This window comes from Salvelinus fontinalis, chromosome 24 (genome assembly GCF_029448725.1).
Source record: "Salvelinus fontinalis isolate EN_2023a chromosome 24, ASM2944872v1, whole genome shotgun sequence".
NCBI classification, from domain to species: Eukaryota; Metazoa; Chordata; class Actinopteri; order Salmoniformes; family Salmonidae; genus Salvelinus; species Salvelinus fontinalis.
In genome coordinates this window covers 21,864,808-22,008,541 of record NC_074688.1, presented here as the reverse complement: position 1 = coordinate 22,008,541, position 143,734 = coordinate 21,864,808, and the positions used below count along the sequence as shown (strand labels likewise).

Below are 143,734 nucleotides of genomic sequence, written 5' to 3'. Positions count from 1 at the left end.
GTCGAGGGAGAGGTGGCATCACTTGAACTGAATGCTGATGTTGATGTAGTAGCGGTGGCACCACTTGTAGTAAATGTTGAAGGAACAGTGATATCGCTTGAAGTGACTGCTGATGTAGTAGTGGTGGCATCACTTGAAGTGACTATTAATGTAGATGAGGGAGTGGTGGCATGACTTGAAGTGCTTTTTGAGGGAGTGGTGGAATCGCTTGAAATGACTGTTAATGACGATGTAGTAGTGGTGGCATCTCTTGAAGTTGATGTCGATCCAGTTGAGGGATTGGTGGCATCACTTGGTGTGACTGTTGAGGGAGTGGTGGCATCACTTGAAGAGACTGCTGAAATTGATGTTGTAGTGGTGGCATCACTTGAAGCTAATTTTGAAGGAGCAGTGGCATTGCTTGAAGTGACTGCTGATGTTGATGTAATAGTTGTGTTATGAATTGAAGTGACTGTTAATGTCGATGTAGTAGTGGTGGCATCTCTTGAAGTTGATGTCAATGCAGTTGAGGGATTGGTGGCATCACTTGGAGTGACTGTTGAGGCAGTGGTGTCATCACTTGAAGTGACTGTCGATGTAGTTGAAGGAATTGTGGCCACAGTTAATATTACTGTCGGTGTAGTAGTGGTGGTAACACTTGAAGTGACTGTCGATATAGTTGAAGGAATTGTGGCCACAGTTAATATTACTGTCGGTGTCGTAGTGGTGGTAACACTTGAAGTGAAAGTCAATGTAGTTGAGGGAGAGGTGGCATCACTTGAAGTGACTGTTGAGGGAGTTGAGGAAGAGGTTGCATCACCTGAAGTGGGTGTCGATGTGGTATCATCTGAAGTGACTATCGATACAGTTGAGAGAGTGATGACATCACTTGAAGTGACTGTTGAGGGAGTTGAGGGAGTGGTGGCATCACTTGAAGTGAAGATTGATGTCGAGGGAGAGGTGGCATCACTTGAAGTGACTGTTGAGGGAGTGGTGGGATTGCCTGAAATGAAAGTAGAGGGATTGGTGGCATCACTTGAAGAGACTGCTGATGTTGCTGCAGTAGCAGTGGCATCACTTGAAGCTACTGTTGAGGGAGTGGTGGCATCACTTGAAGTGACTGCTGATGTCGAGGGAGAGGTGGCATCACTTGAAGTGACTGCTGATGTTGATGCATTAGCGGTGGCATCACTTGAAGTGACTTTTGAGGGAGTGGTGGGATTGCTTGAAGTGACTGTTGAGGGAGTGGTGGCATCACTTAAAGTAACTGTTGATGTCGAGGGAGAGGTGGCATCAATTGAAGTAAATATTGATGTTGAGGGAGAGGTGCCATCACTTGAAGTGAATATTGATGTTAAGGGAGAGATGGCATCACTTGAAGTGAATGCTGAATTTGATGTAGTAGCTTTGGCACCACTTGAAGTGAATGTTGAAGGAACAGTGTTATCACTTGAAGTGACTGCTGATGTAGATGAGGGAGTGGTGGCATCACTTGAACTGACTGTCGATGTAGCTGAGGGAATGGTGGCCACAGTTGATGTTACTGTCGGTGTAGTAGTGGTGGTGTCACTTGATGTGAAAGTCGATGTAGTTGAGGAAGTGGTGGCATCACTTAAAGTGAATGTTGACAGAGTGACGATAACACTTGAACTAACTGTCAATGTACTTGAGGGAGTGGTGGCATCACTTGAAGTGGGTGTTGATGTAGTATCGTCTGAAGTGACTGTCCATGTAGTTGAGTGAGAGGTGGCATCACTTGAAGTGAATATTGATGTCGAGGGAGATGTGGAATCACTTGAAGTGACTGTTGAGGGAGTGGTGCCATCAATTGAAGAGACTGTGGAGGGAGTGGTGGCATCACTTAAATTGACTGTTGATGTCCAGGGAGAGGTGGCATCAATTGAAATGACTGCTGATGTTGATGCAGTATTGCTAGCATCACTTGAAGTGACTTTCGATGTAATTGACGGAATGTTGGCCACAGTTGAAGTTACTGTCGGTATAGTGGTGGTAGTATCACTTGAAGTGACTGTTGACAGAGTGGTGGCAACACTTGAACTGACTGTCAATGTACTTGAGGGAGTGGTGGCATCATTTAAAGTGGGTGTTGGTGTAATATCGTCTGAAGTGATTGTCGATGTAGCTGAGTGAGAAGGGGCATCACTTGAAGTGAATATTGATGTCGAAGGAGAGGTGGCATCACTTGAAGTGACTGTTGAGGGAGTGGTGGCATCACTTGAAGAGACTGCTGATGTTGATGTAGTAGTGGTGGCATCACTTGAAGCTACTGTTGAGGGAGTGGTGGCATCACTTAAAGTGACTGTTGATGTCGAGGGAGAGGTGGCATCAATTGAAGAAAATATTGATGTCGAGGGAGAGGTGCCATCACTTGAAGTGAATATTGATGTTAACGGAGAGCTGGCATCACTTGAAGTGAATGCTGATGTTGATGTAGTAGTTTTGGCATCACTTGAAGTGAATGCTGAAGTTGATGTAGAAGCTTTGGCACCACTTGAAGTGAATGTTGAAGGAACAGTGTTATTGCTTGAAGTGACTGCTGATGTAGATGAGGGAGTGGTGGCATCATTTGAAGTTGATGTCGATGCAGTTGAGGGATTGGTGGCATCACTGGAAGAGACTGCTGATGTTGATGTAGTAGCGGTGGCATCACTTGAAGAAGCTGTTGAGGGAGTGGTGTCATCACTTAAAGTAACTGTTGATGTCGAGGGAGAGGTGGCATCACTTGAACTGAATGCTGATGTTGATGTAGTAGCGGTGGCACCACTTGTAGTAAATGTTGAAGGAACAGTGATATCGCTTGAAGTGACTGCTGATGTAGTAGTGGTGGCATCACTTGAAGTGACTATTATTGTAGATGAGGGAGTGGTGGCATGACTTGAAGTGCTTTTTGAGGGAGTGGTGGAATCGCTTGAAATGACTGTTAATGACGATGTAGTAGTGGTGGCATCTCTTGAAGTTGATGTCGATCCAGTTGAGGGATTGGTGGCATCACTTGGTGTGACTGTTGAGGGAGTGGTGGCATCACTTGAAGAGACTGCTGAAATTGATGTTGTAGTGTTGGCATGACTTGAAGTGCTTTTTGAGGGAGTGGTGGAATTGCTTGAAATGACTGTTAATGTCGATGTAGTAGTGATGGCATCTCTTGAAGTTGATGTCGATGCTGTTGAGGGATTGGTGGCATCACTTGGTGTGACTGTTGAGGGAGTGGTGGCATCACTTGAAGAGACTGCTGAAATTGATGTTGTAGTGGTGGCATCACTTGAAGCTAATTTTGAAGGAGCAGTGGCATTGCTTGAAGTGACTGCTGATGTTGATGTAATAGTTGTGTTATGAATTGAAGTGACTGTTAATGTCGATGTAGTAGTGGTGGCATCTCTTGAAGTTGATGTCAATGCAGTTGAGGGATTGGTGGCATCACTTGGAGTGACTGTTGAGGCAGTGGTGTCATCACTTGAAGTGACTGTCGATGTAGTTGAAGGAATTGTGGCCACAGTTAATATTACTGTCGGTGTAGTAGTGGTGGTAACACTTGAAGTGACTGTCGATATAGTTGAAGGAATTGTGGCCACAGTTAATATTACTGTCGGTGTCGTAGTGGTGGTAACACTTGAAGTGAAAGTCAATGTAGTTGAGGGAGAGGTGGCATCACTTGAAGTGACTGTTGAGGGAGTTGAGGAAGAGGTTGCATCACCTGAAGTGGGTGTCGATGTGGTATCATCTGAAGTGACTATCGATACAGTTGAGAGAGTGATGACATCACTTGAAGTGACTGTTGAGGGAGTGGTGGGATTGCCTGAAATGAAAGTAGAGGGATTGGTGGCATCACTTGAAGAGACTGCTGATGTTGCTGCAGTAGCAGTGGCATCACTTGAAGCTACTGTTGAGGGAGTGGTGGCATCACTTGAAGTGACTGCTGATGTCGAGGGAGAGGTGGCATCACTTGAAGTGACTGCTGATGTTGATGCATTAGCGGTGGCATCACTTGAAGTGACTTTTGAGGGAGTGGTGGGATTGCTTGAAGTGACTGTTGAGGGAGTGGTGGCATCACTTAAAGTAACTGTTGATGTCGAGGGAGAGGTGGCATCAATTGAAGTAAATATTGATGTTGAGGGAGAGGTGCCATCACTTGAAGTGAATATTGATGTTAAGGGAGAGATGGCATCACTTGAAGTGAATGCTGAATTTGATGTAGTAGCTTTGGCACCACTTGAAGTGAATGTTGAAGGAACAGTGTTATCACTTGAAGTGACTGCTGATGTAGATAAGGGAGTGGTGGCATCACTTGAACTGACTGTCGATGTAGCTGAGGGAATGGTGGCCACAGTTGATGTTACTGTCGGTGTAGTAGTGGTGGTGTCACTTGATGTGAAAGTCGATGTAGTTGAGGAAGTGGTGGCATCACTTAAAGTGAATGTTGACAGAGTGACGATAACACTTGAACTAACTGTCAATGTACTTGAGGGAGTGGTGGCATCACTTGAAGTGGGTGTTGATGTAGTATCGTCTGAAGTGACTGTCCATGTAGTTGAGTGAGAGGTGGCATCACTTGAAGTGAATATTGATGTCGAGGGAGATGTGGAATCACTTGAAGTGACTGTTGAGGGAGTGGTGCCATCAATTGAAGAGACTGTAGAGGGAGTGGTGGCATCACTTAAATTGACTGTTGATGTCGAGGGAGAGGTGGCATCAATTGAAATGACTGCTGATGTTGATGCAGTATTGCTAGCATCACTTGAAGTGACTTTCGATGTAATTGACGGAATGTTGGCCACAGTTGAAGTTACTGTCGGTATAGTGGTGGTAGTATCACTTGAAGTGACTGTTGACAGAGTGGTGGCAACACTTGAACTGACTGTCAATGTACTTGAGGGAGTGGTGGCATCATTTAAAGTGGTTGTTGGTGTAATATCGTCTGAAGTGATTGTCGATGTAGCTGAGTGAGAAGGGGCATCACTTGAAGTGAATATTGATGTCGAAGGAGAGGTGGCATCACTTGAAGTGACTGTTGAGGGAGTGGTGGCATCACTTGAAGAGACTGCTGATGTCGAGGGAGAGGTGGCATCACTTGAAGTGAAGATTGATGTCGAGGGAGAGGTGGCATCACTTGAAGCTACTGTTGAGGGAGTGGTGGCATCACTTAAAGTGACTGTTGATGTCGAGGGAGAGGTGGCATCACTTGAAGTGAAGATTGATGTCGAGGGAGAGGTGGCATCACTTGAAGTGACTGTTGAGGGAGTGGTGGGATTGCTTGAAATGAAAGTAGAGAGATTGGTGGCATCACTTGAAGAGACTGCTGATGTTGCTGCAGTAGCAGTGGTATCACTTGAAGCTACTGTTGAGGGAGTGGTGGCATCACTTAAAGTAACTGTTGATGTCGAGGGAGAGGTGGCATCAATTGAAGTAAATATTGATGTTGAGGGAGAGGTGCCATCACTTGAAGTGAATATTGATGTTAAGGGAGAGATGGCATCACTTGAAGTGAATGCTGAAGTTGATGTAGTAGCTTTGGCACCACTTGAAGTGAATGTTGAAGGAACAGTGTTATCACTTGAAGTGACTGCTGATGTAGATAAGGGAGTGGTGGCATCACTTGAACTGACTGTCGATGTAGCTGAGGGAATGGTGGCCACAGTTGATGTTAATGTCGGTGTAGTAGTGGTGGTGTCACTTGATGTGAAAGTCGATGTAGTTGAGGAAGTGGTGGCATCACTTAAAGTGAATGTTGACAGAGTGACGATAACACTTGAACTAACTGTCAATGTACTTGAGGGAGTGGTGGCATCACTTGAAGTGAATATTGATGTCGAGGGAGATGTGGAATCACTTGAAGTGACTGTTGAGGGAGTGGTGCCATCAATTGAAGAGACTGTGGAGGGAGTGGTGGCATCACTTAAATTGACTGTTGATGTCCAGGGAGAGGTGGCATCAATTGAAATGACTGCTGATGTTGATGCAGTATTGCTAGCATCACTTGAAGTGACTTTCGATGTAATTGACGGAATGTTGGCCACAGTTGAAGTTACTGTCGGTATAGTGGTGGTAGTATCACTTGAAGTGACTGTTGACAGAGTGGTGGCAACACTTGAACTGACTGTCAATGTACTTGAGGGAGTGGTGGCATCATTTAAAGTGGGTGTTGGTGTAATATCGTCTGAAGTGATTGTCGATGTAGCTGAGTGAGAAGTGGCATCACTTGAAGTGAATATTGATGTCGAAGGAGAGGTGGCATCACTTGAAGTGACTGTTGAGGGAGTGGTGGCATCACTTGAAGAGACTGCTGATGTTGATGTAGTAGTGGTGGCATCACTTGAAGCTACTGTTGAGGGAGTGGTGGCATCACTTAAAGTGACTGTTGATGTCGAGGGAGAGGTGGCATCAATTGAAGAAAATATTGATGTCGAGGGAGAGGTGCCATCACTTGAAGTGAATATTGATGTTAACGGAGAGCTGGCATCACTTGAAGTGAATGCTGATGTTGATGTAGTAGTTTTGGCATCACTTGAAGTGAATGCTGAAGTTGATGTAGAAGCTTTGGCACCACTTGAAGTGAATGTTGAAGGAACAGTGTTATTGCTTGAAGTGACTGCTGATGTAGATGAGGGAGTGGTGGCATCATTTGAAGTTGATGTCGATGCAGTTGAGGGATTGGTGGCATCACTGGAAGAGACTGCTGATGTTGATGTAGTAGCGGTGGCATCACTTGAAGAAGCTGTTGAGGGAGTGGTGTCATCACTTAAAGTAACTGTTGATGTCGAGGGAGAGGTGGCATCACTTGAACTGAATGCTGATGTTGATGTAGTAGCGGTGGCACCACTTGTAGTAAATGTTGAAGGAACAGTGATATCGCTTGAAGTGACTGCTGATGTAGTAGTGGTGGCATCACTTGAAGTGACTATTATTGTAGATGAGGGAGTGGTGGCATGACTTGAAGTGCTTTTTGAGGGAGTGGTGGAATCGCTTGAAATGACTGTTAATGACGATGTAGTAGTGGTGGCATCTCTTGAAGTTGATGTCGATCCAGTTGAGGGATTGGTGGCATCACTTGGTGTGACTGTTGAGGGAGTGGTGGCATCACTTGAAGAGACTGCTGAAATTGATGTTGTAGTGTTGGCATGACTTGAAGTGCTTTTTGAGGGAGTGGTGGAATTGCTTGAAATGACTGTTAATGTCGATGTAGTAGTGATGGCATCTCTTGAAGTTGATGTCGATGCTGTTGAGGGATTGGTGGCATCACTTGGTGTGACTGTTGAGGGAGTGGTGGCATCACTTGAAGAGACTGCTGAAATTGATGTTGTAGTGGTGGCATCACTTGAAGCTAATTTTGAAGGAGCAGTGGCATTGCTTGAAGTGACTGCTGATGTTGATGTAATAGTTGTGTTATGAATTGAAGTGACTGTTAATGTCGATGTAGTAGTGGTGGCATCTCTTGAAGTTGATGTCAATGCAGTTGAGGGATTGGTGGCATCACTTGGAGTGACTGTTGAGGCAGTGGTGTCATCACTTGAAGTGACTGTCGATGTAGTTGAAGGAATTGTGGCCACAGTTAATATTACTGTCGGTGTAGTAGTGGTGGTAACACTTGAAGTGACTGTCGATATAGTTGAAGGAATTGTGGCCACAGTTAATATTACTGTCGGTGTCGTAGTGGTGGTAACACTTGAAGTGAAAGTCAATGTAGTTGAGGGAGAGGTGGCATCACTTGAAGTGACTGTTGAGGGAGTTGAGGAAGAGGTTGCATCACCTGAAGTGGGTGTCGATGTGGTATCATCTGAAGTGACTATCGATACAGTTGAGAGAGTGATGACATCACTTGAAGTGACTGTTGAGGGAGTGGTGGGATTGCCTGAAATGAAAGTAGAGGGATTGGTGGCATCACTTGAAGAGACTGCTGATGTTGCTGCAGTAGCAGTGGCATCACTTGAAGCTACTGTTGAGGGAGTGGTGGCATCACTTGAAGTGACTGCTGATGTCGAGGGAGAGGTGGCATCACTTGAAGTGACTGCTGATGTTGATGCATTAGCGGTGGCATCACTTGAAGTGACTTTTGAGGGAGTGGTGGGATTGCTTGAAGTGACTGTTGAGGGAGTGGTGGCATCACTTAAAGTAACTGTTGATGTCGAGGGAGAGGTGGCATCAATTGAAGTAAATATTGATGTTGAGGGAGAGGTGCCATCACTTGAAGTGAATATTGATGTTAAGGGAGAGATGGCATCACTTGAAGTGAATGCTGAATTTGATGTAGTAGCTTTGGCACCACTTGAAGTGAATGTTGAAGGAACAGTGTTATCACTTGAAGTGACTGCTGATGTAGATAAGGGAGTGGTGGCATCACTTGAACTGACTGTCGATGTAGCTGAGGGAATGGTGGCCACAGTTGATGTTACTGTCGGTGTAGTAGTGGTGGTGTCACTTGATGTGAAAGTCGATGTAGTTGAGGAAGTGGTGGCATCACTTAAAGTGAATGTTGACAGAGTGACGATAACACTTGAACTAACTGTCAATGTACTTGAGGGAGTGGTGGCATCACTTGAAGTGGGTGTTGATGTAGTATCGTCTGAAGTGACTGTCCATGTAGTTGAGTGAGAGGTGGCATCACTTGAAGTGAATATTGATGTCGAGGGAGATGTGGAATCACTTGAAGTGACTGTTGAGGGAGTGGTGCCATCAATTGAAGAGACTGTAGAGGGAGTGGTGGCATCACTTAAATTGACTGTTGATGTCGAGGGAGAGGTGGCATCAATTGAAATGACTGCTGATGTTGATGCAGTATTGCTAGCATCACTTGAAGTGACTTTCGATGTAATTGACGGAATGTTGGCCACAGTTGAAGTTACTGTCGGTATAGTGGTGGTAGTATCACTTGAAGTGACTGTTGACAGAGTGGTGGCAACACTTGAACTGACTGTCAATGTACTTGAGGGAGTGGTGGCATCATTTAAAGTGGTTGTTGGTGTAATATCGTCTGAAGTGATTGTCGATGTAGCTGAGTGAGAAGGGGCATCACTTGAAGTGAATATTGATGTCGAAGGAGAGGTGGCATCACTTGAAGTGACTGTTGAGGGAGTGGTGGCATCACTTGAAGAGACTGCTGATGTCGAGGGAGAGGTGGCATCACTTGAAGTGAAGATTGATGTCGAGGGAGAGGTGGCATCACTTGAAGCTACTGTTGAGGGAGTGGTGGCATCACTTAAAGTGACTGTTGATGTCGAGGGAGAGGTGGCATCACTTGAAGTGAAGATTGATGTCGAGGGAGAGGTGGCATCACTTGAAGTGACTGTTGAGGGAGTGGTGGGATTGCTTGAAATGAAAGTAGAGAGATTGGTGGCATCACTTGAAGAGACTGCTGATGTTGCTGCAGTAGCAGTGGTATCACTTGAAGCTACTGTTGAGGGAGTGGTGGCATCACTTAAAGTAACTGTTGATGTCGAGGGAGAGGTGGCATCAATTGAAGTAAATATTGATGTTGAGGGAGAGGTGCCATCACTTGAAGTGAATATTGATGTTAAGGGAGAGATGGCATCACTTGAAGTGAATGCTGAAGTTGATGTAGTAGCTTTGGCACCACTTGAAGTGAATGTTGAAGGAACAGTGTTATCACTTGAAGTGACTGCTGATGTAGATAAGGGAGTGGTGGCATCACTTGAACTGACTGTCGATGTAGCTGAGGGAATGGTGGCCACAGTTGATGTTAATGTCGGTGTAGTAGTGGTGGTGTCACTTGATGTGAAAGTCGATGTAGTTGAGGAAGTGGTGGCATCACTTAAAGTGAATGTTGACAGAGTGACGATAACACTTGAACTAACTGTCAATGTACTTGAGGGAGTGGTGGCATCACTTGAAGTGAATATTGATGTCGAGGGAGATGTGGAATCACTTGAAGTGACTGTTGAGGGAGTGGTGCCATCAATTGAAGAGACTGTAGAGGGAGTGGTGGCATCACTTAAATTGACTGTTGATGTCGAGGGAGAGGTGGCATCAATTGAAATGACTGCTGATATTGATGCAGTATTGCTAGCATCACTTGAAGTGACTTTCGATGTAATTGACGGAATGTTGGCCACAGTTGAAGTTACTGTCGGTATAGTGGTGGTAGTATCACTTGAAGTGACTGTTGACAGAGTGGTGGCAACACTTAAACTGACTCTGAATGTACTTGAGGGAGTGGTGGCATCATTTAAAGTGGGTGTTGGTGTAATATCGTCTGAAGTGATTGTCGATGTAGCTGAGTGAGAAGTGGCATCACTTGAAGTGAATATTGATGTCGAGGGAGAGGTGGCATCACTTGAAGTGACTGTTGAGGGAGTGGTGGCATCACTTGAAGAGACTGCTGATGTTGATGTAGTAGTGGTGGCATCACTTGAAGTGACTGTCGATATAGTTGAGTGAGAGGTGGCATCACGTGAAGTGACTTTTGAGGGAGTGGTGGGATTGCTTGAAATGAAAGTAGAGAGATTGGTGGCATCACTTGAAGAGACTGCTGATGTTGCTGCAGTAGCAGTGGCATCACTTGAAGCTACTGTTGAGGGAGTGGTGGCATCACTTGAAGTGACTGTTGATGTCGAGGGAGAGGTGGCATCACTTGAAGTGAAGATTGATGTCGAGGGAGAGGTGGCATCACTTGAAGTGACTGCTGATGTTGATGCAGTAGCGGTGGCATCACTTGAAGTGACTTTTGAGGGACTGGTGGGATTGCTTGATGTGAATGTAGAGGGAGTGGTGGCATCACTTGAAGAGACTGCTGATGTTGATGTAGTAGTGGTGGCATCACTTGAAGCTACTGTTGAGGGAGTGGTGGCATCACTTAAAGTGACTGTTGATGTCGAGGGAGAGGTGGCATCAATTGAAGAAAATATTGATGTCGAGGGAGAGGTGCCATCACTTGAAGTGAATATTGATGTTAAGGGAGAGCTGGCATCACTTGAAGTGAATGCTGATGTTGATGTAGTAGTTTTGGCATCACTTGAAGTGAATGCTGAAGTTGATGTAGTAGCTTTGGCACCACTTGAAGTGAATGTTGAAGGAACAGTGTTATTGCTTGAAGTGACTGCTGATGTAGATGAAGGAGTGGTGGCATCATTTGAAGTTGATGTCGATGCAGTTGAGGGATTGGTGGCATCACTGGAAGAGACTGCTGATGTTGATGTAGTAGCGGTGGCATCACTTGAAGAAGCTGTTGAGGGAGTGGTGGCATCACTTAAAGTAACTGTTGATGTCGAGGGAGAGGTGGCATCACTTGAACTGAATGCTGATGTTGATGTAGTAGCGGTGGCACCACTTGTAGTAAATGTTGAAGGAACAGTGATATCGCTTGAAGTGACTGCTGATGTAGTAGTGGTGGCATCACTTGAAGTGACTATTAATGTAGATGAGGGAGTGGTGGCATGACTTGAAGTGCTTTTTGAGGGAGTGGTGGAATCGCTTGAAATGACTGTTAATGTCGATGTAGTAGTGGTGGCATCTCTTGAAGTTGATGTCGATGCTGTTGAGGGATTGGTGGCATCACTTGGTGTGACTGTTGAGGGAGTGGTGGCATCACTTAAATTGACTGTTGATGTCGAGGGAGAGGTGGCATCAATTGAAATGACTGCTGATGTTGATGCAGTATTGCTAACATCACTTGAAGTGACTATCGATGTAAATGACGGAATGTTGGCCACAGTTGAAGTTACTGTCGGTATAGTGGTGGTAGTATCACTTGAAGTGACTGTTGACAGAGTGGTGGCAACACTTGAACTGACTGTCAATGTACTTGAGGGAGTGGTGGCATCATTTAAAGTGGGTGTTGGTGTAATATCGTCTGAAGTGATTGTCGATGTAGCTGAGTGAGAAGTGGCATCACTTGAAGTGAATATTGATGTCGAGGGAGAGGTGGCAATACTTGAAGTGACTGTTGAGGGAGTGGTGGCATCACTTGAAGAGACTGCTGATGTTGATGTAGTAGTGGTGGCATCACTTGAAGTGACTGTTGAGGGAGTGGTGGCATCACTTAAAGTAACTGTTGATGTCGAGGGAGAGGTGGCATCAATTGAAGAAAATATTGATGTCGAGGGAGAGGTGCCATCACTTGAAGTGAATATTGATGTTAAGGGAGAGCTGGCATCACTTGAAGTGAATGCTGATGTTGATGTAGTAGTTTTGGCATCACTTGTAGTAAATGTTGAAGGAACAGTGATATCGCTTGAAGTGACTGCTGATGTAGTAGTGGTGGCATCACTTGAAGTGACTATTAATGTAGATGAGGGAGTGGTGGCATGACTTGAAGTGCTTTTTGAGGGAGTGGTGGAATCGCTTGAAATGACTGTTAATGTCGATGTAGTAGTGGTGGCATCTCTTGAAGTTGATGTCGATGCAGTTGAGGGATTGGTGGCATCACTTGGTGTGACTGTTGAGGGAGTGGTGGCATCACTTGAAGAGACTGCTGAAATTGATGTTGTAGTGGTGGCATGACTTGAAGTGCTTTTTGAGGGAGTGGTGGAATCGCTTGAAATGACTGTTAATGTCGATGTAGTAGTGGTGGCATCTCTTGAAGTTGATGTCGATGCTGTTGAGGGATTGGTGGCATCACTTGGTGTGACTGTTGAGGGAGTGGTGGCATCACTTAAATTGACTGTTGATGTCGAGGGAGAGGTGGCATCAATTGAAATGACTGCTGATGTTGATGCAGTATTGCTAGCATCACTTGAAGTGACTATCGATGTAAATGACGGAATGTTGGCCACAGTTGAAGTTACTGTCGGTATAGTGGTGGTAGTATCACTTGAAGTGACTGTTGACAGAGTGGTGGCAACACTTGAACTGACTGTCAATGTACTTGAGGGAGTGGTGGCATCATTTAAAGTGGGTGTTCTTGTAATATCGTCTGAAGTGATTGTCGATGTAGCTGAGTGAGAAGCTGCATCACTTGAAGTGAATATTGATGTCGAAGGAGAGGTGGCATCACTTGAAGTGACTGTTGAGGGAGTGGTGGCATCACTTGAAGAGACTGCTGATGTTGATGTAGTAGTGGTGGCATCACTTGAAGTGACTGTTGAGGGAGTGGTGGCATCACTTAAAGTAACTGTTGATGTCGAGGGAGAGGTGGCATCAATTGAAGAAAATATTGATGTCGAGGGAGAGGTGCCATCACTTGAAGTGAATATTGATGTTAAGGGAGAGCTGGCATCACTTGAAGTGAATGCTGATGTTGATGTAGTAGTTTTGGCATCACTTGAAGTGAATGCTGAAGTTGATGTAGTAGCTTTGGCACCACTTGAAGTGAATGTTGAAGGAACAGTGTTATTGCTTGAAGTGACTGCTGATGTAGATGAGGGAGTGGTGGCATCATTTGAAGTTGATGTCGATGCAGTTGAGGGATTGGTGGCATCACTGGAAGAGACTGCTGATGTTGATGTAGTAGCGGTGGCATCACTTGAAGAAGCTGTTGAGGGAGTGGTGGCATCACTTAAAGTAACTGTTGATGTCGAGGAAGAGGTGGCATCACTTGAACTGAATGCTGATGTTGATGTAGTAGCGGTGGCACCACTTGTAGTAAATGTTGAAGGAACAGTGATATCGCTTGAAGTGACTGCTGATGTAGTAGATGTGGAATCACTTGAAGTGACTGTTGAGGGAGTGGTGCCATCACTTGAAGAGACTGTAGAGGGAGTGGTGGCATCACTTAAATTGACTGTTGATGTCCAGGGAGAGGTGGCATCAATTGAAATGACTGCTGATGTTGATGCAGTATTGCTAGCATCACTTGAAGTGACTTTCGATGTAATTGACGGAATGTTGGCCACAGTTGAAGTTACTGTCGGTATAGTGGTGGTAGTATCACTTGAAGTGACTGTTGACAGAGTGGTGGCAACACTTGAACTGACTGTCAATGTACTTGAGGGAGTGGTGGCATCATTTAAAGTGGGTGTTGGTGTAATATCGTCTGAAGTGATTGTCGATGTAGCTGAGTGAGAAGTGGCATCACTTGAAGTGAATATTGATGTCGAGGGAGAGGTGGCAATACTTGAAGTGACTGTTGAGGGAGTGGTGGCATCACTTGAAGAGACTGCTGATGTTGATGTAGTAGTGGTGGCATCACTTGAAGTGACTGTTGAGGGAGTGGTGGCATCACTTAAAGTAACTGTTGATGTCGAGGGAGAGGTGGCATCAATTGAAGAAAATATTGATGTCGAGGGAGAGGTGCCATCACTTGAAGTGAATATTGATGTTAAGGGAGAGCTGGCATCACTTGAAGTGAATGCTGATGTTGATGTAGTAGTTTTGGCATCACTTGTAGTAAATGTTGAAGGAACAGTGATATCGCTTGAAGTGACTGCTGATGTAGTAGTGGTGGCATCACTTGAAGTGACTATTAATGTAGATGAGGGAGTGGTGGCATGACTTGAAGTGCTTTTTGAGGGAGTGGTGGAATCGCTTGAAATGACTGTTAATGTCGATGTAGTAGTGGTGGCATCTCTTGAAGTTGATGTCGATGCAGTTGAGGGATTGGTGGCATCACTTGGTGTGACTGTTGAGGGAGTGGTGGCATCACTTGAAGAGACTGCTGAAATTGATGTTGTAGTGGTGGCATGACTTGAAGTGCTTTTTGAGGGAGTGGTGGAATCGCTTGAAATGACTGTTAATGTCGATGTAGTAGTGGTGGCATCTCTTGAAGTTGATGTCGATGCTGTTGAGGGATTGGTGGCATCACTTGGTGTGACTGTTGAGGGAGTGGTGGCATCACTTAAATTGACTGTTGATGTCGAGGGAGAGGTGGCATCAATTGAAATGACTGCTGATGTTGATGCAGTATTGCTAGCATCACTTGAAGTGACTATCGATGTAAATGACGGAATGTTGGCCACAGTTGAAGTTACTGTCGGTATAGTGGTGGTAGTATCACTTGAAGTGACTGTTGACAGAGTGGTGGCAACACTTGAACTGACTGTCAATGTACTTGAGGGAGTGGTGGCATCATTTAAAGTGGGTGTTCTTGTAATATCGTCTGAAGTGATTGTCGATGTAGCTGAGTGAGAAGCTGCATCACTTGAAGTGAATATTGATGTCGAAGGAGAGGTGGCATCACTTGAAGTGACTGTTGAGGGAGTGGTGGCATCACTTGAAGAGACTGCTGATGTTGATGTAGTAGTGGTGGCATCACTTGAAGTGACTGTTGAGGGAGTGGTGGCATCACTTAAAGTAACTGTTGATGTCGAGGGAGAGGTGGCATCAATTGAAGAAAATATTGATGTCGAGGGAGAGGTGCCATCACTTGAAGTGAATATTGATGTTAAGGGAGAGCTGGCATCACTTGAAGTGAATGCTGATGTTGATGTAGTAGTTTTGGCATCACTTGAAGTGAATGCTGAAGTTGATGTAGTAGCTTTGGCACCACTTGAAGTGAATGTTGAAGGAACAGTGTTATTGCTTGAAGTGACTGCTGATGTAGATGAGGGAGTGGTGGCATCATTTGAAGTTGATGTCGATGCAGTTGAGGGATTGGTGGCATCACTGGAAGAGACTGCTGATGTTGATGTAGTAGCGGTGGCATCACTTGAAGAAGCTGTTGAGGGAGTGGTGGCATCACTTAAAGTAACTGTTGATGTCGAGGAAGAGGTGGCATCACTTGAACTGAATGCTGATGTTGATGTAGTAGCGGTGGCACCACTTGTAGTAAATGTTGAAGGAACAGTGATATCGCTTGAAGTGACTGCTGATGTAGTAGTGGTGGCATCACTTGAAGTGACTATTAATGTAGATGAGGGAGTGGTGGCATGACTTGAAGTGCTTTTTGAGGGAGTGGTGGAATCGCTTGAAATGACTGTTAATGTCGATGTAGTAGTGGTGGCATTTCTTGAAGTTGATGTCGATGCTGTTGAGGGATTGGTGGCATCACTTGGTGTGACTGTTGAGGGAGTGGTGGCATGACTTGAAGTGCTTTTTGAGGGAGTGGTGGAATCGCTTGAAATTACTGTTAATGTTGATGTAATAGTGGTGGCATCTCTTGAAGTTGATGTCAATGCAGTTGAGGGATTGGTGGCATCACTTGGAGTGACTGTTGAGGCAGTGGTGTCATCACTTGAAGTGACTGTCGATATAGTTGAAGGAATTGTGGCCACAGTTAATATTACTGTCGGTGTAGTAGTGGTGGTAACACTTGAAGTGAAAGTCAATGTAGTTGAGGGAGAGGTGGCATCACTTGAAGTGACTGTTGAGGGAGTTGAGGAAGAGGTTGCATCACCTGAAGTGGGTGTCGATGTGGTATCATCTGAAGTGACTATCGATACAGTTGAGAGAGTGATGGCATCACTTGAAGTGACTGTTGAGGCAGTGGTGGCAACACTTGAAGTGGTTGTTGATGTAGTATCATCTGAAGTGACTGTCGATATAGTTGAGTGAGAGGTGGCATCACTTGAAGTGACTGTTGAGGGAGTGGTGGGATTGCTTGAAATGAAAGTAGAGGGATTGGTGGCATCACTTGAAGAGACTGCTGATGTTGCTGCAGTAGCAGTGGCATCACTTGAAGCTACTGTTGAGGGAGTGGTGGCATCACTTGAAGTGACTGTTGATGTCGAGGGAGAGGTGGCATCACTTGAAGTGAAGATTGATGTCGAGGGAGAGGTGGCATCACTTGAAGTGACTGTTGAGGGAGTGGTGGGATTGCTTGAAAGGAAAGTAGAGGGATTGGTGGCATCACTTGAAGAGACTGCTGATGTTGCTGCAGTAGCAGTGGCATCACTTGAAGCTACTGTTGAGGGAGTGGTGCCATCACTTGAAGAGACTGTTGAGGGAGTGGTTGCATCACTTAAATTGACTGTTGATGTCGAGGGAGAGGTGGCATCAATTGAAATGACTGCTGATGTTGATGCAGTATTGCTAGCAGCACTTGAAGTGACTTTCGATGTAATTGACGGAATGTTGGCCACAGTTGAAGTTACTGTCGGTATAGTGGTGGTAGTATCACTTGAAGTTAAAGTTGATGTAGTTGAGGAAGAGGTGGCATCACTTGAAGTGACTGTTGACAGAGTGGTGGCAACACTTGAACTGACTGTCAATGTACTTGAGGGAGTGGTGGCATCATTTAAAGTGGGTGTTGGTGTAGTATCGTCTGAAGTGATTGTCGATGTAGCTGAATGAGAAGTGGCATCACTTGAAGTGAATATTGATGTCGAGGGAGAGGTGGCATCACTTGAAGTGACTGTTGAGGGAGTGGTGGCATCACTTGAAGAGACGGCTGATGTTGATGTAGTAGTGGTGGCATCACTTGAAGCTACTGTTGAGGGAGTGGTGGCATCACTTAAAGTGACTGTTGATGTCGGGGGAGGGGTGGCATCAATTGAAGAAAATATTGATGTTAAGGGAGAGGTGGCATCACTTGAAGTGAATGCTGAAGTTGATGTAGTAGCTTTGGCACCACTTGAAGTGAATGTTGAAGGAACAGTGTTATCGCTTGAAGTGACTGCTGATGTAGATAAGGGAGTGGTGGCATCATTTGAAGTTGATGTCGATGCAGTTGAGGGATTGGTGGCATCACTGGAAGAGACTGCTGATGTTGATGTAGTAGCGGTGGTATCACTTGAAGAAGCTGTTGAGGGAGTGGTGGCATCACTTAAAGTAACTTTTGATGTCGAGGGAGAGGTGGCATCACTTGAACTGAATGCTGATGTTGATGTAGTAGCAGTGGCACCACTTGTAGTAAATGTTGAAGGAACAGTGATATCACTTGAAGTGACTATTAATGTAGATGAGGGAGTGGTGGCATGACTTGAAGTGCTTTTTGAGGGAGTGGTGGAATCGCTTGAAATGACTGGTAATGTCGATGTAGTAGTGGTGGCATCTCTTGAAGTTGATGTCGATGCTGTTGAGGGATTGGTGGCATCACTTGGTGTGACTGTTGAGGGAGTGGTGGCATCACTTGAAGAGACTGCTGAAATTGATGTTGTAGCGGTGGCATCACTTGAAGCTAATTTTGAAGGAGCGGTGGCATTGCTTGAAGTGACTGCTGATGTTGATGTAATAGTGGTGTTATGAATTGAAGTGACTGTTAATGTCGATGTAGTAGTGGTGGCATCTCTTGAAGTTGATGTCAATGCAGTTGAGGGATTGGTGGCATCACTTGGAGTGACTGTTGAGGCAGTTGTGTCATCACTTGAAGTGACTGTCGATGTAGTTGAAGGAATTGTGGCCCCAGTTAATATTACTGTCGGTGTCGTAGTAACACTTGAAGTGAAAGTCAATGTAGTTGAGGGAGAGGTGGCATCACTTGAAGTGACTGTTGAGGGAGTTGAGGAAGAGGTTGCATCACCTGAAGTGGGTGTCGATGTGGTATCATCTGAAGTGACTATCGATACAGTTGAGAGAGTGATGACATCACTTGAAGTGACTGTTGAGGCAGTGGTGGCAACACTTGAAGTGGTTGATGATGTAGTATCATCTGAAGTGACTGTCGATGTAGTTGAGTGAGAGGTGGCATCACTTGAAGTGAAGATTGATGTCGAGGGAGAGGTGGCATCACTTGAAGTGACTGTTGAGGGAATGGTGGGATTGCTTGAAATGAAAGTAGAGGGATTGGTGGCATCACTTGAAGAGACTGCTGATGTTGCTGCAGTAGCAGTGGCATCACTTGAAGTGACTGTTGAGGGAGTGGTGGCATCACTTAAAGTAACTGTTGATGTCGAGGGAGAGGTGGCATCAATTGAAGTAAATATTGATGTTGAGGGAGAGGTGCCATCACTTGAAGTGAATATTGATGTTAAGGGAGAGATGGCATCACTTGAAGTGAATGCTGAAGTTGATGTAGTAGCTTTGGCACCACTTGAAGTGAATGTTGAAGGAACAGTGTTATCACTTGAAGTGACTGCTGATGTAGATAAGGGAGTGGTGGCATCACTTGAACTGACTGTCGATGTAGCTGAGGGAATGGTGGCCACAGTTGATGTTACTGTCGGTGTAGTAGTGGTGGTGTCACTTGATGTGAAAGTCGATGTAGTTGAGGAAGTGGTGGCATCACTTGAAGTGAATGTTGACAGAGTGACGATAACACTTGAACTAACTGTCAATGTACTTGAGGGAGTGGTGGCATCACTTGAAGTGGGTGTTGATGTCGAGGGAGATGTGGAATCACTTGAAGTGACTGTTGAGGGAGTGGTGCCATCACTTGAAGAGACTGTAGAGGGAGTGGTGGCATCACTTAAATTGACTGTTGATGTCGAGGGAGAGGTGGCATCAATTGAAGAAAATATTGATGTCGAGGGAGAGGTGCCATCACTTGAAGTGAATATTGATGTTAAGGGAGAGCTGGCATCACTTGAAGTGAATGCTGATGTTGATGTAGTAGTTTTGGCATCACTTGAAGTGAATGCTGAAGTTGATGTAGTAGCTTTGGCACCACTTGAAGTGAATGTTGAAGGAACAGTGTTATTGCTTGAAGTGACTGCTGATGTAGATGAGGGAGTGGTGGCATCATTTGAAGTTGATGTCGATGCAGTTGAGGGATTGGTGGCATCACTGGAAGAGACTGCTGATGTTGATGTAGTAGCGGTGTCATCACTTGAAGAAGCTGTTGAGGGAGTGGTGGCATCACTTAAAGTAACTGTTGATGTCGAGGGAGAGGTGGCATCACTTGAACTGAATGCTGATGTTGATGTAGTAGCGGTGGCACCACTTGTAGTAAATGTTGAAGGAACAGTGATATCGCTTGAAGTGACTGCTGATGTAGTAGTGGTGGCATCACTTGAAGTGACTATTAATGTAGATGAGGGAGTGGTGGCATGACTTGAAGTGCTTTTTGAGGGAGTGGTGGAATCGCTTGAAATGACTGTTAATGTCGATGTAGTAGTGGTGGCATCTCTTGAAGTTGATGTCGATGCAGTTGAGGGATTGGTGGCATCACTTGGTGTGACTGTTGAGGGAGTGGTGGCATCACTTGAAGAGACTGCTGAAATTGATGTTGTAGCGGTGGCATCACTTGAAGTGCTTTTTGAGGGAGTGGTGGAATCGCTTGAAATGACTGTTGATGTCGAGGGAGAGGTGGCATCAATTGAAATGACTGCTGATGTTGATGCAGTATTGCTAGCATCACTTGAAGTGACTATCGATGTAAATGACGGAATGTTGGCCACAGTTGAAGTTACTGTCGGTATAGTGGTGGTAGTATCACTTGAAGTGACTGTTGACAGAGTGGTGGCAACACTTGAACTGACTGTCAATGTACTTGAGGGAGTGGTGGCATCATTTAAAGTGGGTGTTCTTGTAATATCGTCTGAAGTGATTGTCGATGCAGCTGAGTGAGAAGTGGCATCACTTGAAGTGATTATTGATGTCGAAGGAGAGGTGGCATCACTTGAAGTGACTGTTGAGGGAGTGGTGGCATCACTTGAAGAGACTGCTGATGTTGATGTAGTAGTGGTGGCATCACTTGAAGTGACTGTTGAGGGAGTGGTGGCATCACTTAAAGTAACTGTTGATGTCGAGGGAGAGGTGGCATCAATTGAAGAAAATATTGATGTCGAGGGAGAGGTGCCATCACTTGAAGTGAATATTGATGTTAAGGGAGAGCTGGCATCACTTGAAGTGAATGCTGATGTTGATGTAGTAGTTTTGGCATCACTTGAAGTGAATGCTGAAGTTGATGTAGTAGCTTTGGCACCACTTGAAGTGAATGTTGAAGGAACAGTGTTATTGCTTGAAGTGACTGCTGATGTAGATGAGGGAGTGGTGGCATCATTTGAAGTTGATGTCGATGCAGTTGAGGGATTGGTGGCATCACTGGAAGAGACTGCTGATGTTGATGTAGTAGCGGTGGCATCACTTGAAGAAGCTGTTGAGGGAGTGGTGGCATCACTTAAAGTAACTGTTGATGTCGAGGGAGAGATGGCATCACTTGAACTGAATGCTGATGTTGATGTAGTAGCGGTGGCACCACTTGTAGTAAATGTTGAAGGAACAGTGATATCGCTTGAAGTGACTGCTGATGTAGTAGTGGTGGCATCACTTGAAGTGACTATTAATGTAGATGAGGGAGTGGTGGCATGACTTGAAGTGCTTTTTGAGGGAGTGGTGGAATCGCTTGAAATGACTGTTAATGTCGATGTAGTAGTGGTGGCATCTCTTGAAGTTGATGTCGATGCAGTTGAGGGATTGGTGGCATCACTTGGTGTGACTGTTGAGGGAGTGGTGTCATCACTTGAAGAGACTGCTGAAATTGATGTTGTAGTGGTGGCATGACTTGAAGTGCTTTTTGAGGGAGTGGTGGAATCGCTTGAAATGACTGTTAATGTCGATGTAGTAGTGGTGGCATCTCTTGAAGTTGATGTCGATGCAGTTGAGGGATTGGTGGCATCACTTGGTGTGACTGTTGAGGGAGTGGTGGCATCACTTGAAGAGACTGCTGAAATTGATGTTGTAGCAGTGGCATCACTTGAAGCTAATTTTGAAGGAGCAGTGCCATTGCTTGAAGTGACTGCTGATGTTGATGTAATAGTGGTGTTATGAATTGAAGTGACTGTTAATGTCGATGTAGTAGTGGTGGCATCTCTTGAAGTTGATGTCAATGCAGTTGAGGGATTGGTGGCATCACTTGGAGTGACTGTTGAGGCAGTGGTGTCATCACTTGAAGTGACTGTCGATGTAGTTGAAGGAATTGTGACCACAGTTAATATTACTGTCGGTGTCGTAGTGGTGGTAACACTTGAAGTGAAAGTCAATGTAGTTGAGGGAGAGGTGGCATCACTTGAAGTGCTTTTTGAGGGAGTGGTGGAATCGCTTGAAATGACTGTTGATGTCGAGGGAGAGGTGGCATCAATTGAAATGACTGCTGATGTTGATGCAGTATTGCTAGCATCACTTGAAGTGACTATCGATGTAAATGACGGAATGTTGGCCACAGTTGAAGTTACTGTCGGTATAGTGGTGGTAGTATCACTTGAAGTGACTGTTGACAGAGTGGTGGCAACACTTGAACTGACTGTCAATGTACTTGAGGGAGTGGTGGCATCATTTAAAGTGGGTGTTCTTGTAATATCGTCTGAAGTGATTGTCGATGCAGCTGAGTGAGAAGTGGCATCACTTGAAGTGAATATTGATGTCGAAGGAGAGGTGGCATCACTTGAAGTGACTGTTGAGGGAGTGGTGGCATCACTTGAAGAGACTGCTGATGTTGATGTAGTAGTGGTGGCATCACTTGAAGTGACTGTTGAGGGAGTGGTGGCATCACTTAAAGTAACTGTTGATGTCGAGGGAGAGGTGGCATCAATTGAAGAAAATATTGATGTCGAGGGAGAGGTGCCATCACTTGAAGTGAATATTGATGTTAAGGGAGAGCTGGCATCACTTGAAGTGAATGCTGATGTTGATGTAGTAGTTTTGGCATCACTTGAAGTGAATGCTGAAGTTGATGTAGTAGCTTTGGCACCACTTGAAGTGAATGTTGAAGGAACAGTGTTATTGCTTGAAGTGACTTCTGATGTAGATGAGGGAGTGGTGGCATCATTTGAAGTTGATGTCGATGCAGTTGAGGGATTGGTGGCATCACTGGAAGAGACTGCTGATGTTGATGTAGTAGCGGTGTCATCACTTGAAGAAGCTGTTGAGGGAGTGGTGGCATCACTTAAAGTAACTGTTGATGTCGAGGGAGAGGTGGCATCACTTGAACTGAATGCTGATGTTGATGTAGTAGCGGTGGCACCACTTGTAGTAAATGTTGAAGGAACAGTGATATCGCTTGAAGTGACTGCTGATGTAGTAGTGGTGGCATCACTTGAAGTGACTATTAATGTAGATGAGGGAGTGGTGGCATGACTTGAAGTGCTTTTTGAGGGAGTGGTGGAATCGCTTGAAATGACTGTTAATGTCGATGTAGTAGTGGTGGCATCTCTTGAAGTTGATGTCGATGCAGTTGAGGGATTGGTGGCATCACTTGGTGTGACTGTTGAGGGAGTGGTGGCATCACTTGAAGAGACTGCTGAAATTGATGTTGTAGCGGTGGCATCACTTGAAGTGCTTTTTGAGGGAGTGGTGGAATCGCTTGAAATGACTGTTGATGTCGAGGGAGAGGTGGCATCAATTGAAATGACTGCTGATGTTGATGCAGTATTGCTAGCATCACTTGAAGTGACTATCGATGTAAATGACGGAATGTTGGCCACAGTTGAAGTTACTGTCGGTATAGTGGTGGTAGTATCACTTGAAGTGACTGTTGACAGAGTGGTGGCAACACTTGAACTGACTGTCAATGTACTTGAGGGAGTGGTGGCATCATTTAAAGTGGGTGTTCTTGTAATATCGTCTGAAGTGATTGTCGATGCAGCTGAGTGAGAAGTGGCATCACTTGAAGTGAATATTGATGTCGAAGGAGAGGTGGCATCACTTGAAGTGACTGTTGAGGGAGTGGTGGCATCACTTGAAGAGACTGCTGATGTTGATGTAGTAGTGGTGGCATCACTTGAAGTGACTGTTGAGGGAGTGGTGGCATCACTTAAAGTAACTGTTGATGTCGAGGGAGAGGTGGCATCAATTGAAGAAAATATTGATGTCGAGGGAGAGGTGCCATCACTTGAAGTGAATATTGATGTTAAGGGAGAGCTGGCATCACTTGAAGTGAATGCTGATGTTGATGTAGTAGTTTTGGCATCACTTGAAGTGAATGCTGAAGTTGATGTAGTAGCTTTGGCACCACTTGAAGTGAATGTTGAAGGAACAGTGTTATTGCTTGAAGTGACTGCTGATGTAGATGAGGGAGTGGTGGCATCATTTGAAGTTGATGTCGATGCAGTTGAGGGATTGGTGGCATCACTGGAAGAGACTGCTGATGTTGATGTAGTAGCGGTGGCATCACTTGAAGAAGCTGTTGAGGGAGTGGTGGCATCACTTAAAGTAACTGTTGATGTCGAGGGAGAGATGGCATCACTTGAACTGAATGCTGATGTTGATGTAGTAGCGGTGGCACCACTTGTAGTAAATGTTGAAGGAACAGTGATATCGCTTGAAGTGACTGCTGATGTAGTAGTGGTGGCATCACTTGAAGTGACTATTAATGTAGATGAGGGAGTGGTGGCATGACTTGAAGTGCTTTTTGAGGGAGTGGTGGAATCGCTTGAAATGACTGTTAATGTCGATGTAGTAGTGGTGGCATCTCTTGAAGTTGATGTCGATGCAGTTGAGGGATTGGTGGCATCACTTGGTGTGACTGTTGAGGGAGTGGTGTCATCACTTGAAGAGACTGCTGAAATTGATGTTGTAGTGGTGGCATGACTTGAAGTGCTTTTTGAGGGAGTGGTGGAATCGCTTGAAATGACTGTTAATGTCGATGTAGTAGTGGTGGCATCTCTTGAAGTTGATGTCGATGCAGTTGAGGGATTGGTGGCATCACTTGGTGTGACTGTTGAGGGAGTGGTGGCATCACTTGAAGAGACTGCTGAAATTGATGTTGTAGCAGTGGCATCACTTGAAGCTAATTTTGAAGGAGCGGTGCCATTGCTTGAAGTGACTGCTGATGTTGATGTAATAGTGGTGTTATGAATTGAAGTGACTGTTAATGTCGATGTAGTAGTGGTGGCATCTCTTGAAGTTGATGTCAATGCAGTTGAGGGATTGGTGGCATCACTTGGAGTGACTGTTGAGGCAGTGGTGTCATCACTTGAAGTGACTGTCGATGTAGTTGAAGGAATTGTGACCACAGTTAATATTACTGTCGGTGTCGTAGTGGTGGTAACACTTGAAGTGAAAGTCAATGTAGTTGAGGGAGAGGTGGCATCACTTGAAGTGACTGTTGAGGGAGTTGAGGAAGAGGTTGCATCACCTGAAGTGGGTGTCGATGTGGTATCATCTGAAGTGACTATCGATACAGTTGAGAGAGTGATGGCATCACTTGAAGTGACTGTTGAGTTAGTGGTGGCAACACTTGAAGTGGTTGTTGATGTAGTATCATCTGAAGTGACTGTCGATGTAGTTGAGTGAGAGGTGGCATCACTTGAAGTGAAGATTGATGTCGAGGGAGAGGTGGCATCACTTGAAGTGACTGTTGAGGGAGTGGTGGGATTGCTTGAAAGGAAAGTAGAGGGATTGGTGGCATCACTTGAAGAGACTGCTGATGTTGCTGCAGTAGCAGTGGCATCACTTGAAGCTACTGTTGAGGGAGTGGTTGCATCACTTAAATTGACTGTTGATGTCGAGGGAGAGGTGGCATCAATTGAAATGACTGCTGATGTTGATGCAGTATTGCTAGCATCACTTGAAGTGACTTTCAATGTAATTGACGGAATGTTGGCCACAGTTGAAGTTACTGTCGGTATAGTGGTGGTAGTATCACTTGAAGTTAAAGTTGATGTAGTTGAGGAAGAGGTGGCATCACTTGAAGTGACTGTTGACAGAGTGGTGGCAACACTTGAACTGACTGTCAATGTACTTGAGGGAGTGGTGGCATCATTTAAAGTGGGTGTTGGTGTAGTATCGTCTGAAGTGATTGTCGATGTAGCTGAATGAGAAGTGGCATCACTTGAAGTGAATATTGATGTCGAGGGAGAGGTGGCATCACTTGAAGTGACTGTTGAGGGAGTGGTGGCATCACTTGAAGAGACGGCTGATGTTGATGTAGTAGTGGTGGCATCACTTGAAGCTACTGTTGAGGGAGTGGTGGCATCACTTAAAGTGACTGTTGATGTCGGGGGAGGGGTGGCATCAATTGAAGAAAATATTGATGTTAAGGGAGAGGTGGCATCACTTGAAGTGAATGCTGAAGTTGATGTAGTAGCTTTGGCACCACTTGAAGTGAATGTTGAAGGAACAGTGTTATCGCTTGAAGTGACTGCTGATGTAGATGAGGGAGTGGTGGCATCATTTGAAGTTGATGTCGACGCAGTTGAGGGATTGGTGGCATCACTGGAAGAGACTGCTGATGTTGATGTAGTAGTGGTGGTATCACTTGAAGAAGCTGTTGAGGGAGTGGTGGCATCACTTAAAGTAACTTTTGATGTCGATGGAGAGGTGGCATCACTTGAACTGAATGCTGATGTTGATGTAGTAGCAGTGGCACCACTTGTAGTAAATGTTGAAGGAACAGTGATATCACTTGAAGTGACTATTAATGTAGATGAGGGAGTGGTGGCATGACTTGAAGTGCTTTTTGAGGGAGTGGTGGAATCGCTTGAAATGACTGGTAATGTCGATGTAGTAGTGGTGGCATCTCTTGAAGTTGATGTCGATGCTGTTGAGGGATTGGTGGCATCACTTGGTGTGACTGTTGAGGGAGTGGTGTCATCACTTGAAGAGACTGCTGAAATTGATGTTGTAGCGGTGGCATCACTTGAAGCTAATTTTGAAGGAGCGGTGGCATTGCTTGAAGTGACTGCTGATGTTGATGTAATAGTGGTGTTATGAATTGAAGTGACTGTTAATGTCGATGTAGTAGTGGTGGCATCTCTTGAAGTTGATGTCAATGCAGTTGAGGGATTGGTGGCATCACTTGGAGTGACTGTTGAGGCAGTGGTGTCATCACTTGAAGTGACTGTCGATGTAGTTGAAGGAATTGTGGCCCCAGTTAATATTACTGTCGGTGTCGTAGTAACACTTGAAGTGAAAGTCAATGTAGTTGAGGGAGAGGTGGCATCACTTGAAGTGACTGTTGAGGGAGTTGAGGAAGAGGTTGCATCACCTGAAGTGGGTGTCGATGTGGTATCATCTGAAGTGACTATCGATACAGTTGAGAGAGTGATGACATCACTTGAAGTGACTGTTGAGGCAGTGGTGGCAACACTTGAAGTGGTTGATGATGTAGTATCATCTGAAGTGACTGTCGATGTAGTTGAGTGAGAGGTGGCATCACTTGAAGTGACGATTGATGTCGAGGGAGAGGTGGCATCACTTGAAGTGACTGTTGAGGGAGTGGTGGGATTGCTTGAAATGAAAGTAGAGGGATTGGTGGCATCACTTGAAGAGACTGCTGATGTTGCTGCAGTAGCAGTGGCATCACTTGAAGCTACTGTTGAGGGAGTGGTGGCATCACTTGAAGTGACTGCTGATGTCGAGGGAGAAGTGGCATCAATTGAAGTGAATATTGATGTCGAGGGAGAGGTGCCATCACTTGAAGAGACTGCTGATGTTGATGCAGTAGCAGTGGCATCACTTGAAGTGACTGTTGAGGGAGTGGTGGCATCACTTAAAGTAACTGTTGATGTCGAGGGAGAGGTGGCATCAATTGAAGTAAATATTGATGTTGAGGGAGAGGTGCCATCACTTGAAGTGAATATTGATGTTAAGGGAGAGATGGCATCACTTGAAGTGAATGCTGAAGTTGATGTAGTAGCTTTGGCACCACTTGAAGTGAATGTTGAAGGAACAGTGTTATCACTTGAAGTGACTGCTGATGTAGATAAGGGAGTGGTGGCATCACTTGAACTGACTGTCGATGTAGCTGAGGGAATGGTGGCCACAGTTGATGTTACTGTCGGTGTAGTAGTGGTGGTGTCACTTGATGTGAAAGTCGATGTAGTTGAGGAAGTGGTGGCATCACTTGAAGTGAATATTGACAGAGTGACGATAACACTTGAACTAACTGTCAATGTACTTGAGGGAGTGGTGGCATCACTTGAAGTGGGTGTTGATGTAGTATCGTCTGAAGTGACTGTCCATGTAGTTGAGTGAGAGGTGGCATCACTTGAAGAGACTGTCAAGGGAGAGGTGGCATCAATTGAAATGACTGCTGATGTTGATGCAGTATTGCTAGCATCACTTGAAGTGACTTTCGATGTAATTGACGGAATGTTGGCCACAGTTGAAGTTACTGTCGGTATAGTGGTGGTGGCATCACTTGAAGATAAAGTTGATGTAGTTGAGGAAGAGGTGGCATCACTTGAAGTGACTGTTGACAGAGTGGTGGCAACACTTGAACTGACTGTCAATGTACGTGAGGGAGTGGTGGCATCTTTTAAAGTGGGTGTTGGTGTAGTATCGTCTGAAGTGATTGTCGATGTAGCTGAATGACAAGTGGCATCACTTGAAGTGAATATTGATGTCGAGGGAGAGGTGGCATCACTTGAAGAGACTGCTGATGTTGATGTAGTAGTGGTGGCATCACTTGAAGCTACTGTTGAGGGAGTGTTGGCATCACTTAAAGTGACTGTTGATGTCGAGGGAGAGGTGGCATCAATTGAAGAAAATATTGATGTCGAGGGAGAGGTGCCATCACTTGAAGTGAATATTGATGTTAAGGGAGAGGTGGTATCACTTGAAGTGAATGCTGAAGTTGATGTAGTAGCTTTGGCATCACTTGAAGTGAATGCTGAAGTTGATGTAGTAGATTTGGCAACACTTGAAGTGAATGTTGAAGGAACAGTGTTATCGCTTGGAGTGACTGCTGATGTAGATGAGGGAGTGGTGGCATCATTTGAAGTTGATGTCGATGCAGTTGAGGGATTGGTGGCATCACTTGAAGAGACTGCTGATGTTGATGTTGTAGCGGTGGCATCACTTGAAGAGACTGTTGAGGGAGTAGTGCCATCACTTGAAGTGACTGTTGATGTCGAGGGAGAGGTGGCATCACTTGAACTGAATGCTGATGTTGATGTAGTAGCGGTGGCACCACTTGAAGTAAATGTTGAAGGAACAGTGATATCGCTTGAAGTGACTGCTGATGTAGTAGTGGTGGCATCACTTGAAGTGACTATTAATGTAGATGAGGGAGTGGTGGCATGACTTGAAGTGCTTTTTGAGGGAGTGGTGGAATCGCTTGAAATGACTGTTAATGTCGATGTGGTAGCGGTGGCATCACTTGAAGCTAATTTTGAAGGAGCGGTGGCATTGCTTGAAGTGACTGCTGATGTTGATGTAATGGTGGTGTTATGAATTGAAGTGACTGTTAATGTCGATGTAGTAGTGGTGGCATCTCTTGAAGTTGATGTCAATGCAGTTGAGGGATTGGTGGCATCACTTGGAGTGACTGTTGAGGCAGTGGTGTCATCACTTGAAGTGACTGTCGATGTAGTTGAAGGAATTGTGGCCACAGTTAATATTACTGTCGGTGTAGTAGTGGTGGTAACACTTGAAGTGAAAGTCAATGTAGTTGAGGGAGAGGTGGCATCATTTGAAGTGACTGTTGAGGGAGTTGAGGAAGAGGTTTCATCACCTGAAGTGGGTGTCGATGTGGTATCATCTGAAATGACTATTGATAAAGTTGAGGGAGTGATGGCATCACTTGAAGTGACTGTTGAGGCAGTGGTGGCAACACTTGAAGTGGTTGTTGATGTAGTATCGTCTGAAGTGACTGTCGATGTAGTTGAGTGAGAGGTGGGATCACTTGTAGTGACTGTTGAGGGAGTGGTGGGATTGCTTGAAGTGAATGTAGAGGGAGTGGTGGCATCACTTGAAGAGACTGCTGATATTGATGCAGTAGCGGTGGCATCACTTGAATCTACTGTTGAGGGAGTTGTGGCATCACTTGAAGTGACTGTTGATGTCGAGCGAGAGGTGGCATCCCATGAAGTTAATGCTGATGTTGATGTAGTAGCTGTGGCATCACTTGAAGTGACTATTGATGTAGGTGAGGGAGTGGTGGCATTACTTGAAGTGGCTTTTGAGGAAGTGGTGGAATCGCTTGAAATGACTGTTAATGTCGGTGTAGTAGTTGTGGCATCATTTGAAGTTGATGTCGATGCAGTTGAGGGATTGGTGGCTTCACTTGAAGCTACTGTTGAGGGAGTGGTGGCATCACTTAAAGTGACTGTTGACGTCGAGGGAGAGCTGGCATCAAATGAAGTGAATATTGATATCGAGGGAGAGGTGCCATCACTTGAAGTGAATGTTGATTTCGAGGGGGAGGTGCCATCAATTGAAGTGATAATTGATGTTGAAGAAGTGGTTGCATCACTTGAAGTGAGTGTTGATGTAGTATCATCTGATGTGACTGTTGATGTAGTTGAGTGAGAGGTGCCGTCACTTGAAGTGAATATTGATGTTGACGGAGAGGTGGAATCACTTGAAGTGAATGCTGATGTTGATGTAGTAGCTTTGGCACCACTTGAAGTGAATGTTGAAGGAACAGTGTTATCACTTGAAGTGACTGTCGACGTAGTTAAGTGAATGTTGGTCAAAGTTGAAGTTACTGTCGTTGTAGTAGTGGTGGCATCACTTGAAGTTAAAGTCGATGTTGTTGAGGAAGAGGTGGCATCACTTGAAGGGACTGTCGATGTTCTTAAGGGAGTGGTGGTATCACTTGAAGTGGGTGTTAATGTAGTATCATCTGAAGTGACTTTTGATGTAGTTGAATGAGATGTGGCATCAGTTGAAGTGAATTTTGATGTCGAGGGAGAGATGGCATCACTTGATCTGAATGCTGATGGTGATGGAGAAAATGTGGCACCACTTGAAGTGAATGTTGAAGGAACAGTGTAATAGCTTGAAATGACTGCTGATGTTGATTTAGTTAAGGTGGCATCACTTGAAGCAAATGTTGAAGGAGCGGTGGCATCGCTTAAAGTTACTGCTGATGTTGATTTAACAGTGGTGTCATGACTTGAAGTGACTGTTGAGGGAGTGATGGCATCACTTGAAGGGACTGTCAATGTCGATTTAGTAGAATGAGTGATGGCATCTCTTGTGACTGTTGACGTAGTTGAGGGATTGGTGGAATCACTTGAAGACACTGTTGATTTGGGTGAGGGAGTGGTGGCATTACTTGAAGTGGGTGTTGATGTAGCATCACTTGAAGTGACTGAAGTGACCTTTGAAGAGACTGTCAATGTCGATGTAGTAGTGGGAGTTGAGGGATCACTTGAAGTGACTGTTGAGGGAGTGGTGGCATCACTTGAAGTGACTGTCAACATAGTTGAGGGAGTAGTGGCATCACTTGAAGTAACTGTAGACATAGTTGAGGGTTTGGTGGCATCACTTAAGGTGACTTTCGAAGTAGTAGAAGGAATGTTGGCCACAGTTGAAGCTACTGCTGATGTAGTGGAGGGAAAAGTAGTGATGGAATCAATTGTGACTGTCAATGTAGTAGAGCGAGTGATGGCATCACTTGTGACTGTCAATGTAGTAGTAAGAGTTGTGGAATCACTTGAAGTGACTGTAGACATAGTAGAGGGAGTGGGGGCATCACTTGTGACTGTTGGTGTAGAGAGAGTGGTGGTCACAGTTGAAGTTACTGCTGATGTAGTTGAGGGAGAATTGACATAACTTGAAGTGACTGTTGAGGGAGTGGTGGCATTGCTTGTAGTGGTTGCTGATGTTGATGTAGTTGTGGTGGCATCACTTGAATAAACTTTTGATGTAGTGGAAGCTATACTTTCTATGGATTGATTGGTATTTGCTGTTGGAGTTGATGAAATAGTGGTACCCATTGACATCTGACTGGTTACAGGCGGTGATGTTTCATTTGGGATTTTTGAAACATACTTGGTAATTTCATCCATCACTGAGGTAGATGTTGAATTATGTGATGTTGATGTATTTACTTGTGCTGTGTTTTGTACTTGTTCTGTGGTTGTGCTCTTCTCAGCATTAAACACTGATATGGATGTTATGTTTATGAAAACTGTGAATCAGAAGAAAAAAATATATTAATTGATTTGATGTGACGACGTCATGTATATGTCACAGTTTCTGTGTTATTTGATTGTTGTTTCCTTAGGTTACCGCTGGAGGGCACCCTTACCCTGTTTTATTGTTTTGAATTGCACCCAAAAAGTTTCATAGCAAAGGGTGTGAATACTTTTGTAAATAAGGTATGTGTTTTTTATCTTTAATACATTTGCTAAAATTTCTAATAGCCTGTTTCGCTTTGTCATTATGGGGTATTGTTTGTAGATTGATGAGGAAAATGTTCTATTTAATTCATTTTAGAATAAGACTGTAATGTAACAAAATGTGACAAAAGTCAAGGGGTCTGAATAGTTTCCGAATGCACTGTACATACAAAGAGCACAATACAATCAGGGGTGAAAGTAAGGGGGTACAGTCTGGTACGACATCCCAGTAAAATAAATAGTGGCGGTATTCCATATCGGTAAAATGTGAGCCTATCACAATTAATACAATGTGCACAGCTCATTCAAGGGTTTTTCAAAGCCCTTGAATGAGTAGGTGTGTCCACAATTTTGACTGGTACTGTACATACAATGTATATATTTCCTGATCTTTCTTATATCTCCTAGATATAGGACAGACACTTCAAAACCTTATTCCTCATGATTTTTTTTTTACTGTCTATTTTGCGATGTATGAATGTGTTATTCAATGCGTTTCTATGGACTTTAGTAGTAAAGGCCAAATTCAATATTTTATTAAATAAAATAAAAATATTTCTGGGGGATAGCTAAAGGGGTTTTAAAATTCTAAATTAAATAGCTAAATGATCCATGATATGACCATCTTTAAACAATTCCAAATGTTGGTTTAGTACACCCACCCCAAAGGTTTAAACTTTAGAGGTTAAACTCAACCAGCAATAACCTCTCCTCCAGTTTTATAGTCTTTTGCAGCTTGTTCCAAGACCAAGGAGCATTATAGGAAAATCATATTTATCCCATTTATGTTCTGGCCTTAGGAACCTTGAAAGATAATAGTAGCTGAGAACGGAGACTATACGTTTGTGATGAGCTTGTAAGTGAGGAGCACAGATATGTAGGCAATGGTCCAAGCACTGTGTTGTACACAAAGATGTACCAATGCTTCAGCCTTCTCATAGGAAGGAAGGGCCACTTCACCATGTTGTATAGATCACAGTGATGGGTGAGTGGTCTTGCATTAGTTATAAATCTAAGTGCCCTTTGATAAACAGTATCCAGCATCTTAAGAGCACTGGCTGAATATGTTTTGATTCAAGCTACTATACAACATAATTAAACCAGTGGTACTTACATAAAATAAAGGCAACCTTGTTAAGCCAAAAGAATGTTCTTTCTTGCATTTTCACTTTTTTCTTTCCTATGCGCATCTAATTTGAACCCAGCCCAGCTATGTGATGTGAGGCAGAGACGATTTCCTTGTTCACAGATGAGAGGCGAGGTGTGTGTGGCAGTTAATCTTGTTTGGAACCACCCATTTGCTCTCAGATTGAGTCAGCACCTCCCCTGTAGTAAAGTCGTCAATAATGTCAGTGGGTCAAAAATATTATTTCATTTGAAGTGTTGCAAATCAGTACCTTAAAAAAATATAGATATTTTTTTATACATAAATTGAAGTTGTATGACTGAATGAGACATTTTCTTATTGTTGTCCGAAAGCTTGTTGTCTTAGTAGGATTCTCATTCTTTCACCATATAATTATGGGTAAGGGACAGGCATAACCTGTAGGATGGATCAGGGAAGTGTTGAATTCACAAATATGTTATGGCAGGTCTGAGGGTGGACACCATGGTTCTTAGACCACAGTTGGTCATTCATAAGAAACTTTGTGTGACGCAGCACCTGGTAACCAGCATGTTGGCAATATAATTTTAAAATAGACTACTTACACAAAACCTCAACTTTACAAATTGTAAACCATAAATACATATACTGTAAAACTGGTATATAGTGTAATGTATCAATTTCAATGTTCAAATGTTTCTTACACTTTATGAATAGCTATTTCAGCTCTAAACTATGTATGTTACTCATTACCAATCAAACAAGGAAATTGATGGAGAAATCATACTCATTATGGTAATATTTAGTTATATCACGAGCTTTAGGTTGTGGTCCTCCTGGAGGTCGGGCCCCCCAGATAGCATATGAACACGTGATAAGCCATTGTTTGTTTTATTATAGGAAATTAGCTTTAAAACTGCAACATTTTCTCTCAGACTATAATAATCAGTTGTATGACTGGATGAGACATTATTTTCTCAACACTTATTGTTGTCAGAAAGCTTGTTGTCTTAGTAGGATTCTCATTCCTTCACCATTTAATTATGGGTAGTGGACAGGCATAATCTGCAGAATGGATCAGGGAAGTGTTGAATTCACAGAGAGGCCTTTGATATGTTATGGCAGGCCTGAGGGTGGAACACAATGGTAACCACATTCATACAAAATGTAGTGTGACACATCATCTGGTAACTAGGATGTTGGCATAGGGAATTTATTGTTTTGTTCCACACCAAATCGTTTAACAGATTACACCTTGAAAAGGCTGCTTAACACAATAGCCCTGGTGGGGTTACTACAGGAGAGTGGGAAAAGTGATACAGCATGATGTAAAAATAGTCACAATGTGATAATTATCTGGAGTATTTCTCCTTTCTTATCCAGTGTCCTGTGTGAATTTAAGTATGCTCTCTCTCTCTCTTTCTTTCTTCCGTTCTTTCTTTCTTCCGTTCTTTCTTTCTTTCTTTCTTTCTTTCTCTCGGAGGACCTGAGTCCTAGGACCATGCCTTAGGACTACCTGGCCTGATGACTCCTTGCTGTCCCCAGTCCACCTGGCCGTGCTGCTGCTCCAGTTTCAACTGTTCTGCCTGTGGCAATGGAACTCTGACCTGTTCACCGGACGTGCTACCTGTCCCAGACCTGCTGTTTTCACATGAAATCAAATACCTAATACACATGTAACGGATGTGAAATGGCTAGCTAGTTAGCGGTGTGAGCGCTAATAGCCTTTCAATCGGTTACGTCACTTGCTCTGAGACCTTGAAGTAGTGGTTCCCCTTGCTCTGCAAGGGCCGCGGCTTTTGTGGAGCGATGGGTAACGATGCTTCGTGGGTGACTGTTGTTGATGTGTGCAGAGGGTCCCTGGCTCGCGCCCGGGTCGAGGGGACGGACTAAAGTTAAACTGTTACATTGATGCTGTTGACCCAGATCACTGGTTGCTGCGGAAAAGGAGGAGGTCGAAAGGGGGTTGAGTGTAACGGATGTGAAATGGCTAGCTAGTTAGCGGTGTGCGCGCTAATAGCCTTTCAATCGGTTACGTCACTTGCTCTGAGACCTTGAAGTAGTGGTTCCCCTTGCTCTGCAAGAGCTGCGGCCTTTGTGGAGCGATGGGTAACGATGCTTCTTCATGGGTGTCAGTTGTTGATGTGTGCAGAAAGAAGGTCCCTGGTTCGCGCCCGGGTCGAGGGGATGGACTAAAGTTAAACTGTTACACACACAAATGTAAAGGGGTGAATGAGAATATGTAGATATAAGTATATAGATGAGCGATGGCCGAGCACTATAGGCAAGGTGCAATAGATGGTATAAAATACAGTATATACACGTGATATAAGGAATGTAAGATATGTAAACATTATTAAAGCTTCATTATTTAAAGTGGCATTGTTTAAAGTGACTAGTGATCAATTTATTAAAGTGTCCAGTGATTGGATCTCAATGTAGGCAGCAGTCTCTCTGAGTTAGTGCTAGCTTTTTAGCAGTCTGATGGCCTTGAGATAGAAGCTGTTTCTCAATTTCTCGGTCCCAGCGTTTTATGCACCTGTACTGACCTCACTTTCTGGATGATAGCGGTGTGAACAGGCAGTGGCTCAGGTGGTTGTTGTCCTTGATGATCTTTTTGGCCTACCTGTGACATCGGGTGCTGTAGGTGTCATGGTGACCGCACCACCCTCTGGAGAGTAGATTTAAATAGGGGAGTAGGGTGGTGCTATTTTTATTTTATTCATTTTTAGAATGTTTTTGTGAGTGTAGTGTTAGATGGTAGGGTATTTGTTTATTTATTTATTTTTTAAGCAAAGTATAAGGGAGTTTACTCCAGTCTAGTAGGTGGAGGTAATGCAACATTTTGGATGCCAACCACCGTTAAACCTCGTCGATGAACAAGAAGAAGAAGCAGTTAATGTGGGAACTTCCTGTTTGTAGTGTGACCGGAAGTGGATAAAAACATTGGAGGGAACGAAAAATATTCTGAGATCTTCTGTTGAAAAGGACAACATAGTCTGTAAGTAAGTTCACATATGGTATTTAGCTAGCAATGTTATTACAGGAATGTTTAGGATAGCTTGTATATTGTATCAGAATTTGTACAAAGATAAAGAGCTAGCATTTGGTAACTAACTAAAGTTTACGCACAGACAGGGGGTGGGGGTTGGTTATAAATATATTTGGTTTACGACGCTTTCCAATGTTGGAAATCCCAGCTAGCTAGCTAACGTTATTAAAACTGCCTGCCAGCTAGCTTTGTAATGTCATGTTAGGTATTTGGCACAGGCACACTGTAAATATCTCCCACTTGAAGCTAGCTGGCTAGCTAAATAGCATTGTTAGTCATATTGGAAAAATAGTGACCAATTGAAGCTTGTGCCAGAATTAATCCAGTTTGGTTATAATGGTGTTGTGAACTGGCTAACCAAATCGAACCTGCTGTTAGGACTGTTTTGGCTATTTAGCTATAACAACACCTGCTGTTGTTTTGGTTCTAGGTGGTTTGGGACTGGTGTGGCAGCTCTACCAACCTTGTGTCCAGCTGCCAGATCACCATGGCGAAAAGGAGGAGCCTGTCCAACCTGGTGGTGTCTTGTAAGTGGGCGTCTTGCACCTTCAAAGGCCACTGCATGGAGGAGCTCAGCGAACACATGTCACTGCACCTGAAGGATCACCTAGGAGACAGAGATGCTATGGAAGAACTAGGTGGGTTGGTCAGGGGACTGGCAGATGACAGCTACATCAGTGTCTCAGTATTGTCCCAATAGCTTCTGTAGTCTTTTCCATCAGGTGAAAGCAAATGTAGAATTTGAAATCTTTTTGGCCGCTGGTCAGTGATAACACACCTCCAAACGAGCTTCAATGCCTTACAACACTCCTTCCGTGGCCTCCAACTGCTTTTAAATGCTAGTTAAACTAAGTGCATGCTCTTCAACCGATTGTAGCATCACTACTCTGGACGGTTCTGACTTAGAATATGTGGACAACTACAAATACCTAGGTGTCTGGTTAGACTGTAAACTCTCCTTCCAGACTCACATTAAGCATCTCCAATCCAAAATTAAATCTAGAATCGGATTCACATTCCTCAACAAAGCCTCCTCCACTCATGCTGCCAAACATACCCTCGTAAAACTGACTATCCTACCGATCCTTGACTTCGGCGATGTCATTTACAAAATAGCCTCCAACACTCTACTCAGCAAACTGGATGTAGTCTATCACAGTGCCATCCGTTTTGTCACCAAAGCCCCATATACCACCCACCACTGCGACCTGTATGCTCTTGATGGCTGGCCCTCACTACATATTCGTCGCCACTGGCTCCAGGTCATCTGTAAGTCTTTGCTAGGTAAAGCCCCGCCTTATCTCAGCTCACTGGTCACCATAGCAGCACCCACCCGTAGTACACGCTCCAGCAGGTATATTTCACTAGTTATCCCCAAAGCCAACACTTGCTTTGGCTGCCTTTCCTTCCAGTTCTCTGCTGCCAATGACTGGAACAACTTCCAAAAATTGCTGAAGCTGGAGTCTTATATCTCCCTCTCTAACTTTAAGCATCAGCTGTCAGAGCAGCTTATCGATCACTCTACCAGCACACAGCCAATCTGTAAATAGCACACCCAAATTCCTCATCCCCATATTGTTATTTATCCTCTTGCTCTTTTGCACCCCAGTATCTCTACTTGCACATCATCATCTCCACATCTATCCCTCCAGTGTCAATGCTAAACTGTAATTATTTTGCCTCTACGGCCTATTTATTGCCTTACCGCCCTACTCTTCTACATTTGCACACACTGTACATCGATTTTTCTATTGTGTTATTGACTGTATGTTTGTTTATGTGTAACTGTTGTTTTTGTCGCACTGCTTTGCTTTATCTTGGCCAGGTCGCAGTTGTAAATGAGAACTTGTGCTCAACTGGCCTACCTGGTTAAATAAAGGTGATAAAAATACTTTCAAGGGAAAGTAGTCAAGAACAGGAAGCCAATGAAAAGTACTGAGACATAGTTGATTATATGCTGACCAGAATATCACTAACAGCACCTACTGCCTTTCGCCAGATAACGTGTGTTGTGTTGCTCCCTCTAGATGACTATGCATGTTTGTGGGAGGGCTGTGAGTTCCTGGCTATGGGCAGCCCCAGGGAGCTGGAGATCCATGCTCACTTCCACACCTTCCACAGCAAACTCAAGTTCATTGGGGAGCAGATGCTCAAGTCCCACCCCAACTTCCCCAGCTGTACCCAGGACCTCCACAGCAACAACCTGGTCCCCGAGATCTCAGAGGGGCTTGTGTGCCAGTGGGAGCACTGTGATGTAAGTTAATAATACCATGGAGGGTGATTCTGCATCCCACTGTTTGACATCTCCCTTATAATCCACTGCCACCCTCAGTGATTCTGTGTATGTGATGTACTTAATGTTTGTTGTTTTTTGCTACAGAGTACATTTAACAACCCGGAGTGGTTCTATCGGCATGTGGACATGCACGCTCATTGCACTGGGCTCTCTCCTCTCCCAGACCAGCAGCAGGCCATCTTCTGCAGCTGGAAAGGTACTGCTAGGAGCAAGGAAGGGATCACATTATACTGTATCAGCACAGCCTTTCCTGCTGTAGTGCTACATTGAATAGACTGGTGTTTTGTTGGCCTGCTTCAGCTGATATCCTCTTCATGTGTTTCCACAGGTTGTGATGCATTCTTTAAGATCAAGTACCGTCTGCGGGAGCACCTGCGCAGCCACACTCAGGAGCGTCTCGTGGCCTGCCCCACCTGCGGCTGCATGTTCTCCAGCAACACCAAGTTCTTCGACCACATCCACAGACAGGCCGAGCCAGAGGGTGAATGGGCTCAGCTCTGCCTGGCCAGAGTCACTGTTTTACAGCTTATAGGCAGATATGTTATTGGCTTAGACATGTACATTTTTATTTGATTGTATGCCCTCTGATTCTTGCAGAGTCCCTGGTGTGTGAGCATTGTGACAAAGGCTTTGCCAATGAGAGACTGTTGAGAGACCATGTACGACAGCATGGTGAGTGTGCTGTTCTCCACCATTTCTGTTCAGTATTATTTAGCTCATTTTCCATGTCTGGCTTGGAAATGTACATCTATTAGTCAGATTTATTTTAGTTGTAGTGCTATCAATAGGGTTTGTCAATAAGATATTTTGATTGGCTGTTGTCTGTGTCTAGTTTCTTTCACTGTAAACCTTATGAGTGATCTATCCTCTGCCTCTCAGTGAACCATATCAAGTGTCCCCTGTGTGACATGACCTGCACCTCTCTCGCCACTCTGAAGATCCATATCAAGTTCCGCCACTGTGACGAGCGACCCTTTCCCTGTGACTTCTGTGAGAGCAGGTTGTTGTTCCACAAAGTCATCACAACTTACTGACCCTTATAGACTGTAAACATATTGTGCACATATTATTTTGCTTACACTTTTGTTTATGATGCATGTTTCCCAGCTTTAAGAACCAGCATGACCTGCGGAAGCACATGGAGACACATAATGAGGGGGCGGCCTACCACTGCTCTGTAGAGGGCTGTGACTACTCCTCCCGCATGGCCCACACCATGAACCAGCACTACAAGAGAGTACACGAGGTACTTGAGACTGTCTGTAGGGGACGCCAAACACTCACTCACTGCTCAATAGACCTACAGAATCAAGATGGTGTCAAAGCTTGACTTTTTCATTTTCAAATATGCTTTTGGGTTTGTGGAATTTTGATCAAGTGTACTCCACTTGACACTTGTGTAATTCTCCTCTGTAGGGTGGAATGGTCTCGAAATACAAGTGTCATCTCTGTGACAGAACCTTCTCTTGGTGTTACACACTCACTCTTCACTTGCGCAAGAAACACCACCTGAAATGGCCCTCTGGACACTCCCGCTTCAGGTATGAACAATGCTTCATCTTTCCCTTGTGTGATTAGTTAACATGAGTTAGTCAGTTTTACCATAAGGGGGTGGTTGTTGATTATTTGGCTTGCTCCAGATACAAGGAGGATGAAGATGGCTACCTGAGGCTGAACATGGTGCGTTACGAGACAGTGGAGGTGACTCAGGAGATCATGAAGAACATGGCTAAGAAGAGGACGCTCCATAAGGGCCCCGGGTCCAGCAGCCGAGCCAAGAGAGCTGCCATCCGGGCAGCCAGGAGTCATGGCTCTCCCCCTGGCTCCTCCTCCCCCTCCTCTTGCTCCTCTTCCTCAGAGCTCTCTGCAGGGGAGGAGATGTCAGCCCAGCCCAGCCCCAGGGGCAGTGACTCACCTGTGTACTGTGTACTGAGTAATGTGTCTGATATGGGGGATGACCCCGACGCCACCCGGGATGGCTCTGACTCCTGTGGGCCCTCAGGTGCTGTGAGGGCCCTGACTGAAGTGGCCAGGGGTCTGGGGATGGATGTGGTGTGATCACACACAGACCCTCCTTATTCTAGTGGTCCAAGTAAACTATTGATGTTGCCACATTGTTGTCTCCAACCTTGATCCTGTAGACTAAAGTAGTGATACCAACTTGAATTGTATCTCAATGAATAGGAATATTCCAGCCGATGAATGCAGCCATTCATATCTAACGCACTGTCATTCCTTTATGAAATGAGCACTTGGTTGAAGAAATACAGATCCAGTATCTTCTCAGGACCAGTGTTGGAGACCACAAATGTAGCATTACTGAATCACTCCAATGTTACAGCTGTGCTGCATGTATGATGGCTGGGCTTAACCTGGGATGGACTGTTTATTAAAGTTCACTAAATGTTAGTGTCTCTGGAAGAGATGTGACAAGTTGACAAGAATGTGAAGACTGTTAGTGCTTACTATCCCTGATCAAATGTTTTTATTTGTTAGTGTTTTACAATATTAGCTTTAATGTGGCGAGGGCGTTAGCAGCATCAGAATGTGACCCTGTTGACAGCAGTTTTGAAATCGCCTCAGGTTTGTAGTGTAGAAGTCTCTCAGGTCACTTTAAAAAAAAAACTATTTTCCATTAAGTTATAGGTCTTAGGTTTTCCTTTGTGGTCACTGGATAATCTAATTTCATTAATGCTGTAGCTTTTGATTTGACCTAGTTTTTTTAGATTTAAGTTTTGTCAGTTATATTTTTGTATGTCCATTTTAGGAACAGTAACCTGACTAACTCATGAGTTAACATTTTATGAACGAATTTGGTGGATTACACTTATGTTGAACAAAATCATAAATTTACAGGTGTTTTAAGGGATGTAAATAGTTTTTCAACACAGTGGGTTGTCCTTTATCTGTGTCATACAGGTAATAATCAGAATCACAGAATTTGTCCTAAAGTACCTTGCAAGCTCATAGAATAGCGTCTTCTGATTTCTGTCATTACGAGGTAGTCCTGTGGGGCGCGCCAGACAATGGCAGAGAGAAGGGGACCAGAGGCACCAGTGTGCTTAAGGACCCAGGGGGAAGAGTTCTGTTTGGGAGGCTACTCTGGGGGCTCTGTGTGAGACCCACCATGGAAATATGTGACCTGGGAATAGGTGGAGGTCAGGAGGCTGGGATGGGGGAGATGGCTGCCCATGGTGGCAGAATGGAGGCTTTGCTGGTAGTATTCCTCTCTGAGCATGTTCAGACGCTCTCTCCATGAGGTAAGCCCTCTCCTCCTGCTTCAGGGCCAGTGATGGGGTGGGTGCGGAAAGCTGTGATGAGTGTCTCTGTATGAACAGTCTGCTGCCTTCAACAGCCTGGCCCCCACTACACCACGCGGAGGATCAGCCCTCATGCTCAGCTCTTGACGGGAGGAGACAGGGAGATCCATACCTCTGTATACATCCCATAGTGGGTCTCTTAACGGAGGTCCCAGGGAAGTGCAGGGTAAGAGTGCCTCTCAGCTCCTGAGTAGGGGATGAGCCGAATAACAGGAGTGCCAACATGAGTCCGGGCCAGTTTACATACGCTATTTACTGGGTAGAGTACTGGAATAATGTTCCCCAGGGTCATGTGCTACATCGACATGGAGGATGGTGTGTGTATTGGAGGGGTCAGAGATGGATTCTCTGTGGGGTCCTGGAGTTGAGGGCCATCATTGAAATCCTGGTCATCCTCTCTGCCGCTTCATGGCCTTTATGTAGTTTTCACACTCAAGCCCTCTTCCTGTAACCTGACACCCAGCTACGGCTGCCATTGGACCACTAACCAGGTTTCAAGGTCATTGTTTGAGGAACAGACTTCTCTTTAGCACGGTGAACTGTCAAGAGTCCCTGCAGCATTGTGGCCTGTTTCTCCACTATGTACCGTTTCCCCTCCCTCTTCTCTCTGGGTAGGTGCAGCTGCTTTCCCCATTCCCTGTCCTGAGGTTCCCTGCTTGAATCTTCCTGGTTGTTCAGGTTCTGTAAAGCGTGCAGGTTGGTATTCAGAGGACAGGAGTGTCTTCTGCTGCCTGCTCCACCACGCAGGAGTTCCTCCTACTTCTCCATTTGGTACATTTATATTGTCCTTGTGGTAGATCATGGGATAGTCTGTATTTAAGAGGAGGAAGAATAAGCAAGTCAAAGAAATGTGAATTTCAAAAGGCAATTCCCTCCTTTATGATTATATTGTCATAATACTGAACCAATGCTGAAGGGAGACTGAAGGTGCTACTCACTTAGTGCTAGGATTGTCATTCCACCAAAGGCTGACACTCATTGTTCCCAAACCTCCAAATGAAGGATGTGTACTGTGTGACTCTGGAGCAGGAGAACAATGGGAAAATGCTATGTTGAGTAATTTCTCTCTGTGTTAGATTACAGTACTCTAGTGAGATAAGTCATCTTTTTAAGGAGGTTAAGTCTTTGGTCCCTGTCCTCACCTTGGTTAGAGAGTGGGGTGCAGGACTGAATAAGGTCCTGCTGATGGTGGATGGCTTGAATCAGGTCAGGACCAGCAAGGTGAGTCGGAAACTTCGGCTCAATACCGAAGTTGATTGCTTGTGAGTCCACTTGCATTTTCTGCTGAGAAATGGAAGGACAGACAGACAGAAAAATAGTGTCAGTTATGTGTGGCTTAGATACAAATAATAATTTTGGGATTTTATATACATTTTAGTGGATGTTCAACACATTTTCATACCTTCACCCTCAGCTTATGGTGGTGGATCTGCTATGCAATGCGGACATGCATTGTATGCGATCTTCCTGGTTTCTGAGAGAATATCCAGTTCAATAGGTTGAAATAGAAACAGAACTCAAAACACTTTTCAAATGAGAACATTTTGGCGATACTCTATAAAGATTTAAATTAATCTAAAGGGTGCTCACTCTTGGATTCCTCTGTAGGTGCTTGTGTGACCCAGACCCAGTCCTAGGTCCTGGTGCCATGTCTAGAACATTTGATGTCTGACAAAGACAAGGAAATGTAGACTTCTGAACACACACTACTAACTCATGACACCATAACATGATGATACCTAAATGCTATATATTTTGCCTCAGCCTCAGCCCCAACTTCCTAGTTCCCATTACTCTCTTTTCCACTGGTACCTTGGGAGTGCATGCCTTTGGCTGGAAGGCCCCCTGCAGGGCGCTGAAGGGTCCTGGATGGGGGACAAAGCTGGCTGCCATGGGGGCCAACCCTGGCATCACATGGGGATGGGTCACCTGTAGAGTAAAGAAAAGCAGTGTATGAGAGAGAGAAAGACTTGTAGAATGGATCCACATTAGTTGAGAATTTGACAAACTGTAAAATAAAATTCAAAGAACATTCATTAGATTTGTACAGGCTTCTTCAATATAATTGATATAAAACAATAGTACTTCAAATCAAATGTTATTTGTCACATGCGCCGAACACAACAGGTGTTGACCTTACAGTGAAATGCCTTCTTACAAGCCCTTAACCAACAATGCAGTTAAGAAAATACCTTTAAAAAAGTAAGAGAAGAATAACAAATAATTAAAGAGCAGCTTTAATTGAACTTCTCTGTACATTTCTGTGTGCTGATGTTGGTGTTAGTGGACCTCAGTGGACAGGTAGAGGGTGGTCCGGCCAGGAAGCGTGAACTCATCTGATGCAGCACACTGGGCTCTGAAGAGGACGAGCATAGCAGACATAACAAGCACATTCCATGTAACTAATAATTTCTGCTATATTGTGTCTGAAGATACTAACTGATATCTGTAAACAGGACCACTCCAAAAGGCTATATAGGGAGAATGACAGCTAAGCAGATGAAGAGTACCTGAGTAGGAACTACCTTCTGGTTGCTGGGCAGCAGAAGGCAAAGCGCTCACCGACAGCAGTGGGGTAGGAGGAGATAAGACAGCTGGGGGGGGGAACACACACTTACACACACCAACTGATTAATGGACTGCTGAATGTATATTTTTCTCTTGCTTTATTTTCTCTTTTCCACTCTGATAAGCTACCCAGGAAAGGGCTGAAAATAGCCCACATTAATAAACAGTCGTGGCCAAAAGTTTTGAGAATGACACAAATATAAATTTCCAAAGTTTGCTGCTTCAGTGTCTAGATATTTTTGTCAGATGTTACTATGGAATACTGAAGTATAATTACAAGCATTTCATAAGTGTCAAAGGCTTTTATTTACAATTACATGAAGTTGATGCAAAGAGTCAATATTTGCAGTGTTGACCCTTCTTTTTCAAGACCTCTGCAATCTGCCCTGGCATGCTGTCAATTAACTTCTGGGCCACATCCTGACTGATGGCAGCCCATTCTTGCATAATCAATGCTTGGAGTTTGTGGGTTTTTGTTTGTCCACCCGCCTCTTGAGGATTCACCACAAGTTCTCAATGGGATTAAGGTCTGGGGAGTTTCCTGGCCATGGACCCAAAATATCGATGTTTTGTTCCCCGAGCCACTTAGTTATCACTTTTGCCTTATGGCAAGGTGCTCCATCATGCTGGAAAAGGCATTGATCGTCACCAAAATGTTCCTGGATGGTTGGGAGAAGTTGCTCTCGGAGGATGTGTTGGTACCATTCTTTATTCATGGCTGTGTTCTTAGGCAAAATTGTGAGTGAGCCCACTCCCTTGGCTGAGAAGCAACCCCACATATGAATGGTCTCAGGATGCTTTACTGTTGGCATGACACAGGACTGATGGTAGCGCTCACCGTGTCTTCTCTGGACAAGCTTTTTTCTGGATGCCCCAACAATCGGAAAGGCGATTCATCAGAGAAAATGACTTTACCCCAGCAGTCCAATCCCTGTACCTTTTGCAGAATATCAGTCTGTCCCTGATGTTTTTCTTGGAGAGAAGTGGATCTTTGCTGCCCTTCTTGACACCAGGCCATCCTCAAAGTCTTCGCCTCACTATGCGTGCAGATGCACACACACCTGCCTGCTGCCATTCCTTAGCAAGTTCTGTACTGGTGGTGCCCCGATCCCGCAGCTGAATCAACTTTAGGAGATGGTTCTGGCACTTGCTGGACTTTTTTGGGTGCCCTGAAGCCTTCTTCACAACAATTGAACTGCTCTCCTTGATGTTCTTGATGATCCGATAAATGGTTGATTTTAGGTGCAATCTTACTCGCAGCAATATCCTTGCCTGTAAAGCCCTTTTTGTGCAAAGCAATGATGATGGTATGTGTTTCCTTGCAGGTAACCATGGTTGACAGAGGAAGGACAATTATTTCAAGCACCACCCTCCTTTTTAAGCTTCCAGTCTGTTATTCGAACTCAATCAGCATGACAGTGATCTCCAGCATGGTCCTCATCAACACTCACACCTGTGTTAACGAGAGAGTCACTGACATGATATCAGCTGGTCCTTTTGTGGCAGGGCTGAAATGCAGTGGAAATGTTTCTGTTCATTTGCATTGGCAAAGAGGGACTTTGCAATTCATCTGATCACTCTTCATAACATTCTGGAGTATATGCAAATTGCCATCAAACAAACTGAGGCAGCAGACTTCTGTCAATCTCAAAACTGTTGGCCACGACTGTACATATGTAGCCTTAGAAATAAGGTTCATGAAATAAATTACTTACATCAGATAACATTTATACATTGCATTCGTGAAGTATTCAGACCCCTTCCCTTTTTCCATTACATTACAGCCTTATTCTAAAATGAATTAAATTAATGTTTTTCCTCATCAATCTACACACAATACCGCATAATAACAAATCGAAATCAGGTTTTTAGAAATTTTACCAAATCTATTAACAATAAAAGAAGGAAATGCCTTATTTACATAAGTATTCAGACCCTTTGCTATGAGTCTCGAAATTGAGCTCAGGTGCACCCTGTTTCCATTGATCATCCTTGAGCTGTTTCTATAACTTGGAGTCCACCTGTGGTAATTTCAATTGATTGGACATGATTTGGAAAGGCACATACTTGTCTATATAAGGGCCCATAGTTGACAGTGCATGTTAGAGCAAAAACAAAGCCATGAGGTTGAAGGAATTGTCCATAGAGCTCCGAGACAGGAGTGTTGAGGCACAGATCTGGGGAAGGGTACCAAAACATTAATGCAACATTGAAGGTCCCCAAGAACACAGTGGCCTCCATCGTTCTTAAATGGAAGAAGTTTGGAACCACCAAGACTCTTTCTAGATCTCACTGCCAAGCTGAGCAATCGGGGGAGATGGGCTATGGCACTCTGACAGAGCTCCAGAGTTCCTCTGTGAAGAACCTTTCAGATGGACAACCATCTTTGCAGCGCTCCACCAATCAGGTCTTTATGGTAGAGTGGCCAGACAGATGCTACTCCTCAGTAAAAGGCACATGACAGCTCGCTTGGAGTTTGCCAAAGGGCACCTAAAGGACTCTCAGACAATGAGAAACAAGATTCTCTGGTCTGATGAAACCAAGATTGAACTCTTTGGCCTGAATGCCAAGCGTCACATCTGGAGGAATCCTGGCACCATCCCTACAGTGAAGCATGGCGGTGGCAGCATCATGCTGTGGGGTTGTTTTTCAACAGCAGGTACTGGGAGACTAGTCAGGATGGGGGAAAGATGAACGGAGCAAAGATGAACGGATCCTTTGATGAAAACCTGCTCCAGAGCGCTCAGGATCTCAGACTGGGGCAAAGCCTGGACTTGAATGCATTCGAAGATCTCTGGAGAGACCTGAAATGGCTGTGCAGCGATGCTCCCCATCCAACTTGACAGGGCTTGAGAGGATCTGCAGAGAAGAATGGGAGAAACTCCCCAAATACAGGTGTGCCAAAATTGTAGCGTCATACGCAAGAAGACTGTAATCGCTGCCAAAAGTGCTTCAACAAAGTACTGAGTAAAGGGTCTGAGTACTTACAGTTGAAGTCGGAAGTTTGCATACACTTAGGTTGGAGTCATTAAAACTTGTTTTTCAACCACTCCACAAATTTCTTGTTAACAAACTATAGTTTTGGCAAGTCGGTTAGGACATCTACTACATTCAAACTCAATGCCTCTTTGCTTGACATCATGGGAAAATCAAAAGAAATCAGCCAAGACCTCAGAAAAAAAATTGACCTCCACAAGTCTGATTCATCCTTGGGAGCCATTTCCAAACTCCTGAAGGTACCACGTTCATCTGTACAAACAATAGTACGCAAGAATAAACACCATGGGACCACGCAGCCGTCATACCACTCAGGATGGAGATGTGTTCTGTCTCCTAGAGATGAACATACTTTAGTGCAATAAGTGCAAATCAATCCCAGAAGAACAGCAAAGGACCTTGTGAAGATGCTGGAGGAAATGGGTACAAAAGTATCTATATCCACAGTAAAACAAGTCCTATATCGACATAACCTGAAAGGCCGCTCAGCAAGGAAGAAACCACTGCTCCAAAACCGCCATAAAATAGCCAGGCTACGGTTTGTGGACAAGTATCATACTTTTTGGAGAAATGTCCTCTGGTCTGATGAAACAAAAATAAAACTGTTTGGCCATAATGACCATCGTTATGTTTGGAGCTAAAAGGGGGACGCTTGCAGCCGAAGAACACCATCCCAACCGTGAAGCACGGGGTGGCAGCATCATGTTGTGGGGGTGCTTTGCTGCAGGAGGGACTGGTGCACTTCACAAAATAGATAGTATCATGAAAAGGAAAATTATGTGGATGTATTGAAGCAACATCTCAAGACATCAGTCAGGAAGTTAAAGCTTGGTCGCAAATGGGTCTTCCAAGTGGACAATGACCCCAAGCACACTTCCAAAATTGTGGCAAAATAGCTTAGGGACAACAAAGTCAAGGTATTGGAGTGGCCATCACAAAGCCCTGACCTCAATCCTATAGAACATTTGTGGGCAGACCTGAAAAAGCGTGTGCGAGCAGGGAGGCCTACAAACCTGACTCAGTTACACCAGCTCTGTCAGGAGGAATGGGCCAACATTCACCAAACCTATTGTGGGAAGCTTGTGGAAGGCTACCTGAAATGTTTGACCCAAGTTAAACAATTTAAAGGCAATGCTACCAAATACTAATTGAGTGTATGTAAACTTCTGACCCACTGGGAATGTGATGAAAGACATAATAGCTGAAATAAATATTATTATTCTGACATTTCACATTCTTAAAATAAAGTGGGGATCCTAACTGACCAAAGACAGGGAATTTTTACTAGGATTAAATGTCAGGAATTGTGAAAAACTGAGTTTAAATGTATTTGGCTAAGGTGTATGTAAACTTCTGACTTTAACTGTATAAGTCAGCAACCATAGCTAATGAAGTCACTGAAACCCTTAACAAAGAGTTGCAGTCCATTTTGGAATGGGCAGCCAGTAATAAATTGTTCCTGAACATCTCTAAAACTAAGAGCACTGTATTTGGTACAAATCATTCCCTAAGTTCTAGACCTCAGCTGAATCGGGTAATGCATGGTGTGGTGTGGGTGTTGAACAAGTTGAGGAGACTAAATTACTTGGTGTTACCTTAGATTGTCAACTGTCATGGTCAAAACATATTGATTTATTGGTTGTAAAGATGGGGAGAGGTCTGCCCGTAATAAAGAGATACTGTGCTTTTTTGACACCACACTCCACAAAGCAAGTCCTGCATGCTTTCTTGATTATTGTTCAGTCATATGGTCAAGTGCTGAAAGAAAGACTTAGTTAAGCTGCAGCTGGCCCAGAACAGAACGGCACGTATTGTCTTCATTGTAATTAGGGGGCTAATATTAATACTATGCATGCCAGTTTCTCTTGGCCAAGAGTTGAGGAAAGACTGCGTCACTTCTTGTTTTTATAAGAAACATTCACGTGTTGAAAATTCCAAATTGTTTGCATAGTCAACTTACACACAGCACTGACATACACACTTACCCCACCAGACATGTCACCAGGGGTCTTTTCACAGTCCCCAGGTCCAGAACAAATTCAAGGAAATGTACAGTATTATACAGAGCCATGAGTGTATGGAACTCCCTTCCACCTTATATAGCACAAGTTAACAGCAAACCTGGTTTAAAAAAACAAATAAAGCAACACCTCATGGCACTACGCCTCTCCCCATGTGACCTACTTGATGTGTATATGTACTGACATGTACACTATCATTCAAAAGTTTGGGGTCACTTATAAATGTCCTTGTTATTGAAAGATTTTTTTTCATAAATGGTCCATTAAAATAACATTAAATTGATCAGAAATACAGTGTAGACATTGTTAACTATTTTTTATAGAATATCTACGTAGGCGTACAGAGGCCCATTATCAGCAACCATCGCTCCTCTGTCCAATGGCACGTTGTGTTCGCTCAACTGGCAGCTTCATTAAATAGTGTCCGCAAAACACCAATCTCAACGTCAACAATGAAGAGGTGGCTACGGGATGCTGGCCTTCTAGGCAGAGTTCCTCTGTCCTGTGTCTGTGTTCTTTGCAACTTCCCGGAGTCGCCTCTTCACTGTGTGTCAAAGAAGCAGTGTGACGCATGGCTCTCGACCTTCGCCTCTCCCGAGTCCGTATGGGAGTTGGAGCGATGGGACAAGACTGTAACTACCAATTAGGTGTAAAAAAAAAAAAGGATTCCAAAAGGTTTCTTCGAGCTGTCCCCATAGGATAAGACCCTTCTTCAGAGGGTTCTTCTATGGGGACAGCCAAAGAACCCTTTTAGGTTTTAGATAGCACTTTCTTTTCTAAGAGTGTAGACAAATAATGTCATTGGAGTTATAATTGATCATATCTGCCAAGTGATGTCAGACAATGTGACATTCCCTCCCTCTAGGAAAATCCCCAGTCATTTAGGAAATCTCATCAGCTATATGGCCAACTGGTCTGATACTGACACCAGCTAGGGCAAGTTTTACTATGGAGCTATATATCAAACCAAAGTTTATTGGTCACGTACACAGATTTGCGGATGTTATCACAGGTGCAGTGACATGCTTATGTTTCAAGTAACAGTGCAGAAACATAAGCATTTCACTGCACCTGCAAATCTGTGTACGTGACCAATAAACTTTGGTTTGATATATACTGTAGCTCCATAGTAATAAATCAAAGTGTATTGGTCACATACACAGATTTGCAGATGTTATCGCAGGTAACAGGTTCTTTTGAAAAACATTATAAGGGAACTTGATAACAGCTTGAAAACAAGGGTCTCTATTCAATCAGATCTGCTTTAACCAACATCTATAGCGAGTTTTTTGGCGGTGTCGGAGGTGGAACTACATGCTGTCAAATACATCAGCAACTCCTGGCATTATACCTAGGCTGAAAGAAATCCTCATTATTTCGTTGAATGATTTTTCCATTTGAGCGTAATTACTTGTATATAGGCAACACTTTCTCATTCTGAACTTCTAACACGAGTGGCGGTTGTGGCTTTACAACGATGATCAAGAGCAGCTCCAACGCAGGTACACCTCCTGACACCGCCGAAACATTAGCTATGCAGGTGTCAGCTATCTCCGGTTAACTTTTGATCTGATTGAATCTAGGCCTTCGGTGTGTTTCACAGGACAGGATACTCTAGTTGCAATGACCACACAGACTCAATTTTTTTTTTTTAAATATGCATGTTATGGGTTGCATTATTAGAATAATCCAATTGAGGACTTTGGCTTTACAAATCCATTTAATTTATTTGGAAGGCATTCTTCTCAATGACACATGACCAGTAATGCTTTTAGTGAATGCTGATACACTTAACAGTTACACACATCAGGCTAGACACTCACCTTTACTGCAAGGTAGAGGACAGACTACTCATGTTTTCTACTACATTAAATGTGTACTGTCTGTGGGTGTGTGCCAGTGGGCCAGATTACTGTCCACATTGAGACAAAAGTTCATAGAGAATCACCAACGCATATAACCTGCAATTTACTCGCTTTGCTGAAAACCTCCTGTGAACAGAAAACAAATCAACAAATCCCCCTTGGATTATGCTTGTTCGTCATGCATGGTGTTTCTATAGTGAAAGTGGCTTTGGGAGTAATGGATTGTTAGGATCTCTTTAGGGTGATGCCCACCTTTCAAGCCCCTCCCTATAGATGGAACAACTGATCCCTCTCTCTGCAGGGAGTAAATCCCTTGGTGAGAGATGGGGTTTGTATGGGGCAGAGTTGATGCAATACGATGGGGTGGTGGCAGCATTAGGCCTGAGGCAATACAGAGAGAGAACATTAGCCCTCCGGGACTGCGGGACTACGGGACTACCCCCCCCCCCCCCCCCCCTAGTTGACCACTCGTGAAAATCCTTCACTGTTGTGTAGTCGACAAATCCATGTCACATATCCATGAACGTAGCCCATTACAGGTTGTGGGTCACATATACCACAAAAAATATATATATGTAGTTGTTGAATGACAGAATCCAGCTCTGAGACAGCATGTAACTGAAGTGTTTTTTGCTGTTTAGGTTACTTCCCTCACAGAGCAGTAGTGGTTTATTTGGACTGGGGTCTGGGGTCAATTATGTAGATAAACCCTGGATTGCTGATGCTATGCATTGGCCATTGAGAGGCTTTGAAGCCACCGGTCGACCATATTGGCACTCCCCAGTAGGAACATTCTTCCATAGGAATGAATGGAATTATACAGTATTTTAATGAAATGTTTGAAGGACAACATTTTAAGTATTTTGGGGGTGTAATGGGAACAGTAACATTATTCATAAAAGAAAAGTATACTTTAAGGAAAATGTTTTTATATTTTGTTTTTATGTTTAGCTCACATAATATAATTTAAAAGTATGCATTACGGTGTCTGTAATAGAATACATGTCACAAACTAATGTAGACATTATTGAATGCATTTCTATAGCTTCTAAAATATTTTTTACAACGGTGGGGGAGTGTCAAGTTGGAGGCACAGTGGCTGCAACACAGTGCCCCCTATCTGTCATCTAGTGTATATATAAATCATTGGGTTAAACCTGTGTTTGGAGCTGTCAGACAGTGGGGTAGGTATGTCCTCCCTTCCTTTACTTCCTGGCTGTTTGTGTCAGTCATCACAGTGCCATGGCTACCCTGACCTCTCTAACCCCTCTGGGCCTGAGAGATCCAATGGATTGATCCCTCCATTCTCATAAAGACAAGATTAGCTGGAGGTTAAACACTCCTGTTCTCTAAATTGCGTCCTTGCCTGCACACAAAAAAGAGACGCCAACGAAGGACATGTATGTGAAAACGGCCAAGAATACAGAACACGCACACATAATCCAAAGAAAAAATTAAGATACACCCTTAATTTACAATGTAAGCTACTGTGAGTATTTCAGTCATCTCAATTGGCAGGAAACAGTCCATTAACCAGTTTCCAGCCCTCGCTGGGTGCGTGTCATAGTAAAGAAGGGGTTGAGCTGATAACTAAAACACACTCACACAGTTGTCTTTACTTGCTGACAGATTCCAACATGGTTCTCAGCTCTTTGAGTGAAACAGAGTGAAACTGAGTGAAACAGAGTCTCTCCAAACAGCTCCATTCAAAATAGTCTCAAAGACACAACAACCGATAAAATCAGCTAATAATAAATACAATGCGCAGTAGCCCATACCATATTATGGAAACCAGATCATGGAAAACTATGTTTATTCGTACCTTACAAATCATTACCAATTAGTAAATCTGGACAAACATTTTTAAGTTTTCAGACCTTCAATGATCATGCCTTTGAAACAGGCAGACATAAACACACATATACTAACCTATCTATTGCGCCAATGCATGTCCAATTTGTCAGCCAGCCTTATAAGACTTCGGAAGTGATTCAAAATCCAGCCTCTCCAGCATGAGACTAATTTGGCTCTGAGACAATCCTCTGTAGGGTCTGTAGTGTCAGGTAACACTCAGCAAATACTTCCTCTACCTCGCTTTGTCTAACTCACCCTCCCTCTTTCACATTCTAGCACTCTCTCTTCTCCTCACCCACCCTCTCTCTTTCTCTCTCTTCTCTCTTCACACTGAGTGTGAACATTCACACTCAGTCACTCAGACAGTCCAAGAGGTGGTAATGGGGATACATGGGGATGTCGATTCTCTAAAGGGGGATCTGGAACAGAACATTTAACCCCTTTTACAACCAAAATAACCACAACTACTATGCGTTAGACCAGAGGCCCGAGCTGCCCTAGGAATGCCCAACTTAAGACACACTTACACAATAAACATTATGACTACTACGTATGAGTACTGGCTATAGGGGGGTTAAAACAGTTCATACCACATTGGATATACCACGACCTCCATACAGATAAATTAAATGGCCAAGCTTAACTTTCCATTTATAAATTAAAATACAGAGAATTCATGGAGGGCTGTCTGATCTTCCACTACTTAAGTGAGTAACCTTTATTTCAATTGAATTAAACCAGCTGTAGCAGCTCTTCTTGGCATTGGCTGCTCTGTGCTGTACACAAACATTAGATTCTGAGCATATACAGTACAGAGAAGTTACATGAATGGGCTGAACCCCTCTTTTCATTGATCTGAACACAGTCACCTTTCTATGTGTTTACAGCCTTTTTACATCTGTTTTATTAGGCTGACCAACATAATGGACAGCTGCTTCTCTACTGAATGACAAATGGGAGATTTACACTGAACAAAAATATAAACACAACATGTAAAGTGTTGCTCCCATTTTTCATAGACTGAAATTAAAGATCCCAGGAATGCTCCATATGCACAAAAAGCAAATTTTTCTCAAATTTTGTGCACAAATTTGTTTATATTCCTATTAGTGAGCATTACTCCTTTGCCAAGATAATTCATCCACCTTACAGGTGTGGCTTATGAAGAAGCTGATTAAACAGCATGATCATTACACTGGTGCACCTTTTGCTGGGGACTATAAAAGGCCACTCTAAAATGTGCCAGTTGTCACACATAATACCACAGATGTCTCAAGTTTTGAGGGAGCGTGCAATTGGCATGCTGACTGCATGAATGACCACCAGAGCTGTTGCCAGAGAAATTAATGTTAATTTCTCTATCATAAGCCGCCTCCAACATAACTTTAGAGAATTTGGCAGTATGTCCAACCAGCCTCACAACCACAGACCATGTGTAACCACGCCAGCACAGGACCTCCAAATCTCCCCGCTTCTTCACCTCCGGGATCGCCTGAGGGGGTGCTGAGGAGTATTTCTGTCTGTAATAAAAACCCTTTTGTGGCTCCCAAGGCCCAGCTCCTCAATGTAACCAAGACTAAGGAGATGATTGTGGACTACAGGAAAAGGAGGACCGAGCACTCCCCCATTCTCATCGACGGGGCTGTAGTGGAGCAGGTTGAGAGCTTCAAGTTCCTTGGGGTCCACATCAACAACAAACTAGAATGGTCCAAACACATCAAGACAGTCGTGAAGAGGGCACAACAAAGCCTATTCCCCCTCAGGAAACAAAAAAGATTTGACATGGGTCCTGAGATCCTCAAAATGTTCTACAGCTGCAACATCGAGAGCATCCTGACTGGTTGCATCACTGCCTGGTATGGCAATTGCTCGGTCTCTGACCGCAAGGCACTACAGAGGGTAGTGCGTACGGCCCAGTACATCACTGGGGCTAAGCTGCCTGCCATCCAGGACCTCTACACCAGGCGGTGTCAGAGGAATGCCCTAAAAATTGTCAAAGACCCCAGCCACCCCAGTCATAGACTGTTCTCTCTACTACCGCATGGCAAGCGGTACCGGAGTGCCAAGTCTTGGACAAAAAGGATTCTCAACAGTTTTAACCCCCAAGCCATAAGACTCCTGAACAGATAATCAAATGGCTACCCGGACTATTTGCATTGTGTGCCCCCCCCCCCCCCCCCATCCCCTCTTTTTACACTGCTGCTACTCTGTTTATCATGTATGCATAGTCACTTTAACTATACATTCATATACGTACTACCTCAATTGGGCCGACCAACCAGTGCTCCCGCACATTGGCTAACCGGGCTATCTGCATTGTGTACCGCCACCCACCACCCGCCAAGCCCTCTTTTACGCTACTGCTACTCTCTGTTCATCATATATGCATAGTCATTTTAACCATATCTACATGTACATACTACCTCAATCAGCCTGACTAACCGGTGTCTGTATGTAGCCTCGCTACTTTTATAGCTTCGCTACTGTATATAGCCTGTCTTTTTACTGTTGTTTTATTTCTTTACTTACCTATTGTTCACCTAACATCTTTTTTGCACTATTGGTTAGAGCCTCTAAGTAAGCATTTCACTGTAAAGTCTACACCTGTTGTATTCGGCGCACGTGACTACTTTGAATTGATTTGATTTATGCCACCACAGGCCCACCCATCGCTGCCCCCTTGTTCAGTCTTGTGAAATCTATAGATTACGGCCTAATTTATATATTTTAATTGACTGATTTCCTTATATGAACTGTAACTCAGTAAAATCTTTGAAATTCTTGCATGTTGTGTTAATATTTTTGCTCAGCATATTTTGATATCTTTGTCTACCTATTATAGCACATTGTACAATTAAGAGTAGATATCCAGGCCTCGCGGGTGGCGCAGTGGTCTAGGGCACTGCATCGCAGTGCTAACTGCGCCACCAGAGTCTCTGGGTTCGCGCCCAGGCTCTGTCGCAGCCGGCCGCGACCGGGAGGTCCGTGGGGCGACGCACAATTGGCATAGCGTCGTCCGGGGTAGGGAGGGTTTGGCCGGTAGGGATATCCTTGTCTCATCGCGCTCCAGCGACTCCTGTGGCGGGCCGGGCGCAGTGCCCGCCAACCAAGGGGGCCAGGTACACGGTGTTTCCTCCGACACATTGGTGCGGCTGGCTTCCGGGTTGGAGGCGCGCTGTGTTAAGAAGCAGTACGGCTGGTTGGGTTGTGCTTAGGAGGACGCATGGCTTTCGACCTTCGTCTCTCCCGAGCCCGTACGGGAGTTGTAGCGATGAGACAAGGTAGTAATTACTAGCGATTGGATACCACGAAAATTGGGGAGAAAATGGGATAAAATTATATAAAAAAAAAAAAAGAGTAGATATCCAGAAAACAAAGATGCACTGTCTTGAGACCTACTGCCCTCGAGTCCATGTCCTCTGGCTCTAGTCATCCCTGTTACTTACCAACAGAGGAAAATACCATCAACTATCACTCGTGACTGTAATGGTAATCTCATTAAGGCTCCTAAATTCCTGATTTGATTTAGTGCACAATGAGCAACAGGAGTGTGAACAACAGGTGGAATTATAGATAGTGTTGCCAGAGTCTCTCATTTAGCTATGTTATAAAGAGTGACGTGGTTCAATGAGGTAGAGGGATAAACCACCATTGAAATCAGTTCGATGTGATGGAGCAGGAATGAGAAGGAAAAGAGAGACTTGTTTTTCTATTGTTATTTTATTTATTTAACCTTTATTGAACCATTTCAAGTAGCTCAGGTAATTTTTTAACTCAACCATAAAACCCAACCATACACATCAGGTCCTCAAAGCTAGGGACTGCAAACTCAGTTGCACTTTTATATTATGTACACTATATAAAAAGTATGTGGACACCCCTTCAAATGAGTAGACAAACATTGGCAATAGAATGGCCTTACTGAAGAGCTCAGTGACTTTCAACGTGGCACCGTCATCAGATCCCACCTTTCCAACAAGTCAGTTCATCAAATTCCTGCCCTGCTAGAGCTGCCCCGGTCATCTGTATGTGTTGTCATTGTGAAGTGAAAATGTTTAGGAGCAACAGCGGCTCAGCCGCAAAGTGATAGGCCACACAAGCTCACAGAACAGGACCATCGAGTGCTGAAATGTGTAAAAACCCTCACTACCGGGTTCCAAACTGCCTCTGGAAGCAACATCAGCACAAGAACTGTTCGTCGGGAGCTTCATGAAATGGGTTTCCATGGCCGAGCAGCCACACACAAGCCTAAGATCACCATGTGCAATGCCAAGTGTCGGCTAGAGCAGTGTAAAGCTTGCCGCCATAGGACTCTGGATCATTCGAAACACGTTCTCTGGAGTAAGGAATCATGCTTCACCATCAGGCAGTCCGGAGGAAAAATCTGGGTTTGGCAGATGCCAGGAGAACGCTACCTGCCCTGATGCAATGACATTCAACATGCAATGACATTCTAGATGATTATGTGCTTCTAACCTTGTGGCAGTTTGGGGACAGTTTGGGGAAGGCCCTTTCCTGTTTCAGAAATGGTTTGACGAGATCGGTGTGGAAGAACTTAACTGGCCTGCACAGAGCCCTGACCTTAACCCCCATCGAATACCTTTGGGATGAATTGGAACGTTGACTGCGAGCCAGGCCTAATCGCCCAACATCAGTGCCCTACCTCACTAATGCTCTTGGCTGAATGGAAGCAAGTCCCCGCAGCAATGTTACAAAATCTAGTGGAAAGCCTTCCCAGAAGAGTGGAGGCTGTTATAGCAGCAAATGGGGGACCAACTCCATATTAATGCTCATGCATTTGGAATCATTTGGCCAATGATTTTAGAATGAGATGTTAGACGAGCAGATGTCCACCTGGTAACTGGGAGCAATGAGTTGTGTACATTCACATACTTTGAAATCGTTGAGAACGCGGATTGGCTGATGGCAAACCAGCTATGTTAACCGTGAACTGAAAGCACAGCAATCATGCATGTACACAAATTAGTGTTAAAAAAACATGTTAATAGATTGCTTTTTATGTTTTGTTGCATTTGCATGGGAGAAGTCGAAACTCAGAAATGGTAGATGAGTTTCCCACTGGAAATTACCAGTTGGAGGGGCATTCAAGTGGATTTTTCCCAGTGTATGCTGGTATTTAAGAACATAATTTGAGGAGTCGCCGGAAGCATGAGAGGAATGGGAGATAGAGGAATACTGCACTGCTGAGGCAGAGGGCTCATAGTGATGACGACTGGCTACTATTCTGAACTTCGTGTGGTGAGCTTTCTGCCTCCCAGAGCAGCTGAGGCATCACCCAAGTGGGTGCTACACAGTGGAAGAGAAGTCCAGTGGCTATAAGTCAGGCTGGTTCCCAGACTTTCCCTCTGCAAGATCAGCAGCAGACTCCATAAACTATCATCCTCTGACCAGCTCTCTCTACTCAAACCATGAACTGACCACCCCTCTCTTCAGAGGATGCAGATTTCAAAGACTTGGCCTCTATTGATTGACGTGTCATGATATATTGCTTGCTTTTTTTGCTCTTGAAGCGCTTTGAGATTTTATGAAAAGCACTATAGAAATGTAATAAATAATTTACTAGATGTTATGAATGCAGAATTATGTTAAGTGAAATTCCTGGAGAACCAGCTCACACATTAGCCCTCTGATCTCACATCCACTCAGCCTTGTGTGAACCCATACTAGCCCACATGCCAATAAATACACACATTAATTTGTCCTTACTGTACACTGTTTGGTCCCCAGATGATTTCAGTGTGACTAGAATAGTATTGTTGCACAAAAATTGCCCTCAAATTACACAGCTCTGACACACTGTCCCTAATGCCCACTAACCAATAAGGCAACTAAACTCAGCAAAAAAAGTAACGTCCTCTCACTGTCAACTGCGTTAATTTTCAGCAAACTTAATTAACATGTGTAAATATTTGTACGAACAAAAGATTCAACAACTGAGACATAAACTGAACAAGTTCCACAGACATATGACTAACAGAAATGGAAAAATGTGTCCCTGAACAAAGGGGGGTCAAAATCAAAAGTAACAGTCAATGCAGATGGTGGCCACACCAGATACTAAGTACTGCAGTGCATCTCCTCCTCATGATTTGCCAGTTCCTGCTGTGAGATGTTACCCCACTCTTCCACCAAGGCACCTGCAAGTTCACAGACATTTCTGGGGGGAATGGCCCTAGCCCTCACCCTTCGATCCAACAGGTCCTAGACGTGCTCAATGGGATTGAGATCCGGGCTCTTCACTGGCCATGGCAGAACACTGACATTCCTGTCTTGCAGGAAATCACGCACAGAACGAGCAGTATGGCTGGTGGCATTGTCATGCTGGAGGGTCATGTCAGGATGAGCCTGCAGGAAGGGTGCCACATGACGGAGGAGGACGTCTTCCCTGTAACGCACAGTGTTGAGATTGCCTGCAATGACAACAAGCTCAGTCCGATGATGCTGTGACACATCGCCCCAGACCATGACGGACCCTCCACCTCCAAATCGATCCCGCTCCAGAGTACAGGCCTTGGTGTAACACTCATTCCTTCGACAATAAACACGAATCGGACCATCACCCCTGGTGAGACAAAACCGCGACTTGTCAGTGAAGAGCACTTTTTGCCAGTCCTGTCTGGTCCAGCGATGGTGGGTTTGTGCCCATAGGCAACGTTGTTGCCGGTGATGTCTGGTGAGGACCTGCCTTACAACAGGCCTACAAGCCCTCAGTCCAGCCTCTCTCAGCCTATTGCGGACAGTCTGAGCACAGGCCTCCTAATTGTCCCTATAATTTCTAAGCAAACAGCTGGAGGCAGGGCTTTCTCCTATAGAGCTCCATTTTTATGGAATGGTCTGCCTACCCATGTGAGGGACGCAGACTCAGTCTCAACCTTTAAGTCTCTATTGAAGACTCATCTCTTCGGTAGGTCCTATGATTGAGTGTAGTCTGGCCCAGGAGTGTGAAGGTGAACGGAAAGGCACTGGAGCAACGAACCGCCCTTGCTGTCTCTGCCTGGCCGGTTCCCCTCTCTCCACTGGGATTCTCTGCCTCTAACCCTATTACAGGGGCTGAGTCACTGGTTTACTGGTGCTCTTCCATGCCGTCCCTAGGAGGGGTGCGTCACTTGAGTGGGTTGAGTCACTGACGTGGTCTTCCTGTCTGGGTTGGCGCCCCCCCTTGGGTTGTGCCGTGGCGGAGATCTTTGTGGGCTATACTCGGCCTTGTCTCAGGATGGTAAGTTGGTGGTTGAAGATATCCCTCTAGTGGTGTGAGGGCTGTGCTTTGGCAAAGTGGGTGGGGTTATATCCCGCCTGTTTGGCCCTGTCTGGGGGTATCATCAAATGGGGCCACAGTGTCTCCCGACCCATCCTGTCTCAGCCTCCAGTATTTATGCTGCAGTAGTTTATGTGTCGGGGAGCTAGGGTCAGACTGTTATATCTGGAGTATTTCTCCTGTCTTATCTGGTGTCCTGTGTGAATTTAAGTATGCTCTCTCTAATTCTCTCTTTCTTTCTTTCTTTCTCTCGGAGGACCTGAGCCCTAGGACTATGCCTCAGGACTACCTGGCCTGATGACTCCTTGCTGTCCCCAGTCCACCTGGCCGTGCTGCTGCTCCAGTTTCAACTGTCCCAGATCTGCTGTTTTCAACTCTCTAGAGACAGCAGGAGCGGTAGAGATACTCTCAATGATCGGCTATGAAAAGCTAACTGACATTTACTCCTGAGGTGCTGACCTGTTGCACCCTCGACAACTACTGTGATCATTATTATTTGATCATGTTGGTCATTTATGAACATTTGAACATCTTGGCCATGTTCTGTTATAATCTCTACCCGGCACAGCCAGAAGAGGACAGGCCACCCCTCATAGCCTGGTTCCTCTCTAGGTTTCTTCCTAGGTTTTGGCCTTTCTAAGGAGTTTTTCCTAGCCACCGTGCTTCTACACCTGCATTGTTTGCTGTTTTAGGCTGGGTTTCTGTACAGCACTTTGAGATATCAGCTGATGTAAGAAGGGCTATATAAATACATTTGATTTGATGGAGGGACTGTGCGTTCCTGGTGTAACTCGGGCAGTTGTTGCCATCCTGTACCTGTCCCGCAGGTGTGATGTTCGGATGTACCGATCTTGTGCAGGTGTTGTTACACATGGTCTGCCACAGAGGACGATCAGCTGCCTGTCCTGTAGCGCTGTCTTAGGCGTCTCAGTACGGACATAGCAATTTATTGCCCTGCTTCCTTGCAGCATGCCTAAGGCACGTTCACACAGATGAGCAGGGACCCTGGGCATCTTGCTTTTGTTTTTCCAGTCAGTAGAAGAGCCTCTTTAGTGTCCTAAGTTTTCATAACTGTGACCTTAGCTGCCTACCGTCTGTAAGCTGTTAGTGTCTTAACAACCGTTCCACAGGTGCATGTTCATTAATCGTTTATGGTTCATTGAACAACCATTGGAAACGGTGTTTAAACCCTTTACAATGAAGATCTGTGAAGTTTTGGATTTTTACAAATCATCTTCGAAAGACAGGGTCCTGAAAAAGGGACGCTTCTTCCCCCCCCCCCCTGAGTTTAGCTACCCTTCCAATGGGATCCCATTAGACCGAAAATAAGGCAGTGATTGGATGAGGCTTTGGGATGAGATGTTCTTAGTTAGCCAATTCCACTTTTACCGATCTGCCAAATCCCTTTAGTTGGGGTAGGGGCTAAATGAGGGTAACCCTAAACCTGTGGTCCATTAAGGATCCATCTGAAACCCACCCATGGCCCAGTCAACCCCTAAAACAGCTCATTAACATGCCAATCCAACACTCACCCAGCAGTGAGGTAACATTTGCATTAACTATGATATATTTAAAAGCAAGGGTTAGAATTATGTACAGGTAGAAACGCTCCATTCCCCAACACTGCAAACAATGTTTTCATAACAGAGACCAAGAACAATGATAGGTAGACGCACTTTATTCCTAAAACAGAAGCTGCGGCACACATGTATATGTACACACACACACACACACACACACACACATATACACATACATACACACACAAAAACAATTCTCTAAATCTGTCATATAATATATATATAATATAAATATATATATATATATAATATAAATATATATATATATATATATATATATATATATATATATATATATATATATATATATATATATACATATATATATAAAATCTGACAATCTGTACCTCACATCCCATTTAACTGAACACATTGAATTACTGTGCAACAGACTCCGCCACTATAGCTGAGCTGTAAGTCCTGTCCACTCAAAAGGAAAGGATATAAATGCCCAGCCTACCTATCTGTACATCAGGGGAATTAAAATGTAAATACCCTTTTTTTAAAATTACTCTAAAAGCAGCCTACAGCAAATGCAGTTTACAGTTTTGTAATTCAAAAAAAAATTGATTACATTTTAAACCAATTCCTTTTAAAGTGAGATGGCAATACACACCATCAGATTTTTTATATATAAAAGATAAAGAAATAAAAATGACAAATTTAAACTTACAATAAATAATATATATGCAGGCATTTCATTAAGCTAACATTTTATCAGAAGATTGAAATCTAAGAATTAAAAAGACAACTTATTCTCCTTTATGAAACGTCCCTTATCCAAAATGATAAAATGGACACTTGGCATTTGATTGATAGGACACCTCCAGTGCTGCCATGGAGACGCTGGCTGGGGGAGATTCCTTATGGCCATGCCCGCACCCTGAAGTGTTGAGGGTCCATCCACTCCAGGAAACCCCCTTCCATTAGTTTCATGATGAGCTCCACAGATTCCACTTGATATCCTTGTTCAGAGCATGTTCATGATAAAGTTGTACATCTGGTTGAGCACCACAAAGTGAACAGGGAGACAGGAGCGCCGGTCCTGAGTGGCAGGGTCACACGTGAGCCAGGAGAGGGCATTGTACTGCTCCAGCACAAACCTGTCAGAGACAGAGAACACATCACTATGTATAACTAACTATACATTCAATTCCCCTCTCTTTCCTAATAAACCTATGCTCTGCCTATCAGTGTATTTCCCATTTATGTTATTTCATAAAGGCTATCATTCCATATTGAGCAGTGTACCTGAGCACGTCTGAGGTGTGGTTGGAGTCCAGAGGGTGGGAGTGTTTGCTGTGGAGAAGCTCATCTGATTGGACCGAGGACACGTGCAGGTGCAGGGAGGCCTGGGGAGTGACGACAGACAAGAGGTCAGCTAGATTAACACAAACGCCACACCAGTTAGATTAGAAAAGGGAAACATTCAAATGACAGGACTCCTGATCAAGTATGCATTTAAGTAAAGCATAAAAGTGCTGCTGAGTTTTCGGACCAGAGAAGAACAAACGCCTTTGGGAGCAGAGTGAGTGTTAGGTTAACTGTCAGAGGAGCAGTAGGTAGGTACAGTACCAGTCAAAAGGACATACCTACTCATTCAAGGATTTTTCTTTATTTTTACTATTTTCTACATTGTAGAATAATAGTGAAGACATCAAAACTATGAAATAGCACATGAAATAATGCAGTAACCAACAAAAAAAGTAAAGAATCTCAAATTTAAACGATATTGTTTTACAAAGTAGCCAGCTTTGCCTTGAAAGGTTTGCACACTTTTGGCATTCCCTCAACTAGCTTCATGAGGTAGTCACCTGGATTGCATTTCAATTAACAGGTGTGCCATGTTAACCTAATTTGTGAAATTTCTTTCCATCTTAATGCATTTGAGACAATCGGTTGCGTTGTAGGGGTGCTATACAGAAGATTATCTTTTACCAAATAGGGACAGGTCCATATTATGGCAAGAACAGCTCAAATAAGCAAAGAGAAACAGTCCATCATTACTTTAAGACATGAAGGTCAGTCAATCCGTGAAAAACTTTGAAAGTTTCTTCAAGTGCAGTCGCAAAAACCATCAAGCGCTATGATGAAACGGGCTCTCATGAGGACCGCCACAGGAAGAAGACCCAGAGTTACCTCTGCTGTAGAGGATAATTTCATTAGCGTTAAATGCATCTCAGAAAGCAGCTCAAATGCTTCAGAGTTCAAGTAAGAGACATCAACTGTTCAGAGGAGACTGCGTGAATCAGGCCTTCATGGTCAAATCACCAGTACTAAAAGCCACCAATAAGGAGGAGACTTGCTTGGGCAGAGTAGGTGAACGGATGATCCCCGCATATGTAGTTCCCACCGTGAAGCATGAAGGTGGTGTGATGGTGCTTTGCTGGTGACACTGTTGGTGATTCATTTAGAATTCAAGGCACACTTAACCAGCATTGCTACCACAGCATTCTGCAGCGATACACCATCCCATCTGGTTTGGGCTGAGTGGGACTATCATTTGTTTTTTAACAGGACAATGACCCAACACACTTCCAGGCTGTGTAAGGGCTATTTGACCAAGAAGGAGAGTGATGGACTGCTACATCAGATGACCTGGCCTCCACAATCACCTAAACCTCAACCCAATTGAGATGGGTTTGGAGGAGTTGGACCATAGAGTGAAGGAAAAGGTGAAGGTGGTTGAGAGATTGCCAAAAGTGTGCAAAGCAGTCATCAAGGCAAAGGGTGGCAACTTTGAAGAATCTCAAATATATTTAGATTTGTTTAGCACTTTTTTTGATTGTGTGTTATTTAATAGTTGATGTCTTAACTATTATTCTACAATATAGAACATTTATTTTTTTAATTAAGGAAAACCCTGGAATGAGTAGGTGTGTTCAAACATTTGAGTGGTACTGTAGGTACCTTGAGGAACAGTGGGCACTGGTTCTGTGCCTGGGGGCAGGCTGACCAGAACCAGTCAGGCAGGGGGCCAGCCTTGGCTGTGGAGATTAAGTAGCCCAGGGCCATAGGCTGCTGCAAGATGTTCAGGGCCTCCTCGTGGGACTCCATACGATCTGTGCTCTGGCCCTGGAACACACCGGGACATAGGTTGACACCAATACTTATTCAACCTTCATTTACCAGCAGTCAGGTAAGCATCCTCCTGCTGGTAGTGTTGTGGAGGGGCTTACCTTGCTGCCGTCTCCCCCCTGGTGATAGTGTCCACCGGGGGAGTGAACGGGGGAGGTGGTGGGGGAGTTGGGCAGGATGTTGATGAGATCAGGGTCCACCATATCGTTATCAAAAAGGTCAAAGATGCCCATCCCATCTGAACCATCTATGAAGAGGGATAAACAAAGGGTCATTCAAGACTATGTCCCATTAGCTCAGACAGAGAGCTGCTCTGTCTCCCTGTTTCAGTAACATCGCCGTGTGGAGCCAGACGACAGCCAGAACCTAGAAATGCATCAACATTTACAGTGCGTGCGTGTGTGTGTGTGTGACTGACCAGGGTTTATGGGGTTGAAGGCGATGTCTAAGTTCTGTTCGGTGGTGGCGTTGTTGACCTGCACCATTGCCGAGGTGGGGAACACCAGGATGTGGGTGCAGGACGTGTCCTGAGGAGTGCTCAGCTGGGACGTCTGCATGTTCAGAGTGGTGCTGCGGCCGAACACTGAGCCTGTCGACACAGAGTCTACACAGCAGAGAGAAAGGTTAACACGATACAGATTCACGAAAACATTTCAGGAAATTCAGTGGACTCAAAAACAGGGGAAGCAAGGTTGCACTGTGCAGCCATTGCTCAAGGTTCAACTTCTGTTAATTTTTACCTGGCATGATGACAAAGGAGCCTTGGGGCTCCATGGCAACCAGGCAGGCGCTAAGGATGCTGGGAGTGTCTGCGGCAGAGATGCCACACATCCTGCAGGTCTCCTTGAGGCGCTTGCTGAGAGACTGCAGGTTCCTCCTGCTCAGCAGAATACTCCAGTCTGGAACACAGAGGGAGACAGGGAGGATGTCAGTCAGGGCACAACAAGTCATGTACAACTCACTGTATATACACTACATGAACAAAAGTATCCCCGCATGTGTGGTTCCCACCGTGAAGCATGGAGGTGGTGGTGTGCTTTTCTGGTGACAGTGTAGGTGATTTAGTTAGAAATCAAGACACTTTACCAGCATGGCTACAAAAGCATTCTGCAGCGATACGCCATCCCATTTGGTTTACGCTTAGTGGGACTATCCTTTGTTTTTCAATAGGACAATGACACAAAACACACCTCCAGGCTGAGTAAGGGCTATTTGACCAAGAAGGAGAGCGATTGAGTGCTGCATCAGTTGACCTGGCCTCCACAATCACCCGACCTCAACCCAATTGAGATGGTTTGGGATGAGTCTGACCGCAGAGTGAAGGAAAAGCAGCCAACAAGTACTCAGCATATGTGGGAACTCCTTCAAGACTGTTAGAAAAGCATTCCTCATGAAGCAGGTTGAGAGAATGCCAAGAGTGTGCAAAGCTGTCAAGGCAAAGGTGGCTACTTTATAAAACAATAGTTTATATTTGAGATTATTTTTTTGTTGGTTACTGCATTATTCCATAGGTTTTATTTCATAGTTTTGATGTCATCCCTATTATTCTACAATGTAGAAAATGGTCAAAATAAAGAAAAACCCTTAATTGAGTAAGTGTGTTCAAACTTTTGGCTGGTACTGTGTGTGTGTGTGTGTGTATATAAATATACACTGCTCAAAAAAATAAAGGGAACACTAAAATAACACATCCTAGATCTGAATGAATGAAATATTCTTATTAAATAATTTTTTCTTTACATAGTTGAATGTGCTGACAACAAAATTACACAAATTATCAATGGAAATCAAATTTATCAACCCATGGAGGTCTGGATTTGGAGTCACACTCAAAATTAAAGTGGAAAACCACACTACAGGCTGATCCAACTTTGATGTAATGTCCTTAAAACAAGTCAAAATGAGGCTCAGTAGTGTGTGTGTGGCCTCCACATGCCTGTATGACCTCCCTACAACGCCTGGGCATGCTCCTGATGAGGTGGCGGATGGTCTCCTGAGGGATCTCCACCCAGACCTGGACTAAAGCATCCGCCAACTCCTGGACAGTCTGTGGTGCAACGTGGCGTTGGTGGATGGAGCGAGACATGATGTCCCAGATGTGCTCAATTGGATTCAGGTCTGGGAAACGGGCAGGCCAGTCCATAGCATCAATGCCTTCTTCTTGCAGGAACTGCTGACACACTCCAGCCACATGAGGTCTAGCATTGTCTTGCATTAGGAGGAACCCAGGGCCAACCACACCAGCATATGGTCTCACAAGGGGTCTGAAGATCTCATCTCGGTACCTAATGGCAGTCAGGCTACCTCTGGCGAACACATGGAGGGCTGTGCGCCCCCCCAAAGAAATGCCACCCCACACCGGTCATGTTGGAGGATGTTGCAGGCAGCAGAACGTTCTCCACGGCGTCTCCAGACTGTCACATGTGCTCAGTGTGAACCTGCTTTCATCTGTGAAAAGCACAGGGCGCCAGTGGCGAATTTGCCAATCTTGGTGTTCTCTGGCAAATGCCAAACGCCCTGCACGGTGTTGGGCTGTAAGCTCAACCCACCTGTGGACGTCGGGCCCTCATACCACCCTCATGGAGTCTGTTTCTGACCGTTTGAGCAGACACGCACATTTGTGGCCTGCTGGAGGTCATTTTGCAAGGCTCTGGCAGTGCTCCTCCTTGCACAAAGGCGGAGGTAGCGGTCCTGCTGCTGGGTTGTTGCCCTCCTGCGGCCTCCTCCACGTCTCCTGATGTACTGGCCTGTCTCCTGGTAGCGCCTCCATGCTCTGGACACTACGCTGACAGACACAGCAAACCTTCTTGCCACAGCTCGCATTGATGTGCCATCCTGGATGAGCTGCACTACCTGAGCCACTTGTGTGGGTTGTAGACTCCGTCTCATGCTACCACTAGAGTGAGAGCACCGCCAGCATTCAAAAGTGACCAAAACATCAGCCAGGAAGCATAGGAACTGAGAAGTGGTCTGTGGTCACCACCTGCAGAACCACTCCTTTATTGGGGGTGTCTTGCTAATTGCCTATTATTTGCACCTGTTGTCAATTCCATTTGCACAACAGCATGTGAAATCAGTGTTGCTTCCTAAGTGGACAGTTTGATTTCACAGAAGTGTGATTGACTTGGAGTTACATTGTGTTGTTTAAGTGTTCCGTTTATTTTTTTGAGCAGTGTATATTGTGGAATTGTGAAAATTCAGTTTTTCACAATTCCTGACATTTAATCCTAGTAAAAATTGCCTGTATTAGGTCAGTTAGGGTCACCACTTTATTTTAACAAAGTGAATGTCAGAATAATAGTAGAGGGAATGGTTTATTTCAGCTATTATGTCTTTCATCACATTCCCAGTGGGTCAGAAGTTTACATACACTCAATTAGTATTTGGTAGCGTTGCCTTTAAATTGTTTAACTTGGGTCAAACATTTTGGGTAGCCTTCCACAAGCTTCCCACAATAAGCTGGGTGAATTTTGGCCCATTCCTCCTGACAGAGCTGGTGTAACTGAGTCAGGTTTGTAGGCCTCCCTGCTCGCACACGCTTTTTCAGGTCTGCCCACAAATTTTCTATGGGATTAAGGTCAGGGTTTTGTGATGGCCACTCCAATACCTTGACTTTGTTGTCCTTAAGCTATTTTGCCACAACTTTGGAAGTATGCTTGGGGTCATTGTCCAATTGGAAGACCCATTTGCGACCAAGCTTCAATATATCCACATAATTTTCCTCCTCATGATGCGATCTATTTTGTGAAGTGCACCAGTCCCTCCTGCAGCAAAGAACCCCCACAGCATGATGCTGCCCCCGCCGTGCTTCACGTTTGGGATGGTGTTCTTCAGCTTGCAAGCATCCCCCCTTTCCCTCCAAACATAACAATGGTCATTATGGCCAAACAGGTATATTTTTGTTTCATCAGACCAGAGGACATTTCTCCAAAAAGTACAATCTTTGTCCCCATGTGCAGTTGCAAACCGTAGTCTCGCTTTTTTATGGCGGTTTTGGAGCAGTGGCTTCTTCCTTGCTGAGTGGCCTTTCAGGTTATGTTGATATGGGACTCGTTTTACTGTGGATTTAGATACTTTGTACCCGTTTCCTCCAGCATCTTCACAGGGTCCTTTGCTGTTGTTCTGGGATTGATTTGCACTTTCCGTACCAAAGTACGTTCATCTCTAGAAGACAGAACGCATCTCCTTCCTGAGCGGTATGACTTCTGCGTGGTCTCATGGTGTTTATACTTGCTTACTACTGTTTGTACAGATGAATGTTGTACCTTCAGGCATTTGGAAATTGCTCCCAAGGATGAACCAGATTTTCCCATGATGTCAAGCAAAGAGGCACTGAGTTTCAAGGTAGGCCTTGAAATACATCCACAGGTACACCAACAATTCATTGAAATGATGTCAATTAGCCTATCAGAAGCTTCTAAATCCATGACATAATTTTCTGGAATTTCCCAAGCTGTTTTAAGGCACAATCAACTTAGCGTATGTAAACTTCTGACCTACTGGAATTGTGATACAGTGAATTATAAGTGAAATAATCTGTCTGTAAACAATTGTTGGAAAAATTACTTGTGCCATGGACAAAGTAAATGTGCTAACCGACTTGCCAAAACTATAGTTTGTTAACAAGAAATGTGGAGTGGTTGAAAAACAAGTTTTAATGACTCCAACCTAAGGGCATGTCAACTTCAACTGTGTGTGTGTGTGTGTGTGTGTGTGTGTGTGTGTGTGTGTGTGTATATATATATATCACACAGTTGAAGTTGACATGCCCTTAGGTTGGAGATATAGATATATATATATATATATATAATCACACACGCACACTTCTCTGTGTGGCATACATACATCTGTGTGGCATACCTCGTAACTCTCCGTGGCCCATCCTGCCCAGGCGGCCAATCACCACCCTCCAGGGAAGTGATGTCACCTGCACCAAGCCTAGACACCACTCCCACAGCTTCTGCAGGCCCAGTCGTCTGGCTGAACCCTTTTTCCTCCGAGCCCTTTACAGAGGACACGACAAAGTCACAAAAGAGACAGATTCTGAATTGAATTTGAGCGTCTACCAATTGACATGTGTCACTGACCTGTTTGGCACATCAATGCTGATGATGCATGTCTCCAGCAGCTCTCCTGATTGGTCAGTACAGGAGGCCAGGAGCCAGCGCTGGTCATGCGACAGGCAGTAGCCCACAAACAGCACATTGTACTTCTGAGAGGCCTCTCCGAACGTCTCCCCCAGCTCTGTCTGCTTGTCCTTGATGGGCGCCAGGATGAACGGTGGTGTGTACAAACGCAGACACTCCGGCCTCTGCAAAGGCGTGAAAGTCAAACGGTCAGACCAATGGTTCCTTACGTGTCACTTAGAAAGCTGCATTTAGTAAGCCATTGTGATTTATTCAACAGAGCAGTGGTCTCTTGGATCATCAAGGTATATGCAAGGAGTTGCCAAAGACCAGGATGTTATGTTAAACCATTCACATTGTGACAAGTTTCTAGAACTGATAAGCAGTCTAAATCAATCCATTAATAATATTTGTGAGGTTTTAGTGCAGTTTCCCATGTGTTACTTACCTCTGAGCTCCTCAGTGCCATGTCGATGGCCAGGCCAGGGCCGAAGCCCGTCAGAGCCTTGATGTTGGTGTTGCTGGGGAGGGGCCGTCTGCACTGGGTGAACACCGAAAAGGCCAGGGACTTGAGGTGCTGACCATAGAGATGGCGCTCCTCAATGCGTACTGGCTGCAACAAGTACTGGCAGGGAATGATCTGACCAACACATAGACACCCTAGTTTTAACCACACCAACCCCACAGGTGTTTGAAAACTGTTGTCAAAAGAGCCAATGTGCTGAACATAAATATGAATGGTCTGCAGTCTGGCTACATGTGTCAAGTCCTCCATTACCTGCACAGACACAGAGTTTCTGATGTGAGGCGGCAGGAACTGGAGCATCTCCACATAGCAGCGCAGCAGACCCAGCGTCCACACACTTGAGTGGGTGTCCTTCTCCCCGTCCTCGTAGCTGAAGGGGTCCACGATGTAGACTACAATGGCCGGGGGGAACGTCACTGCATGGGACTCTCCGTCTGTAGGGATGCCAACCTTATCTCTCTCCAACGTGCTATAGAGAGAGAAGCACTCGGGTCAAAGGACAAACAAACAATAATCAACTAGCTTTTATCTATTAGATTAAAGATATTTAGCAGGCCAAATGTTCTCTTCCAGACAAGCCGTGGATAAAAATGGGAGAGATGGGTAAGGTCGTAATTCAGCCTATTCCAAGTGCGTAAATTAAACTCAAGGCTACAAGTGGTGCTACAGAAAATCAGTGTGACTAAACCAGAGGATGTCAGCTGGTGAGGGTACATACGTCTCCACGGGCTCGGTGGTGGCCTGGGGCTGGTTGGCAATGGGGCCATTCTCTCCTGTGGTCTGAGCACCCAACTGTGGCCCGTTCTGGGAGACGCTGCCCTGCAGGCCTGATGTCCCGTATGGTGTGTAGGAGCTGGGCTTGGCTGAGGGCATTCCTACCCCCCCTATCCCTCCCACTGCCTGGGGGCCTATGGTGGAGGAGGGTGGGGTGCTGATGGTAGGCTGGGCAGTGCTGCTGCTGGTGGAGCTCTGGGGGCCTGAGGAGTGGGTGGTGGAGCAGGGGGACTGGGAGGAGGAGGACTGGGGAGAGGCCACAGCGGGGCTGTGCTGGTTCAACAAAGAGCTGTCCAGAGACTGCCCAGCCAGGTATGGAGCTGAGGAGAGTAACAAAAATGTTGAGAAAAAGAAGACCAATGTCAGATATTAAGAGGCACCCAACTTGCCTTTGTAGAAGCCAAATCAAAAATTATAAACACAAGAGATACCAGCTCTGATTCAGTACAATCTCCTGAAATAGAAAATGGCAATCTAATGAACGACGTACCCAGGTCATGTCGGCACACTTGGGCGTAGAGTTTGAGTTTGCTGAAGGCCTCGCTGTTCCCGTTGCTGCTGGCCATCTTGAGGAACCAATCACTGAGGGGCTGCTCTGCCAGGTTCCTGCCCTCTGCCGTACCAACCCGCAATATGCCATCTGCATGAGTCTTACAGATTGGTCTGTGCTGACCCAGTCGACAGGCCTGCAAAGAGAAAAACATGGGTAAACGTACCAATTTTCTTAAACATTTATATTTTATTAGACTTTGGGGGGGGGGGATCTATCTGCTTACCTCGTACACGGCCGTAAGGTCCTTGAAGAAGCTCTTAGCCCCGCGGAGCAGAGCCTCGTTCTCAGGACAGACGACTACATATCCCACGTCCCTGTGGGAGCCGAAGGGGTCCAGCAGGAGCTTCTCCCAGTAAGGCAAGCCGAAAGGCGACAGCACCACAAAGTCATACTCATAGCCCACCAGGAAGGTAGGGATGGGCAGGGGCTCTGGAGACTCGTCAGTGCCTAATGGTTTAGAGAGGAGGGACAGTCAGACTCATTGCAAAGTTTAGTTAAGGGCGGCAGGTAGCCTAGCAGATAAGAGCATTGGGCCAGTAACTGAAAAAAATGCTTTGTGTAAACTTAAACCAAATCAATTTGATTTATATAGCCCTTCTTACATCAGCTAATATCTCGAGGTGCTGTACAGAAACCCAGCCTAAAACCCCAAACAGCAAGCAATGCAGGTGTAGAAGCACGGTGGCTAGGAAAAACTCCCTAGAAAGGCCAAAACCTAGGAAGAAACCTAGAGAGGAACCAGGCTATGAGGGGTGGCCAGTCCTCTTCTGGCTGTGCCGGGTGGAGATTATAACAGAACATGGCCAAGATGTTCAAATGTTCATAAATGACCAGCATGGTCAAATACTAATAATCACAGTAGTTATCGAGGGTGTAGCAAGTCAGCACCTCAGGAGTAAATATCAGTTGGCTTTTCATAGCCGATCATTAAGAGTATCTCTACCGCTCCTGCGGTCTCTAGAGAGTTGAAAACAGCAGGTCTGGGACAGAAAAGAGACAGATAGAAAAGACAATGGACCTATATATATTTTTAATGATATAATATTTGAGAACTAACAAAATAAAAGCTAGACAATCAGGGTGAATTACATTTAGAAAACAATGCATTTTGTAGTATGGATTTTGTCATTATGTTGGAGCAAAATAACACAGCATTAACCATGGCAAAATGCATGTAATTGCAGGAAATTCAATTTAAAAGGGAGAAAGATTCTCAGCTCCATGCAGACATTTATAGAATTGAAAGAATTCTCTTCAATTCAGGTGCACCGAAAGGCCAACACCTAAGCCCCTTTTTGATACAGAAAAAGCCCTGGATGTATTCATCTTTAAGTAGTATTATTATTATTGTCCTTGTGTTTACCGTAGGATCCCCTGCCGGCCATCTTGTGAAACTGCTGCCAGGTGAGAGGTCCCTGAACTCCCCAGGACCGTATGCTCCTCTTCTTCTGGATGGCATCCTGGAGTACAGGCTGGAGGGAGAGCAACACCCGCAGCACGTCCTGAGAGAACAGCCTGCTCACTTCTGCAGCTGGAGGGGGAAACAGAGGGTGGGAGGGATCAGCATCATACAAACACACATCCAACCAAGAAGACTGGGTTTCACATAAGAGGAGTAGGAAGAAAAGGAGGAACAAGAGCAGGAAGGGAAACAAGTTTGTGCATTGTCAATGAGTGAAGGAGCGGACTCACCTTTGCGTTTAGGCCAGTTGTGTAGACACGTACTCTTAACCAGTGCCTCGTCCACCTTGCCTCCTGACATGTTGTCCATGAACTGCCGGCCATGCTCCAGAGCCATGTAGCAGTCATTATAGCAGTCCCTCTCCTCCACCCGTAGAGAAAAGCGAGAGGGGCCTGAGGACAGAGCCCTGGGGTACTCCACCCCAGCCATGGGGGAGAATGGGTTGGTACACTGGTCCTGCAGTAGCAGGATGAGCTCGTCTGGGGGCCTCTCTTTGGGGTTGCCAGTCCTGTGAAGGGAGGCAGCGTGCAGCTCCTGGAAACGCCTCTCAGAGTCCCGGCCAGCGTCAGAGTCGCGCCCCACCACGTCCAGCTCGTCCTCCAGGAAGAGCCCAGCCGAGCTGCCGTAGCGGCGGTTGACCACGGCGCTGAAACCGCAGGTACAGGGGTACTGTGCCTCGCCGTTGTCATTAAGATACACGCCCACGTCTGCGCCACGGATGTTCATGTTGCACACGCACACGCAGCAGCTGTCAAAGTTACAGTCCTTGAAAAGGTTCATGACAGACTCGGAGAGGATGAGGGTGACGTAGAGGCTATGGGCCTCAGGGATGGAGGGCACGGTGGCTGGCTCCACTGAGCTGAGAGGTCGGCAGGTGGAAGGGGTGGAGGCGGGCGAGTAGAGGTCAGAGTTGTCATATTTGAGCGATCCCTGGACACTGGCTGGCCCTCTTGGGGTGCGTGGGGTACGGGGAGTGCGTGGGGTGGGGGCGGAGAAGCGGGGTGTGGCCGGGGAGGGCAGGATGCCCGTGCCGCTGTTGCTGGGTGGGGCACTGTTGGACATGAAGGGCGTGTGGGTCTGAGGTGTGTAGCTCTGGTAGTCTGGCTCAACACTGGGGATGTTACTGAAATAGGGAGACAACAGCACAAACATTAAAACCCCTGACACACAAGTGGGTACATGACTTGTATAATTCAAGGGGACCAGTCTGATTGGTTACCCGTCTTTGGTGAGGAGGCCCATGGATGGCACTGGGGGTATGAGCTCCAGTTTGCCCATGGTCCAGCTGGGTGTGTAAACACAGTCCTCTGGCAGCTTGATGGGCATCATACACTGACTGGGCAGCATCTTCAGCGGAGCAAACATGGAGCAGCCCGTGAATGCCTTGCACGCCTCCGACTTGTAAACAAACGAGAAGTCCTGGAGGTAGATGGGGGAGAGAAGGAAAATAAGCCACTATAATACTTCAGCAAGTCTAAGCTTAGAGAAAGTATTGAAGCTGACAACAGCATGACTAGACAGAGTATATTAAATAAGACGTCAGTCTTATTCCACCCCCCCAGAAAAAAAATTACTTACACTATGAGCACTTTGCTGATACCCTGTACTTACTACGACATGTGGTTGTCTCACCGAGCTATCCTTAGATGAATGCACTAACTGAAAGTCATTCTGGATAAGAGCAACCGCTAAATGACTAAAAAGTTAATGTAAAATCGAGACCCTCCACACTAGACTGAAGTTAAAGGCCCATTACAATCAACATTTTTATTTTCCTGTGTTTTAGAAATATTTCCACACCACGAGGTTGGAATAATGTTGTGAAAACGATATTGCCCTTTTAGTGTAAGAGCTGTTAGAAAAGACCACATTAAATTTCTGTCCGTTTATGTGGGATGAAGTTTGGCGGGATGGAGTTTTGGCATTGCTTGGGTACGTCACCAGGCGGTATAAGTCACTAGACCAATAACAAAGAGTTTCAAACCTCTCTGCCAATAACAGCTATTTTTCAGGTTACATATCCCTCCCATTAGGCCCCAAACTCCAACCACTGACAGTTCTTGCAAATTCTTGCTTGAGAAATTGCTCTGGCAATTTGCTAAGATGCCATTTGTTATTTTTGACCATTTTAATAGAAAACAATAAGAGTAAGTACTTAATTATTACGCAGAAATTATTTTAAATCAAGATAAAAACAGCTGCATTGGGCCTTTAAGATACCTTGATCTCAGAAGGCTTGGGGCTGCAGAAGCCTTCCTCCACCTCCATCTTGTAGTGGCTGCTAAACTGGCTCCCATCCAGCAGAGTGAGGCCCAACCCACCCTCCAGGCCACCGTAGTCCTTCCCCCCAGTGTTCATGGGGGAGTAGCCCATGATGTGCTGTTCCAGAGAGGGGGGGGTGGGGAACATCTTGTGCAGGTCAGCAGAGCCTGGGGACAGGAAGGTGAACAGACGAATCACCCTATTGTTTGCTAAATTAATGTAGGATACAGTGATGACCTAAAGAGGAACTTTAGGGTAGGAATTTGAGAAAGTAAACATACTTATGCAGGACAGAGGGTCCAGATTTGATGTTTTGTGTTCCTTACTGCCAAACTTGTCTCCATGTACTCCTGCTCTCCTGGATCCAGGCTGTTGGGGACAGATCATTTTAAAAAGGCTTTGAACAGAGAGCTTTTCTAAGACTTTACACAATGTTCTGTTAGCAAATTATCAACTTAAGATATGGAAATGGGCAAAGGGATATGTAACCCAAACAATGTTGCCCCCAATGTAGATGAGAACTACAGTGCCTTCAGAAAGTATTCATACTTCTTAACTTATTCAAAATGTTGTTAAAGCCTGAATTCAAAATGGATAAAATATAGTTTGTTTTTGCCTACCCATCTACACACAATACTCCATGACAAAGTGAACAAATGTTTTGAGAAATGTTAGCAAATCTATTAAAAGTGAATTACAGAAATATCTAATTTACATAAATATTTACACCCACAAGTTAACACTTTGTAGAAGCACCTTTGGCAGTGATTACAGCTTTGAGTTGCCCTGGGTTTGTCTATCAGTTTTGCACATCTGGATTTGGGGATTTTCTCACATTCAAGATTTACTCAAGCTCTGTTAAGTTAGATGGAGCAGCAGTGAACAGTAATCTTTCCACAACAGATTTGCAATGGGATTCAAGTCTGAACTTTGGCTGGGTCACTCAAGGACTTTCACATTCTTGTTCTGAAGCCATTCCAGCGTTGCTTTGGCTGTATGCTTAGGGACATTGTCCTGTTGGAATGTAAATCTTTGCCCCGTCTAAGGTTGTTTGCACTCTAAAGCAGGTCTTTAAATCAAGGATTTGCCTATATATTGCTCCATTCATTGTTCCCCTATCCTTACCAGTCTCCTAGTCCCTGCCGCTGAAAACCATCCCCATAGCATGATGCTGCCACCACCATGCTTTACAGTAGTGGTGGTGTTAGACGGGTGATGAGCTGTGCCTGATTTTCTCCAGACATAGCACTTTGCATTCAGGCCAAAAAGTTACATTTGTCTCATCAGACCACAATATTTTGCCTTATGCACATGAAAGACTCTGAGCATTTTTGCAAACTCCAGGTGTGCTGTCTTGTGCCTTTTTCTCGGGAGTGGCTTCCGTCTAGCCCAAATTGGTGAAATGCTGTAGACTGTTGTCCTTCTGGCAGGTTCTCCCTTCTCAGCCAATGAACTCTGTAGCTCTGTCAGTGTGGTCATTTGGTTCTTGGTCACCTCCCTTGCCTAGGTCCTTCTTGCCCAGTTTGATCAGACGGCCAGCTCTAGGCAGAGTCTGGATAGTTACATATTTTTTTTACATTTCCCAATGATGGAGACCACTGTGCTCTTGGAAACTTTCAACACTGGAAATGGTTTTATAACCTTCCCAGATATGCTTCATCACAATTATATCTCAGGTCTAAAGACAGTTCCTTGGACTTTATGGTATAGTTTCTGTTCTTACATGTACTGTCAACTGTGGGACCTTATGTAGACAGGTCTGTTTCTTCCTAAAACAATTTAATGGGCCACAGCTGGACTCCAATCAAGTTGTAGTAACGTCTCAAGGATGATCAAAGGAAAGTTGATACGCCTGAGCACAATTTGGACTGTCATAGCAAAGGACTGCATTTCATTTTCAAGAAATTTGCTAAAATCTATAAAAACATGTTTTCACTTCGTCAGTATGGGGTAGCGTGTGTAGATGGGTGAGAATTTTGATTTAATCAATTTTGAATTCAGGCTGTAACGCAACAAAATGTGTATTACATCAAAGGGTATGAATACTTTCTAGAGGCACTGTATACTCCACTGACCGCTAGCTCGTCTTCGTCTGAGTTGAAGAGGTTGTCCAGATCGTTGATGGACACAGCCAGGTCTGTCTCATAGATGAGGCTGGTGGAGGGTATAGGTTTCCCACCAGCCGCACCCTGACCATCTGCACACAAAAGAAGTGCTGTCAGTAACCACTCTGGATGACAATTTTATTGACATTCCACTCGTAGTTTTATAGGAGTGATTAAAAAAGTCTTCAACAATAAAGGAGGAAATGCTCACCATCTGCTGAAGTCCCACTGCCATCGTCACCCTAAACAAACACCAGCGTAAAGAAATGTGTTATTCTCTTGGCATCTGCTACGTCACTGGCTCCCAACCAGGGGTTACTTGGTCTATCCACAGTGGGTACTTGAGAAGACCAGAAGCTTACTGGTAAAATGTTCAGGGGTACTCCAGGCAGAGCAAAATTCAGTTGGTGGTACAGTAAGCAAAAAATGTTGGGAACCACTGTGCTACATCATCTCATAAGCAAAATAGTGGCATACACATGTCAACTGAACTAACAAATCCGACCACATTAGGTAGGATTAGAAAAAGGGTGTAGGGATAACTATGGAATTAATTCTTAGAAACTCATGTTTGATACTCACCTTGTGTCTCTTGCTGGTCTCTCTCTCCGAGCCTGGTTTGTCCTTCTTGTCAGTGAAGGTGAACTCCTCGTCTCCCTCCACGAAGGCGTAGGGGTCTGGCTCCTCCTCCTGGTCCTCGTCAGACATGGCAGCCGCCAGGTGGCTGTTCCTCCTCTGGGTGTAGGTTCTCACCAGGTCGTCAGACACCTTCAGAGGCCTGCCAGAGCCAGACATCAACCTGGGAGGAGACAATGTTACGTAGATGTTCAGTAATCATGTGAATGCAGGGGAAACTGCATATATAATGCTCAAAGTGGATGTACAGAGGGAGAAAGCAAATATCTATCATAGCTACTCATCACCTTGGTGCTCGTAGTAAGGTTTATCATTACATCTTGAAAGAGAGGAGGGGGTAGTGTACTCACTCTGTGACAGAGACAATGTTCTCCTGCCCTCCTCCTCCCCCAGAGTCATCCTGTAGTTTGTCCACAGGCAGCAGTGGTGTCAAGAAGTCTGAGGCCTTCTTCCGTGGCAGGTTAAAGTACTTCCAGGGGTTGTGGGCCGAGTCTTCGTTGGGGTTGATGGCTGAGCCCACGTAGGCAGTGGGTTCCAGGGATTCAGGGTAGGCAGGGGGGAAAGGCAGGGGCAGATCAGACGAGGTCTTCTGAGGCAGCAGGCAGGGCTCAGAGGAGGGGGGGTAGAAGTGTTGGTGGATGGGCGTGGAGGAGCTCTTCATGGCCCCAGGGTCTTCCTCCCCGTGCTCGCAGGGGTGGGGGCTGAGAGGTGGGGGCTGGGGGGAGCCGGCCAGGTCTTGGGGGGTCCCGTGGGTGTGCAACATGGGGGCTTTGGAAGGGGCTGTGTCTATGTGGTGCAGGCTGGGGTAGGGTCCCTCATCCTGGGTTCTCATACACAGCCTCCGGGGCTCCATGGCCTGCTCCTCAAACACATAGCTGCGGTGGTGAAAGGGTGTCTGGGGCCTCTTCTGCTGCTTCTCCCCCTTCTCCAACTTCTCGCCCAGCTTGTGTTTGGGTGGCGGCTGTGGGGGCTTGCCCACTGATGGGGGGTTTCCTGAGGTGCTGCCTGATCGTTGCTTCTGGTTTTTATGCCTGGGGTGAAGAGTCAAAATATTGGAATAGCAATTTACTGAATGTTCATTTCCAAGACGTTTGTGATAAAAATCAGACCCCCTAAAGGACTCTGGTGAGTTACAGGGAATAATTCCCATCAGCTTAAAACACATGTCAAGCAAGGCCCGCAGGCCAAATCTGGCCCATTTCTATCTGGCTTGCACAATGATTTGGGTTGTCAATTCATTTTGGCCTGCTTCCATACCACCCACGACACTCTGCACTACAAGTCCCAGCAAGCACTGCCAACTTGATGAGCTCCAAAGACAGTGCATTGCCACACACACACACACCCACCCAACCAGGAGCCAGCTAGTGCGCTGTATCACCTAACTAAACATTTGCAGCAGCCAAGCTGTTTTCCTTAATGGTACTGACCGAATCTACCAGACCGAAAGTTTAAGTTGTAGGCAAAATGTTGATGCCAAGTTTCAGTTCCAAGAGGTCATTGCTGTAGCCTACAGACAATGCCATCTTTGATGTCAAAAATGTATTAGATAAAGGATTCACACGAGTATAAATGAATACTAAAGGACACACGTGAGAATGAGTTAAAGGTTGAGTCATCTACTTTATGAAATTACAGCTTGACGTGCTGTCCCATTTACAGAGCAGCAGACGGAAAGGGCACAGGCAGTCCTCCTAAGCTACTAAAATGTTTCATTCTGGCTTCGGAATATAAAACTTAAACAAAAAAAACCTGCAACAAAACGCTTAAAATATGATTTATTTGGGGTGCAGCATGTTAGCCAATGCACATCTGCAAGCATAGGCTGGACAAATATTTATATTTATGTTAAAATGCTATATTCAGCATCCCACATAAATGTCTAAGTGGACATCATAAAGTGGCATAATTTTTTTTTAAATAAACACGGTCCGTTTGGGTCGCGGTTCTATTCACGTTTTATTCTAAAAACAAACATAGGCAATGTCTGGACTGTAAATTCATTGTGTTTTTTCAATATGGCCCGTGCGGTGATTGAGTTTGACACCCCTGGCCTAAAACCCCCACCGTTATAATCAAACGTGATCCACAGTACCTTGAACAGTTGCAGTGTGCCCTATGCGATGACTCCACAAAATCCCATACTCCCGTTTTATCCCCCTCCTCCTCCTCACAGGTGCCATTGGTCAATGTAGCAAACTTCCTCCTGACAAGGAACCAGACAAACAGAGCTCAGCAGGCAGACCCTCCTTCAATAGACCAGTAGTATGATATGAATCAGTAGGGTGAGGTGACGGGTAGTGTACATACTTGCTCTGGGCCCGGTTTGTAGTGCACTCCTGCCACACGCTCTCCACCACCTGGGCAGCAAGCCTACGGGGGATCTTGCTGCTGTGGATACCGCTGCTGTTGGAGCTGAAACCATCCACTGCCAAGCATAGCTTTAACCACCTCTGGGCTGCCTGATGATCTACAGCAGAAAAAAGTTGAGAAACACTTAAGGGATAATGCCCAAGAAGCCAGTGTTTGGAGGATATACAGTATTGGCAGAGCCCAGAGACTAAACACTGTCTTCGAGGGCATTATCACTTTTATAAGACTGGTTACCAACATACTCAAATAATTGACATATTTTCATTAAAAAAAGTTATTCTGATCAATTTATTCATACTATTTCAACCTTCCGCGAGACATAGTCCTGACACAAATCTAGGGTTGCTACCCATGCAGGCTGGTTGTTCATTCTATCGGTTAGGTTAGAACCAGTCGTTAAAGTATTGTTGTTTTAAATCTATGGATCGACACAGTCGTTTGTTCTAAAAGTTCCATTGCCACGATGGCTGGTAACGTTCTTATCCCTTGCTTGTTAGCCAGCCAACTTTGGCAAACAGTCACGTCAAACAGCACAGCCAGAACAGCAGCAGTAGCTGAATATTTTTTAAGCTGTTTTTCTAGTGAAATAATTTGGGATACATCCATAACAATGAATGTGGTAATGATGCGCAATTTCACCTGGCATATAACATTTGCTCTCTCGCCAGGCCACTGTTCAGAATAGATTGCCAACTGCACAGCTAAAACAATAACTTCAAACTGAAGCTGGAATGACAGCAAACTAGCTGCATTTTGTGATTTTCTATTGACATTTATGTAAACTTAGCAAAAAAAGTAACATCCTCTCACTGTCAAATGCGTTAATTTTCAGCAAACTAAACATGTGTAAATACTTGTATGAACATAAGTATCAACAACTGAGACAAACTGAACAAGTACCATAGACGTGACTAACATAAATGGAATGTGTCCCTGAACAAGGGGGTGGGGGTCAAAATCAAAAGGAACAGTCAATGCAGTCTGTGGCCACACCAGACACTAAGTACTGCAGTGCATCTCCTCCTCATGGACTCCAACCAGATTTGCCAGTTCCTGCTGTGAGATGTTACCCCCACTCTTCCACCAAGGAACCTGCAAGTACATTTCTGGGGGGGAATGGACCTAGCCCCCACCCTCCGATCCAACAGGTCCTAGACATGCTCAATGGGATTGAGATCCGGGCTCTTCACTGGCCATGGCAGGACAATGACATTCCTGTCTTGCAGGAAATCACGCACAGAACGAGCAGTATGGCTGGTGGCATTGTCATGCTGGAGGGTCATGTCAGGATGAGCCTGCAGGAATGGTACCACATGGAGGAGGATGTCTTCCCTGTAACGCACAGCGTTGAGATTGCCTGCAATGACAACAAGCTCAGTCCGATGATGATGTGACACATCGCCCCAGACCATGACGGAGCCTCCACCTCCAAATTGATCCCGCTCCAGAGTACAGGCCTTGGTGTAACGCTCATTCCTTCGACGATAAACGCGAATTCGGCAATCACCCCGGTGAGACAAAACCACGACTCATCAGTGAAGAGCACTTTTTGCCAGTCCTGTCTGGTCCAGCGATGGTGGGTTTGTGCCCATAGGTGACGTTGTTGCTGGTGATGTTTAGTGAGGAACTGCCTTACAACAGGCCTACAAGACCTTAATTGCCTACCGTCTGTAAGCTGTTAGTGTCTAAATGACCGTTCCACAGGTGCATGTTCATTAATTGTTTATGGTTCATTGAACAAGCATGGGAAACAGTGTTTAAACCCTTTACAATGAAGATATGTGAAGTTAATTCATAAAAATCCAATTATCTTTGAAAGACGGGGTCCTGAAAAAGGGAAGTTTCTTATGAGTTTATTATGCTGATTTATGATAATCGACTGGCTCGTTCTGACAGACACATTCATTACTATGGGACAGCTGGAATTTGAATGTAATATTGAAACAACTGACAGCAAGGTTCATACAAATCTCCTTAATACAAATCTTTTAGTGTAGATCTATTACATAAATTGCCTGGCTGGGCTGATGAGACAGTGGATTGAGCAGTCAGATGAAACAGAGTAAATAGGTGTTACAATGTCAGATTTAGCCAGTGGTAACTTGTGGAATAGACATCGCATGGAAGGCGGTATTTATCCAATCAGCATCCAGGATCAGACCCACCCGTTGTATAAATTAATATAATACTCAGTATTAGTAAATCCTTCTACTTACCAAAATAATCAGTTATGAGTTTCATGTACATGTACCTATCTAGGGAGTTTTTCCTAGCCACTGTGCTTCTGCATTGCTTGCTCTTTGGGGTTTTAGGCTGAGTATCTGTATAAGCAATTTGTAAAAAGGGTTTAATAAAATAATTGAACCTGAACGCATCAATGTTTAATCATTCAAAAGATGGACACTGAAGCCAGACAGCTACTCATAGCCTATTACACCTGCAGTGCTTGTGGTCCTAATAGACTAATTAGTAAATGGTAAGGCTACCTGTTTGGGCCTCCTCTGGTGATGTGGGAGGAGTAAGGGTGACAGAGGACATGGCAGGGTCTCTGTGGGCCCCCTGGCCCTCACACAGGATGGCTGAGGGGTTGGCTGAGCCCTGGGTGGCTAGGGCAGGGAGGTCTGACTGGGGAACCAGTACTAGACAGGCAGGGTACACCATCCTCACTCCAGCTGGAACAGATCAGCACAACACATTTAGTCAGTGACAGCCTCCTTCAGAAAACACACACAATTGCAATACCACATACTAACCATGAAAATAACACATCCACACGCTGGACAACACACAACTGTAGCAACATCCCCATCTTACCAACAAGGACCTCCACGGCTGCTAGTGAGTCGTCCTCCCAGTCTGCATCCTCCATCTTGTCCTCGGGGCGGTCCTTGGCGCTGGGGCTAATGGGATAGAACTGCCTCCACTCCTCAATGAGTTTCTGGGTGGGGTGGTCAGACATCTTGAAGGACTGGCCCGTGACCGTCCCGTTCAGACCATATGGACTCAAGATGACTGGAAAGGAGAGAGGGGATATGAAGTGTGAGGTCAGAATAGAGCCGTGACTAGAGAGAAATTAATTATGACAGCAGGCAAGACTATGCTTGAATTATAAATACTACTGCAGCAGCATTGCCTTTGACAAAAAATATATAATTAATATCTATGGAAATTACAGTATCTAACCAATGACAGGTAGTTTAACTGTTGTCTCAATAGGCAATGGCTGGTTAGACCCACCTTGCAGGGGGCTAGCATTCTGCTGTGCCAGGCTCAGGTGCTCTTCACTCAGCCGCTGGACAGACTGGTGCTGGGCAATCTCTACGCTGGTGCACACATTACTGTCCCCGTGCAGGAAGAAGGTGAATGCACACGACAGGTGTTCACTGCAGAAGGGATGGAAAAACACAGTCAGTCTCAGATCCATCTGGAAATATAGGTAAGACATTCCTCAGAGAAGCAATCAGAGTGAAACATAAGATTCAATGTCTTTTCAGATACAGAAAGCAACATTATGATTTATTCTCATTTGGATTGACTGGTAACAGGACAAAATGACAGGTTTCCTAAATGCAAAAGAGAAAAATTAAAAGGGTTGAACAGGGAGGTCTGTTGTCCTTGACCTGACAGGATACTTCAGACACAAAAGAAAAAAACTATACCAAAACAATCTACAGTCATATGATGCTGTAAGCAGGGTTTGGGCTGGAAATGTAACTGAAAGGTAAACAAAGATTTGCTGCTGACGGAGAAAGTCAGGATACACTGGTTTATTACAATCGGTGCCATCTTTCTTTGCCTGAGGCTCACTCATGTTATACGTGCACTGAACAGTTAACAACAGTAAATGTACGGATAAAATTTTTTAAGAAACAACTTCCAGGGTTTTCTTCTAGATCAAAAAGGAGCGTAGGTGGTGGGTGTGGCGTGGCAATGGGTGCGGTCGGCACTGCTGAATCTCTCCACACCACCATCTTGGCTGTGTAGGCATTTAAGCCAATCTCCTGCAATTTTCACCATGGAGTGGAGATCATGAAATTTGCTAAAAAAATATATATTTTCTACATATTCTGCCATGGAGTAGAGACAATGTTATAGTTTTAAAGTTAATTTCCTGCAATTGTATGCATTTTGCCATGCTGTGTTCTTATGCTCAAACATAAAATCAAGACAGCTAAATTAATTATTTTGGGAATTTTCAATTCTCCCTGTCTAGATTTTATGTTGGTGATTGAAAACTAACAAAGACATTACAAAAAAATAGGTCTATTATCTTTTCAACATACTTTATATGTGATTTTAAGTTCACACCGAAAGCATTTTTCCATCCCAAAAGTGAAATATCTTTTTAAATTACACTGTTTGAATGCTTAGGCGGCCCGCCCAAGGATTACAATGGCCGAAACATCCCCGCTTTCCAGTTAAATCATAACAAAAACCTTGATTTTCTATAAAGTTGAATCAAAGGTGGGAATGTTGGCACGAGAAGGCACAAGACAGGGTTATCAATGTCAAACTAATCTTTACAATCAAAACTTTTACAGTCTGTGTCACATAGATAGCAGCTCCAGTACTTTGCTGGAAGGATAATAGTCTCAACATCCCAGAAATACAACTGAAGACTGCATGACAGGCTATTGGTCTGTTCCTAGAGCGACAGGCCCATGTCTTCACCACAGAGAAAGCAGCTGGAAATCCCGATGAGGGCGCAACGCTAAAACACACCCACACAAAAAAAATAAAAAGCTGCCCCAAATGCGCTCCGTTCTTTAAAATCACAATTTAACCAACACCTATCTATTTTTGTGACTACCTGGACCTATCAATTGGTTTTTAAGTATTGAAACCAAACCATATGGATTTGAATGAAAAGTACTTGAATAAACATGTAACAGTAAATATAAGCAGCGAACATCATTTCAAATAGGCTACATGACATATTAAAAACAGCATATAAACACTAAACAGGTCAGTAGCCAGATGAAGGAATTTAATTAAAATATTTTGGTAGGGTACATTATTCCAAGGCTATAGCCTACAAATAAATACATTGTGAAGCATTGCGAGTGAGACAATAGGCTGGTAGGGAAATAAGTGGGGGTGGCCCTTGGCATTTAAACATTTTGTTGTATTAAATCATTAGTCTATTAATTATAGGCTGTGACTTAATTAGAATGAAATACAAATTACACAACCCCTTTTTCATGATATCCAATTGGTATTTACAGTCTTGTCCCATCGCTGCAACTCTCGTACGGACTTGGGCTGTGCAGAGATGCAGAGTTTTTTTTATGGTATGCCCAAAAAGGTTTTTAGGGCAAAATAACACAATCAAAACAGAAAGCTCCTTGAATGTGGGAATATGCCAGGCCTATTGGGCCAAAATCAATTATGGCCTATGGTATAAATAATACAACAGAAATTAAGGAAACTTTTAAGAGATCTGATTTTTAGTTTATAAATACTTTTCTACAATGATACACTTAGTTATGACTCAGTTATCTACCCACCACATTCCTTTATTTTAGCATGTGCACAGAATAAGTACACCATCTTGCTTTTGGGATATGTGTCTTCAGATTCCACAATGATTCTTTAGTTGTGGACACTACAATCACCGCACTCCCTCCCTTGGTACTAATATTTGTAAGTCACCCTGATTTAGCACTTGTGTGCTTTATTAGTTTCTTTATGAAAATATTTCGCAAACTCCACGACAGTAGCTAAAGCAAGGGGCTATAGCAGCACACAAGTAGACTACAAATGCATGCTGGGGCGGGCATGCCCTGAGCTGGTGAAGAGAGCGCTCCTAGGCACGCTCCGCTCCTCGCTCTGCTCTACTCACAAATGGACTTATATGCCATTAAAACCTACTTCCAGGTCACGATGGCTGCTTACTGTGAGGAAAATGGTCATTGAGGCCTGAGGCATGGCCTTCAACCAGCATGGACAACAGACAGATTATTTTAGTTTCAGTTAAAAGTGATCCTCCAAGACACCTACTTTCCTTAAATAGGCCAAAATGTGATCACCTAGTTAAAAATAACAGACTATTATAGAATTGAAATGTTGAAACAAGGCTTTATTTCCTCACTAGTGCTGCACAGCCAAGCGGGCTACACACACCAAAATAGTTCCTGTTGACAAGGTTAGTGTAAAACCACAATGCAGACTCAGCATTTTCCAAAGACCAGACAGAGTACAGGTGACAGTGAGACCGCTGAATCTCACTCAAGTCCAAGGAGGCACTGCCCTTCTTCAACACCCACTTGTGTCTTCATCCTGAACATTGTGGCCAATTCTCACACACTTCACACCCGTAAACACACCATGACAGCTTAACACCCCAGTGATCATGCACTGCTTGAATTTCCAGGGCAGGCGAAACAGGCAGGGCTCAAATTAGCCCATTAGGGCTCTCCAGGATTCCCCCAGGCCCCATTTGAGTGCAGGGGGAAGCCAAAACTGTGATGACATTCAACTTAAATGCGCCTGCATGCTTCTCAGCCGAAGAGTTCTTGCATATATTATGACTACATTTTGTGACGGCTTTGTTAGTATTGGACTTGTCAAGGTATTATTTTAAAAATATAATAAAACATTTTAAGCTGTTAGTGCAAAACAAATGTAGAGCGCAAGCCAATGTCTACACCCCTTCATCTAGGTTTGGTCAACAGTAGGGATTCTTCAATTAAGTATTAGTTTGTTTGTTTGTTTGTTTTCGCGCACATTTTTTAAAATTAGAAATTCTGCACCAAACATCTTAGATGTGAAATTGCTCAACTAAGTTCTTCTCTGCAAAAACCCCAAAATGGCCTTCCGGATGACGCAGTGGTCTAAGGCACTGCATCGCAGTGCTAGCTGTGCCACCAGAGACTCTGGGTTTGAGCCCAGGCTCTGTCTGGCTCCGGTAGGGATATCCTTGTCTCATCGCGCACTAGCGACTCCTGTGGCGGGTCGGGCGCAGTGCGTGCTGACCAGGTCGCTAGGTGTACGGTGTTTCCTCCGTCACATTGGTGCGGCTGGCTTCCGGGTTGGATGCGCGCTGTGTTAAGAAGCAGTGCGGCTTGGTTGGGTTGTGTTTCGGAGGATGCATGGCTCTCGACCTTCGTCTCTCCCGAGCCCGTACGGGAGTTGTAGCGATGAGACAAGACAGTAACTACTAACAACTGGATACCACGAAATTGGGGAGAAAAAGAGATTTATTTGAATAATTCAGAATATTTTGAGAAAGTGTATACGGCGTCTCAAATTTACAAACAGTACTATTGGGGCTTTTTTCTTGTTTTTCAAGCTAAGGTCTTTTAAGGGCTTATGCGACCACACTCGTTTGGTCAGCCTAGCCTTCAGGAAAACTAAAGCATAACAGGGCAAAAATGAATACAGTATGCATGTCTACTCTCAGCAGCAGAAAATAATTATCTGCTGCTTGTTCAGCCTGAGACAGGTGCCGCATAGATTCCCTAATGTTTCCAAAATATCTAATGGCAGTGTAGTAGTTGTCTGGAATCTGAGGTAATTTATAGATCAGAATCTGTGCATGGCTGACTCACGTGAACAAGCATACATTCACCTGCCCCCACTAAAATACTATCTACGGACAACAGGAAACTCTCCAGATATCCAAGAAGTAATCCAGCAGGGCTATTAACAGAAAAGGATACTGAAGTGTGAATGGCTACTAAACATATGCTGCCTTTGAAGAGCCAAGTGTCCAAGGAGGATTTCAATGAATCCATCAAACCTCAGGGATTATTTCAAGAATAAATCGAAAGGGACAAAAGCTTCAGATAGGGAGTCAATGACAAAATGTGTACATTTCTATGGCCTGTGTGTTACAAAGCATATGCCCGAACATCAAGTAAAAGGAAAATGATCACATTCACATGCTGACAAGATCAGGCACGCGCGTGGGTCCGCCATCGCACAAATATTGATTTTGTCCATCCACACCAGATGCGATCAGGACACGCAGGTTGAAATATCAAAATGAACTCTGAACCAACTATACTCATTTGGGGACAGGTCGAAACACATGAAACATTCATTGCAATTCAGCTAGCTATCTTGTTGCAATTGCAGCTAATTTGTCCTGGGATATAAACATTGGGTTATAAACAGCATGTCAGAAACGGCTGAATTTCACTAGACATTAATGCACGTCATTAACAACTTCCATTGGCATTCACTCAATTTACTATAGTCCTACATTTGTGGCCAACCAATTTACTATTCTTGGCAGATGTTTTTAATCCAGTGCAACACATTACTAAAACCAATAAGGAATTACACTGGATCAGGATGCCTGGTTGACCTGCTGTACAAATGTACTAGAAAGTCACCAGAGCACTCCGCAAAACTGATGAAGATATCAATGCACTGGTTACAGAAGAGGGTTAATATGGGGACTCTTACCTCTTACTGATGGGCTTCTCATCCTTCTCGTAGGGCTTGACAAACCACTTGCCAATACGGACAAAGCTGCGGTTCATGAGGCAACGCTCCAGCAGGTTGTGGACAGCTTTGAACAGGAGTGTGCGGCACTCGTAGGACAACCCGCTCTCCCACTCGCCTTCCTCTTCACCTGAGCCAGGGAGAGAGCAAAGACAGTCAGATAGCTGCTGAATGCTCCATCAACATCACAACTTTAAACTGTAAACAAGAACTAAAGGATTGGTGGTGTTGCAGTTTGATATGGGTTCAAACAAGATTGGATAGGAATTTTTGACCATCTGCCAATGTTTACGATGAAACTCAACACATTATGCAACTATGTAAATAATATGTTAAAGAGAAAATCCACTCAAAAACAGCAGTCAAACTGTGTAGCATTCATGGACATTCAAGAAGCAAAGTGTCACCACCCACATAATCATGATGCATCATATCCAAAAGATAATTTGAGTGGAGTTTCCCTTTAAGCTTTCACGATGAACTGTTGCAACAGTTTGACGGGTGGTGGGGATACAAAAGGGAATTTCACCTGACTAGTGTAGGATAGATACTAAACAAAAATGTTCACTTTGTTTTATCAGTGGCAAGGACTATAAGATCTAGCCACCAGGTAGCCACTTAGCTTCACCCTGTAGGCAGCTAACTACTGTAACAGGAGCTGCGACTCCAATGAAAAAGCAGATGAAAAAGCAGTTATAAGGTCAACAAGTTGACCTTATAACTGTAGGCCTGACATGTAAACTACTTGCATCTTTCACTACCAAAAGATGTAGGTAGTCATTGAAGTGCATCAGGCTGTGGACTACTGGACTACTCATCTGAGCAGTGCCTTGCATGACTCTGGCAGCCTCTCTCCCAAAAGTCAACAGAGTTGATCCTAACTCCAATGCCATGTGAGCCACAAACATCCCTTCACGTAGCAGAGGCTTGCCCTTACTTGACAGATCGTGGTGGATGAGTTCGGCGAAGCTGGGGTCGTCCCCCCACCAGAAGAGCCAGAGCTCACGGCGGCCCGGGGTGTGGTGCCTCCGCCACACGCTTAGCACGTCGGCCGCCAGGCACCGGCTGAAGCTGCACAGGATGGGGTCTTCCTCTGTCACGGGAAAGAGGATGGGCGAGGAGGTGGGCCCCTGCCACACAAAACGTCGCCATTTTATCCCAGTCAGGTCAGCCTGGGGGATGGGGTGAGAAAAGAGAGAGCTGAGACAGAGGTCCAATCACAAATGGACACTAGACCCTATGCACTTGTGGAGACCTGAGAGGATTTGACAGGTGCAATTAATATGGTAATAGCTCCACCTTGCCTTCTGATAGGCTCGATGGAAGTTTCACCATATTGCTTATACCACCCACTTCCTTGCAGATCTCTGAAAGTGCGTAGGGTCCATTTGGGATGGCCAATCAGAGACAGGATGCAAGCCGGCTGAATGTAAAGCAGTGCAGTAGTAGCCTAACTCCTGGTACAACTTTAACAGCTACTTTATCTAACCAGTGTGAAGTACATCCAAATACAAAATGTAAAAGATGCAGTTGTTTCTTTGTGTGCAACCTAACCTTCAAATCATTAGGCTTTAGGGTTCAAAGGATAGGAAACCCATTTCTATCAAAGTATTTAGTGCCAATGGTTATTACCTAGAATATTCAATATAGAATACCTTCGAATGCTATGCAACATTTTCAAGAACAAGATTAAAGAATTATTTCAAAATATGACAAGACATTTCTTATATCCTAGTTAATAAAATATACCGTTTCAGAATCACTAAAACTATTGGCCTATAGTTGATAAGGTAACTTGTCTTAGTACCCTGTTGAAAGTTCTATCCATAAGGGAGTACCACATAACACTACAATGAGGAAGTGTGCAACTCACTAGCTTCATGAGTTGTAGTTGACAGCACTGGTGATAGGAATGCTCACTGAAGAAAACAATACTGTAGACCTAGTCTAAGGCTGACTCATATTGTTGGCCTAAAAAGTTAGCCATAACTAACTAACAAGCACCAAGTTGTAAACAAACACGAATGTACACTATGACTAGCTGCTAAGAAATAGTTAGTTGGATAGAAGAAATATAAATCAAATATATAGCTAAAGGTAATGAGGCGAAGAAGAATCATTAACATCTCACAATGACAGACAACCTCACAAAATAACCTGAACCTTACAAGCCAGTTAGCCAACATTAACTAGCTAGCGAAATGATAGCTAGCTAAGTAAGAATGTTTGTAGTTGAATCTGGTGTACTTCAATAGCTATAAACTAACATCGTATCAACAAAGTATTAATGTTAGCTAACTACAGTTAACTCACTTGCAAAATTGCATTAGACAGTAATCTAGAACAGGCCTTGACGCCTCCAGTCAGCTGTACTCAAGCGGTTTAGCTTGCTGGCTGCCTAGCCAAAATGGCTTTACGGCCTCAGTTTGAGCTAGCTAAAGTTAGCATGCCAGCATAGTTTAATCACTTACCAGGCAAAATAGGTTGGAGTGGCAGTCCTCCAAACTGGCCCCGTTTGGTACAAAACATGAACTCATCCTCACAGCGTGGTTGAACAATCCATCGTCTCAGTTACCGAGAAGAGCAATATTCAGCTAAGTCGAAGTTATTTGATCTGGATATTGAGTATTTAGTCAACTAAACTAGAAAACTAAGATGCTAACTTGCTAGTTATTTATACAACCGGTTGATGCCTAGCCACTATGCTAGCTTCTTGCTTGCTAAACAGTCGCTGTCTTGATAGCCAGTTAGCTAGTTAGCGTTCTACGCTAACAAATTCATCAACCCCCACTTCGAGTCCGTTTTCTTACTTTACAATACGTTAACTAAAATATATACACGAACCATACCACAGCCTCACCATGAAGTGATGTAATCTAAAACAAGTTCAGAGTAAAGAAACGCTCCCCTCCCCGAGTTAAGCTATCTAGCTAACATAGCCAATTCAGGCTAAATAAAACAGTTAGCTAACACCACCCTTATATTCCCCATAGTCGCCGGAATCCGATAAAACTATCAAAACTTTCACTAAAATACTGACATCATGATGCAAATGTCCAGTAAGGGTAAGCATTTGCGTTTACTGATTCTCGGGTCCTGCAGGTTGCCATTTGAATTCAAGGGTTGAATTCTTTAATGGCGGCCAAGAGGACAACTCTGCCTCCCAACTCCCATTGGCCAATTTGTGGGGGGGGGGGGGGGGGCGTCGTCACACTATAACTGATAGCTCGTAACTGAGTTTACTGATCAAACCAATTACATCTTTGTATCAAGCCACTCTCATCCTATAATGATCATTATGCTTTCAGGCTCCAGACAGCCATAATCTAATGGAAATAGTAAAAAAAACGGAACCTCTCATCCTGGTCCCAGTCAGTCAATCGCAGGTAATCCTCCTCAGGTAGCCTAGTGGTTAGAGCGTTGGGCCAGTAACCGAAAGGTTGCTTGATAGAATTCCTGAGCTGACACGGTAAAAATCTGTCGTTCTGCCCCTAAACAAGGGAGTTAAGTTAACCCACTGTTCCTAGGCCGTCATTGTAAATAAGAATCTGTTCTGAACTGACTTGCCTAGTTAAATAAAGGTTAAACAAAAAGACAGAACTACTGCCCAATATGTCACCAAAACAGGGCACAATAGGACAGTTTTACTAAATGTTTGCATTTTTGCAAGTTTTCCCCTGTTCTTTATTAGAGGGGAATATGACATAAGGTAGAGAAAAGGGTAAATAGAGGTAAAGGAGGGGGAATCATATCTCAAACATACACAACTGTTTGGGGGAGCTCTGACAGAAGTTTGGCATACTTTCAACTCCAGCTGATGACATGAGGGTATAATGTTTAATTTCCAGGGCACTCTAGTGTCTACAAATAGATTTATTAATTCACATCCATCATAATTATTTTGGAGATTTCTGTTACAGCTATCAGAATACATTTCTCAAATACTCCCCATACAATTTCAGGTGTAGAGTGACAGAAAGCACCCTTGTTGATTATGAGTGAAACTCTTGCATCCAATGTACAGTAACATTCAAAAGTTTGGACACACCTAGTCATTCAATGGTTTTTCTTTATTTTTGACTATTTTCTACATTGTAGAATAATAGTGAAGACATCAAAACTATGAAATAAAAAATGGAATCATGTAGTCACCAAAAAAGTGTTAAACAAATCAAAATATAATTTATATTTGAGATTCTTCAAAGTAGCCACTCTTTGCCTTGATGACAGCTTTGCACACTCTTGGCATTCTCTTAACCAGCTTCATGAGTTAGTCACCTGGAATGCATTTCAATTAACAGGTGTGCCTTGTTAAAACCTCATTTGTGGAATTTCTTTCCTTCATAATGGGTTTGAGACAATCAGTTGTGTTGTGACAAGGTAGGGGTGGTATACAGAAATGGCCCTATTTGGTAAAAGACCAAGTCCATATTATGGCAAGAACAGCTCAAATAGGCAAAATGAAATGACAGTCCATCATTACTTTAAGACATGAAGGTCAGTCAATACGGAACATTTCAATAACTTTGAAAGTTTCTTCAAATGCAGTCGCAAAAACCATCAAGTGCTATGATGAAACTGGCTCTCATGGGGAACGCCACAGGAAAGGAAGACCCAGAGTTACCTCTGCTGCAGAGGATACGTTCATTAGAGTTACCAGCCTCAGAAATTGCAGCCCAAATAAATGCTTCACAGAGTTCAAGTAACAGACACATCACAACATCAACTGTTCAGAGGAGACTGCGTGAATCAGGCCTTCATGGTCAAATTGCTGCAAAGAAATCACTACTAAAGGACACCAATAATAAGAAGAGACTTGCTTGGGCCAAGAAACACGATCAATGAACGCCAGCATTCAAAAGTGACCAAAACATCTGCCAGGAAGCATAGGAACTGAGAAGTGGTCTGTGGTCACCACCTGCAGAATCACTCCTGTTTTGGGGGGTGTCTTGCTAATTACCTATAATTTCCACCTTTTGTCTATTCCATTTGCACAACAGCATGTGAAATTTATTGTCAATCAGTGTTGCTTCCTAAGTGGACAGTTTGATTTCACAGAAGTGTGATTGACTTGGAGTTACATTGTGTTGTTTAAGTGTTCCCTTTATTTTTTTGAGCAGTGTATATACCGTTGAAGTCAGACTTAGGTTGGAGTCATTAAAACTCGTTTTTCAACCACTCCACAAATTTCTTGTTAACAAACTATAGTTTTGGCAAGTCGGTTAGGGCATTTACTTTGTGCATGACACAAGTAATTTTTCCAACATTTGTTTACAGACAGATTATTTGACTGTATCACAATTCCAGTGGGTCAGAAGTTTACATACGCTAAGTTGACTGTTCCTTTAAACAGCTTGGAAAATTGCAGAAAATTATGTCATGGCTTTAGAAGCTTCTGATAGGCTAATTGACATGATTTGAGTCAATTGGAGGTGTTCCTGTGGATGTATTTCAAGGCCTACCTTGAAACTCAGTGCCTCGTTGCTTGACATCATGGGAAAAAAATTTAAAATCAGCCAAGACCTCAGAAACAAATTGTAGACTTCCACAAGTCTGGTTCATCCTTGGGAGCAATTTCCAAACGCCTGAAGGTACCACATTCATCTGTACAAACAGTAGTAAGCAAGTATAAACACCATGAGACCACGCAGCTGTCATACCGCTCAGGAAGGAGACGTGTTCTTTGGAACGAAAAGTGCAAATCAATCCCAGAACAACAGCAAAGGACCTTGTGAAGATGCTGGAGGAAACAGGTACAAAGTATCTATATCCACAGCAAATTGAGTCCTATATCGACATAACCTGAAAGGCAAGGAAGCAAGGAAGAAGCCACTGCTCCAAAACCACCATAAAAAAGCCAGACTGGTTTGCAACTGCACATGGGACAAAGATTGTACTTTTTGGAAAAATGTCCTCTGGTCTGATGAAACAAAAATAGAACTGTTTGGCCATAATGACCATCGTTATGTTTGGAGGAAAAAGGGGGATGCTTGCGAAGCTGAAGAACACCATCCCAACCGTAAAGCACGGGGGTGGCAGCATCATGTTGTGGGGGTGCATTGCTGCAGGAGGGACTGGTGCACTTCACAAAATAGATGGTGTCATGAGGATGGAAAATTATGTGGATATATTGAAGCAACATCTCAAGACATCCGTCAGGAAGTTAAAGCTTGGTCGCAAATGGGTCTTCCAAATGGACAATGACCACAAGCATACTTCCAAAGTTGTGGCAAAATGGCTTAAGGACAACAAAGTCAAGGTATTGGAGTGACCATCACAAAGCCCTGACCTCAATCCTATAGAAAATTTGTGTGCAGAACTGAAAAAGCGTGTGCGAGCAAGGAGGCCTACAAACCTGACCCAGTTACACCAGCTCTGTCAGGAGGAATGGGCCACAATTCACCCAACTTATTGTGGGAAGCTTGTGGAAGGCTACCCGAAACGTTTGACCCAAGTTAAACAATTTAAAGGCAATGCTACCAAACACCAATTGAGTGTATGTAAACTTCTGACCCACTGGGAATGTGATGAAAGAAATAAAAGCTGAAATAAATAAATCTCTCTACTATTATTCTGACATTTCACATTCTTAAAATAAAGTGGGGATCCTAATTAACCTAAGACAGGGAATTTTTACTAGGATTAAATGTCAGGAATTGTGAAAAACTGAGTTTAAATGTTTTTGGCTAAGGTGTATGTAAACTTACGACTTAAACTGTATGTGTTATTTCATAGTTTGTGTTCACTATTATTCTACAATATAGAAAATAGTAAAAATAAAGAAAAACCCTTGAATGAGTTGGTGTGTACAAAATGTTTGACTGGTACTGTATATAAACATGAACATTGGTGCGAAGACCAGTCTTGCATGCAGTGCATTTGGACCAAACTGTTCCCTGTTCTTTTGATCCAAATTTCTGGGGAGTATTATACCTCATATTTAAAGGGATACACCCAAATTACAAAATTACATTTGTTTCCTTACCCTGTAAGCAGTCTATGGACAAGGTATGACAGCAATCCAAATATATGGTTCATTATGAGTCTAAACTCTATCAGTATCATTGTTTTTAGGGGCGGCAGGTAGGCTAGTGGTTAGAGCATTGGGCCAGTAACCGAAAGGTTGCTAGATCTAATCCCCGAGCTGACAAGGTAAAAATCTGTCGTTCTGCAAATAAGAATTTGTTGTTAACTGACTTGCCTAGTTAATTTTTGGGAGGCAAAATCCAAACAAGTGCATCTAGTCATGCAGTACCACTTACCACCACGTAGCGGCAGCCCCAGTATGAGAAATGCATTTTCACCGAAGTTGGCAGCAGCCACCCAGTCTGGCTCTCAGTTTGGGTACTGCTGGTTTATAGGACAGAAGCAGAGATTTTTCCACAGCGAAGAGGACGTGAAAATAATTTATACATGAGGTTGTTAATGCTGACAAATATTATTCAAGGCGAGCTGGTACGACAGGCTGGAAAAATGAGTTACTGACTTGAACATATTTACTTTATGCCAAGGTTTGCCAAGCAATTTAATCTAGGCAGGATACAAACCAGGAGATTTAACAAGTTTTAAAGTCTAGTCATAGTCCCGGGTCTTTGTCACAGCAATTCTAGTCCAACTAAGTGTAACTTTAAACCGTCCCCTCGCCCCGACACGGGCGCGAACCAGGGACCCTCTGCACACATCAACAACTGACACCCACGAAGCGTCGTTACCCATCGCTCCACAAAAGCCGCGGCCCTTGCAGAGCAAGGGGCAACACTACATCTAGGTTTCAGAGCAAGTGATGTAACTGATTGAAACGCTACTATTTATTTTTTTATTGATTTATTTTACCGTTATTTTACCAGGTAAGTTGACTGAGAACACGTTCTCATTTGCAGCAACGACCTGAGGAATAGTTACAGGGGAGAGGAGGGGGATGAATGAGCCAATTGTAAACTGGGGATTATTAGGTGACCATGATGGTTTGATGGCCAGATTGGGAATTTAGCCAGGACACCGGGGTTAACACCCCTACTCTTACGATAAGTGCCATGGGATCTTTAATGACCTCAGAGAGTCAGGACACCCGTTTAACGTCCCATCCGAAAGACGGCACCCTACACAGGGCAGTGTCCCCAATCACTGCCCTGGGGCATTGGGATATTTTTTAGACCAGAGGAAAGAGTGCCTCCTACTGGCCCTCCAACACCACTTCCAGCAGCATCTGGTCTCCCATCCAGGGCCTGACCAGGACCAACCCTGCTTAGCTTCAGAAGCAAGCCAGTAGTGGTATGCAGGGTGGTATGCTGCTGGCTCATTAGCGTACCCGCTAACTAGCTAGCCATTTCACATCCGTTACATAAGCAATGGTACCTTTACAACATTTAAAAATACACTATGAGTTATTATTCATGTTTACCATTATAGAAGATATGCATGTATTCATTTAGCTCTTACCCGACGCAACATTCTCTTCTCTATCAGCACAATAACAAATATAAGCAAATGCCCCCATTCAGTAAGTAATTGACACTAAAAGTGAAAGAATGTAAAAAGTAAACATTTGTTTTTATTGATGCCCTCATGAATTGATCCATCATTGATATAGCACAGTAGATGCATTTATTTTGTATTAAGACATAAAGCTATGTTCAGAACCTCAGCTTATTGATAACCCTCCCAATCATATTTTTCAATTAACAATAATTCATGATTTCATTCTGAGCCAGGAAGCAATCTTCAAGAAATACTGTCAAATCTCCCAAGTGTTCAGTGGAAGCAATTAATTCCTCATAAGCATTCAATCATCAAACATGAAGCACTTTGGATGATATTTTATATACTGCACATTTTATACATGTTCTCATTCCTTTTTTTCGTGGTAGGATGGAGTAATAAAAACAAGTTAAAGATCCAAAGTGATGCCCTGTCCCGCTGGTCCAGTCCTGCTAGGGATCAGGGTGAAGAGGTCAAGGGGACCTGAGGGAGTGGTCCAGTCCACCGAGCTCAGCTGCAGCACACTGGAGGTTAAAGCCTGAGGGAGACTTCTTGTAGTGATGGTGTGTAGAACTGAAATGTAATGTTTCATAGTCTCTAGTGTCTTTATATTTTAAAAAAAAGAAAAAAAAGAAAAAAGAAAAGAAATATCAACAAAGAAAATTTTAAAAAATCCTCTAAGATGAGCTGCTGGTCATAGGTTAATGCGTAGATGCTCGGGCCGCTTGGCCATGACAGGGTAGGCTTGTTGTTTGAACTGGGACAGGTTGGCACCCGAAGGCTGGCGGATGGGAAGGGGCGCAGAGGCCTCAGAGCTGGCCTGCACTTCCATCTGTTCTGAGGCAGACACCTCCATGACCTGCTCCTGGGGCGACTGGAGACATAGAGAGGATCCGCCGGGCATCAAGGGGCCCCGGGGCCACACGTCACCAGCAGAGAACTTGAAAGGGCTGAAAACGAATAGGGGACATACTATGACTATGTGATGATGTGGCATATTCAATGTTACTGCACAAGCTATGTAGGAACAGCCGTAGAGGCTGAAACGATGGAATACCTGACTGGTGTTCTTGGGCTCCCCAAAAAACGTCGGGGTGAGCGGATTTTTGGCTCAAATGAGAATTTTTCCTTGACGTTTTCAAGTACTGATGGAGCAACATACGTAAAGCCCTGCAGAAGCAATGACAGAGGGGTTATGGTCACCAGTACGGCCTACAAATGTATTAAGGAGAAATGAAGGTGAATTGTGTCATGATTTTGTATTATGAGCAAAATGAACACTCAACACATGTCCTATGCGATTACACAGGTTCAGAATTTGTGAAACATCACAGCACAGTTAAATTATATGGCACATGGAAATAATAAGAGGGTGGTTTACAGAGATAGGTGGGATGGACAGAGTAGCTGTTGGGTGGGTTTAAAAGCTCATGTTCTATAATAGTTATGACTCAAAATACGATGTATAATGTATAAAGCCGGACAAGTTGAATTACAGTTTCACGGATGCCCCGCGTTTTCTCCAAATCAGATGTGTTTTTTTTGGGGCAATATATGCGGCGCTTTGTTTATAATGCACTGTCCGGTCTTGAGGCTTTCCCATGTTGACGCGCTCAGACTATGTTCGAGCCTCGGATTGGACAGTGAAACACACTCTCTCACTTGCGGGCGACGTGCAGACGTTTCATTTCTCTCTCGTGCTGTCATGGCTGAAGCCAGCGCAAATTACTAATATTCATGTGTCCAGGTTAAACGTGGGACGTCCGTCATTATAAACAAACAGTTGTTTAAATTCATGGTTAATGCGTAATTTTCAGATCTATTAGAAGCGATTAATAGACGAAACAATGCCATTGAACCAATTGGCCAGAGATCAGAGCATTCATCAGTAAAGACGCAGCGCAAGCTGATAGTATTTTGGGCAAACAAATTGAAGTCAAAATGATTGATGAAATCGAAGTGTGTCAGCTGTATGGTGATTTGCGATTCATAACTTACATTTTACCGGTACTACCAGTAGTAGTATGCAAGCCAATAACACCAAGATGGAATGCGTTTGAAGTGATGATGCGCCGCGGAGAACAGCTAGCATGTCCAGCAAAGTACATCGCTAGTGGCACACTAACACGGAACCCAAAACGATCGTGCATAAATGTATTTTGTCCCCCCACACCAAACGCGATCACGACACGTAGGTTAAAATATCAAAACAAACTCTGAACCAATTATATTCATTTGGGGACAAGTCGAAAAGCATTAAACATTTATGGCAATTTAGCTAGCACTTGCTAGCTAATTTGTCATTTTTAGCTAGCTTGCTGTTGCTAGCTAATTTGTCCTGGAATATAAACATTGAGTTGTTATTTTACCTGAAATGCACAAGGTCCTCTACTCCACACATAAAACGGTCAACTGAATCGTTTCTTGTCATCTCTCCTCATTCCAAACTTTTTCTTCTCTTGGCTTTATATTGCCATTGGCAGCTTTCATAAATTAGATGCATTACCTCGTCTTTCAATCACCCATGTGTGTATAACCAATGAGGAGATGGCACGTGGGTACCTGCTTCTATAAACTACTGAGGAGATGGGAGAGGCAGGACTTGCAGCGCGATCTGTGTCAGAAATAGAACTGACTTCTATTTTAGCCCTTGGCAGCGCAGACGCTCATTGGCGTAATAATTGAATAACATATATTTCTAAATTTATTTTGCAACGCTCACGCACGCAATGCGAGCGGTGTAGTCAGCCTGTACCTTCGTGCAGATTAGCAGCTCCACAATGATCTGATCGATTGTCTCCAAGGTGGGGGCTTTTGGTGGCAGCCAGAAGAGACAATCAAAGGAGGATGCGGTGAGCAAAGTTACTGGGCTCGAATTTAGTCAACCTTGTTCTATATAGATGATGCATCTAATTGTGCATGTTATAAACCATTTTTTTGATGATAGGCTATACTCTATGGCTGGATTTATATTTTTTTCCTATGCTACATTAATTTGGCAGACTAACTAGCTAGACTAGCTAACTTGATTGACCCTCTTTCTACAAGGCCTAGTCTATGAGAGGCCTAATCATATTTGTATGAATATTTTATTAAACGCCTGCTGACGAGTCTACGATACGTAAAACACTAAACAAGAATGGTGTTCATGGGAGGACACCACAGAAGATGCCACTGCTGTCTAAAAAAAACATTGCTGTGCATCTGAAGTTTGCAAAAGAGCACCTGAATGTTCCACAGCGCTACTGGCAAAATATTCTGTGGAGAGATTAAACTAAAGTTTAGTTGTTTGTAAGGAACACACAACACTATGTGTTGAGAAAAAATGGCACATAACACCAACATCAAAACCTCATCCCAACTGTAAAGTATGGTGGAGGGAGAATCATGTTTTGGGGCTGCCTCAGGGCCTGTACCACTTGCCATCATCAACGGAAAAATAAATTCAAGTTTATCAAGACATTTTGCAGGAGAATGTAAGGCCAAATGTCTGTCAATTGAAGCTCAGTTGTGTGTGCAACAGGTCAATGAACCAAAACACAGAAGTAAATGGCTTTAACAGAAGGAAATACGCCTTCTGCAGTGGCCCAGTCAGAGTCCTGACCTCAACCCTTTCTACTTCCGGCGCCGACCGAGATGGCCGCCTCGCTTCGCGTTCCTAGGAAACTATGCAGTATTTTGTTTTTTTATGTGTTATTCCTTACATTGGTACCCCAGGTAATCTTAGGTTTCATTATATTCAGTAGTTCCTCCCGACTGTATATAAGAGCAACGCCAACTCACCATCGTTACAACCAGGAATATGACTCTCCCGAAGCGGATCCTGTGTTTTGTCTTCCACCCAATACAATGGATCTGATCCCAGCGGGTGACCCTAAACAACGACGCCGTAAAAGGGGCAAACGAAGCGGTCTCCTGGTCAGGCTTCGGAGACGGGCACATCGCGCTCCACTCCCTAGCATACTACTCTCCAATGTCCAGTCTCTTGACAATAAGGTTGTTGAAATCCGAGCAAGGGTAACATTCCAGAGAGGCATCAGGGATTGTAACGTTCTTTGCTTCACGGAAACATGGCTCACTCGAGAGACGCTAACGGAGTCGGTGCAGCCAGCTGGTTTCTTCACGCATCGCGCCGACAGAAACAAACATCTTTCTGGTAAGAAGAGGGGCGGGGGTGTATGCCTTATGATCAACGAGACGTGGTGTGATCATAACAACATACAGGAACTCAAGTCATTCTGTTCACCAGATTTAGAATTCCTCACAATCAAATGTCGACCGCATTATCTACCAAGGGAATTCTCTTCGATTATAATCACAACCGTATATATTCCCCCCCAAGCAGACACATCGATGGCCCTGGACGAACTTTATCTGACTCTTTGTAAACTGGAAACCACACACCCTGAGGCTGCATCGTAGCTGGGGATTTTAACAAGGCTAATCTGAAAACAAAACTCCCTAAATTCTATCAGCATATCGATTGTGCTACCAGGGCTGGAAAAACCTTGGATCATTGTTATACTAACTTCCGCGACGCATATAAGGCCCTCCCCCGCCCTCCTTTCGGAAAAGCTGACCACTACTCCATTTTGTTGCTTCCAGCCTACAAACAGAAACTAAAACAGCAAGCTCCCGCGCTCAGGTCTGTTCAACGCTGGTCCGACCAATCTGATTCCACGCTTCAAGACTGCTTCGATCACGTGGATTGGGATATGTTCCGCATTGCGTCCAACAACAACATTGACGAATACGCTGATTCGGTGAGCGAGTTCATTAGAAAGTGCATTGACGATGTCGTACCCACAGCAATGATTAAAACATTCTCAAACCAGAAACCGTGGATTGATGGCAGCATTCGCGTGAAACTGAAAGTGCGAAGCACTGCTTTTAACCAGGGCAAGGTGACCGGAAACATGACCGAATACAAACAGTGTAGCTATTCCCTCCGCAAGGCAATCAAACAAGCTAAGTCCCAGTATAGAGACAAAGTAGAGTCGCAATTCAACAGCTCAGACACAAGAGGTATGTGGCAGGGTCTACAGTCAATCACGGATTACAAAAAGAAAACCAGCCCCGTCGTGGACCAGGATGTCTTGCTCCCAGACAGTCTAAATAACTTTTTTGCTCGCTTTGAGGACAATACAGTGCCACTGACACGGCCCGCTACCAATACCTGCGGGCTCTCCTTCACTGCAGCCGAGGTGAGTAAAACATTTAAACGTGTTAACACTCGCAAGGCTGCAGGCCCAGACGGCATTCCCAGGCGCGTCCTCAGATCATGCGCAGACCAGCTGGCTGGTGTGTTTAAGGACATATTCAATCAATCCTTATCCCAGTCTTCTGTTCCCACATGCTTCAAGAGGGCCACCATTGTTTCTGTTCCCAAGAAAGCTAAGGTAACTGAGCTAAACGACTACCGCCCCGTAGCACTCACTTCCGTCATCATGAAGTGCTTTGAGAGACTAGTCAAGGACCATATCACCTCCACCCTACCTGACACCCTAGACCCACTCCAATTTGCTTACCGACCCAATAGGTCCACAGACGACGCAATCGCAACCACACTGCACACTGCCCTAACCCATTTGGACAAGAGGAATACCTATGTGAGAATGCTGTTCATCGACTACAGCTCAGCATTTAACGCCATAGTACCCTCCAAACTCGTCATCAAGCTCGAGACCCTGAGTCTCGACCCCGCCCTGTGCAACTGGGTCCTGGACTTCCTGACGGGCCGCCCCCAGGTGGTGAGGGTAGGTAACATCTCCACCCCGCTGATCCTCAACACTGGGGCCCCACAAGGGTGCGTTCTGAGCCCTCTCCTGTACTCCCTGTTCACCCACGACTGCGTGGCCATGCACGTCTCCAACTCAATCATCAAGTTTGCGGACGACACTACAGTGGTAGGCTTGATTACCAACAACGACGAGACGGCCTACAGGGAGGAGGTGAGGGCCCTCGGAGTGTGGTGTCAGGAAAATAACCTCACACTCAACGTCAACAAAACAAAGGAGATGATTGTGGACTTCAGGAAACAGCATTGGGAGCAGCCCCCTTTCCACATCGATGGGACAGTAGTGGAGAGGGTGGAAAGTTTTAAGTTCCTCGGTGTACACATCACGGACGAACTGAATTGGTCCACCCACACAGACAGCGTTGTGAAGAAGGCGCAGCAGCGCCTCTTCAACCTCAGGAGGCTGAAGAAATTCGGCTTGTCACCAAAAGCACTCACAAACTTCTACAGATGCACAATCGAGAGCATCCTGTCGGGCTGTATCACCGCCTGGTACGGCAACTGCTCCGCCCACAACAGTAAGGCTCTCCAGAGGGTAGTGAGGTCTGCACAACGCATCACCGGGGTCAAACTACCTGCCCTCCAGGACACCTACACCACCTGATGTCACAGGAAGGCCATAAAGATCATCAAGGACAACAACCACCCGAGCCACTGCCTGTTCACCCCGCTATCATCCAGAAGGCGAGGTCAGTACAGGTGCATCAAAGCAGGGACCGAGAGACTGAAAAACAGCTTCTATCTCAAGGCCATCAGACTGTTAAACAGCCACCACTAACATTTAGTGGCCGCTGCCAACATACCGACTCAACTCCAGCCACTTTAATAATGGGAATTGATGGAAATTATGTAAAAATGTATCACTAGCCACTTTAAACAATGCCACTTAATATAATGTTTACATACCCTACATTACTCATCTCATATGTATATACTGTACTGTATATCATCCACTGCATCTTGCCATCTTTATGTAATACATGTATCACTAGCCACTTTAAACAATGCCACTTAATATAATGTTTACATACCCTACATTACTCATCTCATATGTATATACTGTACTCTATACCATCTACTGCATCTTGCCTATGCCGTTCTGTACCATCACTCATTCATATATCTTTATGTACATATTCTTTATCCCTTTACACTTGTGTGTATAAGGTAGTAGTTGTGGAATTGTTAGGTTAGATTACTTGTTGGTTATTACTGCATTGTCAGAACTAGAAGCACAAGCATTTCGCTACACTCGCATTAACATCTGCTAACCATGTGTATGTGACAAATAAAATTTGATTTGAACCCAATTGAGATACTGTGGCATGACCTCAAGAGAGCAGTTACCACCAGACATCCCAAGAATATCGCTTAACTGAAACAGTTTTGTAAAGAGGAATGGTCAAAATTCCTCCTGACCTCTGAGCAGATCGGATCCACAACTACAGAAAAGGTTTGGTTGAGGTTATTGCTGCCAAAGGAGGGTCAAACAGTTATTAAATCCAAGGGTTCACAAACCTTTCCTACCCTGTACTGTGAATGTTTACACGGTGTGTGCAATAAAGACATATAAACTTATAATTGTTTGTGTGTTATTATTTTAAGAACAATGGGTTTGTCTATTGTTGTGACTTAGATGAAGATCAGATAACATTTCTTGCCACCATGTATACTGAACAAAAGCTTATTTTTCTCAGTCTGTGCATAAATGTGTTTACATCCCTTTTAGTGAGCATTTCTCCTTTGCCAAGATAATCCATCCACCTGACGACAGGTGTGGCATATCATATCGACCCCGGAGCAAACTCAAATCATGCTGGAGCTAGCCAGCTGAGGAGTTCCATCACCATCCGGACCCGTTTCTTTTGTTGCTGCTGCAGATACGGAACCCCACCGGGCCTTCACGACTGACTGCCGACGTTATCTGCCCGAGGGATTTATCCAACCGGCACCTCCGTCCCGACGTTACCTGAACGCTCATCTGAGGCCCGCTAATCGTTAGCTGTCTTATCGGCTGCTATCTGAACAAAACCCCACTACACGGAACCTACCGACGGAAACGCACGGGGTATCTACAAACAGACCTCCATCCTATGCTGCTACCGATAGCCATATACCCGGCCAGCTGTCTGGATCGCCACGACCCCAACCAACCTCTACTCACTGGACCCTTATTGATCACTCGATTAAGCATGCCTCTCCTTAATGTAAATATGCCTTGTCCATTGCTGTTCTGGTTAGTGTTTATTGGCTTATTTCACTGTAGAGATTCTAGCCCTGCTCTCTATACCATATCCAACCTCTCAGTTCCACCACCCACATATGCGATGACATCACCTGGTTTCAATGATGTTTCTAGAGACAAGATCTCTCTCATCATCACTCAATACCTAGGTTTACCTCCACTGTATTCACATCCTACCATACCTTTGTCTGTACATTATTCCTTTAAACTATTTTATCGCCCCCAGAAACTTCCTTTTACTCTCTGCTCTAGTAGCTCTAGGCGACCAATTCTCATAGCTTTTAGCCGTACCCTTATCCTACTTCTCCTCTGTTCCTCTGGTGATGTAGAGGTGAATCCAGGCCCTGCAGTACCTGGCTCCACTCCTATTCCCCAGGCGCTCTCTTTTGATGACTTCTGTAACCGTAATAGCCTTGGTTTCATGCATGTTAACATTAGAAGCCTCCTCCCTAAGTTTGTTTTGTTCACTGCTTTAGCACACTCTACCAACCCGGATGTTTTAGCCGTGTCTGAATCCTGGCTTAGAAAGACCACCAAAAATTCAGACATTTTTATCCCCAATTACAATATTTTCAGACAAGATAGAACGGCCAAAGGGGGCGGTGTTGCAATCTACTGCAAAGACTGCCTGCAGAGTTCTGTTATAGTATCCAGGTCTGTTCCCAAACAATTTGAACTTCTACTTTTAAAAATCCACCTCTCTAAAAACAAGTCTCTCACCGTTGCCGCCTGCTATAGACCACCCTCTGCCCCCAGCTGTGCTCTGGACACTATATGTGAACTGATTGCCCCCCATCTATCTTCAGAGCTCGTGCTGCTAGGCGACCTAAATTTGAACATGCTCAACACCCCAGCCATCCTACAATCTAAGCTTGATGCCCTCAATCTCACACAAATTATCAATGAACCTACCAGGTACCACCCCAATTCCGTAAACACGGGTACCCTCATAGATATCATCCTAACAAACTTGCCCTCCAAATACACCTCTGCTGTTTTCAACCAAGATCTCAGCGATCACTGCCTCATTGCCTGCATCCGTAATGGGTCAGCGGTCAAACGACCTCCACTCATCACTGTCAAACGCTCCCTGAAACACTTCAGCGAGCAGGCCTTCCTAATCGACCTGGCCGGGGTATCCTGGAAGGATATTGATCTCATCCCGTCAGTAGAGGATGCCTGGTCATTTTTTTAAAATGCCTTCCTCACCATCTTGAATAAGCATGCCCCATTCAAGAAATTTAGAACCAGGAACAGATATAGCCCTTGGTTCTCTCCTGACCTGACTGCCCTTAACCAACAGAAAAACATCCTATGGCGTTCTGCATTAGCATCGAACAGCCCCCGTGATATGCAACGTTTCAGGGAAGCCAGAAACCAATATACACAGGCAGTTAGAACAGCCAAGGCTAGCTTTTTCAAGCAGAAATTTGCTTCCTGCAACACAAATTCAAAAAAGTTCTGGGACACCGTAAAGTCCATGGAGAATAAGAACACCTCCTCCCAGCTTCCAACCGCTCTGAAGATAGGAAACACTGTCACCACCGACAAATCCACTATAATTGAGAATTTCAATAAGCATTTTTCTACGGCTGGCCATGCTTTCCACCTGGCTACCCCTACCCCGGACAACAGCACTGCCCTCCCCTCTGCTACTCGCCCAAGCCTTCCCCATTTCTCTTTCTCCCAAATACAGTCAGCTGATGTTCTTAATGAGCTGCAAAATCTGGACCCTTACAAATCAGCCGGGCTAGATAATCTGGACCCTTTCTTTCTAAAACTATCTGCTGAAATTGTTGCCACCCCTATTACTAGCCTCTTCAACCTCTCTTTCGTGTCGTCTGAGATCCCCAAAGATTGGAAAGCAGCTGCGGTTATCCCCCTCTTCAAAGGGGGGGGACACCCTTGACCCTAACTGCTACAGACCTATATCTATCCTACCCTGCCTTTCTAAGGTCTTCGAAAGCCAAGTCAACAAACAGATTACCGACCATTTCGAATCACACCACACCTTCTCCGCTATGCAATCTGGTTTCAGAGCTGGTCATGGGTGCACCTCAGCCACGCTCAAGGTCATAAACGATATCGTAACCGCCATCGATAGGAAACAATACTGTGCAGCCGTATTCATTGACCTGGCCAAGGCTTTTGACTCTGTCAATCACCACATCCTCATTGGCAGACTCGACAGCCTTGGTTTCTCTAATGATTGCCTCGCCTGGTTCACCAACTACTTCTCTGATAGAGTTCAGTGTGTCAAATCGGAGGGTCTGTTGTCCGGGCCTCTGGCAGTCTCTATGGGGGTGCCACAGGGTTCAATTCTTGGACCGACTCTCTTCTCTGTTTACATCAATGATGTCGCTCTTGCTGCTGGTGATTCTCTGATCCACCTCTACGCAGACGACACTATTCTGTATACTTCTGGCCCTTCTTTTGACACTGTGTTAACAACCCTCCAGGCGAGCTTCAATGCCATACAACTCTCCTTCCGTGGCCTCCAACTGCTCTTAAATACAAGTAAAACCAAATGCATGCTCTTCAACCGATCGCTGCCTGCTCCTGCCCGCCTGTCCAACATCACTACTTTGGACGGCTCTGACTTAGAATATGTGGACAACTACAAATACCTAGGTGTCTGGTTAGACTGTAAACTCTCCTTCCAGACCCACATCAAACATCTCCAATCCAAAGTCAAATCTAGAATTGGCTTCCTATTCCGCAACAAAGCATCCTTTACTCATGCTGCCAAACATACCCTTGTAAAACTGACCATCCTACCAATCCTCGACTTCGGTGATGTCATTTACAAAATAGCCTCCAAAACCCTACTCAATAAATTGGATGCAGTCTATCACAGTGCCATCCGTTTTGTCACCAAAGCCCCATATACTACCCACCACTGCGACCTGTACACTCTCGTTGGCTGGCCCTCGCTTCATACTCGTCGCCAAACCCACTGGTTCCAGGTCATCTACAAGACCCTGCTAGGTAAAGTCCCCCCTTATCTCAGCTCGCTGGTCACCATAGCAGCACCTACCTGTAGCACGCGCTCCAGCAGGTATATCTCTCTAGTCACCCCCAAAACCAATTCTTCCTTTGGACGCCTCTCCTTCCAGTTCTCTGCTGCCAATGACTGGAACGAACTACAAAAATCTCTGAAACTGGAAACACCTATCTCCCTCACTAGCTTTAAGCACCAGCTGTCAGAGCAGCTCATAGATTACTGCACCTGTACATAACCCATCTACAATTTAGCCCAAACAACTACCTCTTTACCTACTGTATTTATTTATTAATTTATTTTGCTCCTTTGCACCCCATTATTTCTGTCTCTACTTTGCACTTTCTTCCAATGCAAACCAACCATTCCAGTGTTTTTTTTTTTTTTTTTACTTTTTTTTTTACTTGCTGTGTTGTACTCACTTCGCCTCCATGGCCTTTTTATATTTTTATTTATTTATACATATATCTGTTTGCCTTCACCTCCCTTATCTCACCTCACTTGCTCACATTGTATATAGACTTATTTTTTTTCCCACTGTATTATTGACTATATGTTTGTTTTTACTCCATGTGTAACTATGTGTTGTTGTATGTGTCGAACTGCTTTGCTTTATCTTGGCCAGGTCGCAATTGTAAATGAGAACGTGTTCTCAATTTGCCTACCTGGTTAAATAAAGGTTAAATAAATAAAAAAATAAAAAAAGAAGCTGATTGAACAGCATGATCAATACTCAGGTGCACCTAGTGCGGGGGACAATAAAAGGCCACCGAAATGTGCAGTTGTCACACAACACAATGCTACAGATGTCTCAAGTTTTAAGGGAGCATGCGATTGTCCACCAGAGATGTTGCCAGATAATTAAATGTTAATTTCTCTACTATAAGCCGCTTCAAGTCGGTTAGCGAATTTGGCAGCACGTCCAACCGGCCTCACAACCGCAGACCACGTGTAACCAATCCAGCCCAGGACCTCCACATGCGGGATCGTCTGAGACCAGCCACCCAGACAGCTGATGAAACTGAGGAGTATTTCTGTCTGTAATAAAGCCCTTTTGTGGGGGGAAAATCATTCCGATTGGCTTGGTCGGGCTCCCCAGTGGGTGGGCCTGTTTCGCAAGTGGGCTGGCCTATGCCCTCCCAGGCACACCCATGGCTGCACCACTGCCCAGTCATGTGAAATCCATAGATTAGGGCCTAATGAATTCATTTCAATTGGCTGATTTCCTTATATGAATTTTAACTCAGTAGAATCGTTGAAATTGTTTTGTTTATATTTTTGTTCAGTATAAAATGTCTTTAGAATGTGCATGTAACAAAGAAAGAAAAAGCTGTAAAAACAAAGGGGTGGTGGACAGGCCAAAAAACGAATAATAATAAAATAAAAAATGTAATCCCTAACAAGATATGTAGCCGTCTTACCAGAAAGGCTTGGTTAGCGCTTTCACTCAGCGTGGAGTCGTCTGGGCTGTCTACTGGTGTCTGGCTGGTGAACTTAGAGTCAAACTGGCTCACATCTTCAGCGGATTGCTATGGATACAAGAAATCAGGTGTGTTACAGAGTCTAACGCCTGTGAGAGCTTGAAAGGTTGTCTAAAACAAAACGGAAGCTCTTCTGATGCTTACCAGGAAAGGCTTGAATGGAGGCTCCACTTTCCTGGCCAGGAGCTCTTCCCAGTTAATGTGTCGGAAGAAGGGATGAGCCTAAGGAAAGATCATCAGAAAATAATTATAACAATAGCTTTTAAATTTCAATACTTCCCTTTCCCCTCTCACTTTTGAACACTTCAATTTAGGGTCATCTTCTGTTGTTTTATGATCAAAGGCTTGAGATAGAAAGTGGTGCTTGCAAGAATGGGGTAAAATCTCAAACTCTCCTGCCCTCAAGGATAAAGTTACAGTTTATTCTTGACAGCATCAAGTCACTCCATACAAAATCGGTCCATTCCTTCTCTTGTTCTCACCTGCACCTCTGTAGCATCTCCAGCCCCTGCTCCAAGTCTTGACGAGGCATTTCTCTTCAGCAGCTGAAAAACAAGAACTAGTATAAATACATAAGTGATTACAAAAATGAAAATAAAAAGGTAAAATGTTTAAACAAGTAGTCACCCTTTTCAGGAGATCTCTGGCTTCTTGTGTGAGGTAGGGTGGGAGGTTCAGCTTGCATTTTAAGATTTTGTCAATGGTCTTCTTCCTGTTTTCACCAGTGAAGGGTGGCTACATTTGAAGAAAGAACAAAATAATAACCTTGGGTCAACACCACTTGATTGTAATAGAAGTTGTTGTATTACCACATCATTATAAGCAGGAGGCTATGAGAGAAGTTTTGCACTCACCGCTCCAGTCAGCATATCGTACATAAGCGCTCCAAGACTCCACCAGTCTACTGCTCTGTTATGTCCACTTCTCATCAGGATCTCTGGGGCCCTGACACAACATCCATTTTTTTATACCTATTTTCATGATAAAAATTGCACAGCTTTCAACAGATTTACATGAAGAACAGGTGGTGTGTATTTTACATGTACTCTATGGTGCCACAGAAAGTATGGGTGACTGTGCCGCCGTGGATGGACTCTTTACACAGCCCAAAGTCAGTCAATTTCACATGACCTGGAAAAACACAACACAGAAACAAGTCAGTCAATTTCACTTTGAGGTGGATATGCAGAACATTTAGTAAATTACATTTCCTGCGGAATAATGTTGTGTCTTATATTGATGGGGAGGAAATCAAGTTATATATCGCAATATTATTTTATATATTTGCTACTGTAGGTAGCATTAGCTAGCACTAGTCAGCTGTTAGCCAAAACTCTGGTGTTTGTCATCCTATAGTTCGTTCCCCATCTTTTTATTTTATTTTTTAAAATAAATTTTACCCCCCTTTTTCGTGGTATCCAATCGCTAGTAATTACTATCTTGTCTCATCGCTACAACTCCCCTACGGGCTCGGGAGAGACGAAGGTCGAAAGCCATGCGTCCTCCGAAGCACAACCCAACCAAGCCGCACTGCTTCTTAACACAGCGCGCCTCTAACCCGGAAGCCAGCCGCACCAATGTGTCGGAGGAAACACCGTGCACCTGGCCCCCTTGGTTAGCGCGCACTGCGCCCGGCCCGCCACAGGAGTCGCTGGAGCGCGATGAGACAAGGATATCCCTACCGGCCAAACCCTCCCTAACCCGGACGACGCTAGCCCAATTGTGCGTCGCCCCACGGACCTCCCGATCACGGCCGGCTGCGACAGAGCCTGGGCGCGAACCTAGAGTCTCTGGTGGCGCAGCTAGCACTGCGATGCAGTGCCCTAGCCCACTGCGCCACCCGGGAGGCCCCTGTTCCCCATCTTTTTAAATAGTGTTGAAACATGTTTTCAGCACTTATTTCCATGACTGATAAAAACTCTTTTTCACATGCCCTCTTGTCTCTCAGCAGCAGACTCACATGCTGACCAGACCGGACACGTCGTGTGCGTCGCAAAATAAATTTAGAAATCCATGTTATTCAATTATTGCACCCACACTGCTCGCTAACGAGCGTCTGCGTTGCCAAGGGCTAAAATAGAAGTCATTCCTATTTCTGACGCAGATTGCGCTGAAAGTCCTGCCTCTCCCATCTCCTCATTGGTTTATAGAAGCAGGTACCCACGTGCCATCTTCTCATTGGTTATACCCACGTGGGTGATTGAAAGACATTTTTTTGGCCGGTAGTCGTGGTAATACTATGGAAGTTTAGATGCGATCACTATGTAAGTGCAATGATGAAAAAGCCTGGAAGGAGGAGAGATGACTAGAAAAGATTCGGTTGGCCGTTTTATGTGTGGATTAATTTGTCGGAGTAGAGGACCTTGTGCAGTTCAGGTAAAATAACAATTAAATGTTTATATAACAGCACAAATTAGCTAGCAACAGAAAGCTAGCTAAATAGGACAAATTAGCTAGCAAGTGCAAGCTAACTAGCTAAATTGCCATACATATTTAATGCTTTTCGACCTGTCCCCAAATTAATGTCATTGGTTCAGAGTTTGTTTTGATATTTTAACATGCGTGTCGTGATTGCTTTTGGTGTAGGAGGACAAAATACATTCGCAATACATATTGAATTGTGAAAATCACAACCCATATCGAATCAGCACCTCAGCGCGTCTCATGAGGTCCCTGGCAATTCCCAGCCCTAATGTCTAACATGAAGTGCATATACAAGCACAAATGTGGATGTATTTACAGCTAATGTAGCATCAAATATTGTCTGACTTGCAGTGAACATGATTGCAACTCAGGATGTTTGTTCTGATATCCTTGCCCAGCTCCAGCATTACCTTGGTTGTTAAGCATGATGTTTTCAGGCTTCAGGTCTCTATAGATGATGCCTTTCTGGTGCAGATGGCCCAGAGCCATGGAGATTTCTGCCAGGTAAAAACTGCAGATAAAAAAGAGACAACATTTACATTGTATATACACACACTATACTAAATTATTTTCTCTGCCACAGCCAAAACCTGGTACCCTGATCTTCAGTTTTCTGCTTTTATAAATTGCATTTTCCCTTTCACCAACTACATACTGGTGTAGGATATTCCAAAGAAGTGTCTTAGTGCAGTGGATGTAAGAAAACTGCCACTGGTATGACAATATTGCCTTTCGTCTTCTCTACTCACCAGGCTGTGTCTTCCATAAAAATCCCCTCTCTTTCCAGTTGCATAAACAGCTCTCCACCTGAAAATTACAACAAAATGTATTAAAACTGAAACAGACATTAAAAAAGCTATGCAATTGTAGTGTTGTACAAATGCACAAAATAATTGTGGGGAGACTACACCAAATCAACCCATTCACATTTTGAATCCTGACACTGACTGAATTTCAAATACCATAGTGTGCATTTTTCTCTAACTCTAGATGTGCACAGACAGGAAGGGATGGTAGACAGGATATAGACACTATTACATACATTATGGTTAGATGTAATGAGCAGAGGCCCATTAAGTGTTGATATAAAGTATGCAAAGGCCAACATCCTGTGTGTGACAACCAATTCAGATGATATGAATCATAATTTTGGTGAAACCATCCTTTGGTCTAAGAAAAGAAACCATCTGCATGACTGGGACTGCTAATATGGAAGGAGATTCAGTCTGACTCCCCAGCAACTCTTGGGCAACAGGAAGAGTGTGGAAAGAATGGATGGTTGTTTATCTTCTGGTGAATAGGTCGTTTGGTGTAACTGCCTTTGTGACCCCTGATTTACTGACCGCTGAGGTACTCCAGGATGAGGTACAGCTTTCCCCCTGTCTGGAAGGCGTAGATGAGATCCACGATGAAAGGATGCTTCACTTCCTCCAGGATGTTCCTCTCCGCCTTGGTGTGGGCAGTGTCCTTAGCATTGCGTACAATCATAGCCTGCGAGGCCCCAAAACATTCATGACCATTAGTCACGCTATTACCGCTAGTCTGCCATTTCAAAAGCCACATGATAAAATACATTTCATTATCAGTTCACGACAAGCAGCCACTGTCAAGAATGTGCTAACACTGAACTCAGTGTTGCTTAGAATAGTTCTGTTTGAAATTAAGCAATTGGTTTTTCAGTGCATTTTTGTAGCATAGCTTGTTGGACAAATCTTGATGAAGAGGTATGTGACTGCATCTGTCATTAAAGTCCATTTCACTTTCACTGATCAAGCAAAAAAACTATCTATTGTGCAAAATCTAATGGACTGAGACAGCTTCTTAACAGCCAAGTCTGCAGCAGCGAAGATGGCTAACTACCAACAAGACCTTACCCACCAACAGACTTCAAGGAAATATTTGTACACAGAAGCAACATAAAACAATGTATATTTGTCATATTTACTAAGTTTGAGACAAAATTGAGAGACACTTAAGGGCTATGCATGCTGCCAATGATATACTAAATGTAAATAAATGTGTGTTTGAATGTTGTTTTTAGGTACCTTCTTTAAAACCTTCATTGCAAATATCTTCCCTGATGCTGCCCCAGCAACTTTTCGAACTTGAAAAACCTACAAAAAGAAAAAGGGAATAACCAGTTCAACACAATGGGCCACGCCAAATAATGACAAGTGTGACATGGAATTAAAAAATGTCATAAAAGTAATCTTATGAAAATAAATTTGAATAAGAGGAGGATACCTTTCCATAACCGCCCTTTCCCAACACTCGCAGCAGTTCAAAACACTCCGGCCTGATGTTCTCTGTTCCTTGATTGACGTTGTCCTCAGATATCTCAATCTTCTCACAGCCGTCCATATTGCTGGGGAAAGAAGTCATGCAATTATATGCTCACTTTCAATACACTGACAGTAGCAAGGTACAATTACTATAACTACTCAACATAATGATTTAATCGACCAGGCCTTCATAATGCTAAGTGTCAACACTTACAATTCAAAGCCGCTGCACTGGTCCATGAAATCGTTGATCTGAGTCTGACAGAAAATGTGAATTAGCACATTGTAAAAACAAATCTGCTTTATAACTGAAATCCCTGCAGAGCCATAGAACCGCAGTAGCATGTCATTAGATTTAACAGGAATGTTGATTTTTTTTAAAGTGTTCAATCTTAGATGCAAGGACAACTGAAATCAATACAATATTAGTTAAAACATGAAGTCAACACAAGCCAACATGCGAGAGCATACCATCATGTGAAAGCAGGTTAAATTAAAATCTGTATTGTCTACATTTAATTCAGAACCCTGGATAGCGGATCTTGAGCTGTAGACTGCTTTTCTTGACAGCCTTGGAATTTACCCCTAATTTACGTTTATTATGTTATAAATGTTAACAAATATTTATGGAGGTAAATATTTTACACCCCAAAAAACATGTGACGTGATATTCTGTGTTGCCCAAAATCCTTGACAAAGGGCACTGAACATGAGATGCGATTACTTACGAAATGTTTACGCTAAAGTTGTCATTCTTGGTAGCTAACTGTCAGTGCATGAATAGCTATTTCATACCGTTTAAACATGGCCCTATACAACCAACTCACTAGCTAGTTGTCGCAAATTGTTCATAGATAGACCTATCAGAACTGTGGATGTCCACTATAACCATGATTAAAAGCTTGTCCAAATTGGGATCTGCCTGTGTCCACATAAGGACCTCCAGTCCATATTGTTCCGAACTGCAGAAGTGCCAAAATAAACTGTTGCACGCCAGCAACCAAAGCACGCTTGCCTTTGCTGCACACAGACTGTCTAGCAAGTTTGAAAATAGTATATTCGATATTAGTATAACGCGTTACGTATGCAAATGTCGTAATGCAATGTATAACAACTATCTCGCGAAAGCTGAGAACAAGTGACAGCTCATGAGTGTTAATTTAGCTGGTTGATCTATGCGGCTAGCTAATGTTAGCTGGTAGCATTGTCAAAATTGGGCCTAATGCATTGGCAACAAACCAAGACGACAGGCCTATACCTAGTAAGCTAGCTAACATGGCTATTAGCAGTTACATCGAATACTCGTGCAACCACACGCGACATAATCGAGCAAATTACCTCCTCGAGCTCATCGTCGGAGTCATTTTCCTCCGGCTGATCCAAATCGATGTCGAATATACCCGCCATCGCTGATCTCGTTCAGTCCGTGAAAATAGCTCGCGTTCCCCGCCTCATGGACAAACACACACCGCGGCCATAACCGGCTACTACACGGAGCATGCGCACCACGCAACCAACCAAGTGAAGCGCGGACATGATCGATTTGTTGCAGGAAACGCGGCGAGCTTCAAACCAGACTGGAATAAAAACATAAAACTGTCATTGACAGTTGGAGGAAACATAGCTAGCAAGTTTATTTTCCACAAATAATCATTGAACATTTAGGCGAACATACTTGAAAACAACAGCTTTTGCAAGCAGGAATAGTAATGTCCATCGTGACAGTACAACTTGGACAATGTGGCAACCAGGTAGGCCAAGAGTTGTTCGAGGTGATCAGCAATGATGCAAATGATACGCAAAGAAAGGTTTACAGTGAATGCAGCAGTGAGCGGTTCTTCAATGAGACTGCAAATAGAGGTAAGTTAGCTATTCCTAATGATAATAAGCTGGTGTATCTCTTCTAACATGTAAACTTCACAGATGTGTATTTAACATTTAATGGTGTCGTTGCACAGAACTCGTGGCAAGGTCAGTGTTGATTGACATGGAACCCAAAGTCATCTCACAGAGTATTGCAAAGACTGCCAAATCTGGGAAGTGGAGATATGGGGACCGTTCACACTTCAGTCAGAAACAGGGTTCTGGAAACAACTGGGCAAATGGGTAAGGATGTTTTCAATGTGCAGAATTTGTTTGGAGGGGCTGGCCACCTTGTAATTATAATGGCTCTGACGTGACATGAAAAACTGGTCAGGTGACATCATGTACAGTGCATTCAGAAAGTATTCACACCCCTTGACTTTTTCCAAATTTTTGGAAACGTTACGTTACAGCCTTATTCTAAAATTGATAAAGTAAAAATGTTTCCTAATCGAGCTACACACAATGTCCCATAATGACAAAGTGAAAACAGGTTATTAGAAATAACAAACAGAAATACCTTATTTACATAAGTATTCAGACCCTTTGCTATGAGACTCTAAATTGTGGCCGCCATCATTCTTAAATGGAAGAATGTTGGAACCACCAAGACTCTGCCTAGAGCTGGCCGCCCGGCCAAACTGAGCAATCGGGGGAGAAGGGCTTTAGTCAGGGAGGTGACCAAGAACCCAATGTACACTCTGACAGAGTTCCAGAGTTCCTCTGTGAAGATGGGAGAACCTTCCAGAAGGACAACCATCTCTGCAGCACTCCACCAATCAGGCCTTTATGGTAGAGTGGCCAGACAGAAGCCACTCCTCAGTACAAGGCACATGACAGCCCGCTTGGAATTTGCCAAAAAGCACCTAAAGGACTCAGACCATGAGAAACAACATTCTTTGTTCTGTCAGGAGGAAACCTGGCACCATCTGTATGGTGAAGCATGGTGGTGGCAGCATCATGCTGTGAGGATGTTTTTCAGCGACAGGGACTGGGAGACTAGTCAGGATCGAGGGAAAGATGAACGGAGCAAGGTATAGAGAGATCCTTGACGAAAACCTGCTCTAGAGCGCTCAGGACCTCAGACTGGGTCAAAGCTTCACCTTCCAACAGGACAACGACCCTGAGCACACAGCCAAGACAACGCAGGAGTGGCTTCGGGACAAGTCTCTGAATGTCCTTGAGTGGCCCAGCCAGAGCCCGGGCTTGAACCCGATCAAACATCTTTGGAGAGACCTGAAAACAGCCGTGCAGCGATGCTCCCCATCCAACCTGAAAGAGCTTGAGATGATCTGCAGAGAAGAATGGGAGAAACTCCCCAAATACAGGTGTGCCAAGCTTCTAGCGTCATACCCAAGAAGAGTTGAGGCTGTAATCGCTGCCAAAGGTGCTTCAACAAAGTACTAAGTGAAGGGTCAGAATACTTATGTATTTTTTATTCTTAATACATTTGCAAAGATTTCTAAAAACCTGTTTTTGCTTTGTCATTATTGGGTATTGTGTGTAGTTTGATGAGGGGGGGTGGGGGGGGGACTATTTAATCAATTTTAGAATAAGGCTGTAATGTAACAAAATGTGTAAAAAGTCAAGGGGTCTGAGTACTTTCCGAATGCACTATAGTTAGGAAAAACTATGCCCCGCACCTGACAGCAGTGTCCATAGCACTATAATATGACAACACTGTGTTTTCTTTTCTTTGCGTGTAGATACTGTGTCCATGGACCGCGTCATGAGGAGGTAGTGATGGACATTGTGAGGAGGGAGGTGGAGCACTGTGACTGTCTGGCAGGAATCATGGCCATGATGAGTGTGGCAGGGGGCACAGGGTCAGGGGTGGGCACATACGTTACTCAGTGTCTCCGGGACGCCTACCCAAACTCCTTCATCCTCAACCACCTGACATGGCCCTATGGCACTGGAGAGGTAAGAGGCTTCCTTCAGCACCTGCAAAACATCACAGATCTGTCAACAAATGTGTATATACAGTGCCTTCGGTCAAGTATTCAGACCACTTGACTTTTTCCCACATTTTGTTACATTACAGACTTATTCTAAAATTGATAAAATAAAAAAAAATCCTCAGCAATCTATACACAATACACCATAATGACAAAGCAAAAACAGAAGGGAGAAACTCCCCAAATACACGTGTGCCAAGCTTGTAGCGTCATACCCAAGAAGATTCGGTTGTAATCGCTGCCAAAGGTGCTTCAACAAAGTACTGAGTAAATTGTTTGAATACTAATGTAAATGTAATATTTCCTTTAAAAAAAAAAAAATTAGCAAACATTTCTAAACCTATTTTTGCTTTGTTATTATGGGGTATTGTGTGTAGATTGATGTGGACAAAAAACAATTTAATAGATTTTAGAATAGGACTGTAACGTAACAAAATGTGGAAAAAGTCAAGGGGTCTGAATACTTTCCGAATGCACTGTAAAGGCCTACCATTTATGTTTTACAATACAGACATATTTCCTATGGAATAAGAAAGTAATATTGCAAAGCATTTACTTTTTACATTTACATTTGTCATTTAAAAGACGCTCTTATCCAGAGCGACTTACAATTAGTGCATTCATCTTAATATAGCTAGGTGAGACAACCACATTTCCAAAGTAGAAATGAAAAAAGAAATTTGACAGTTACAATAATATCATTTTTGAAGGTAGAAACAACATCATCAGTACTCTTTGGATGACCAGTTTTCACTAATTGCTGTATTGTGCTTTCCTTTTGAAGGTGATAGTCCAGAACTACAACTCTGTGCTCACACTGTCACACCTCTACCAGCTCTCAGATGCCATCCTGGTTCACGAAAATGACACGGTTCACAAGATCTGTGCCCAGCTCATGAATATCAAACACATATCATTCAGGGACGTCAACAAAGTCATCGCCCACCAGCTAGGGAGTGTTCTGCAGCCTGCACTCACTGGTGACTCCCATGGTGTCTACAGTAGAAACCCCATAGGTAAGCACTGAGCAGCATCAACACTGTACTTTAACAACACACATTCTGTACATATACACACATAAACATAAGCCCCCTTGAAGTGTAGTAAGAGGACGAAACAAACCAGTGTGCCAGAAAGTCTTGAAGTTGCATATCACACACTGTGTTTCCAGGTGAACTGATGAGCAGCCTGGTGTGTCACCCAGAGTACAAGCTTCTCAGCGTGTGCAACATTCCCCAGGTGTCCAGCTCTTCTATGGCTTACAGCATGTTCACCTGGCCGGGCCTGCTCAAACATCTACGTCAGATGCTCATTGCCAACTCCAAAATGGAGGAAGGCAAGTGTTGTGTTCTCATAGTGCTGTAATAGTGTTGAACACTAGGAGTCTGTATTGGCTAACTGTGAAATTCCAAATCAATCTATGTCCCCATGCAACTTAACATGGGTCTATTTATATTGATGCTGTTTAGTCATGAATTGTGTTATGTTTTTTTTTTGTGTAGCCATGCTAGTTTGTATAAGCTAGCTTCTCCATCATGTGTTTACTGTTTCATGTCCAGATGTTCATGTTAATGCTCTAAGGACTGTTATTTTTCAGGCATCGACTGGCAGGTGCGAGCCCCCTCTCTCCAGCCTGAAGGGATAGAGAGGACCAGGAGTCACAGACGACCAGGCTTCAACACCTCCCTGGCCAACCTGCTCATACTGCGGGGGAAGGATGTGAACAATGCAGAGATAAGTAAGAGACCAGTACATAGGTGACTAACTACTATGGGACATTAGACTTTTTAATATACACTGCTCAAAAAAATAAAGGGAACACTTAAACAACACAATGTAACTCCAAGTCAATCACACTTCTGTGAAATCAAACTGTCCACTTAGGAAGCAACACTGATTGACAATAAATTTCACATGCTGTTATGCAAATGGAATAGACAAAAGGTGGAAATTATAGGCAATTAGCAAGACACCCCCCAAAACAGGAGTGATTCTGCAGGTGGTGACCACAGACCACTTCTCAGTTCCTATGCTTCCTGGCTGATGTTTTGGTCACTTTTGAATGCTGGCGGTGCTCTCACTCTAGTGGTAGCATGAGACGGAGTCTACAACCCACACAAGTGGCTCAGGTAGTGCAGTTCATCCAGGATGGCACATCAATGCGAACTGTGGCAAAAAGGTTTGCTGTGTCTGTCAGCGTAGTGCCCAGAGCATGGAGGCCCTACCAGGAGACAGGCCAGTACATCAGGAGACGTGGAGGAGGACGTAGGAGGGCAACAACCCAGCAGCAGGACCAGTACCTCCGCCTTAGTGCAAGGAGGTGCACTGCCAGAGCCCTGCAAAATGACCTCCAGCAGGCCACAAATGTGCATGAGTCAGCATATGGTCTCACAAGGGGTCTGAGGATCTCATCTCGGTACCTACTGGCAGTCAGGCTACCTCTGGCGAGCACATGGAGGGCTGTGCGGCCCCACAAAGAAATGCCACCCCACACCATGACTGACCCATCGCCAAACCGGTCATGCTGGAGGATGTTGCAGGCAGCAGAACGTTCTCCACGGCGTCTCCAGACTCTGTCACGTCTGTCACATGTGCTCATGTGCTCAGTGTGAACCGGCTTTCATCTGTAAAGAGCACAGGGCGCCAGTGGCGATATTGCCAATCTTGGTGTTCTCTGGCAAATGCCAAACGTCCTGCACGGTGTTGGGCTGTAAGCACAACCCCCAACTGTGGACGTCGGGCCCTCATACCACCCTCATGGAGTCTGTTTCTGACCGTTTGAGCAGACACATGCACATTTGTGGCCTGCTGGAGGTCATTTTGCAGGGCGCTGGCAGTGCACCTCCTTGCACAAAGGCGGAGGTAGCCGTCCTGCTGCTGGGTTGTTGCCCTCCTACGGCCTCCTCCACGTCTCCTGATGTACTGGCCTGTCTCCTGGTAGCGCCTGCATGCTCTGGACACTACGCTGACAGACACAGCAAACCTTTTTGCCACAGTTCGCATTGATGTGCCATCCTGGATGAGCTGCACTACCTGAGCCACTTGTGTGGGTTGTAGACTCCGTCTCATGCTACCACTAGAGTGAGAGCACCGCCAGCATTCAAAAGTGACCAAAACATCAGCCAGGAAGCATAGGAACTGAGAAGTGGTCTGTGGTCACCACCTGCAGAATCACTCCTGTTTTGGGTAGTGTCTTGCTAATTGCCTATAATTTCCACCTTTTGTCTATTCCATTTGCACAACAGCATGTGAAATTTATTGTCAATCAGTGTTGCTTCCTAAGTGGACAGTTTGATTTCACAGAAGTGTGATTGACTTGGAGTTACATTGTGTTATTTAAGTGTTCCCTTTATTTTTTTGAGCAGTGTAGATAGTAGTTGATTCTATTTTATTCATTCTAGAATCCAACACAACTTTTGAATGTTTTTAAATCTATAGGTGGATTTCAGCATCCGAGTCTATATACCCCCTGGCTTCCAGCAGATGAGGCTTTCAGCATGTGGAAAACCCCAGTCCCCTTTAACAAGTATGAGAAGTCTGCTATACTGGTTAGCAACAGTCAGACTCTGCTGAGGCCTCTGGACAACATGGTGGGGAAAGCCTGGAACATGTTTGCCTCTAGGTACAGTTAGACACATCATGTAAAAAAGGCATGCATGTTCACTTATATTGAAGTTTTCCAATGTTAGACTTCTGATTTAAACTACCTCATTCCCAGGTTATTGGGTTTCCACATATTGATGTGTCTTTGCTTCCATAGGGCCTACATTCATCAATACACTAAGTTCGGGATCTCAGAGGAGGATTTCTTGGATAGCTTCACATCTCTTGAACAGGTCATCTCTAGCTACAGTCAACTTTGATGCTATGGTCTGCTTTGGACCAGTAAGATACTTTTTGGACATGACGAAAACCAGGATTCACTCCAACCGCAAATGTATGTACTTTCAAGGTAATTTCTGATTGAGCTAACATATGCAGTGTTTAGCGTAAATGTGGTCTCTGAACATTGCCTTTTAAACATGCATTGTGAACAAATTGCGCGATCAGATTGTATTTCGGCCTAAGCCAATAAAAACTTGCAGGGAGCTGATGCTATATTGGCATGTTATTGGACATTACACACGTACTGTTCTCTTGTACCAAATGAGTCAGAGCATTAATGTTGAAAGAATTACATGTAAAATTCATTTTACAAAAATGTACAAATAAAATGCCATTATTCAAGTACATTGAGTGGTATAAATACAAGTAACACGTTTTATATGAAGGCTTTTTATTGAAGATTTTTCAGGAAAGACCACTAAATGCACACAAAACAGCCATGATGCCCTACAAAGATGTCTTTGTTGGGAAGGTAAGTTTGATTTGATCCATTAGCCACAAAAGGTACTTAAATTAGCACATGCTTTAAAAGGTTGTACCATAGTCAAGACTGCACTCTTCAGATGGTTAATACCCAGAACTTCAGACAGCTTACAGACTGTTGTCGCCATGTGATTCAAACAGTCAACACCAGTCTGATAAGCTATCTGACAGGATGGGAGAGGGAGTAAAATACCTGCAACAACCAGGACCAGGTCTTTACAAACCAGCTTCAGAAAACATATTTTCCGACAGGACAATAAGCATAGCAGTATCTGAAACAATAAGCCGTGATGATATACAACTCGCTCATATATCTAGTTTCAAATTACAACATCAATTCCATAGTTTCCTTTAAATACATTATTCTCCAATTCACAATATTGCGATCCATATGCTTTTTGAGAATTTTGGCACTTACCTTTTGGATGTTAATTCTTTAAAAAAAAAGAGGTTCAAGCATTTTTTCAATCTTGGTGGTCTGAGTGCCTAAGCACTATTACCTTAACAGTAGAAGATGCTCTATATACAATAACATGGGGCAAGCTTACAAGAATGGAAGCAATTGTTTAAATAGTAAGAGAAACTCAGACATGGAAACGAATGATTTAGGCATTTTTATATATTCTGCTCAAAGACCGTCTAAATGTACAGAATAAAAATGACACTAAGTTAGCTGAGTGTAATGTTAAGTTACAAATCCTTTTTGTTCCGTTTTGGTCCAAGTTAGTTCGTCCAGATCATTCAAAGTACATGTGCATACATACCATCCTGAAAATATTTCCAGGATGTGCAAACCAATAACACATTGATCCGACTTGATATTGCTATTTCCAAGAAACACAAATGACAGGTCTATTTCTGATCAACAGGACAAAACACAAGAAAATGTAACCCTGAAAACGTCCTTAGCATCATATCAGCATACACAATGTCTGAATCCATACATACAGTGAAAAATTTGGTACAAATTAAGTCTAGTGATTAAGAACTGTGTTCAATGGAAGTAGGACCCTCCACCTTGCATAAGGCATTGCAGCTGGTATAGCTGCCGGCATTGCAGCTGGTATAGCTGCCAGCAAAACAGTTGACCTCCAGTTTCTGCTTAACTGCTTATAACATCATCACACACTAAACACAGATGAGGGGAAACTACAAAACCTTAAGGACAAACAAACAGTATACATCCGTAAGCACACACAGAATAGTGCCAGTTCAGCCTCTTAAGAATGGAAAAGGGCGAGGTTAGTTTGAGACAGAGCCGAGGGACTCTCAGCAGTCAGTTGGTGAGTCTCTTATCACTTGGTTTTCTCCTCAGTGTTCCTCTGCTGCCGACTCTGACGTCGCTTGGCGTAGCTCTGAGCCATGGAGTTGATGATGGAGAAGATAAAGTAACAGACCATGACCAGAACCACCTTCTCAAAGACCCATGACAGCCAGTTCTCAGTCTGCACAGAGAGACATGCATACAGAGGAATATTACTCTTGACTAACACGAATGCATTACAATTTGTATTATCTTGGCAATCAATAAAATCACATGCTTTGTCTCGACTTAGGAAGGATGGATGATGGTAATAGTGCTCTTACCGCCGGGGTGCCAGCGCCAGTGTGGTGGTGGAGTTTACTCCTCTGGGCCTCCAGGTACTCACTGAATGGCTTCTGTATGGAGGGACCTACCCTCGGCAGAGACCTGACACAGTGGCAGGGCAAGGACATCCACAGGCAAGGGAGGCGAGGCGGGGGAAAAGAGGGAGGGAAAGACGGACAACATTATATCCCAGAGTACTTACCATATCAGCAGTATCCCTTCACATGGTAAAATAATGAGGCTTTGTAGAGGGAACCCTTGGTCCATAGGACCAGGGTTTAAAAGAGAGCAGTCTATTGCTCATGATGTCGAGAGAGTTCCAATTTCTGTGTTTCTAGTTGGGCATCAAGTCTAGCTGGGAGTTCTTACTGCCAGTGTAGTGGCTGAGAGCACACAGCAGAGTGAAGTGAGGCAGTCCTCATCTCTTATTTATTCCTGAGGTCCCTATAAGAAACCAGTCTGAGCCCAATAACCAGGAAGTGACTCGATATGCTGTCATCACAGCCTTATGGGTGGAAACAGATCAAACTAGGCGTGTTCATCAATATGACTGTCCATATATGGGAGGGAGAGCAAAGGATTAGATCACTGTGTGGACCCCTCAGTTCATCAGGGCTCTTTACATTATAGTTACAGGGAATGCCACAATAAATTGATTGGAAGAGAACCCTCAGACACCACAACTTGATGTACCTGAGTAACACCACAATAATTCGTAGTTGACAGTACTATACCAAAATAATTGGTATAGTTTAAATCAATGTATCACAACCATCATTAAATAAAATATACAAACATTTCTTAGACATGGTTAGAGTTTTTTTAAATGCAGGTGTTAATATAAACTTAATCTAAAACTTGGCTAGACAGATTCAAGATAATTTACTATCGGGGTAAAAAGTGAATTGGGTAATTAATTGCTGATTTTAAACAAAGGGATATGGCATGCCCATTCCCAGGCTAACTTTGAATGACTCACTCAGCCACACACAAACTGCTGCAATCACCAACAGTTCCGATTCAGCATTCAAGCACCAGTGTAACACATAATAGCAAGTCAGACCAGTCAAACAATTGAAATGGTAGCAAGCAATTGTTCTCTCATGCGACTCATTTTAACTGTGAATAAGATGGCACTATAAACTGATCATTAGTTGTAAGATTTGCATTTTATTTGTTCATGATTTAAAAAATAAAAAAATTGGATGAGAAGAAATAGTCAAGGAAGAGCTGAAGATTTTAGCTCGTTATGTTGGATGTGTTACATGGAAGTGATTTATTTTTCTTTCGTACAGTGGCTTGCGAAAGTATTCACCCCCCTTGGCATTTTTCCTATATTGCCTTACAACCTGGAATTGAAATGTATTTTTTGTGGGTTTGTATTATTTGATTTACACAACATGCCTACCACTTTGAAGATGCTAAATGTTTTATTGCGAAACAAACAATAAATTTTTTTTTTTACTTGAGCGTGCATAACTATTCGCCCCCCAAAGTCAATACTTTGTAGAAACACCTTTTGCAGCAATTACAGCTGCAAGTCTCTTGGGGTATATCTCTATAAGCTTGGCACATCTAGCCACTGGGATTTTTCCCCCATTCTTCAAGGCAAAACTGCTCCAACTCCTTCAAGTTGGATCGCTTCCGCTGGTGTACCGCAATCTTTAAGCCATACCACAGATTCTTAATTGGATTGAGGTCTGGGCTTTGACTAGGCCATTCCAAGACGTTTAAATGTTTCCCCTTAAACCACTCAATTACTTCTTTAGCAGTATGCTTAGGGTCATTGTCCTACTGGAAGTTGAACCTGTCCCCATCTCAAATCTTTGGAAGACTGAAACAGGTTTCCTCAAGAATTTCCCTGTATTTAGCGCCGTCCATCATTCCTTCAATTCTGACCAGTTTCCCAGTCCCTGCAGATGAAAAACATCCCCACAGCATGATGCTGCTAGCACCATGCTTCACTGTTGGGATGGTGTTCTCGGGGTGATGAGAGGTGTTGGGTTTGCGCCAGACATAGGGTTTTCCTTGATGGCCTAAAACCTTGATGGCCTTTTGGTGAACACCAAACATGTATGCTTATTTTTTTTGTTAAGCAATGGCTTTTTTCTGACCATTCTTCCGTAAAGCCCAGCTCTGTGGAGTGTACGGCTTCAAGTGGTCCTATGGACAGACACTCCAATCTCCGCTGTGGAGCTTTGCAGCTCCTTCAGGTTCTCTTTGTTGCCTCTGATTAATGCCCTCCTTGCCTGGTCCGTGAGTTTTGGTGGGCGGCCCTCTCTTGGCAGGTTTGTTGTGGTGCTATATTCTTTCTATTTTTTAATAATGATTTAAAATGGTGCTCCGTGGGATGTTCAAAGTTTCAGAAGTTTTCTTTTATAACCCAACCCTGATCTGTACTTCTCCACAACTTTGTCCCTGACCTGTTTGGAGAGCTCCTTGGTCGTCATAGTGCCGCTTGCTTGGTGGTGCCCCTTGCTTAGTGGTGTTGCAGATGCTGGGGCTTTCAGAACAGGTGTATATATACTGAGATCATGTGACACTTAAATAAAGTTCCCCTGTGTGCAATCTAACTAATTATGTGATTTCTGAAGGTAATTGGTTGCACCAGATCTTATTTAGGGGCTTCATAGCAAAGGGGGTGAAAACATATGCACGCACCACTTTTACGTTTTTTTATTTAAGAATTGTTTTGAAACAAGCAGTTTTTCCCCTTTCACTTCACCAATTTGGACTATTTTGTGTATGTCCATTACATGAAATCCATTTAAATTACAAATTGTAATGCAACAAAAGGCAAAACACCAAGGGGGACAAATACTTTCGCAAGGCACTGTACATCCTGCAGTTATTGTTTCCCTGCTGCTGTCAGGGAGATTCTGGTGCAGTCAAAGCTAAACTGCTGTGAGTCAGAACAGATTCCATCTGATAGGACCCCACACGGCTGGCTGACCACCTATGTTTGGAATTGGTTTGCGTGTAAGGGAAATACCCTTAATGGTAAACACACACATCTGACTTTGATGTGAAGATTTTATGATGGTATTTGTTCAGAATGATCAACACCCCCCTCCAGGGCTTGACATTAACTTTATTTTACTTGTCCAAAAGCTCAAGTCACTTGTCTGTAAGAGCATTTTTACATCATTGTATGAAGCAAGGAACCACTTTACACAATGCATTACTATCTTTTTCACCATAGAATCACACAAAAATGTAGGCTACACTCTGCCTATTAGCTGCTTTGCATATTCAAGCCTGTCTCAAAATACAACACTGCCCCTTTAAGGCTCTCCTGGAGGATGGTTGACCACCCTTGGTAGCATATAAAATACTGCAACATTGCAACAAAATACTTGGTCTTTATAAAATAATTCCCTCCAGGGTTTGAAATTAAGGGCGTCCCGTCGACAAATACTTTATGTCTATGGTACAGAACAGACTCTTGGAAAGTTCTGGGAAGATTCATACAACCACTGCACAAAATTTTAAAAAGCAATGATGCTGATGCAACAGATCAGACAGTTTAGCTTAGAATGTTGATACAGTAGTTTTATTTCTTCATATTATAATCTCAACAATGTGCACATGGCTGTAGGCTGTGCGCAAATGTTCCAAAATGCAATTAGTGCGAAAACACCGCTCCCTACATAGAACATGAGAAAAATGCTGGTTTCAATAGGCTATTCGACCTAAGTGTTTATAAAATAATTCCCTCAACATTTATATGGTCTTATTTTGGTTAGGCTACTTTGAAAACCAGTTTTAAACAATTCATTTAAAAATAAAAAAATAATAATAATTAACAAGAGGACAAGCATCCATGTTGAGCCCCTGCCCCCTAGTAAAGCACAGAGGAAGAATGCTGACTGGGCAAAGCAAAGCACCTCTCTCTTCATCTATACACATACATTAACAGACACATACTCACCCGATCAGAGACACCATCTGTTCCACTATGTGCTTGCTGAACGTTATAATAACAAACAGTTTCTGTGGGAAGACAAATGAATCAACTGGGTGATTAGTGATCAGTCTCGGTCAGATACACAGACAGTGAGAACCTGAGTCGCCATCTGCACCGAGTTGAGGGACATATCCTATGAACACAGTGACACATGCCATCCCAGCCAAATCTGGACAGTAAAAGACCCATGAGGTCTGAGGGTGAAGCACAAAGCCTCCCCCGGACCCTGGTCCTCCTCAACCCTGGAAGGCTTTGTCAGAACTGGTGAGATCACTGGCTGGTACCACGGAGATTAATTGGTCTGGTTAGACGGCTCAGCTCTCACCACCACGACTCACAGAGAGACACAGTCAGTCTCTCACCGTCTGGGAGTAGATTAGTCACTGTGGCAGACTCAACAATAAAGCCTACAATTAAGAGTTTGATCTGTTTTACAAAAGCAATGGCTCTCATTAAAGTGCTCTCCATACTCCTTTCATCTGGAATGGTCTTCTACTGCAACACTAGAAGTACTTCAACACACAGAAACCATGGAATTACAGCCAACTGAACATATTCTGACATTGTCTGAATGTCTAATTGGTTAGTACAACTAAAATATTTACTTGTATGTGCATCTTGACGATGGCTTTCCCAATAAGCGTCGCTCCAAAGAAGGTCCAAAATGGTACCAGGAAGTGGCCACATGTTATACCAGCCAGGTCAAACAGAGGATTAGGTATCTGAAAGACAGGTCATAACATGTGAAAATATATCCTGTAATAGAGGAGTGCATTTGAATTCTACCTTTATTGCCATAACTTCATTGCAACCAACATCAACATACAATATTCAGTGATGCGCTTTAAAAAAACAGTATAAGATAGAGTGCACGTCAAGTCATCAAATGTAGGTTTGGACTTACCGAGGCGCAGGCTAAAATCCCAAAGAATCCCACTTTCTGCACCATGTTTTGAACGCACAGTTTTGCTCTTGTGACAAAATCCTGGAAACATAATTCAACAGTTTATTATCAAATATTACATTTATGCTTAACACATTAACAAACAATTTCTTCAATAATATCAATATCATGATATATAACCAAACTGAAAAACAAGTCTTATGTAATTCTGAAAAGGGTATTACTTGATAAAGAGTTAATGTGGCATAACAAAAGATATCAGATGGGCTATTATCTTTTCCTTTGATCTTTAGCAGCTCTGCTAAAAGTCCAAGCCAAGAGTTGTTGGCAAAGAACTGTTGAACTCTTGATATACACTACATCAAAATCAATGACGTCTTCAGTGATAATGTGTCAACCCTTGCCCTAAAACTATTCAGTTGTAAACGTCAGGTCAAAAGCATCTGACATGAATCTGTATATCAAAGACCTTAGGACTTACTACAAGGTTCCATCTGACATTTGTCAAAAAGGAGTTATTCACATGTGACATATGTCAGATTTGTGAAAAAATCTGAACATCTGAATCTGTGCAAACACCTTTGAACTTGGTGCTATAAAAGTTATATCTACAATCCAATCACAGAGAGCTGGGTTGTCCAAAAAAAAAAACATGTATGTCGATGTACTTTTTGAATCATGAAAGAGGAAGAAGACATCACAAAACAGTCTGGGACTTGAAAAATACTAATCTCAAAACCATACATTTTGCAGATAGAACCTTTCAGTACCAAGTCCTTTGTTCATATCACAGGTTATGGTCCTCTTTTGCAATTACTTTTTTTCACCACTTTTTCAGAAAAATGGCCATCACTTTATGGTAAAAGAGGCATTGCGCAATGCAAACGCATTGCGTTTTTGTCTTGTTCGATATCAATATGAAAACCTTAAATTAAAAATAAATAATAATTAACCTTTATTTAAGTCAGTTAAGAACAAATTCTTATTTACGATGATGGCCCTTGTTCAGGGGCAGAATGACAGATTTTTAGCTTGTCAGCTCGGGGATTCGATCTAGCAACCTTTCGGTTACTGGCCCAACGCTCTAACCACTAGGCTACCTGCCACCCCTTAATGGAAGGAGTATTTCACTAAAACTACAAACATAACACATTTTATTGATAACTAGCAAGTAGTTTACTGACTTTGGGTGTCAGAGACCAGAAAAATATATCAGTTTACTCATCCAGAGCTAAGCTTTAGCAATGTTGCTAGTTCTGCATAGGATATAGTGTATTTGTCATTTTAGTGAACTAATGACCGTGTAATGAACATTAATATATTTGCTGATGTGATTATAAAGAAGGGTATTCTCTTTATTTAATCATTAAAATGTCTACCTATTGAAATAATTGTAACATTCTGTGCCAGATAGAACCTTATGGCTGAACCTATATTGACATTTCAGAAACTTAAGGTTCTACCTGTGTTTGCACCCCACTTTAAAACATTTTTTAAAATGTTTTATTATATATATTTTTTTATTACAATTGTTGGATTGGGTTTGAATACTCTGTCATTTAGGTACCTTTAAGGTGAGGACCTTAAATGGGTTATGAAAGAAGAATTCACTACCAAACAGTTCTGAGATGTTGGATGTAAAAACTTTGATGCTCAATATCTCAAAACTATGCTTTGCGCAGATAGAACCTTGTAGTCCCACAGTCACAATATCTTAATAATAAATGAGTATGCGGTGGTACACACATTTACTAGTAAAGACATGATATTACTTCTTTATTTCAGATTCCATTAAGTGAGACTAGACTGGAGGAAAATCTGATTCTTAATCTGAGCTCTTTGTTTAGTTAGCAATCTAATCTAAAGGGTAGGCACTGGCTGTCATGTCAGTAGCCTGTTCACATTGCCTGTCCTTCAATTGAAAGGATCATGAAAGAAAGGCCTTAGGGATGATTAAAGGGGAGCTTGTTTCACCGTGACTCACTCCACTAGCAACACTGTTACTGGAAATGGTGGGAGGGGCTTTCAGAAAAGTCATGTGATAACTGGAGACCAATCACAGGCGAGATAGAGAAGTCAGTAGATAGTGATGGACAGTTAGGTAGAGTTCCATCCCCAAATAAAATACTGAATGAGAGTATAAGACTCCAGAGACTTGGGTGGAATGGGGCATTCAAGAGGCAGGCTACTACACTGTGAGAGGGGAGGACAGAGTCCCCACTCACCTGAGCAGTCTGTGCATGCTCCAGCATCTCCTCAAACTCCTCATAGTCTTCGTCGTCTGGGTCTGCTCCAGATAGCCTGGCTGCTCGGGCCATGAAGTAGGGGGGCAACTCCCCAATGGCTGTGCCTGCACCCTGGAGAGACAGACACACTGGTTTAGTTTAGCACTGGTTCATACCAGAGTCAAGCATAGCTCTATGGTCTCTCACTACTAGAGAATCTCTTAAGTGAGGTTACGTGAGGTCAACTGAAGACTACCATTGTTGAGCCCTCAAGATGCCCCGATTGTTCTAAACCCAAAGGAGCGGTTTTCCCAGGCACAGATTAAGTCCTGGACCAAAAAACAAAAACGTTTTTAAAATGAACATTCCCCATTGAGCTTGCTTTTTTTTGTCCAGGACTAGGCTTAATCTGTGTCCGGGAAACCACCCCATAGAGTTCACTAGAACGTTGAACCTAGACTTTAGGTTAATTATACTTATTTTTGCCATTGAAGAAAGGCATGTTTACTCACCCACATACACGCTTCCAAGCGGACCTTTGAGACAATGGACCAGAGTGAGATGCTACCCTCCACTCCTCCCTCTGGACAGATGATCTGGTCTGGGTAGGGGGGCTCAGGGAAGTCTGTAGAACCACACTCGTACGCAGCCAGGGTGACTGATGCTATGTGTGGACCCTGAGAGCCAGAGGATGGATGGGTATTCCTTAATTCAACTGAACATGTACAGTTGACACACACTAGAGCTGGGATGATAAACCGAAAATTACCGACACCACCGCCTTCTTACCGAAGCATTTAGCTTAATTTGTTGATTTTGCTACACAACAATGAGAAGCACATGACCTTTGCTCAAAATGCTATTGCGGAACAAAGACAGTTTTCAAAGCAACTACTGTTGTTCTAGTCACAGCTTTCTGTGAGTATGTCAATGCGTTTCTCATCTCATAATATTGAGTTCATAACACCACTTTACAACCGGTGTAGGCTTTAGTTAGTATGGTTTTGATGCGCCCGCAGAGCCCAGTGCGCCATTTGCATACATCAAGTAGCATAGGCCTAGCGCTGGAAAGTGTTTGCAGGACATTAGACTACATTTACTGATAGATTAATCGATTAGTCTACATGGCTATCTAGCTACAATATCCTATTTAGAGTTTTGAGTTCCCACTTCCTCAGCTGGTGAATAATAGGCTATAGCTTGTAGGCCAATATGTACAAATATGTCAGCAGATTCTCTACAGAGCCAAAAATAAATCTGATAATTCCAGATCCTATTTTGACAGGTTGCACATCAAAATATCAATCATGCATTTGCTGGATATGTTAGATAAAATCATAGGCTACCACCTCAGTTGTCTTACTTGGCACTGGAAAAATAAGTTGTATAGAGCTGTGTCGCTAATGTAAAGTAACTGTCAAAAAAATAAATAATTGGTTGTAATTGAGCAAAATAGTTACATTTAATAGCAATATGACTTTTTGTACACAGCTCTTGCACTTACACCCCCCCCCCCCCCTCCAAAAAAAAATGGGTCAATATATTGCGATATGGATTTTTGGCCATGTCGGCCAGATTTAGCCACCTGGCTTCAGTAACAAGGGCAGTCAGGGAACCTGAAACCACAACACAGGAAGCCTAGTATGCCGTATCCTATTGAGATACCAAAGTGACAGGAGATAGACAGAAGACAAATTAGTCAGTGCTGATCCCCATAGCTCTCCTAGAGAAAGCGAGCGGACATGCTGGGGAGTCTTCTTTTCACAATACGGGTTCACAAGGTCTCAATCCCTGCCTTTCCATTCCTTCCATTACACATCTATACTCGTTTCGCCATGGTGAGTCAATGATAACAAAACAACACCTTTTCATTATTTGGAAAGAAATATTCCACAAAACACAGCAAATGAAATGCACGGTGGCCACTGCCTTGAATGTTTAGCAAAATAAGAAACAAACCCTACATTTCCATCTGAATCCAACATTACCAGACTCATGAATCATACAATTATGCTTGTAACCCCCAGCTGAATGGGAGCATGGTCTCTGCTCCTTACTATGGGGTATCTAATTCTTTAGGTCTGAGGTAAATCCATAGCAGCTCTTTAGAGGGCAGATGTTTCTGGCACCATTCAACTTGGGACTTTCCAACATGTTGACCTCACCTCAGTATGGTAAAGTGTGCACATAGCCTAACTATTTTATCAGGGAGCACAACCTCGCCATTCTCCAGATAGGAGGATATATTGTTTTTAAGTGGAGAGTACAAAAAAACAGTTAAGCAAGCACTCTCTCATATCAGCACATATTTACACAAGTGGTTGATATGTTAGTGATGCCTTAATTGAAATATAAAGCAAACATACTGGTAATAGCCACATGAACATTTGTACAATACAAAGTAGGCTTACTGCTATAGAAATCATGACACTGTATCTTTGAATGAATATAGCATCATTTAAGTGTTTATAAGTTGCATTAGACAAAATGGGGCCTACCACTATACAAATCATGATACTGACACTGTCTTTATGAATTCATATTGAATCATTTGAGTGTTTGTAAGTTGCATTAGAGAGCTACAGTTTCTCATTTTGGAGAAGATGACTGAAAGCTGATGGAAATAACCACACTGAGTGGGGGAGATGTGGGAAAGGGAATAAGGTCATACACACGTCTAGGGAAGATGACACGTCATGAGGTCAACACCACCAACACTACCAGAGGCTGTGGTTTACAGGCCTGTCTCTACTAGTGGGTTTAGGTAGTGTTTAGTGAGGAAAATGGGTCGTTAGACATAGAATTGGAAAGGCTATCAAAGTAAATTGTATTTCAAAAGCAGTTATTTCAAAAGTTTAGTAGAAACCTTGCAATTTCCCATTTGTAAATGTGGAGCTGTTGACTCAAGGGTATCTACATCATAAGATCTAGTGAACAATGGCCAACTCACTGAAAAAAAATGGGGACCTCGGCAGATTCACTTCCTTGTCTTCGTCACAGTTGAATGCTTCATTTCACCACATCCAAGATGGATGTCACAAACATACCACACAGTGAGGAAGGAGCGTGACTCAACCGCAGTCACACTATGATCACTCATCAGGAACTAGGGCTGTGGCGGTCATGAAATTGACGGACGGTAATTGTCATGCAAATAACTTCCGTTCCATACTATCCCAAAGATGGTCTATTGGGTTGAGGTCTTGGGACTGCGCTGGCCACTCAAGTAAACAGAACTCGCTGTCATGTTCCATGCAATGTTTTTCCACTCCTCAATTGTCTAGTGTTGTTGATCGGTTAGAGCGTTGGACCAGGAACCGAAAGGTTGCAAGATCGAATCCCCGAGCTGACAGGGTAAAAATCTGTCGTTCTGCCCTTGAACAAGGGAGTTTAACCCACTGTTCCTAGGCTATCATTGAAAATAAGAATATGTTTTTAATAAAGGTCAAATAAAAATAAAATAGCTGGACTGAAAACTCAATGTTTGAAAAATGTCAAAGTATGCTTCGTCCGTCTGACAATGGAGCCTTCAAAAGGGGGCATTGCGATTCCGCCCAGTTGTGGACGTCCCCAATGAAATACACAACATCCGGTGTAACAGTGTACTTATGGGTAATGAACGAGGCTTAAGTCTGCAACTCAAATGATTTTAAAAAGTTCCATGAAAGTCATGAACTCTGCTCTGTTTCTGGCGCAGGCTACACACACTTCAGTCTCTAATTCACAATTTGACAAGCACTTGATAATATTCTCACGTATCAGACTATTCTTAATACTACTACACCAGCTCTGATGCTCGTTGTTTGTGGCAGGTCTTGAAAACTATTATTACGGACTACAAAAGGGAAACCAAGACGCAAGCTGCCCAGTGACGCAAGCCTACCAGACGAGCTAAAATATTTTTATGCTCGCTTCGAGGCAAGCAACACTGAAGCATGCGCGAGAGCACCAGCTGTTCTGGATGACTGTGTGATAACGCTCTCGATAGCCGATGTGTGCAAGACCTATAAACAAATCAACATTCACAAAGCCGCAGGGCCAGACGGATTACCAGGACGTGTACTCAAAGCATGCGCGGACCAACTGGCAAGTGTTTTCACTTACATTTTCAACCTCTCCCTGTTTGAGTCTAATACCTACATGTTTCAAGCAGACCACTATAGTCCCTGTGCCCAAGGAAGCATAGGTAACCTGCCTCAATAATTACCGCCCTATAGCACTCACGTCGGTAGCCATGAAGTGCGTTGAAAAGCTGATCATGGCTCACATCAACAGCGTCCTCCCGGACACCCTAAACCCACCCCAACAGATCCACAGATGACGCAACCTCAATCACACTCCACACTGCCCTTTCTCACCTGGACAAAAGGAACACCTATGCGAGAATGCTGTTCATTGACTACAGCACAGCATTCAACACCATAGTGCTCATAAAGCTCATTATTAAGCTAAGGACCCTGGGACTAAACACCTCCCTCTGCAACTAGATCCTGGCCTTCCAGACGGGTCGCCCCCAGGTGGTAAGGGTAGGGAACAACACATCTGCCAAACCAATCCTCAACACTGGCCCCTCAGGGGTGTGTACTTAGTCCGCTCCTGTACTCCTTGTTCACCCACGACTGCGTGGCCAAAAACGACTCCAACACCATTAGGTTTGCTGACGACACAACAGTGGTAGGCCTGATCACCGACAACGATGAGACAGCCTATAGGGAGGAGGTCAGAGAACTGGCAGTGTGGTGCCAAGACAACAACCTCTCCCTCAATGTGAGCAAGACAAAGGAGCTGATCGTGGACTACAGGAAAAGGTGGGCAAACAGGCCCCCAGTGACATTGAAGGGGCTGTAATGGAGCGGGTCGAGAGTTTCAAGTTCCTTGGTGTCCACATCACCAACGGACTATCATGGTCCAAACACACTAAGACAGTCGTGAAGAGGGTACGACAAAACCTTTTCCCCCTCAGGAGACTGAAAATAATTTTTCATGGGTCCCCAGATCCTCAAAAAAGTTTTACAGCTGCACCATCGAGAGCATCCTGACCGGTTGCATCACCGCCTGGTATGGCAACTGCTCGGCATCTGACCGTAAGGCGTTACAGGGGTAGTGTGTACAGCCCAGTACATCACTGGCGCCAAGCTTCCTGCCATCCAGGACCTATATAATAGGCGGTGTCAGAGGAAAGCCCATAATCGTCAGAGACTCCAGTCACCCAAGTTATAGACTGTGATCTCTGCTACCACATGGCAAGCGATACCGGAGCGCCAAGTCTAGGACCAAAATGCTCCTTAACAGCATCTACCCCCAAGCCATAAGACTGCTGAACAACTAATCAAATGGCCACTGGACTATTTACATTGACACCCCCCCATGCAGTCACTTCACCCCTACTTACAAATTACCTCAACTAACCGGTACCCCCTGTATATAGCATCATTATTGTTATTTTATTGTGTTACTTTTTATCTTTAGTTTATTTGGTAAATATTTGAACTCTTCTTGAACTGCACTGTTGGTTAGGGGCTTGTAAGTAAGCATTTCACAGTAAGGTCTACACTTGTTATAGTCGGCGCATGTGACAAAAAGTTTGATTTGATTAGACTTTAAATATGGTCTTTACATATAGCCTACTAATTTTAACACAAGTGTATAAAACAGCCTCAATTTGTCGGGGCGTAGACTCTACAATGTGTTGAAAGCGTTCCACAGGGATGCTGACTCATGTTGACTCCAATGCTTCCCACAGTTGTGTCAAGTTGCTGGATGTCCTTTGAGTGGTGGACCATTTTTGTGAAAAACCCAGCAGTGTTGCAGTTCTTCATACAAACCAGCGCGCCTGGCACCTACTGCCATATCTCATTCAAAGGCACTTAAATATTTTGTCTTACCCATTCACCCTCAATGGAACACATACACAATCCATGTCTCAATTGTTTCAAGGCTTAAAAATCCTTCTTTAACCTGTCTCCTTATTTTATTTTTTTAAAAGGCCCCCCTAAAAATTTAAAATAACATAGCCTGCACTCGAATAGCAAATGGAGGAAGCTCTTCCCTCAGTCTCTCATTCACAATTTGAATTAGCAATAAGAATTGAGCAATAAATAGCAGCACAAGAAGCTTGGATCCTCTTTTAAAATAGTGGTCAGTCAAAACTGTTTACACACATGATTGTGCAATGACTGGGTTTATAAGAACACGTGTCACTAGACTCTGTAGGCTCTCCAACTCTGTTCCAGGGATCCTAGGCCTATAGGCTATGCTTAGAGTTATTTGTCCACTTTAGTTGTGATACGAACCTTGTCAAAACATATAGGCCTATTGGCTAGGATACATGATGCATGTGACTATGATCTGAAAAAGTCACAAAAAGTGTCTTCCCTTAGACTGCACATGCTGGCCATCATTCACAAGTGATTATTATTATTATAATTTCACTCATTAGACTATTCTCAATTTAATTTTGTCTTTACATATGCCAAATAATGTGTGTGAAATGAGTTTTGATTTAGAATGGGGCATTATCAAGCACCTGTAGGAACAGGGGGGAGGGGGAGAAACACGTCATAGTGAATGGAGGACACTTTTCCTGTGGTTAATTTTCATGCCAGATAACCTACTCCATTTGTAAAATAAGCAATGTGCTTAATATTAGGAAAGTTGAGAAATAAATATAGTAGTCCTAGCCTATAGAAAGCTGATAGGATCCTCTTCAATAGAGGCAATCGAAATTATTTTTTGCATAGCCTATAGAAATGTTGCGCATCATGGGCTTATAGGAACACTTGTTTCATTCTATGCATCAACCAGCTGTGAGGAGCTGGCTCTCGCTGTGCAACAGGTGATCCTATTCTGCTCAAACTCAATGTCAGGGCTCTCTTTCAGTGTTTGATTTGATTTTCAATCACATTTGCATTGATGTCAGAGTGATTATAGGAACAGATCGCTGAGTACCAGGTCATTAGCAACCGGCCGTTAGCAAGTTTGGTAGACTACTAATGACCATCAGTGGCATCAGAGCGCAGTTATGAAGAAGCCTAGTTACCGTGACTCAACGGTCACATGGAATTTGAACGCGGGTGTAGCGGTAATACGGTCACTGTAACAGCCCTAATCAGGGCCCAGTTTTTCAAAAATCTTCAATTTGGACTTAGTCCATAACTTTTGAAAAACTGTGCCCAGAGGTGAAAGACAGATCTATGGAGAACTGAACACACAAAGAATGAGATAGGAAGTATGAGGCCACCCACTGGACAAACTGTGGATATGTATTACATTTCTGGTAGTGGTCAGCGTTAAACATCACTCAGATGATGGAAATATCCTGTGCACAAAATATGTCCCTCTTGCTCAAAGACGACAAGGACAAGTCTGTCAACTAATTCACCGTAACTATATATTTTTGTATCTATTGTGCCAGTTATGGAACAACAAGCAGAGTAAACAGCCTCACAAAAATATCCAATGTCACATACTGTACCAGCATTCTCAGATAAGAAATTACTACAGAGTTACAGCAGGCTTTTCCACTGTCTGAGTGTGATAAGTTAGCTTATGTTTTTGTTGGTACAGCTGACAGGCAAGGGAAGGGTGGTTCTTACTTACCAGGTATAGTAGGAAGGTATGTAAGCCAGTCCCAAGGCCTACTGAGGACAGGATGCCCAAACCTATCCAGTAGGCACACCACAGGAACCTCTTCTCCAGGTACTGCACATACTGCAAAGGAGAACAGACAGGAGGGGGAAGGAGTAGAGAGAGCTTTAGGCTTCAATTTGTAAGTCGCTCTGGATAAGAGCGTCTGCTAAATGACTTAAATGTAAATGTAAATGTAGGCTTTTGCATGGACATAGATAGCCATAACATACTACTGCAAAATACATGTATCCTTTGGAGAGAACATTGGTGACCTATGTTATGCTAAGGATAGTGGTGGAAAAAGAGGAAATGTAAAAATTGTACACCATAATATCAACATATAAACTACGTTATATCCAATGTATTGGCCTGAGCCAAGCAAAAAATGTTGTCTCTCAGATGACCTTTCCTCTAGAAATGCTGTGTATCTGAATGAACAGTTACTTATCTTTAACCATTAAACATCTCAAATAAATCAATTACAGAGGAGGTGATAGAGGTTTCTGTTTCTCTCCTTCCTTACCTTCTGGTGTGCTCCCTCAGTGGAGTAGGCAAGGGAGAAGAATGAACACAATACCAGGATCAAGAACACTGTACCACTTCTTTGCCATAACCTATAGAGGGGAGAAGTAAAACAGTTTATTAGGTACAACTACTTAATGACTAGACTGGCAAACTTAAAAAAAAAGCTTTCAACTGAACAGTTGATTTCTAGTTTTACTGTTAAGTAGTGGTGGTTTACTTTAATGTCCATTCCTTTAGTGTGATGAAGGTTTCCAGGAGAAAGTAGTGTAGTGTGACGATAGGCCTCCTCCACAGCACCAGAGCGAGACGCTCCTCCCGATCTTTCTGCCTCCTCTCACTCACCGCAGAGTCTGTAGATAGAGCACACTCGTGAGGTCAGACTAACTTATAAAGTGGGCCAGTTTTAAAAAAGCTACTGCAATATCCCATTATTTTGCTGGACACCAGGCAGTGTCAGAGGAAAGCCCTAAAAATTGTCAAAGCCTCCAGTCACCCTAGTCATAGACTGTTCTCTCTGCTACCACATGGCAAGCGGTACCGGAGCGCCAAGTCTAAGTCCAAGAGGCTTCTAAAACAGCTTCTACACCCAAGCCATAATACTCCTGAACATCTAATCAAATGGCTACCCAGACTATTTGCATTGCCCCCCCCTCCTCTTTTACACTGCTGCTACTCTCTGTTATTATCTATGCATAGTCACTTTAATTCTACCTACATGTACATACTACCTCAACTAACTGGTGCCCCTGCACATTGAACTTGTACCAGTACCCCCTGTATATAGCCTCGCTATTGTTATTTACTGCTGCTCTTTAATTATTTGTTACTTTTTTTGTTGTATTTTCTTAACTGCATTGTTGGTTAAGGGCTTTGTAAGTAAGCATTTCACTGTAAGGTCTACACCTGTTGTATTCGGCGCATGTGACAAATACAATTTAATTTGACATAGACTATTGTGACTTTGACAAAGTCATGTGACTGTCTAGGCCTACGTAGGAACATAAAACTAGCAATTGGTGGTGTTCTATAGTCTAGACCTAATACTGAAATAATTTAGTAGTTAATTAACTGTGGAATAAGTTAGTACCCAACAGCTTGGGACCATTCTGGCAATACTGGAATGTTGCAAGAAGAACTGCCAGGAGAATAATTTTTGCAGTTGCTGCTTGCCAATAGCAACACACACCATTCTCCTTCCTTGGTAAAATTGTTTATCTATTCTCCATAAAAACACAGCCTTAATGCTGGTTCACTTGGAGAAGTTTCAAAACCAACCTGCAAAATGTCCATTCTGTTTGTCTTTGGTTCCTCGCTTCTGTGGTTGTTCACAGCTTGCCCCATTCTTTGCCATCTCATTTACTGTTGAATCGACCAGACAACCTGAAGACAAGACCAGCAAATACGTTTTTTTTGGGGGGGGGGGGGGGGTTGGCCACTGTCAACGGTAGGAAGCACATTAGCTAGTTATTGCTTGTCACTAAATGACAGCTAGTGGAAGATGTTGACACACGCTAAAGTTAGCTAGCTAACCGGCATACGAGCTAACAAACAGCTGATAACAAGTAACCTTTATTCACGACTCAAACTCCATCGGATTACATTTACCGGCTGTATAAACCACCATGGGTTTTCAAGAACTAGCTAGCAAGTAACGTTAAAGTGTGTAATATCACTCCCTTAGCAAGCTGGCTGGCTGGAGTGAGTTTATAAAAACATAGTTAGCTACAATTAATTGTTCAATGTTTATAACTATGAATAACGGATTATAAACTACAGTAACCCATTGCATGTTGACGTCGCTAGTTGGCCAGATAGCTAGCCACTTAGCTAGACAGAGCTAACGACACTGTGGAAATAGTATAGGCTACAACAACTATGGAAACATGTTAGGATCTAGTTACTTCAGTTGTTGTGTTGACTGTAATGCCACAACTCTGTTCACATTCGAAAATGATACATATTCTAGACAAATATAAATGTGTTAGTCACACAAATTGAATGAAATGAGCTGTCATACCTCCGAGTCTTCTTCCTGGAGAAAGGTTCTTCTTCTATGGTATATTGGAGATCGCACAACTTCGTGTGCATCCCGCCACCTACTGTGCGGGGTGGAAACAGGATTCCTAAAAATGTAACAAAATCCCCCCCCCCCCCCCAAAAAAACTACCAAACTACCAAAAAATAAACTAAACCAAATCAAACAACTTTTCAGTAAAAAAATAAAACAGATCTTATTCCTACACAGGGTCAAGGGGAACCTGGGAGGGTGGGTCTTCCGGCGCCAGTACTCCTTGCAAGTCTTCAGATGTAAAATCCTTAAGTCCCAAAACCTTTTCTGCCGCAGCCACAATAATGTCCAGTTAATTAGACTTCTTTGAGACTTGTGCTGTACAGTTTATACATGTGGCAATGAATGCCACAAAATCCACCTTTTTAACACACAGGGTATCTTTTGACTGGCAGCAAACATTTACTACAGGCTGTGGTGCATTCACTACCATACAGTATCTTCACTTGTTTTCTCAATTATTTGAATCGCCTCCGCATAAGAGATTCGAATGACCGCTCAAACTTTTTCCACCTTAGTCTCCTTCACCCTTACAGGGCACTCCAGGAACTCCTAAAACAACAAGACCGACAAACTTTCTTCTTTTTCTTCATTCATCCAGCGAGTCAGACGCTCAGCATCAACCACCAGTGTTGGGGAGTACAAAAAATTACAAGAAAAACTGTAATTCTAATCCGTTACGTTACCAGCAAAAATATAGTAATCAGATGACATATGCAATAGGTCTATAGCAAATGCAGCAAATTGCATAAAATTTCACATGTAAATAGCACTTTTCAGTAGTGCTGAAAGCATGCCATTCCATGACGCAGAATTTATTTTTCAACTCGAATCAATGAGCCCAATCAGTCCTCCATGACCACAACATCATAAACAACAGAGTAGGGCTGGCTAATAAGTCCTTTGTTTTGGGGTTATGCTCAGGTAAAACAATTTGGCTAATCTATACTTCTATATTTCCAAGTCCTATTCTTGAAGATCAAGGGGTATAACATTTATTGGAATGACTGGAATTCTGATAGACTTTGGTGTAATGTAAAGATATTATTTAATCGTATATGTTGTAGAAAGTGATGGGTTAGAAAAAGCCTACATAACCAATCCATAAAGTAAAATGTAACATCCATATACAGTATGGCCAGCTATGTAAACTTTAAAATTGATTTATCCTGCAATAGATATCGTTCAGTTGGTAGCATAAATTTTGTCATCTTCGAATGCCTCTTAAGTGAAAAGGAATCTAAAAGTAACTGAATGTAATCAGATTACATTACTGGGTTTGGGTAATCCAAAAGTTACGTTACTGATTACAATTTTGGACAGGTAACTAGTAATTGTGACGGATTACATTTAGAAAGTAACCTACCCAACAGTGCCAACCACACCAGGAATTTTCTCCAGGTATTCAACCTGAACATCCATCGTCACCCCTTAGATGACTCCTTTGACGGGTGCTCTACTCCGAAGTTCAAAACACAAAACTTCTGTTGTTCTGATTCTTTTGAGGCTCACTGCAATCTTCCTCTGTTCTTCAGAAATACAATTAATCAAAATAAGATCATTCGTGGTCACTCTGACAGACTCCACTTTTCCCAGTGCGTACATCACCATTTTTGACACCTCAAATGGGTTTCCCACATATGCATCCTTACTCAACAAATGCATCCCGGGCCCTCCCGAGTGGCACAGTGGTCTAAGGCAGTGCTAGAGGCGTCACTACAGACCCAGGTTCGATCCCGGGCTGTGTTGCAGCCAGCCGCGACCAGGAGACCAATGAGGACAATTGGTCCAGCGTCGTCCGGGTTAGGGGAGGGTTTGGCCGGCCGGGATGTCCTTGTCCCATCGCGCTCTAGTGATGCCTTGTGGTGGGCCGGGAGCATGCACCCTGACTTTGGTCACCAGTTGTATGATATTTCCTCCTACACATTGGTACGGCTGGCTT

At 43.8% G+C, this 143,734-nt stretch overlaps 6 protein-coding genes across 9 annotated transcripts in view; 2 read left to right on the top strand and 4 right to left on the bottom strand.

The window, feature by feature from the left end:
• The window catches only part of LOC129821704 (serine-rich adhesin for platelets-like), a 46,358-nt gene extending 10,003 nt beyond the window's left edge, over positions 1-36,355 (bottom strand). Inside the window, 10 exon segments of the mRNA XM_055879285.1 lie at positions 232-337; positions 527-618; positions 733-1,213; positions 9,374-10,930; positions 11,000-11,626; positions 11,696-11,818; positions 17,933-18,640; positions 26,693-28,522; positions 29,405-30,156; positions 36,330-36,355. Coding sequence (XP_055735260.1) covers positions 232-337; positions 527-618; positions 733-1,213; positions 9,374-10,930; positions 11,000-11,626; positions 11,696-11,818; positions 17,933-18,640; positions 26,693-28,522; positions 29,405-30,156; positions 36,330-36,355 — 6,302 coding nt within the window.
• zgc:112083 (uncharacterized protein LOC550461 homolog) lies at positions 35,708-40,596 on the top strand. 2 transcript variants are annotated; one of them, XM_055880162.1, is made up of 10 exons: positions 35,708-35,815; positions 36,297-36,504; positions 37,894-38,120; positions 38,247-38,358; positions 38,491-38,643; positions 38,760-38,834; positions 39,042-39,162; positions 39,270-39,408; positions 39,579-39,703; positions 39,803-40,596. In XM_055880162.1, the coding sequence occupies exons 2-10, from the start codon at positions 36,354-36,356 to the stop codon at positions 40,218-40,220; spliced, it is 1,521 nt and encodes a 506-aa protein (XP_055736137.1). In that variant the 5' UTR covers positions 35,708-35,815; positions 36,297-36,353; the 3' UTR covers positions 40,221-40,596. The 2 variants fall into 2 exon arrangements, with proteins under 2 accessions (XP_055736137.1, XP_055736138.1); XM_055880163.1 differs by having other exon boundaries at positions 35,719-35,819.
• Positions 40,597-61,939: 21,343 nt separating this feature from the next.
• Positions 61,940-92,157, bottom strand: LOC129822149 (mediator of RNA polymerase II transcription subunit 13-like). The gene is made up of 30 exons (XM_055880155.1): positions 91,461-92,157; positions 89,927-90,161; positions 88,951-89,119; positions 83,776-83,921; positions 83,353-83,550; positions 83,025-83,210; positions 80,476-80,635; positions 80,261-80,371; positions 78,516-79,196; positions 78,112-78,328; positions 77,741-77,771; positions 77,500-77,621; positions 75,706-75,793; positions 75,383-75,591; positions 74,382-74,581; positions 73,393-74,285; positions 73,064-73,231; positions 71,924-72,147; positions 71,638-71,833; positions 71,092-71,467; positions 70,626-70,842; positions 70,296-70,487; positions 69,809-70,032; positions 69,582-69,724; positions 65,462-65,620; positions 65,140-65,325; positions 64,823-64,968; positions 64,554-64,718; positions 62,895-62,995; positions 61,940-62,746 (listed from the first exon to the last, which is right to left on the bottom strand). Exons 1-30 carry the CDS (start codon positions 91,524-91,526, stop codon positions 62,614-62,616), a joined length of 6,342 nt encoding a protein of 2,113 aa, XP_055736130.1. The 5' UTR covers positions 91,527-92,157; the 3' UTR covers positions 61,940-62,613.
• Positions 92,158-97,520: 5,363 nt separating this feature from the next.
• Positions 97,521-116,199, bottom strand: rps6kb1b (ribosomal protein S6 kinase b, polypeptide 1b). The gene is made up of 15 exons (XM_055880156.1): positions 116,036-116,199; positions 114,912-114,955; positions 114,660-114,780; positions 114,461-114,529; positions 113,759-113,906; positions 113,165-113,222; positions 112,826-112,926; positions 111,032-111,122; positions 110,846-110,936; positions 110,619-110,726; positions 110,474-110,536; positions 110,136-110,213; positions 109,932-110,039; positions 98,525-98,637; positions 97,521-98,417 (listed from the first exon to the last, which is right to left on the bottom strand). The coding sequence occupies exons 1-15, from the start codon at positions 116,102-116,104 to the stop codon at positions 98,162-98,164; spliced, it is 1,518 nt and encodes a 505-aa protein (XP_055736131.1). The 5' UTR covers positions 116,105-116,199; the 3' UTR covers positions 97,521-98,161.
• Positions 116,200-116,212: 13 nt separating this feature from the next.
• On the top strand, positions 116,213-124,441 carry tubd1 (tubulin, delta 1). Of its 3 annotated transcripts, XR_008754460.1 has the most exons (9): positions 116,217-116,557; positions 116,656-116,803; positions 118,267-118,483; positions 119,303-119,534; positions 119,690-119,854; positions 120,116-120,256; positions 121,957-122,140; positions 122,279-122,455; positions 122,804-124,441. XR_008754460.1 is itself a non-coding variant. In XM_055880159.1 (8 exons), exons 1-8 carry the CDS (start codon positions 116,407-116,409, stop codon positions 122,379-122,381), a joined length of 1,341 nt encoding a protein of 446 aa, XP_055736134.1. In that variant the 5' UTR covers positions 116,217-116,406; the 3' UTR covers positions 122,382-122,748. The 3 variants fall into 3 exon arrangements, 2 of the variants coding, with proteins under 2 accessions (XP_055736135.1, XP_055736134.1); XM_055880159.1 differs by lacking the exon at positions 122,804-124,441 and having other exon boundaries at positions 122,279-122,748; XM_055880160.1 differs by lacking the exons at positions 122,279-122,455; positions 122,804-124,441 and having other exon boundaries at positions 116,213-116,557; positions 120,116-120,275; positions 121,957-122,099.
• Positions 123,488-141,815, bottom strand: LOC129822152 (vacuole membrane protein 1-like). Its single transcript, XM_055880161.1, has 12 exons — positions 141,742-141,815; positions 141,000-141,104; positions 139,942-140,074; positions 139,723-139,813; positions 139,170-139,280; positions 132,083-132,247; positions 131,571-131,702; positions 129,346-129,426; positions 129,047-129,163; positions 128,406-128,467; positions 124,474-124,576; positions 123,488-124,331 (listed from the first exon to the last, which is right to left on the bottom strand). Exons 2-12 carry the CDS (start codon positions 141,073-141,075, stop codon positions 124,182-124,184), a joined length of 1,221 nt encoding a protein of 406 aa, XP_055736136.1. The 5' UTR covers positions 141,076-141,104; positions 141,742-141,815; the 3' UTR covers positions 123,488-124,181.
• Positions 141,816-143,734: the final 1,919 nt, after the last annotated feature.

Bases quoted from the DNA above. Each gene is read 5' to 3' on its own strand.
- LOC129822152 (XM_055880161.1), bottom strand. From the start codon at position 141,075: ATGGCAAAGAATGGGGCAAGCTGTGAACAACCACAGAAGCGAGGAACC. The intron at 139,814-139,941 runs GTAAACCACCAC...TCCCCTCTATAG, and splicing joins CTAAAGGAATGGACATTAAA to GTTATGGCAAAGAAGTGGTA. The intron at 124,332-124,473 runs GTAAGAGCACTA...CTCTCTGTGCAG, and splicing joins CTGGCGCTGGCACCCCGGCG to ACTGAGAACTGGCTGTCATG.
- tubd1 (XM_055880159.1), top strand. From the start codon at position 116,407: ATGTCCATCGTGACAGTACAACTTGGACAATGTGGCAACCAGGTAGGC. The intron at 118,484-119,302 runs GTAAGAGGCTTC...TTCCTTTTGAAG, and splicing joins GGCCCTATGGCACTGGAGAG to GTGATAGTCCAGAACTACAA. The intron at 119,535-119,689 runs GTAAGCACTGAG...CTGTGTTTCCAG, and splicing joins CTACAGTAGAAACCCCATAG to GTGAACTGATGAGCAGCCTG.
- zgc:112083 (XM_055880162.1), top strand. From the start codon at position 36,354: ATGGCGAAAAGGAGGAGCCTGTCCAACCTGGTGGTGTCTTGTAAGTGG. The intron at 38,121-38,246 runs GTAAGTTAATAA...TTTTTGCTACAG, and splicing joins GCCAGTGGGAGCACTGTGAT to AGTACATTTAACAACCCGGA. The intron at 38,835-39,041 runs GTGAGTGTGCTG...TCTGCCTCTCAG, and splicing joins AGACCATGTACGACAGCATG to TGAACCATATCAAGTGTCCC.
- rps6kb1b (XM_055880156.1), bottom strand. From the start codon at position 116,104: ATGGCGGGTATATTCGACATCGATTTGGATCAGCCGGAGGAAAATGAC. The intron at 113,223-113,758 runs GTCAGTAAATCA...TGTAATTTTCAG, and splicing joins CATCCTGGAGTACCTCAGCG to GTGGAGAGCTGTTTATGCAA. The intron at 111,123-112,825 runs GTAATGCTGGAG...GTGTTTTTCCAG, and splicing joins CATCATGCTTAACAACCAAG to GTCATGTGAAATTGACTGAC.
- LOC129822149 (XM_055880155.1), bottom strand. From the start codon at position 91,526: ATGAGTTCATGTTTTGTACCAAACGGGGCCAGTTTGGAGGACTGCCAC. The intron at 90,162-91,460 runs GTAAGTGATTAA...CCCATCCCCCAG, and splicing joins ACTCCAACCTATTTTGCCTG to GCTGACCTGACTGGGATAAA. The intron at 70,033-70,295 runs GTAAGTAACACA...ACGCCTTTGCAG, and splicing joins TGGCACTGAGGAGCTCAGAG to AGGCCGGAGTGTCTGCGTTT.